This window comes from Arvicanthis niloticus, chromosome 9 (genome assembly GCF_011762505.2).
Source record: "Arvicanthis niloticus isolate mArvNil1 chromosome 9, mArvNil1.pat.X, whole genome shotgun sequence".
Classification (NCBI taxonomy): domain Eukaryota; kingdom Metazoa; phylum Chordata; class Mammalia; order Rodentia; family Muridae; genus Arvicanthis; species Arvicanthis niloticus.
Genome location: NC_047666.1, coordinates 83386532 through 83529885, shown reverse-complemented (window position 1 = coordinate 83529885; position 143354 = coordinate 83386532). Strand labels below are relative to the sequence as shown.

Sequence of the window (143354 nt, the reverse complement as noted above, 5' to 3'; positions counted from 1 at the left end):
TAGCTCCTCAGCTGCTTATTAACACTAATTTCTTTGCTTGTTGCTATTCTTCGTTTGGTTTTGAGACAGGATCTTGCTGTATAGCCCTGGTTGGCATCAAACTTTTGATTCCTCTTCTTTATCCTCCCCGTGGTGGGGCCAAAGACATGCACCTCACAGCCACGCCCCTCACAGCCACGCCCCCCACAGCATGCCCCTCACAGCCACGCCCCCCACAGCATGCCCCTCACAGCCACGCCCCCCACAGCATGCCCCTCACAGCATGCACCTCATGTTGACAGTCAACATTGGTTTGCTTAGTAACTGTCCAAGTCAGCAGGGGAACTCTTGAGATGAGATTAAAGAAAACAGTTATAGCCTCAGGTGTGATGGCCCTGCCTGTGATCTCAGCACCCAAGAAGCAGAGGCAGGAGGATTGCAGAAAGTTCAAGAGCTACCTGGTGAGATCCTTTTTTAAAAGAGAAAGAAAAAGCCAGTCGGCGCACACCTTTAATCCCAGCACTCGGAGGCAGAGGCAGGCAGATTTCTGAGTTCGAGGCCAGCCTGGTCTACAGAGTGAGTTCCAGGACAGCCAGGGCTACACAGAGAAACCCTGTCTCGAAAAACAAAGACAAAAACAAAGAAAAAAACAAAAAGAGAGAGAGAGAGAGAGAGAGAGAGAGAGAGAGAGAGAGAGAGAGAGAGAGCAGGGAGGGAGAAGAAAATGAAAGGAAATGAAAAGAAAAGAAAAAGAAGAGTGATAGAAAAATGAAAGAAACTGCGTAGACCACGCCGGGTGCGTGCGACTAAAGAAGCTGCATAGACCACCCCACATGCTGAGTATGTGCATGTGTGTCTGGCACAGAAACAAAACACAATAAACTGTTGGAAGAAGAAACAACAGGGTGTTTGTCCAGTAGGGATCTGTGTTGTTATAAATTCTAATCAGAGCAGAAGCTGTATTTGAGTTTCCTTAAATAGGCAGATTAAAGTCCCTGAAAGAGGACTGTCAGCTTAGACTCTGCAGATGACTTCATCTCCAAGCTGAAATTCACTTATCAGCTGCGGTTTGTAAAGTGTGCACAGTCACTGTGAGGTGAGGTCATGCTGTCAACAGTGGCTTGGAACAGTCCCCCGGGGGATTTCTTTTCACTAGAGGGTGGCAATGCCTTGGGTGCCTTTGCCTGAAAAACATGGAGACTAGGAAGCAGAGGGCCTGCAGATCTCCATCACGGTATCACGGTAAGCTTGCCGGTGAAACCCAGTGCCTGCAGAGACCTTATGCAGAACGGAAGGGCCCAAGCTCAGGCTCCTGTTTTGCTCACTAGTGTTTCCTCGACACGCAGATAATGTCTGGCACATGTCCAGCTCTTGGGCAACTGTTGTTGCAAGAATAGGCAATACTTAGACCATGAGCACAGACGAAAAGAACAGATAAATATGTGTTCAATTGCCAATAAGCCCAGGGCATTCTGGGTAACAGTGGTACCACTCAGACTTAGTCACAAAGACTGTCGGTTGTGTCCCGTTGCAAAATGAAATGAACGGAAGAGAAAAATTAGGAGTCAGAAAAATAGGAACTGAGGGCCAACCCAAGGAGTTTTGAAACTTCATGGTCTTGGACTAATGGGCTTAGGTTGGGCACTCGGGAGGCATTGTGCAACAGAGGATTCCTGTGGTTCCATAGATTCAAAGCCAGGCTGATGGGAAGCAGCCGAGCCTAGAAGAGCACCGCCAGCTAGAAGGAGAACAAGGAGAAGATTTGATCTTCTGACAAGAAGAACTGGGCAAGAATTAAGCAGGGCGGGTGGGTTCCAATACCGGCCAAGAGCTAAAGTGTGGACCCACGGAACTCAGACCAAAGCAGACGTTTTGGGATAACATGGGATAACTGGGGGAAGTTGTGTCCTGTGAGTCTGTGTGGATGCCCAAGACTTTCTGGGTCACTTCTGGCAGGTCTGATTCCAAGGACCACCAACTAGGTAAAGGCTGATAGTGTGTGCAGGCCTCCCCAGCCATATAAGATACCTTTCTCATAGCTGTGATAAAACCCCTGACCAAAGCAACTTAAGGAAGAGCTAGTTTACTTTGGGGTCACCATTTGAAGGCCAAGTCCCTCCCAACGGTGACACAGGCATGGTGAGAGCAGCTGTAACTGTTGACAAGGTCATGAAGCAGCTGGGCAGCTGTGTCCACAGTCACAAAGCAGAGGCATGCTGATGGTTCATTGTCCACTTTCTGCTTTCCTCCAGTCTAGAACCCCAGGCTATGAGATGGTGCTGCCCACATTCAGGGTGGCTCATTACCTGAGACACTCCCACAGACAAATCCAGAAGTGTGTTCCCAGGGGGATTCTAAGTGCCACCGAGTCACCAGTCTGGTCTGACTATCACACATGCTTACCTTCACCCCTCAGGAAAGACTTACGGCTCCTCCATTACTACAGTGACATTTGTTTCTTGCTGGTATACGATGGCAGGATGGTATAGCTCCAGCACAGAGACTTGGTACATCACGGGGACATAGTCTGGATTAAAAAAAATAACCAGAGCCTCCCTGTGGAAGAGCTTGGGAAAGCAGATATGAAGTCTGCAATTGCTGGGCAGAATCCTAGCAGGATTCTCTCCTCCTATGCCTCTCCCTTGCAATGGGCAGAGCAGGAATTATGGAGAAGGAAGAAAGATGGCAGATGTAACCTGCCACACTAAGCTTAGCTCTGAAAATACTCCTTTGAGGGTATCTTAAGAAATACCCCTTTGAGTGGTGGGCAGCAGAGGCTCCTCCTCCTTGTTCTTCATTTTGAGGTTGGGTCTCACGTGGCCCAGGCTGGCCTTAAACTCCAGTCTTCACTTGAACATCTGATCCTCCTGCCTCTGTCCCCCAGGGGCTGAGCCAGGCCACACCATTCCTACAGATCACGGTGTGTTTTCTGTGAAGGAAGGAGACTGATGGGACTGCGTAAGGCTGGGGAGAGGAAGAGCGAGCTATAGGGAAGAAAGAGAAAGCAAAGGTGAGAATGTTCTTACCATTCGGGCCAGGACTGGGCTTGGGTCAGTTGCTTCCAGTTACTGCCACACTGACCAGTGACTTTCCTCTGCTCTTCCCAGCAGCAACAGCCAAGCACTACCTCAGAGGACGTTCCAGGACAGAGACCCCACCCATCTCATACCTCTTTGTCCTGATCTGACTTCTGCAGGTTCTACCCTGCAGCCCAAACTAATCCCCTCAGCCCATTTCCCCAACCGCAACACCAGCAGCATTGTCAGGTCCCAAAGAAACTCCCTTAGCACCTGTGGCCCCTCCCAGCACTTCTTCCCTACCCCTAACCTAAACCTCTCCTGCCCAGTGGCTTTGCTTCCCTTCCCAGGGCTTCTGACTTCTATGTAATTCAGCCATTTTGGCTACCCGCCTTGTGCTCTTGGGATCCTCTTGGCCTCTCTCCCCTCTTTCTTCTCTTCCTCTCTTCCTCTTTCCCCCACTCACCTTTCACAGCCTCATTCCGTCTGAACCCTTCACACCTCTGACTACACTCTCCCTCATACCTACAGTAAAGTCTTCCAACCATACCTAGGAGCAGCTGTGTCCTCTTCTACATTCAGGCACCAAATAAGGAGTGAGTGTGTGTGTGTGTGTGTGTGTGTGTGTGTGTGTGTGTGTGTGTGTGTGTGTGTGAATTAATAACAAGAACTCTACAAATAGAATGTCTGCAGAACCAAATCTTACCCGATGGGAACTTGTAAATGGTTCTAAGAAATAACAAAGAACACAAACTGCTTGAGGAAAGGTCAGTCGCTGACATCATCACCCCAAGGGACTCCCTGTTTGGGAGAAAGCAGAAACATTCGCCAGGCAGCTGCCAGAGGTGGTGGGGACTTCTCTGAATGTCAAATTCTTCAACTCACTCTTCACAACAGATAAAAATAAAGGCGTTCAAGTGTAATCCTTAAAGGGCAGAGGGAGGAAAACAAGAAGCAGACCAGACGCCCAGAGCTAGCAGAGCGACTTCCAGAACGACGGGAAGAGTCAGATCACTGTGTCTTCTGATGTGTTTGTCTCTCAGAAGGAAACTTCACTTTTTCTTCAAACACCTTGGTCTGGCAAGCTCAGCTGTACCCTAGGGTCCAGATGGACGGCAAACACCAAGATACACAGATGGAGCATGTTCACCAAGGTGCATTCATTTCCAGGAAGTGGGATGCCAGAAAGAGGTTAGGACTCAGGGCAGCAGGAACGAGGGAGCCAAGCACTAACCTCCCTCAAAGCCAGTTTGGTGGGACATATAGATAGAGTCCCTGTGCTCAGGAGCTCAAGGCCAGCCTCAGCTATTTACAGAATTCCAGGCTAGCCTGAGGTATGTGAGAACCTATCTCAAATGAATTGCTACCTTAATTTTTGGCTTGGGATTAGAACAAAATGTCCAACATTATGTTATTTAGGTAAAGCGCCGTTCTTGTTTATAAAATCAAATATTGATCAACTCTGATTGTATATCTAGCCAGGATTTAATTCTTTATTCAAAAAATAAACGTAGCCATCTAATTAACATGTAAATTTTTTTGTAAAATTCTTTAGTAAATGTCAAAAGTGTTCTTATAATGAAGAATTGTTTTAAAATTTACTTCTTTCTTATTTGTCATTACTAAATGTTGGGTTTGCATACTAATTTTATATGCCCATTTACTTGGGATGGTGTAAAAAATTCTCAGGCAGAGACTGTTCACAAGTGAAACTGTTTAAAAAGTATTGTAGATTACACAAGAGTCTGTCCTTTCCTCCTGATGCTCCTATGCTGGGGTTCAGTCTCTCCTCCCCTCTGGGTTAATCCAGCAGCTCTGGAACAAATCAAATCCACCCCAGTGCTAATCAAACCCTTGTTCTGGCTTGCCCAGCACCCTCCATGTCTACATAAACCCTGAACATGTCCCCTTTTCTAGTGTGTATGCAGCAAGGGATCTTCACCTCATCCAAGGAGACTGTGAAATCCTCTGCTGAGAAGGACTGGGCTATACTTAAGGGAAGGAAATATTCATCTTTTATTCCACATTTGCTTTAGAATTAAAGAAAATAAATCAACCCCTGCTCTCTTGTCTTACTTTCTTTTTTCTCCACCCCACTTTTATTTTGTTGGCTCAGTCTCTCCAAGAGCAGCCTCACCCCCTCTCCCCACGCCATTTCTGAGGTACGTGCTTTTGCCAAGGAAGCCTCCCCAGGAAGTGCTCCCATCTGCCGCTCGGTCTCTCTTCTGGCTAACACTATCATTTCACACATAGCCATAGGAACGCTACTGGCCCGGATCCCTAGCTAGGTAGACTTTTGCCGTCTGTGTTCCCATGATCTTTCTGCATTTGCCTCCCCCAATAGATTATCAAATCCCAGAAGAGAAAAAAACATTTGTTTATTCAACTCTGGATGGATTTCCATGAATATTCTCACATAAAGTCTGACATAGAATAAAAGGCACTAAGAAAGCTGTGAGTGACTGGAGGAGGGAATGAATGGGTTAGCGACAGACACCAATTCTCACTAACCTTGAGTCAGATTGGCATGACACTGATATGACCACTGGAGGACCAGACAGATGTATAGGTGCTAGTTTCAGGCCCATCTTTGAGACTCCTGACAACCCTAACTCCTCCCCCTTGGAACTGAGTAGTTATGTTCTACAAATTCCACACAGCCACAAAAGGTCCTCTTGGTCAGCTTGGCCAGACTCTGTCAATATCAGTCAGTGTCCGCTACCAACTCAGTAACATATGACTAGGTTGTCCCAAAAGCAGCTCCCACATGCTCAGGAGCCATTGAGCCACTCAGAAGACACCAAACAGAACAGAGCTGAGTTGTGTCTAGCAAACCCTGGCCATATTGTAAATAAATATTCCGGTTTTAAACTGCAAGGTTTGACTTGTTTGTGACACTGGAGAAATATCGACAGTGTAGATCTATTGGCAGAATGGAGGGTTTTCTGGTCACGGCTCCTTCTTTCTCTCTTATGCTGTGTCCTTTCTTCTGGCGCCTTTGCATTTGAGTCTTCCTTGCTTACTTGTCAACAACATCCCTAGTAACTTATTAGGATGACCTTTCACTATTACAAAATACTATAGAAAGGTACATATTTATCTTCATTGCTTCACAGCTTCTAGAAGTATCATAATCATTTCTCATAGAGAGTACTAGAAGCAGAGCAGCCGCTTCTCGGGCTCCAGCTTGACCCAGTAGATTGAGAAGAAACGAAGAGCCTCACTGTGAAATCAGCCATAGCCTTCCTGAGTGGCAGGGACGTGTGACGATGTGGACAGAATTCTCTCTGCTCTCCCGTTTTCCTGGTAGGATGCCACAGAGATGCCGAGAAGTAGGCACCGTGTTTAAGGGCTGTCATAACAAATACCAGGTGGCTTATGCAGACACATTGTCTCGTGGCTCTGAAGGTCAGGAGTCCAAAATCAAGGTGTTGGCAGGGCCGCACTCTCTTTGGAGCTCCAGGAAGGACTCTTTTTTGGGTCTTTGAATCCTCCGGTGATTATCAAAAACCTTGGTTCCTTGGTCTGTGGACATATAACTTCATCTCTTCCTTGGTTATGGTATGTGTCTTCAGGGCCTCTTCGTTCAAATTCCCTTCTCCCTTTTTTCTTCTCTCCCTCCCTCCCTCCCTCCCTCCCTCCCTCCCTCTGTCCCTCCCTAGTTGTGCTGGGACCAAACCCAGAGTCTCACCATACTGACCAAATGCTATTCCACTGAGTCACATAGTTCCCCTTCCCTCCTTTGTTATGGATACCAGTCATTGGCTTCCTCATTCACCTTTTCCCAATATGGCCTATCTCGGCTTGCTTATATCCACAGAGACCCTACCTCAAACAATGCCATCATCATATGTTCAGTGTAAGCATGAGGTTTGGGGGACAATTCAACCCATAATAATGGCGCTTGGCCAGAACTCTTATTAGTGGGAAGAAATACACCCAAGTAACTTGGTGCTATCTTGGTGTTAAAGAGAAAGGCAAAGAAGGGATCTCCTGGGTCACAGGCTGTGGGCTTACACAGTTCAGGAGCTAAGTTAAATCTTTTGTGTCACTGGGCCCTCCTGCCAGAGATGGAGGGAGTAGCTGATACACAGTGAAGTAGCTGATGCACAGTGAAGTAGCTGATGCACAATGGAGTAGCAGATGCACATGAAGGTTGATGCGCACTCAGCAGCCCAGGGCAACACTGGCTGCACAGCAAGACTGGTCCTCAACTCCAACTTGAGGTGGAAAGCAGGACTATTCATTCCCCTTCCCCTGTGCTCGCAGAAGTGCTAGACCCAGCATCTAGAGTGCTGTGTGCTTCATTCACCAACCCAACAAACGTTTATCTGTCACCACCAGTGGGCAGCCACCGTGTTAGTGTTAGGAACCAAATGCCGGGCGAAAGAGGCTGCCAATTTTTCTTGAGAATTTCAATCTCATCCAAACAAGGTGAGATTTTGGGGGTGATGCTGGGGGTGTAGCTGCTGTTAGTGATAAAGGAATTAACTTTTCTAAGTTAATGCCTCGGAACTATTTACACACTCTAGAACTACAGCAATATGGTGACCTGTGACCTTTCCAAACTGAGTCCTTCAGCTGGTGAGAAATATCCTCAAAACATCATCGAACATCATACACATTGCTGCTTAGTGATCCACTCCCAGACACCCCAATTTTGCTTCAATGCCCCTCTCTCTTTGGCCTCTACTTAAGACCACATGCCATGCCTTCTCTGAAAACTGGCTGGAAAACTTTGAGCACTCAGCTCACTGAAGCGGTCACTACACCATTTTAGTCCCAAGCAACTACCCCCGTGATCTTGAACCTGTCTGTGATTGCTTCTGACAGCTTCCTTCCTTTTAAAGCCTTCTGATCGTCCTTGTAAAACTACATATACAGCACCAGCACAGTGGCTAGGAGAGACCAGACATTGGCTCCTTCATCTTTGCTGAGCATCTGACAGATACAGGGTAGAGAGACAGGTGCTTGCCAAATGCTGGCTTCATTCTCTTTCCCGAGTGTTCAGTGTATGAGTGCCTCTGGCCATTGCAGGCAGTCTAGGAGTAAAACTCTAAGTGTTCTTATAAGGATTTAAACAAAGAAAGGACCATCATGGTTCATAGAGTTAAGATTTTACAAGGTTTCTGGGGAATGTCGACATGGTCATAATTGGAACAGGGAAGAAATAGCTAGCATTGATTGTGTAACCATAATCGCATTAGGTAGAAATCTTCACAATAGTTACTAAGTTGAAGTCATAATTTTTTATTTTGGTACAGAATTTATTTTGATACAGAATCAAGGTTATTATTGGTATAAATTTCCTCTATTGATACAAAAATTTTAAAAGTACAAGGCTTGGACCCAGTCCTTCTATAATGTCATTACAAACTGATCTGAGATCTTCAAGCCTGTGAGTTAAGGGCCAAAGAGAAAATTCATGGTTCTGAGTTTATTGTTGGGGTGTTTTCAGATAATTTAATTAGAAATAGCTGAGAGTAGTTAACAGACAACAGCCCAGATTACTTTACATAGTTAGTTGGTTTTCAAAACCGTCAGAAATCCACAGAATGTGACATTTAATGTTATTTACGATTTTGTTATTGAGACGTATCTGCTCCTAGCAGCTCCCCTTTTGTGGATTCAAAGAAGAAACTGAGCATCCCTTCCTCCAGGTGAGGCGGCACCTTGTGGCTAGGTGGCCACTGGGCAGAAATTACCTATCTCTCCTGCAGACTTGTACCGTTCTTGAGAGGACACAAGTTACAGGTTAGGACAGCTTAGTTCTGACAAGACAGAATAGGCTAGTCCTTGATAATTCCTGTTTCTCAACGATCTGTCAGATGATTCTGGGCCGGAAGGCTGAAGACAGATGCTCCACCTTCCTGACTCTCTGGAGCTGTATAGGCAGGCAGCTGTCGCTACAACTTGCCACAGTTCTGGAAGCTGAGTTAGGCTTCCTATGTTTTCAGATAATGTTGTCTGTTCTCAGATTTCTGACATGGTTGAAAGGCTACTTACAGTCTCATAGCCAACCCAGGCTATTTAACATTGAGAAAATATATTTGAGAAGATAGTTCTCAGGTAATATACAAGCTATACCAGAATATAACATATGGATTTAAAAGTCTTTTAAGTTAGGATAGATGACAGAGTGTTCTATTTAATTGTCAAAGATGATGTTAGGTGTATCTTATACTTTATAAATTACAAAATGGTAATAAAAAATACATAAAGTTATTCTTATATAAATAAGTCAATATCCCACCTATAAAACAATGGGTTTGGCAGTTCTAATTTTTTAATAAAATATTTCACATATATATTTACATATATAAAGATTTTACAAGAATTGATATCTTTTGAAACTTGGGCTTTCCCTGCAGGCCTCACTCCTTGAGGGAGCTTCCTCTCCTCTTGAGGCAAGCTTCCTCTCCTCTGGTTTTTTCTTCTCTCTAGAGGAAGTCAAAGTCATTCACCATTCAGTTTCATCAACCTCCAAATGAAAGTTTGCCGGCTGAATACATCCACCAGGAGCATCTGCGGATGAGTGTGAATATAATACTGTGAGGGGCTCCCTCTGTGTGTGCATATATGCATGTGCTCATGTATATGCAGATGCATGGGGGTATGTGTGCATGTGTATGTTCATGTGTGTAGATGTCAGAGATCAGTCTCAAGTGTCATTCTTCAGTGGCCACCCATGTTGTTTTTTGAGACAGAGTGTCTTGTTTGATCAGGACCCACAAGTTTGGTTAAGCTGACTAGGTAGGCATCCAGTCCAGGATCTTACATGGAGATTATAAGTGTGTACAGCCATGGCCAGCTGGGGTTTTGAGACAAGGTCTGGCTGTGCAGCTTCATGAGTGCTGGGGACTGAATCAGCCCCTCAAGCTTGCACAGCTAGGATTTCACCAACTGAGCTGTCCCCTCAGACCCTTTGTTCACTTCCCCTCTGCAGTAATGAGCAGCACCAGTCTTTGAAGAGGTGAACATGAGACTGGAAAACCACCATTTGCTGCCAGAAAGAATATACACAATTACCCTTTCCACTGGTACCCATACCTAGGTTTGGGAGCTACGTTGAGAGATAGCAATTTTCTATGAAAACTGTCTGGCCAACCCTGAGCTCTTAGTTCAAAGAATGTACTCCATACCTAGCATCTGCATAAGCTCTTGGACATAGATTGTATCTGATAGTCCCATTTTGCCTTTTTATAATATGCTGTGAATGTCCTTGTAAATACATGCCAGGGTCTTCCAAATGCAGAAGGGACAGACCAGTTACGATGGTGTACATGAACATGGATGTGCCAAGATTCTAACTGTGTTATATCAAACAGACAAACTACCAGAGCTGTTGGTGAACTCAGAGCCTGAAACAATTAGGCAGAGCTAAACCAGACTAGCACAGACAGACTTCTGAACTGGCACACAGCATAGAAGGTGGTTCTCTGTATGTCCAAATATAGATGTTGACTCACACAGTCAGTTACCATCTGAGGGCAGAATGACATCATCCGAGCAGGCAGGATGACATCATTCTGCCAATGTTTCTTGTCTGTCTGGCTTGGGGGACTAGACAGTTTCAGTTCCTGTTTCTCAGGATTTCCATTAGTTTCTCTGAAACACTCTCCTCCTTGAGAGAGGCTACATCAGCTCCTGCCTATCTTTACATTTCCTGCATGTTGCAAATATTTTTCCATGTCTGACACGGTAACTGGTTCCCACCCTGTCCGTTCTCCTGGAATTGATCTCAAAGGACCCACTGAGAGCGGTTCCATTGCTCAGTCTGGTAGATTTCCATTTTGTTTTTCTGAAACTGTGTACAGTTGTTGGGCTGTTCACCAGCTCCCCTCTCCCTGTCTTCTTATGCTTGGCTCACAGTCCTTGGATTCTGCAAGTCTCTTCTCAGCAGCCTTTCCCTCTGTTTTCCTCTAGAAGTCGTCTTCAGATATGTGTGACTGCATCTCAACCCTCTGCTCCACCCACAAGCCCAGCTGGGCAGCATATCCCCCGTTTGCCCACATTTTGCTCCTCGTACAGTGCCTGTTCAGTGTGTGAACACTTGGTCCCCCAAGTTATGGCATTGTTTGGGCTGTGGAACCTCCATGGGATGGAGCTGGAGAAAGTGGGTCATGGTAGGCAAGTCTCAAGGCTCTGTCAGCTGGCCTCGCTCTCTCTGCTTCCTGTTCCTCCAAGTTGTGAGGCACCAGGGTCTCAGCTGCCTATGCCTGCCACCAAGCACCTCTTGTCCTCATGCCTTCTCTCGTGAGAGACTGCACTCTCAAACTAGAAGCCAAAATAAACCCTCCCTCCCTTAGCTCACCATTGTCAGGTGTTTTGCCACAGCACAGCAATGAGACAGTAACTATAGCTTTCAATGCAACCTGCTCAGGCCTCTGCCCCACCCAAGGGCCCTCCATTTTCTTGGTTGTTTTCAGGAAAACACGTAGAGCGTACTGGAATACTGTTGGGTGCTTCATTACTTGGTCTTAGCAAGTCCTTTGTACTTCTCTCCCACCAAGGTGCCTTGCTGCTTTAACACTCAGCTCTCTGCCTTCTACAAAAATCCTCTAAGTCCTGAGGGCTACAACTCAAGTACTCGGCTGCTGTGTCTGTCTTTCCCGGCACCTTCCTGCTGGCTGCCTGGGCTACTGGATAGGACCAGGGTTTCCTCACTGTTTCCATACTTTGATTTTCTTTTTGACGAGTGTAACAATTTGTTAATTTGTTACAAGTGTAACAATTCTCTTATTACTCCGAGCCTTGCACCTGGCTCTCTTGTGCCTTGTACAGAAGCCTCCCACCTTACAGGGTGACTTCTGGAGAGCTGTGACTTCATTGTCTTTGCCTGTTCCTATCCCTGCCACCTGACCCACAGCCTTGCAGGTCACTGTGCCCTCAATAAACAGTTTTCCCATTGAACTGAACTTATTTTTCAAAGATAATTGTTTTGAGACCTAAAGTGCATGTGTATGTGTGTTTGAGAAACAGAGAGGAAGGCACAGATCACTGTATCTTGGGCCATATTTAGATTTTTGTGAAAAAAAAAAAAACTGTCTTCCAACTCTTTACACCATTAAAGTGGAGGCAAGCAGTAACCCGTGCTTTCTTATCCCAGTGCCTCCCAGGGCAGGTAGCTTCTTTGCATGATCATCTAGTCAGTGTCTAACTTCTCTCTGGACAAAAGGCTCACCTGATTAAGTTGGGTCAATTCTTCTAAAAGACAAGGGTGTCATTTAGTAAATTTCTTCTCCTAAATTAAACAGAGCCTAGAAATATGTTATAATGGATGCCTGTAAGCTTTAATTTTGTTCAGCAGAATAAATGGTTACTTGAAAATATGGCTAGCTCACCTCAAACCTGATGAAGCTGGTCTGCACATGGCAGCTGAAAGAGTACAGCTTTTGGTCTGTCACCTGCCGGGGAAGGCCATCTTCACCAGTGGCCTCTGACCAGGACTGCTCAGCTAGACACCAGGACAACACAAGCTCCTGCTTTTCAACTGGGTAATGTTCTGTGTCTTGAATTCTTGATAACATCTCTATAGTGCTGGGAATTAAACCCAGGCCCTGACACACACCACAAAGCCATGCCCTTTTGGATTTTTGTTTGTTTGCTTGCTTGCTTCTTCTTCTTTTGAGACAGGATCCTACAATGTAGTCCAGGCTGCCATGGGACTCACAGTGTATCCCAGGCTAGCCTTAACATCATGACAACTCTTCTGTCTCAGATTCCAAAATGCTAGAATTGTAGCCAATCTCAGCAGATAGAGAATGGGGTTCAAGAGACATTTAAGATTAGCTTATGATGGGGTGGGGACATGGCTTACTGAATAAAACACTTAGCCTGCAGCATAAGGACCCAGATTCAGTTTCCCCAGAATGTACGTAAAGTAGAATATAATAAAGGTAGGTAAAGTGTGCCTCTGTAGTCCTAACCCTATACAGAGAGATGGGAGACAGAGACCAGAGGATCTCTGAAAGCTCGCAGACCAGCTAGCCTGGCATGTGCAGTGGCCAACAAGAGACCTTGCTTCAAACAAGATGGAAGGTAGGGACCGACACCCTCCTCTGACCAACACATGCATGCCATGGCACATGCACATTTGATCTCTCTCTCTCTCTCTCTCTCTCTCTCTCTCTCACACACACACACACACACACACACACACACAGAGAGAGAGAGAGAGAGAGAGAAAGAGAAAAAAGAGAAAGCAATTTTTTTTAAACATTTGGTTTTAGTTCCATGTATGTGTGTGTAATTGCATGTAAATGTAATGTAAATCGCACACGGGCAGGTGCAGAAACCAGAGAAGGGTGTCAGACCCCACTAGGGCTGAAGTTACTGGTGGTTGTGAGCCACCTAACTTGGGTGCTGGAAACCAAATTGGAAATACAAGCAGGCAAAACATCCATATACATAAAATAAAAATAAACAAATGTTCTTTTTTTTAAAAATGACCAAAACCTTGTCTCTGCCAAGGTGTCCTGTAGGCAGAGTGGCTGCGTTTTGTGTCTGCCAGTCTGCCCTTGTTTCTGTCTCCTTGAGTCACATGATCCCTGGAGGGAAGCTAGGCACTGTGTGTGTGTGTGTGTGTGTGTGTGTGTGTGTGTGTGTGTGTAGCTGGATAGAGCTGTTGCTGGCTTTCTGGCTCACTTGTACAAGTAGCGTGGAACTGGGCTTGTCACACCAACTTGGAGGAGTGTACACACTTGCTAACAGTTTTAAGCAGCATTGAGAACTAGGTCCCCAAACTGGACTGGTTGTAAGGAGCATGCTGACATCCCCACAGGAGTGCCTCAGGAGGCTGAGAGAGGCCTTTGTTCTTCTCAAGAAAGTCTAATCCCTCTGGTTGCAGATGGCCTCATGTGACCCCGGTGTACTTCTGAAACACCTGTCTTCCTGCAGGTGAGCCTCTCGCAGTAACAGAGGTCGAACGCCTATTTTGGGGCTGTCTGTAAGACAGACTGCTATTGAATTTATCTCTATATTCACCAACTTTGAGTTCTGAATTGTCTTGCATTCTTAGGATTCATTACAAAGCAGACTTTGGGCAAACGTCTAAGAGAGTGTACTGCTGTCGGTTTGAAATCTTTTGTCACTAAATAAATAATGAATTGTATTTATCTCACAGAAAAAAAATGATGAAAGAAAATATCACACTCTGTAGAATAATTGTGCTTCAGAAAAATACACTTTAAACTCCCAGCCGATCTGAGCAGAGGGTGTTCCCAATCGCCTCACATGGGGTTTTCTATTTTGAGTCTAACAAAAAAATGCCCGGCATTCTGTTTCTGTCTGTGGAGATGGTCTAGGCTGCTTCCCCAGTGCCTGTCAAATTATCTGCCTGAGACTTTCATGTGCCCAACCGGGAACACAAGCACTGCTTCTCAGATGACCCAGAAACAATCAAGAACAGGGGCCCAGATGCAGGACTTGCTCAGTAACTTCCACCTGGGAAACCATGGCAAGCAACCCCAGTGGACCTACAGCCTCACTTCCCCATCTGTAACATCACAGTTACTGGGAAGGTTGAACGGCTTCCTGGTTCTAAAGTGATTAGATAGAAGCTGGCATGTAATATGTACCATGTAAGAGTTGCTAGCATGACATTTCTAATCCTGATTTACACACACATCAGAGATATCGCAGAAGATATGATTAGGCATTTTTCTACCAGTGAGATCAGTTACACATGTAGCAAGCAGTCTGACATTAAAAACAAGCCAGATGCCGGGCAGTGGTGGCCCACGCCTTTAATCCCAGCACTTGGGAGGCAGAGGCAGGTGGATTTCTGAGTTCGAGGCCAGCCTGGTCTACAAAGTGAGTTCCAGGACAGCCAAAACTATACAGGGAAACCCTGTCTCGAAAAACCAAAAACCAAACAAAACAAAAACCCCAAACCAAAACAAAACAAAAAAAACAAGCCGGGTATGTAACAAACATGGTGGTTAAAATATCAAGATAATATTTAATTTTAAGGACAAAATACATTTGTTTTCAATATATGTTTAAGTGAAAAAATGGGGTCATAAAAATATGTATTATGAGCTACACTTTACTGAGACAATATGTAGTGGATAAGAAGTGAACAGAGACACCACAATGTTTGCAACACCTATTTTGGAATTGTGAAATAATAGATGGTTTCTGATGTTTTTCTTTTTTTTTTAAAGTCTATATCTTTTAAATTATCTCTAATAAATTTTACTATAAAGTAAAATTTAACATTGTTAATAAGATCATGGTTAAATGTTTACAGTTTATTTTCCTCTTCATAGAAATCTCTAAGGAAATTTTTTTTCTCAAAGGTTTGTTTTTATGTGTATGAGCATTTGTTGTGTGTCTGATGATGCACTGTGTGTGCAGTACCAATGGAGGCCAGAAGGGGGCACCAGATCCCCAGGAACTGGAGTCACAGATGGTTGTGAGCCAAGATGAAGGTGCAGGGAATCAAACCTGGGTCCTCTGCATGATCAGCAAGTGCTTCTAACTGCTGAACCACTTCTCTAGCCCCTTGTTCTCAGTTATAGGTGACTTGTGAAGAACTGGTTTAATGTTGGTTTATTTTATCTAACTGTATTGTATTATTTGCTTTTCTTGTCACCATGACTAAGTTCCAGGCAGAAGCAACTTAAGGGAGGAGAGACTTATTTCTGGTCATGGTATCAGGGGTGCAGGCATCATGCCATGGCCAGAATGGAGGAACCAACTGATCTGTGGTATCAGGAGCTGAGAATTGTTCACACTCTGGCTGACCAGGAAGAGTGCTTGGCCCAAACCAGAGATGGGCACTGCCTTCAAGCCCCCAGCCCCACCCACCATAACCTACTTCTGTTAGTCTGACCACAGTTCAAGATTCTACAACTTCTCCTAACAATGCTACCAGTTCAAACACATGAGCCCATTGGGAACATTTCGTATCCAATCTATAACAGATATTCATACTTATAAAGCCCTTTGCACATTTAAGTATTTTGTGTGTGATTGATGGGGGCGGGGCATAGAACATGAGTGGAAGTCAGGTGACGGCTTGGAGGAGTCCGTGCTCACCTTCCACCACATGGCTCCCAGAGACTGAACTCAGGTCAGCAGGCTTGGCATATCTTTCTTAGCCATCCAACCATCTGGATGCTACCCCCACTGACATTTTTTTAAACCTAGATTATTTCTTTATTCAATCATTTCAAGTTTTACTATTTTATTTATTTACCTTCCAAAAGGTAAATAAATTTGCTTGGCCCCCTTTCCGGTTCCCTCTCCCAGAGTTCTTCACCCATCTCCTCACGCCTGCCTCTGAGAGGGCACCCACACCCACTTCACCACACCAGCATCCCTCTTCCCTGGGGCATCAAGTTTCCACAGGATTAAGCACATCCTCTCCCACTGAGTCCAGACAAAAGCAGTCCTCTGCTAACATGTGCTGGGAGCAATGAACCAGCTCGTGTATGCTCCTTGATTTAGGGTTAAGTCTCTGGGAGCTCTGGGGCATCTGGTTGGTTGATATTGTTGTTCTTACTATGGGGTTACCATCCCCTTCAGCTCCTTCAGTCCTTCCCTTAACTCTTCCATAGAGGCCCTGACCTCAGTCCAATGGTTGGCTATAAGTACCAGCATCTGTCTCAGTCAGTTGCTGGAAGAGCCCCTCAGAGGACAGCCATGCCAGGCTCTTGTCTGCATGAACAACATGGCCTCAGGAGTAGTAATTTGGTGTGCACACATGGGGTGGGTCCTAAGTTGGGCTGGCCACTGGATGGCCTTTCTTTCAGTCTCTGCATTTTTGTCTCTGCATTTCTTTTAGACAGGAACAATTCTAGGTTAAAATTTTTAAAGATTGGTGGGTAGTCCCCTGCCTCAACTGGGGGCCGTGTCTTCCATCTCCCCACTGTTGAGCATTTTGGCTAATGTCATCCCCATTGAGTCCTGATAGCCTCTCACCTCCCAGGTCTCTTGCTTTGTACCCCAGGCTAGTCCCAGACTCTCTCAGACTCAACACCCTTAGCACTAGGACCACAGAGGGTTCCTCCCCACCTAGCACCTAATTCAACCTTGTTTTAAAAAGTTTGTTATACTAAATCTCAGAATGGAAGTCGTCACTGGGAGACAAAATAAGTTTTAATTATGTTTTTTTCAATTTAGCAAATAGCTAAATTTATAGGGGGCCGTTCATGAGGGAAAGCTGATGACTACTTAAGTTGAAGGAATTGTCAAGAGGTAGATTACTGTTTTGTTGTGTTTGGTTGTTATCTCTTAGAAGCTTGTTCTTTTCTAATAAGAGACAGAAGGGGAGTGGATCTGGAGAGAAGGGAGGGTAGGGGGGACTGGGAGGAGTAGAGGGAGGGGAAACTATAATCAGGATATGTTGTATGAGAAAAAAAATCTATAAAGGGTGGGGGAGCAGAAAGAAGGCTGTGTGGCCATCATCTCTCCATTTCTGTCACCGAGTGGCTTTCCTGCACTGGGTACTTCTGTCTTCCCCTCTTCTGTGCACTTTTGGTTTTCTTCAGACTCAGCTGTCGGATTCTTCCAATCTCATCTGTGCCTGATCTGAACTCTTGGGGAAATGCCAGGCACTGCCTTTTCAGCTCCGTTTCTGCCACCTCGGGGGTGGGCCTTCCTCCTCAAACTAAATGTTAGAGATCCAGAGGTCACAGAGCCGGCAGCACGGAAAGGAAGAAACAGATCTGAGAAGTCAGTGGACAGTGGTTCTTCAGGCAATCACTGCTCTGTTGATCCAAGTGTTAACCCACATTATTAAACACTAAATTTACCTGTTTAGGCCTTGCTAAAACCCATGTGGCCAGCCTGTCAGCTAGCTTGCTTCTTTTGTCCTGATGCAGAATTTCCCCACTGGATAGCAGAAGACTTTCTGTCTCTATTGCTTGGATGTGTTCTCAGATTTAGGAGGAAAAGGCTTCAAAGATGACCCAGTTTCCAGGGGGAATAAAAATTTTGTTTTAACCATAGCTGAAATTTTGTCATATTTTTTCCAAAGTTTTAAGATACTGGAAAAGGGTTGGGTTTTTTTTTTTTTTAAGAAGTATTGAAAATGAGCCGTAAAAGAGGTCAAATTTTTTATTTAGAAAATCTACCATACAAGAATCTATGAAGATCCCAGAAGCACAGAGATTAAGAACAAGTGAAGGTGTTCGTTCTCTTGTTATCTCCCGTCTCTGAGTACTTCCAGGTTCGATGTGGGTTCTCATTCTTTATACTATAAAGGCACTTGATTAATCAGTGAGACTAGGGCAAGAAAAAGTTGTTCTCACAAAGCAGTGTTTTTGCACCGTATGAGATGGTGTTCTATCAATGAAACACTCTGAGTAAAGGGCTCACAAAACCAGCAGCTTGGCCTCCAGCTAACGTTCACCTCGGTGCCTCTGACCCCTGATTAGAGCTCAGTGGACCAAGGCCAGTCATCAAGTGTGTGTGTGTGTGTGTGTGTGTGTGTGTGTGTGTGTGTAGTTAAAATGATCTGATTTCAACTTGCATCTGGATGGCCAGAGGGTGGGGGGGCTAAAGGGGGCGTGGCTAAAGGAGAGCGGGGCTAAAGGAGGGCAGGGGTATAAGGGAGGGCGGGGGATAAAGGAGGGTAGGAGATAAAGGAGGGCGGGTGTGGGGGGCTAAGGGCACTGTAAAAAAAGAGTGGAGACTGCCGGGCTGTTAGCTTCCCTGAGGGTGGGACTGCTTTAGCTGGACAGCCCTGTGGTAATGGCACAAGCCCGGGCTCTGAGGTTATTACGGGAAAGACTGGTTCCTGTGGGATAAGACTAATTAGAGGTGAATCTCTTCCCTTGGGGATCGCTTCTTCCACCTGTGACTAGATGTCCTGTAGGTGGCAGATGCCTGACATTTCTATCCTACATTGCTTTGAACATGTGACTGGAGTCACCCCAAAAGATGTGTCAGGGAAGTTTTCACAAGAGCATGCTGGATTGGAGTCAACTGGGATCCAAAGAGAGAACTACACACGAGGCGCACACATGTACCGGGAACATGCACTTAATCAAGGCTTCGTCACAGCCTCTAGATCAGTGGTTCTCAAGCTGTGGGTCTCGACCCCCAAACAAGTATTTCACGGGGTCACCTAAGAGCATCAGAAAACACAGATATTTAATTTACATCATGATTCATGAAAGTAACAAAATTACAGTTATGAAGTAGCACCGGCAATAATTTAATGGTTAGAGTCACCACAACATGAAGAAGTGCATTAGGAATGTTGATCTAGTGAAGGGAAATGAATAATGTCGGGCTGTCCATAGCTGTGGGTCAGGAGAGGACTTTACATGAAGATTGTAGGGTACTTTGTTATTGCTGTGACAAGACGCCTGAGGAGCGACTTAAGGATGTTCACTTCCACTGGGCAGTGGTGGCGCACGCCTTTAATCCCAGCACTTAGGAGGCAGAGGCAGGTGGATTTCTGAGTTCGAGGCCAACCTGGTCTACAGAGTGAGTTCCAGGACAGCCAGGCTTACCCAGAGAAACCCTGTCTCGAAAACCAAAAAAAAAAAAAAAAAAAAAAGGATGTTCACTTCCTCTCCTTTAGTCTCCTAAAGACCGCAGCCCACGAGATGGCTCCACCCACATTTAGGGCGGGTCTTCCACACTATGACCTCTATGGAAATGGTCTCACAGACAGACACTCTTTAGTATTTTATGCAACCACAACTTAAACATCTTTATCAGCACTTGGGGATGTCCAATGCTTCTGCGTGGCCCAATTCCTCCGGGGAAAACAGAGTGGTAAAGGCACCCTGATTTTCTGACAGGACACAACAAAGATAGAAAGAACTGAGGGACCCGACGGTGAACGAGCCACCAAAGTGCCTGACCATTCTGTGAGTCAGAATGCCGAGCTGAACCTAAGAACAGGCTCAGTCCATGGTGGGCAAATTCTCCCCTAGGACTGTGCTGCTGGGGCAGGGGAGGGGGTTTACTCAGTGATGGAGCACTGGCCTATGGTTTGCAATCCCTGGGTCCTATCTAAAAGAAAAAATAATAATAATAGGAGACACATAGTAAGGTCCCGCCTTTCATAATCCCAGCATATGCTTATTGGGTTCAAAGCCAACATTATATTGGTTTTCTCAGTAACTGTATGACTTTCCGGAAAACCATGTGGGTAAAACTCGATGCTGAATCGCCACGCGAGTCCTGAACTCTGTGCAGCATGCATGCCTTAGCGACTCTTCCATTGCTTTATTTAGTCAAAATGAAAAAATAAATAAGTAAAACAAAAACCAGCTGACAATGAACTTCCATCTCAGGCCTAGAAAAGTCTTCCTAAGTTCCTGAGCTTCTGCTCTTGTTAGAAGTAACAAGCACAAACCAGGGATTGAGAATAATCCATGCAATAGAGTGTTAGCCTGGGTAGGCGGAAGTCTCTCACACTGAATCGGAAGGAGCAGGTGTCAGAGAGACCACACTGGGTCAGGACAGTGGTGCTTCGCTGTCTTCTGCGGCTGCAGTGCCTGTTGCTACTCTGACTGGAATTTGTTTGGTTTTGCTTTTGCTTTTGGTTTGGGACAGACTTGCTTTCAATAACAAATGCCTTCACTGTGTGTTGAGTGAGAACCATAATTTTAAAACAATTAATATAACTGTCTATCTAGAGACTTTCTTAATTTTTTAGCTCTGGCAGAAGAAAGCTGTACCTTGGAAAGCATCTTCCAGCTGAGCGAGGTGGCAGAGCCTTTATCCCAGTTTGAGGCAGGAGGATCATAAGTTCAAGGCTTGCCTGGACTGTAGAGTGAGTTCAAGGTCAGATGATCTTGAGTTCATGTCAAAGAGTGCTAGAGACAGCCCAGAGACAGAGTGCTCTGTCCCCAGCTCCACAAAAAGCAATCGTGACCTTTGCCCATCTTGAGTCCAGATAATCAACAGAAACTTGTGAAGGGCCTGGCTAATTCTGTGGCTGGTGTGAGTCCTTCACATCCTTAGAATTCTTCTTGCCAGGTTCCAACAATTCAAACTACCAAGGATGATGAGCTGGGATTACAAGAGGGAGAACAGAAGCAAAGAACTGTCTCAGCAGGAGAACGTTTACCCAGCCAGCACGAGGCCCTGGGTTCCAGCCCCTGCATCCATGAATGTAAAACAAAGATAAAATCAGTGTTATTACTTAAAAACAATAAGCTATACCCTGTAGAAACAGATACACTTTATTTCCCACACACATACATAAGTAATTTTTGAGCACAGAAAGATTTGTCAGTGCTGGGTTGTAGTATCTATTGCTGCTTTGTGTCAGTTATAACATATTGCTTTGTTGAAGTATGTGAAGAAGATCTGTGTGTGTGTGCCCCACGCTTGGCCAGGAGGGATTTTAATGCCATTTTAGGTGGTTGTCTATGTCCTTCTTTGAGACAGGGTCTCACTGTATAGGCCAGCCTGCTCTGGATCTCTCTACAGAGCACAGCTGCTTCAGCCTCCCCAGTGCTGGAATGACAGGCAGGCTCCACAATGACTGGAGTTTAAACAATGCTTCCATACACTGCAATTGTATTATTGCAGACTGCATATTAGAAACATCTCCAGGTATAAGGAAACGGTCACATTCACAGAGGGACTACACATCTTTAAAACTTTATTTTTTTTTTACCTGAAAGCTAAGATTGTATCATCGGCAACAGATAGACTCCCTCAAAGGGACAGAATCAGTTGCCTGTTCGACGTTGCCTAATTATAACTGGCCAGCCTGTGCCAGTCACTAATGCACAGCAGTGCATGGAGGGAGCCATCACTATGACACGCAGTAGAAGTACTTTATGGATGCATGCGTCATGACTGGTCCCACGGAGTACCAAGGATATGTGATCACGAGCTCAGATTGCAGAGTTTTTACTGCTTCATTAAATGGGTTCTTAATCGAAGTAACTGTTTTTCTTTTCTCTTTTCTGAGAATATACGGCTGTAAAGGATGTATGATAGGGCTGGGAAGAAGGTCCCTCCCCCTCCGGTAAGAACACCTAATGCTCTTGCAGAGGAAGCAAGTTCATCCCCCCCCCCCCCCCCCCCCCCCCCCCCCCCCCCCCCCCCCCCCCCCCCCCCCCCCCCCCCCCCCCCCGCCACACACACCGGTGGCTCACAACTCCGGCTCCATGGGATCCGATGCCCTCTTCAGGCTTCCAAGGGCACTGCACCCACCGGTACAATGCCCCACACAGTTGCACACACATATTCATAACTTAAAGTATGTATTCCAAAAGAAAAGAATACAATGATGAATTTGGTTTGGGTATTTAACACTAAGGCTCGGGAATTTTTTCCAACCATTGCTTTTAAAAAAAATACTAACACTGGGGGTGGAGAGATGGCTCAGCAGCTAAGAGCATTTGTTACTTTTGCAGAAGACCCAGATTCAACCTGCAACACCCACACAGAGGCTCACAACCATCTTCAGTTCTAGGGATCTGACGCTCTTCTCTGACCTCTGTGGGTACTGCATGCACACGGTACATACATACATACATGCAGGCAAAACACCATACATAAAATACGAATAAACAAGTCTTTAAATACTAACACTATCTTTTTTCTGACTTTTTCGATGGCTTCAATATTTCCTTCTCAAAATTGAAAGAACGAAGGAAACCACAAAGTTTGGATCCCTTTCTCTTCCCCCTCCTCCCAGTTTAAATGTTTACATCCCTCCATGGCCAGTGCTGCCTTGGTTCACAGCACTTTCAGTCTAGATCTTAATGTATAGTACTAAAGAGAACAATGCTTAAAAAAAAAAAGATTTATGCATGCTTGCCTGGTGTCCACAGGGGCCAGAGAGGGCTCTGATTTCACCAAAACTGTAGCTATGGACTGTTGTAAACCTCCATCCGGTGCTGAGAACCACACCTGGGTCCCTTGCAAGAACAACAGGAGTGATCGTACCTGCAGAGCCATCTCTCCAGCCTCATGTCCATAACACAACCTTTTGCCTTTCCCCAAAAGAATTTTAGTGAAATAAACGTAATACCCTACTGGACGGTGGTAGCACAAGCCTTCAATCCCAGCACTTGGGAGGTGGATTTCTGAGTTCAAGGCCAGCCTGGTCTACAGAGTGAGTTCCAGGACAACCAGGGATACACAGAGAAACCCTGTCTTGAAAAAAGAACAACAAAACAACAACAACAAAAACACAATACCCTTTGTTATTATGAAATCAGGGGTTTTATGTCATGGAACAAAGTGATATTAAATTCACTGATAGGTTTAGTTTAATATTATTATTAATGACCCTCATATTCTAAAGAGTCTTGCAAAGAGTTATTCATTTACAATAAAAATCTGCCTCATGTACTAAGTCAGAGTATTAGTTTCTCAGTCCATCTATTACAAAAAATATTTTTACTGAAATTGGGGCTGAGAGATGGCTCAGTTGTAAGTTGCATAAACAAAAGATCTGAGTTCGGATCCCAGGACCAAGGGGGAAAAGGCAGCAGGCCTGGCTGCATGCGCCTGTAACCCCACACAGAAGGGCAGAGACATGTAAATCCTGGGGGCTTACTGGCCAGCCAGTCTAGTTAAAATGGTGACCTTCAGGTTTAGTGAGAGACTGTGCCTCAAAAAATAAGTGGAGGCTAAAGAGATGTCTCAGTGCTAAAGAGGCTGGGTCCTTTTCTAGAGGACCCGGATTCAGTTCACAGCACCCAGATGGTGGCTTGCTCCTGATTACACTTCTGGCTCAAGGGGATTCAATGCCCTGTTCTGAGCCCACAGGCAGTGCACTCACACGGTGAATGCACATGCTGGCAAAACACTCATACACATAAAAATTTTTAAAAGAATTTGGGACAGGGTTTACTGTATATAACCCTTGTTGTCCTGGAGCTTGCTATGTAGATGAGGCTGGTCTTGAATTCACACAGATGTCTACCTCTGCCATCAGTAAAATAAAATAAGGTAGTGAAGTCAGTGAGGAAGATATCCTGTTGTCAATCTCTGGCCTACACATGCACAAGCACCAGTAAGCACAGCAGCGCGCGCGCACACACACATACACACATACACACACACACACACACACGATTATAAATGAAATTTTAAATTTCAAAAGCAAAGTGTTTGTATGCTCATAGTTTAAATGAAAGGGTTCAAAGGTAACTTTGGAAGATTTAAAAATAGATCAGATGAATGGGTATAGAGCTGCCTTAAGTAGTCACACAGATTTTTTTTTTTGATGGCATACATCATTTTTGACAAAAACACACAAAGCAATGAAAATATTTCTAAATATCTGTTGCCAAAACGCTTCAGAGAGGCGTACCAGCAGAGAGGTGTTCAGTCGGAGAGATCGGTGTCTGGCAGAGAGGTGCAGATTCTATATTGGATGTCCCTTTACACTGAAGCAATAGACTGTGAGGTTTGGGTACATGTTGTATGTGCACTCAAATAACTTCTCATGTCAAATGCTCTAAGTGACATTGCACTCAGTCCCAGGGCTTAACCTTTCTGTGGCAGGCTTAAACTTTCTTACCATGAATATGTGTCTACACACTTTGGTTTTTTGTTAAAAGGGAAAAAAGATGAATATTTGATGATTGTATGTGAGTTTCCGCTTCTAGCATGATGCTAGTCCTAGTGGAATCGTAAGATTGGTTTTCATTAGCATTAGCGGACTTCAGGGAAAGCAGTTTTCTGATGCTGCTACCAAGTAGCTAATCTGGTCCCCTGAGTGTCAGGAAACAGCACGCCCCAGTCAGGGCCCCGAGTAGGGTTCAAACTCAAGGTCAAACTGCCCTCTTGTGGTCTTCTTGATATGGAAGGTTTTTTGTTGTTTTGGTTTTTCTCTGTGTAGCCCTGGTTGTTCTGCTCTACAGACCAAGCTGGCCTCAAACTCAGAGGTCCTCTTGCCTCTGCCTCCCAAGTGGTGCTGGGATTAAAGGTGTACCTGGCTAAGTGGAAGTTTTTAATGTGTTTGGCATGAATATTATTTACAGGTGGATAGACAGATTGATTTCTAAAACTCAGCCCAAGCCCAGGGCCTGCACATTCTATAAGCAGTTACTACTGTACCAGTCACCTATATATCCAGTCTGAATTTTAAATGTTCTCACATTTATCTCACATAATGTGAAACTCACACTTTAAAACGACACAATGAAGTTTTTAATATATTCACAGACTTGCGAAGCTATCGTCACTGTTTAACCTGAGCATTTTAACTTCCCTGACCCCCATAAGCACTGACTTTAAAGTACAACGCACATGTGTGTGTGCGCATGTGTGGTGTGTATAATATATATACAAATGTATGTACTATATACAGCACATATGTGGATGAATAATAGATGTAATACTATATAACACATATGTTGTGTATATGCATACATTATATACACACACGACATACATACATGCATATATATATATATCTCATATGTAAACAGGTGTTTTCTTCAGTGACTTGCAACATCTCCTGTTACAAGCAAAGTTCAAGTATCTGTGCAGACGATGCAGATGTTTTATCCTTCTGATTTCTTGTGTTGATCAATTGATCTAACTCTGTATAAAGGAGAGGCTGTGGCTGGGGTTGAATACAGGGCCTTGAATGTGGTCGGCAATCTCTAGCACTGAGCCACATCCGAGGCTCCTGGATCTGGGACACCTTCGGCCCTTCAAACTTCCTTGTACATTTTGGAAAGAACGTGTTAAATTCCACAAAAATCCATGCTGGAAATTTAACTGAAATTGTGTAAAATTTGGACTTGAAGAAAATTGGTGAACAATAAACACCATGACACCAACTCTTGTTTAGTTTTGAAATCTTTTAGTGATTTATAATTTTTTTCCACTTTGTCATGTTTACTCTACTCTTACACTTCCACCGGGTTTATTCCTTGATTTTTTGTTTGTTTGTTTTGTTTTGTTTTTCAAGACAGAGTTTCTCTGTATAGTTCCTGGCTTTTCTAGAACTCACTCTGTAGACCAAGCTAGCCTCAGACTCTCATAGAATAGCCTGCCTCTGCCTCTTGAGTTTGAGGATTAACAGCATACGCCACCACTGCCCAGCTTTTCCTTGAATTCTTGTGGTTAATGCTACTGAAAAGTTTTTCCTACCAGTTGTTGCCAGTTTGTTATGTTTATGTGTGTCAAACTTATTCAAATTTAACTATGGATTGTCCTTTATTTTCTCTATATCAATATTCTATATTTATTTAATGTTTTGTTTGTTTTCTAAGATTGAAATCTTACTATACAAACCTGGTTGCCCAAATTTCTTTGTATAACTCAAGTTTACCTCACATTTGAAATCCTCCTGCCTCAGCCTCCCAAGTGTACCCTATATCAGGTTCCTTCAGTTGGCTTTAAATAAGTTTTGCTTCACTTTCAAAGATACTACAATTTTAAATTGTTTTGTGCTTCAAAGTCTTGGTGACAGTCACAGCAACAAAGAGATATAGATGTGGTTATTACTGTACCTAGATCTCAGGTTTTCTGAGGAATGCATCTGACCTCACAGTATGATGTGTGCTATGGTTTACACATACTTTATTATACTTTATTTTTTAAAGTATCCACTTATTTGTATAATCTATGTATATAGGTGTTTTGACTGCAGGTACATCTGCACACCAGAAGAGGGCACTGGATCCTATGGACTACAGTTACAGATGGCTGGGGGCCACCATGTGGGTGATGGGAATTGAACTCAGGACCTCTAAAGAGCAGCCATCAAGCCATCTCACCAGCCCTGTACTTTATATATAAAAATACTATCTGTTTTTCCTTTACTAAAAGGTTTTTTAATATATAGATTTTTACAAAATACTTGTCCTGCATCAAAACGGATTATTGTATGACTCTCATTTTAATCTACTAGTGTTTTAAGTTACATCATCATGTTTAACTGAATCAACAATTTCATTAATTGCAAAATACATTATTACATTTTGAAGTGATCATTGAATAGTCATTTAAAAAATGATTATCTAAACTAGCAAATATGAAGTTACTTATTTTCTAAAGGTAAAACTGCCATGAATTCATTCCTGAGATTAAACATTGATTCAGCATCAGGCATTCAATTCCCAAATTGCCATTGAGTTTGATTTGCTGATATTTTTCAAATTTAGTAGTGAAATAGGCTGTAATTTTTATTTTTGGACTACCACTATCAAACCTTGGCAATTGGCTTTGCCTATATTTTGTGCAAAACTGGAATTCAAAGATAACAGTTTTTAAATATTAATATTATTAAGTTTTATTTATTTTGAGACAGAGTCTCAATATGTAGCCCTGGCTGGCCTGAAACTCACAATGCAGACCAGGCTAGCCCAGTCACAGAGATCTGCCTGCCTCTGCCCCCCAAGGGATGGAATTAAAAGTGTGTACCACTATGCACAGCTAGATTTGTGTGTGTGTTGAACTCAGGTCCTCTGCAAGAGTTATACATGTTCTTCATTGCTGAGCCATCTCTCCAGCCCCAATGACCAATTTTGAATGCATGGTAAAACTTATCAAAACTCTAGCTTGGTGCTTTATTTGTGGGTAAGTTTTAATTATTGTTTACATCTCTTAATGCCTAACGAGGTGTTATGCTGCATCTGCTTGGGCCCACTTACTGAGTTAGTTTTTAGGAATGTCCTTCTTGTCAGCATTTTCAGGTTTATTAGCACGCACCGTAACTTCCAATGTCTTCAATGTTCTATCATCAATGCTACACTTTGACCTTTTGTTTAATATTATTGATGTATGGCACTCTTTTCCCTTGGCCAAACTTGCCTGCTGATTTTATGACTTTAAATTCCAACTCTTCTTTTTCTGCCATATGCTTGTTTTAACATTAATGCTGTCTCAGCTGGATACGTTTATCTTCCTCCATTATGTTCTGAATTTCAGTTTCTATTATATTCTCATTGCCCTGAGTGTCTATGCTTCACAGAGTTACCAGAGTTCTCGGAGTCAGAGCAAGGCCTGGCTTGGCCACCCATCCCCAGCAGAGCAGTGTCCCGCTCCCTGAGGTCCTGCCCATCACTGACCCACCATTGTCTATTTTCTCCTGCAAGCTTCTGACATCTGATCAGGGCCATGAAATCTCTTCCTGGGAGACCATTCCTTCTCTGGCAGGAGTGAAGATATTATACAGGGAGACACTTTGTTCCTCCCTTCAGTTATCAGACTATGCGAACAACAGTCTCCAAGGAGCTGGAATTTCACCAAGGGATCATGGTGGGAAGAGGAATAGGCGAACGTCTAACATCCAAACGCAAGGTTGTATTTGTCTCCCTAGCTGCTACTTGACCCAGACCCATTTGAACTCAGCAGCTTGAGCTGATCCAACAAATAGACAAAGGGCTTGTTTCCGTCCTCTCCCCAGGTCAGTCCCACCTGGGACTGACTCCCACTGTCTGCTGTCCTCCCAAAGCAGCTGTTGATTCCCTGCTTCTGCATTGAGAGCCTAGTCCACCTGTGTCTACAGTTCTGAGAGCAGAGACAAGGGGTGCAACCTTGGACCTACATGGCACTATAGCATCACTTTCTACAGGATCCACTCTTACATGCTGCATTTCCTGTCTGAACTGTTATTAGAACAGTTTTCATCAGGAGGGGCTAGGGAGTCTTCCAGGGGTACAGGGCTGACCACTCCTTTTTCCTATTTAGATCTTTATCATAAAGGTTGCTTTGTGCTGTTCTTATTCTTATTTGGACACAAGGTCTCACTGTAGTTGGCCTTGATCAGAGCTCCTCCCAAGTGGTGGAGTTAAAGGCACATGCTACTATACCCAGTTTCTTTGTTACTGGTGTACTGATAATTGGGTGTGGTAGTGCAGGCCTATAATTCCAGCACTCCATAGGCAGAGAAAAGAAGATCAAGAATTTGAGGATACCCTGGGCTATATAGTGAGTTCAAGGACAGCTTGTATACAACACAGCATAGCAAAAAGCCTGTCTCAAACAAACAGAAAACAGAACTTTAATTCCAGCACTTGAGAAGCTAAGGTAGGAGGATTAATACGACAGGTCAGCCTGGGCTACAGAATAAGATGCTATCTCAAAAAAATCAAAAAACAAAAATTTAAGGAAGAGTTTATTTTGGCTCACTGTTCAAGGGCACAGACAGTCATAGCAGAGGCGTCATGGTGGCAAGAGCTTCTCGAGGCAGCAAGTCACATTGCATGCAGTCAGGAAGCAGAGAGCACCTCCCAAATTATTATAATCAGGCATGGTGGTCCACACCTTTACTGTGAGCAATTGGGAAACAGAAACAGATCTCTGAGTTTGAGGCTGGCCAAATCTATACATTGTTCGAGACCAGCCAGGGTTATACAGTGAGATCTTGTCTGAAAAAAAATTTTAATTTTATTCCGTGTCTGCGAAAGTACGCCTGCCTATGTGTGCATGTGCAAGCCAGAGGAGGACATCCAATCCCTCAGAGCTAGATTTACTGTTTGCACGTGCCTGGCTTGTTACATGGGTGCTTGAATCCGAACTTGGGCTCTCATGATTTATCACCAAGGACTATTAACCAGTGAGACATTTCACCCCTCCCATTTAATAGAACTCATGATTTAATCTGCTAATATTTCCTTGTTTTTATTTATATTCAAATTGAGATTGGTGTGCTGCTTTTTGTGCAATACTTAGGGCCCTGAATAAATCAGAGTGTCCTTTTCTCTGATCTCAGAAAGTTTTAAGCAATAGGGATAATTATTTGTGCCTTGATGGTTAGCTATGCCCTATCGATAAAATATGACTAGTTAGTAGACGCTGGGTAATCTTTGACTTCCTTTTATGGTTTGATCACAGAAACAGGTTTGACTGTTGCTATGTCAGGTTCTGTTCTAGTTACTAAGAGCACAGCAGTGTAGGAAGCTCAGCCACAGGATTATGAACAACAGGATTACAATCAAGGGTTGAAGGGGATGGGTAGCATGGATGAGTTACCTCCTCCAGTAAGGAATGATCTCTGAGGTCCCTTTTATACAGGTAAGAAGAAAGCTGACCCCAGGACAACCAAGTACAGGGGGTACCTGAGGGAAGAGCACCAAAGACAGAAGCCTTATAGGTAATAGACGGTGTTTTGTTGACATGTCAACTAAGGGAGAACTTAGACTTAGTTAGAACAAGTCAGACTTGCATGGCATTGGGAGACAGTTTAAAGGGCTCTGATTGTCTCTCTGAGGGAGTAGAATATTTAGGCTCCATCCCCTTTGTTTGAGGGGTGTGATATTTTTGCTTATTTCTTTTGAGATGGCTAATATCCCTAGTTAGCCTCGACTGTCTGAAACTCACTATGTAGCCCAGGCTGGCCTTTAACTCACGACAATCCTCCTGCCTCTGCCTCCCCAGTCCTGAGATTAGATTTAGTATAAGGGCCAGGTTCCACTTGATTCTTCAACAGATGATCATATCACATTCTCAAGTCCTAAGGTTTCCACTCTGTGATCTCTAAAATGTATATATTGATGGACAGACAGTCCTATATTCTTTGGAAGGATCTAGAGGATGCTCACTTCATTGTTGTACTGGAGAGATGGCTCAGGACTCATTTTACATAGTGAGTTCAGGATAGCCACAGCTATGTAGAAAGACCCTGTCTCAAAACAAAACAAAACCAAAAAATCTTGCATAAGAAATCAGTAACTTCAGCTGGCCCTGGCAGTATATACCTGTTCTCCTCGCTACTCAGGAGATGCAGAAAACAGCAAATTCAAGGCCTGCTTGGGCTCAGTGAGATCAGGGCAACTTGCTGAGACATGATCTCAATATTAACAGTAAAAAGAGTTCTGTGGATATAGGTCAGAGGTAGAGTCTTTGTCTAGGAAGCACAAGGTTGCTGGGCGGTGGTGGCACACGCCTTTAATCCCAGCACTTGGGAGGCAGAGGCAGGTGGATTTCTGAGTTCGAGGCCAGCCTGGTCTACAGAGTCAGTTCCAGGACAGCTAGGACTACACAGAGGAAACCCTGTCTCGAAAAATCAAAAAAAAAAAAAAAAGGAAGCACAAGGTTCTGGATTCAATTTTAGTCACACACTACCACCACCATCAAAACTACAAATAAAAATCTCTAACTTCATGAAGTATCCATGTTGACATGCAAGTTTTTTGTTTTTTGTTTTTTGTTTTTTTAAGGCAGAGTTTATGTGTAGCTCTGGCTGTCCTGGAACTCACTTTGTAGACCAGGCTGGCCTCGAGATCTGCTTGTCCCAAGAGCTGGGATTAGAGGTGTATGTAAGCCCTGCATAGAATTACAGACATCTATTTAATGTTACCATGGTTAGAGTTGGCTGAAGAAAGGAATTCTGACAAGGCGGTGGCTAGTGCTGCAAGATGTTGTGGGTTCCAATTGTTGAAGCACAAAGTTATTCAGTGAGCAGACAGCATCAGGAACTTGGCCCCATGCCAGCGATGCAGTAGTTTCTTCACAGGCAGCAAGGTCTAAGCAGCAGCAGTTTTCACAAGACTCTTCCCAAGTTTTCCTTTATGTTCTGTTTGATGCCACACTTGTCACAATCTTTTAAATGCTTGTACACATCTTTAGGATGACACTGTCTTTTTCCTTTTGATCCTTTACTTACCCCCAACCTTTGAGTTTTGTGAGTATGCCAATTCCCTGACCAAACCATTACTTACTGTAATACCAACAGGTCTCATTTTCATGGCTATATGCCTTTGAACCTACCTTACTAGTAATCTTGGCACAATTAAAAATAGGAGGACAAATCCTTAGAGACAGAAATCTGGATTTGTTCTGATACCACTAAATGAAAGCACTTATCTATCTATCTATCTATCTATCTATCTATCTATCTATCTATCTATCTATCTATTTAGTGTATATGAGTATACTATAGGTCTCTTCATGAACACCAGAAGAGGGCATCAGCTCCCATTACAGATGGTTGTGAGCCACCATGTGGTTGCTGGAAATTGAACTTAGGACCTCTGGAAGAGTAGCCAGTGATCTTAATTACTGAGCCATTTCTCCAGTCTCTAAATGTCTTGTAGTAAATGATAGCCCATAGAAAAAGTTCACTTCTCACATGTAGTCACCTGACTTCTTAAAAAGTGTCTAGTCAGAAGGATGAGTTAATGGAAGCAAGATCCCAGAATATTCTTAGTATACAGAGAAGGGCAGGCCCAGACTCCAGGAGATAGAGGTTTTGAAAGGGGTAGGGATTTAGCTCAGTGCACAAGGTCCTGGGTTTGGTCCTCAGCTCTGGAAAGAAAGAGAGGGAGAGAGAGAGAGAGAGAGAGAGAGAGAGAGAGAGAGAGAGAGAGAGAGAGAGAGAGAGAGAGAGAAACAGAGAGAGAGAGACAGAGAGAGAGAGACAGAGAGAGAGAGAGGAAGAAGAGAGAAGAGAGAAGAGAGAAGGGGGAGGGGAGGGGGAGGGGGAGAAGGAGGAGGAGGAGGAGGAGGAGGAGAGGAGAAGAGAGAAGAGAGAAGAGCGAGAGAAGATTTTTGAAAAACAAAGAGACCTAGGTTCAGTTTCCAGTGCCTATTATGGTGGCTTCCAACAATTTGTAACTCCAGTTCCAGATTTAATACCCTTTTTTGGCCTCTGGGGATACCAGGTACACACATGGTATGTAGACATATATGCAGGCAAACACTTTGTCAGGAATGGTAGTAAAAGATATTCACTATGAAATGGCTCCTTAAATTCAATTGAGTGGTGAGGGAGGTAGGAGATTAAAAACCAAACCCCTCATAAACAAGGGCAATATGCTATTGACAGGTTTTATAAGATTTAATAAAAAATGACTGCCATAGAAAGTGTTTTAACAAAAAAAATCAAAAGTTAAAAAATTGTCTATGCTTAGGCAGTAAGTTGTTTTAACTTTTATAGCTAGGGCTGGTGCTCCTGAACTTTGAAACACAGTATTTCTCAAGAACCATAAAGAGCTCAATTCCAAAGGAAATATGGGTCAGAATGCTCTGGATATTTTTCTCAAGGGTTCTTCAGAAACTTAAGACTATAGACAACAAACAGTGAGATCCAAGAGGTGGGTAAGTAATCACAATTGCAAATGCTCATACAAATATCAGCAATTACAAACTCAAGTAAGATGGAAAAAACATACTGTTACTGCTGTATGCACTGACACATAGTTTAAATGTGTGTACATACACACATACTGATTGATATACAGAAGTCACTGATCAAATTACAACAGTAAAGGTTTACTTGTTAGTAAGAACAGGAAGAGGGCTGGACACACAAAGTAAGAGCACTTGTTGATCCTGCAGAGGACCAGGCTTCGATTTCTAGCACCCACAGCCTGGTACAAAACACCCACAACCCCAGTTCCAAGGGATCTGATACCTTCTTCCAAGCTCTGAAGCACCAAGCACATGCATGGTGTACATATACAAATGCTGGCAAAACATATAAAATGAATAAACCTTTAAAAACTTTTTAAATATCAAAGTCCTTTCAGGTACAGAGTGAGAAAGAATCCACAATTCAAGAAATATGACTATGAAGACATGTAAATTAAGAATATGGAGAATGCAGGTTAAAATTATTTAAACATGGTTTAGGATGGAAAAACTCTCAAACATTGGAATTCCACGGACAGTAAAAACTTGTCAAGACAAAGGCAGAGACAAACTAGAATGTGGGACACTTTGGAGGAAAGCTTTCCACAGATGAGCAGGTGACTATGTTCTATTTTCTAATTGTTTCTCTAAACACTTTCAGAAACTTTAGATCAAAGTACAAATTTATATGGTGCCACCTCTGAAGAGGAAGGACACATATCTAAATTGAAATATACCATATCTCTGCCTTTAAGGTTATTTTGATCTGTGGAAGGGCTACAATAATACAATAAAAGTCAGAACTGGGGAAAGTATGGCCCAGTGGCAAAGCGCTTACCTAGCATACACAAGATGTACAAGATCTGGGTTCCATCTCCACACTGCACAAAAAAGGACAAACAAAAACCACATACACAAAACAACAAAGAGCTTTATTGAATATCTGTTCAATTATATCATGAACCTTATTAGTATCCTGGAAATTCTAGTCAGATAAAAAATGATGGCATAATGATGTCTGAAGATGATTTAGTTGTAATTTTAAAGCTTTTTACTTATCAAGAGTGAAAACAGAACACGGTGAAAACTAGCTAAAAAAAGGCAACACAGTCGTAGCATATGATGTTCTATAGCTGTTGGTAAGGATTACATCTGATGCAGCATTCTTACTGCTGTCAAACAGTAAGAATGTCAATGCTTGTCAGCAGTCAAACAGTTCTTTTCTCCATCATATCTTAGCTGTTGATGCTATGAGTCTGGGAGAGACTGACTATGGGTAACACTTCTGGTCTTCAGCTGTGACTGTGCGATGTCAGCAAGTGCACTTTGAATCTTCTCCAGAAGCATGTCTCCCCGATAAACAACATCCTCCAGACATGTAGCAGCTTCGTGATTTTCTTCTTCTAGCTTATATAAGCTAGCAGCCTTTGTAAGACATGAATGTTAATATATTCAGAGATGAAATGGACAGACAAGTATTTATTTTAAAATCAGAATGCCTTTCCAACCATTGTTTTATCTTTAGTAGCAGGTATTCTATCAACTTAATTTTTTTTCTATATGACTTATTAAAAGACTAATTTTCAATGAGAATATATAGGTGTACATATATGTTCTACTTGCACTGCTTGAAGATATTGTTTTATTCCCCATTCAGAATGCCACTCTCCACTCACTCTTTGCTAGTTAAACAAAGTTAGGTAGGAGTCTTCTGCCAAAGATCAAAATTGTTCAATGTCAATACCACCTTGAACACACCTGATCTTATCCTTTAAGTCAAAATTGACCAACCTTACAGCACAATCTTCCAGGGGCTGTGCTAGCTCAGTTAACAAATCTCCCAAGTAAGCCTGAGGTATAGCTCAGAGACATAGTGTTTGCCTGGTATGTAAGATCTTGGATTTGACTACCAAAAAAACAAAAAACAAAAAACAAAACAAACAAAAAACCCTCATAAAACCAAGTAAAGCCTCAAATACCTCCCATTTAAAATTTAATATTAAATTGAATATCATAACCTCCTTTAATTCTAAGTTTCTACTACTAGTAATTTAATCAGAGAGTTTTACCTGTAAAGCAGCTGTAGACTCTTCACTGGGTAAGGAATCTATCAAAACATCAATATCTTTTGCTGTTCGTGCAATCAATGCTGCAAAAAGCTGGGCATACTCTGAAGAAAAACATCAAGTTAAATTATCAGAATCTTACATTTTCAAAAATAGAAATTATAAGATTAATAAAGTTAGAAAAGCTCAGCTAAATTTTCTGTATAATAATTCCAATTATGAAACTATAATTTTAGCATGTCAATACTATTTATACATTTAATGTTACTTCATATTGGGAATTAGCATGTCATTTTATTTATTAGGACAACATTCTGGTACCTTAAAAAAGGAATCCATAGATGAGATGTTTTTCTTATTAAGGTCATAAAAGCAAAATTCAGCTTAACTCATATAAGCTTTCCTCTAAGGAAGTAACAGTCTTTATTGAATATAAGCAGAATAATGAGGCTTATTAATTATACTGATAAAGTCAGTCCTGGACCAATGAGATAGCTTTGCAGACAAAGGGCACTTGCCACCAAGTCTAATGACCTAAGTTTGATCCCCAGAACCCAAATAATAGAAGGAGAGAATTACTCCAGATCCTTTGATCTCTTGCATGCATGTTATGGCAGGCACACCATATAAACAGATGTGTAAAAAAAATCATTTATGGCAAAACTTACAGTAATATACTCTAACCACAGTCACATTTTTACAAAGAAGCTATAAATTGTAGAAGAAATGTCAGTCAAACTAAGCAGACCTCACCTTCTGTAGGATTGGCTGGTTGATCTTTATTAATTGCTGTTTGAATGTTACTAAAAGAGGCAGGAGGACCACACTGCTGTAATACACCAATGGCATTACAAAACTGATCTGCAAGCTTGAGAAAAAGAAAAAAAGTCAAGGTTACAAAGAATTGTCAATGTTAAGGATTTTATTAAAAATGGCAACAATCTCTTCATACCCATGATCTCTATGCGAACTCCTCAGACAAAGGAATATTCTTAGATAAAATTATTACTAACAATGACAGACTGTGCAACTAAAACTTTCACTCTTCCAGGGATTTAATTACATCTAGTTTGAATTAAACGGTTTAATCATACAAAGAAACTTAAGTTTGGTATTAGTGTAGGTAAAATTAAAGTTGGCATCAATCTAGCTTAAAGAATCAATACATGAAAGTCAGGCTACGATGTTGAATGGAATGTGCCTTTAATGCCAGCACCTGAGAGGTGAAGGCAGGCTGATCTCTGAGCTCAAGGCCAGCCAGGGCTGTACTACACAAGAAAACCAAAGACTCAGCCATAAGTGTTTTGTTCTGAGTGGCTCTGAAGACTGAGCTCTCAAGAACAGGCTGTTCACAAATAAAACAAGATCTCCATCCCAGCAGATACACAAACTGCAACAAAGAAATAGGTGTTCAATAGTTAAGAACACTGGCTGCTTTTGCAGAGGACCTGGATTCAACTCCCAGAACCCACAGGGCATCCCACAACTGTAACTCTTATCTCAAGAGGCCTGAGGTCCTCTTCTGGCCTCTATGGCACCAGGCACCCACATGGTACACATGCATACATGTAGCAAAAAGCCCTCATACACACTAAAAAAAGAAGAAAAAATCTCCTGCAAATCATAACTCAACAAATCCTAATATACAAAATGAAATGACTTTTACAAGAGTCTGTGGGTTCTGAGTTAGATCTAGTGCCAAGTGTCTTTACTTACTGAGCTGAGCCACTTTGCCAGCCCCCTAAACCATTTTATAGTCTAATTTTAGTTATGTATGCATGTATGTATGTATGTGTATAGGTGTTGCTACCCACGTCCGACCCGAGGAATAAGGCAACGGCAACCGTGTTCTTCTTCAAGCGGTTTATTCAGCTATCCCTGTACAGCACGCTTCCTCTCTCTCCTTCTCTTCTCTTTTCCCTTTCCCAGCTCCCTCAGCCCCTTATAAGCATTGCCTTGATCCTATCAGCAGCTGCCACGAAGTCACTAATTGGCCACTCTCAATGACGCGAGGTGGGGTGATCGGGTAACCACACCTCTCAGTGCATACAACTCCATATATGGAGTTATCTTTTCTCTCAAGCAATGCCTATGCCAAGTGCCACCTTGTAATGGCGAGAGCAGAGCCGCTTCCCACATATAGGTGTTTTGCTTGCATGTATGTATGTGGACCACAAGCATTCAGTGCCCACAGAGGTCATCAGATTATCTGGGACTAGAGTTTTAGATGGTTGTGAATCACTATGTGGATGCTGGGAGTTAAACCCAGATCCTCTGAAAGAACAGTAAGCTAGTAACTGCTGAGCCATTTTTCTCCAGCCCCATGTGCTAATTTTTTAAAACCAAAACCACCAAACAAACACAATAGAGGTTAGGTAAGCACAAGAACAAATTTAGTTTCCCTGTACCCACAATAGAGACCCTAAGTTCTCACTGGTCAGCTAATATAGCTGAAAAGGTGAGCTTTTGGCTCACTGAAAGACCTTGTCATAAACAAACAAACAAACAAACAAACAAATAAGAAAGATAATCTTGGACAACTCTGGTCTCTACATAAATGTACACAGGTTAAGTGCACCTGCATATACCACACAAACACATATACACAAAGAAATAGAGAGTTCAGTTGGTTGCTTGCATAGCATACATGAAGCCCTGGGTTTGATCCTTAGCACTGCTTAAACTTCAGGTGGTAGTATACACCTGTAATCTCAGGACCTGGAGGCAGGAGGATAAGAATTTCAAGGATATCCTCAAAACTGTGTTTGAAATGAAAACAATTTATTTTACCCTAAGTTATCAGAAATGTATTCAAGGCTCAAGTTGTAACCTTGTTGCTTAAATTTTATTTGTTGTTGGGGCATGAAGGATCCCAGCATGAGGAGGCGAAAACAGAGGCAGTTAGATTTCTTAGATTTCTATCAGTTTGAGGCCAGCCTGGACTATGTGGACAGTTCTAGGCCAGTGAGAGTTGCATAAGATGATTCCATCTCAAAAGAAGCAAAACTAAAAAAGCACTGCATTTCAGTAATTTGAGAATATAAGTTCACACCATTCACAAAGTAAACATATGTTCTCACTAGTCCTAACCCCTGAGACCTCATTTACTATTTCCAGTCAGTAAACACTTCTATTGTTTTGCTACCATTATATAAATGACAGAACTCTGAATTGTTATTGAAAGGCTAACTGGGTGGCTTGCTAAGTTGCAGTATTCTATTTAGCAGCACTGCCATAAGAAAGAAAAATACAAATGAAACTTATTCAGTGCAGTAGCTATGTGTTCTGTCCTGTAAATTCATTCAAGACCCATTGTTTATCTGTTCAAAAATATTTATTGAAAAACCAACTCCACGACAAGTACTGTATATAAATATTATAGAGATGAACATGACATAGCTTCTGTACTCATGGAGTTTCCAGATAACAGAACAAATGTTAGTAGTGTTCTGTGTTCCAATCTACGTTAGCTGAAAACAATTCACTGTAACTCCCTAGCCACGTATGGGGCTTGTTTGCATCATCTAAAAGTCTCTTGAGTTTATGACATCTTTCTAAGGTGCTCGAGTAGTTCTTTGTAAACACATTGCCTATAGAAACAGTAGGCATCCATATTAACTCAATTATCAGTACTCCTAAGATGAGTCAAGACCATATTATATCCTTACCATCCTAACTACAGAACCTACAGGAATATGCATATTTAAGAGATAAGCTCCTACACAGCATTACTAAGATTTGTAAAACCAATAATAATTAGAAAAACAAGGTTTGTAAAACCACAAAGCAGTATTTTCTTGGGAGAGGTTGCTGGCACCCCAGGGAATCTTTGCAAACAGAATGTACCTTGGTGAATTCATCAGCATTTAACAGATAGCCCCTCAACTTTAAAACTACTTTATTTACACAGAGTAGACTAGTTTTCCCACTAGTAAATTCACAATTTCAAAGTACTCTCAAAGTGATGATGTATTAACCCAGAAGCCAAGTTGTACCATTCTTGTTAGAAAAACACTGGCCAGGGGACTAGGTATTTAATTTTTTTTTCAGTAGGCTTACACTCTATAGGCACTTCTACATCAAACTACAACCAGAATGACACTAAGAGATGTTTAACTACCAATGGAAAACTGTTGCACTCAATTGAAATAAGCAGTAATAATTTTTTTTTAATGTTTGGGTCAGTGTCTTCTCTACATAGCTCTGGCTGTACACAGTACTAGAACTCACTTTGAGGCTGGCCTCAAACTCAGATTTGCCTATGTCTGCCCCCTGAGTGGTGGGATTACAGGGAATAAAGGTGTGGGTCACCATTCCTGGCTCAGTATTTTTCAGTTTCCCATGCATGTACATTAAGCAAGAATAACAGCCAAAAGGGATGAAGTTTGAGAAGCTAGGAGTTTGCGGGAAGTTTTATTGTAGATTTTGATTCCTGGTTGTTCTTGTTGTTCAACGGCCAACCTGGTCTCCACAGTGTGCAAGTCAGCCAGAGCTACACAGTGAAACCACCTCAAAACAAAACAAAAATCCCCCTTGTGTACATTGCTGCAAGAGCTTCACTTTTACCTGTAAGAGCCTCTTAGAGAAGATCCTAAAGTGGACTTAAACAAATAAATGCAAAGAAATGGAGAAACCAGGATCTAGACTCCTCTAGCTGTTACTCGCCATCGATTGGCGCCAGAAAGAGCGGAGGAGTCAAGGCCTACAGAAGCCATGGTAAGCCCCTCACCCTGGCCACTCATACAAACACTCAACACTTGGTTGTGGTCGTTTGTGTTTTGTTTTCTGAGCTGCGATATCCGACTGGAGCTCAGGCTGGCCCAAGCTCCCTGCAATCCTCCTGTCTCAGCCTCCGAAGTGCGATCACAGAGGGGGATCCATTTGGCAAGTTGAAATTGAAACGGAAGGGGATATACACAAAAGTGCTTAGGCTTGTTCCGCCCCACAAAGGAGGTTCCAGAAGCATCCCTACCCACCATCCTACCCACCTTGGCCTCCGACCTTGAGTCCCCTCGGGAGAGGCCACCCGTTCCTCTCCTCAGGAGAGGGGTCGAGTCCCACGGCCCTCAGGAGTCCCACCTCCTCACGGAAGAAGACCCAGATCCCACCCCACTCAGGAAAGACTGGAGGGTCCCGCCTTCCCTCAGGACAGGCCGCCTGGCTGGGTTCCCCCTCAGGACAGCATCCGGGCCGGGTCTCCCCTCAGGACAGCATCCGGGCCGGGTCTCCCCTCAGGACAGCATCCGGGCCGGGTCCCCCCTCAGGACAGCATCCGGGCCGGGTCTCCCCTCAGGACAGCATCCGGGCCGGGTCCCCCCTCAGGACAGCATCCGGGCCGGGTCCCCCCTCAGGACAGCATCCGGGCCGGGTCCCCCCTCAGGACAGTCCCCAGCCCCGGTTCTCCCTCAGGTGCGTGACCAGGTCCCCCCTCAGGACAGCATCCGGGCCGGGTCCCCCCTCAGGACAGGCCGCCGGGCCGGGTCTCCCCTCAGGACAGCATCCGGGCCGGGTCTCCCCTCAGGACAGCATCCGGGCCGGGTCTCCCCTCAGGACAGCATCCGGGCCGGGTCTCCCCTCAGGACAGCATCCGGGCCGGGTCCCCCCTCAGGACAGCATCCGGGCCGGGTCCCCCCTCAGGACAGCATCCGGGCCGGGTCCCCCCTCAGGACAGCATCCGGGCCGGGTCCCCCCTCAGGACAGTCCCCAGCCCCGGTTCTCCCTCAGGTGCGTGACCAGGTCCCCCCTCAGGACAGCATCCGGGCCGGGTCCCCCCTCAGGACAGGCCGCCGGGCCGGGTCTCCCCTCAGGACAGCATCCGGGCCGGGTCTCCCCTCAGGACAGCATCCGGGCCGGGTCCCCCCTCAGGACAGCATCCGGGCCGGGTCCCCCCTCAGGACAGCATCCGGGCAGGGTCCCCCCTCAGGACAGGCCTGTCTCCTCAGACCCCGCCCTGTGGCCTCCGTGAGACCGGCCTCCCGCACGCGCCGTCCGCGGCAACCTCAATCTGCGTGCTCCCCGGGACCAAGCCTCGCCCCTTCCTCCTCTCTTCCCATCAGAAAGGAAAGGCTGCCGAGCCGAGGAAAGCCCTCACCGAGTTCACTGCGTCCTGAAGCTGGGTGAGCCGATCCGCCATGTTCGCCGCGCACGCAAGGGTGCGCAAAAGCTCCCAGACCGCGCACGATTGGCCAATTTATGGCGGCTCTGGGCCAATCACAGGGCTCCTCCGTGAGGGGCGTGGTCAAGGGAGCACGCTGCACGGGGAGAGGGGCGGGGCTATCCTGAGGCCTGCTGACGTCATGTCGGTGGGATCCAGGGCTGGCGTGCGGGAGGGGGGCGCGTGTGGGCAGAGCCGCCACGGTCCGTGTCCGCGCTAGACTGAGCCTGCAAAGGGACGGCGCTGCCTCCCTCCTGTCTGTTAGCTTCGTTGAGGCTGTGCCTCACTGTGTAGTGCTGGCTGGCCTGCAATGTGTTTTGTTTGTGAGGGGTTTATTTCCGTTCGTTTGTTTTGCATTATCTGGGACGGACACTCTTCCTTTACTTTTACTTCCCAGGTATACCGCAAAGCGTACACGCAGCCAGCCATTCACAACATTTAAATCAAAGAAATTAACATTCTCCAGGAATTCAAAATTTCTAGAAAAGGGTGGCTTGTTAGTTTGAGGCTGGAGGTGCTTACCCAACTGGAGACTAGTTTCCTGCTTTAGTTCTGAGTAGGAGTGCCTGGGAGAACGGACGCACCTGAAATGGAAAGCATTAAACAGCGCTGTGCCGAGGAACCGAGGAACCGATGACAGGTAAAGGTGAAAAGGAGGAAGAAGAGCATTGGAACGTAGGAGGTGCGTTATCAGCACAAGCTGTGAGGAAAAGAAGAACAGAGAGGAAAGGGAAAGACTATGGTCAGCAGAGAGGTTCCAGGAAAATAAGCAAGTTAGGCAGGTTCAGTCTTCAGGAAGATCAACTTCAGAATTTAAGTTTAGAACTGGGGCTTCCCGACAGTTTTCCAAGTGAAGGGTGATAGCAGAAAGGTTATTTCTGTTAGCCTGGGGATATTCTGATGAGAAACGAGTCCTGAATCTGCAAATACCTGGTTTGTGGACCTCGGACAAACACTTTATCATAGTTCCCAGGCTGATCATTCCTGGACTTGGAGGTGGGTGGGTATGTGAGTCTGTTTTTTGTTGCTACAACTGAATAACACAGACAAGTAAATACAAAGAATGTTGACTCCCTACAGTGTTCTGGAGGCTGGGAAGTCCTGGTGAATCCTAACAGAGGAGGCTGTGGTGAGGTATCCACCAGAGAAGACTCCTCAGATGTGGTTTAAGCCAACAGATAGTCGTGATTAGCCAGACATCAACTATACTGGGTATTCAAGATCCCAATATAGCCCCGAGCCTTCCTCAGGGTGAACTTTTAAGCACAAATTTCGTATCTTGAATTGACATAACTCAGTTAACATAAATAGTTGGCTAGAAGTGTAACTACAGAAGCCAGAAAGCTAGGTTAGTACATTTACAGACTTCCCCAGAACTAGATTAGGTCTTTGTTTTCATTTTGGCAGGCTGTACTGTCTACCTGCTGAGTTTCATGCCCTGAATGGTACTTCCATCATGGAGTCAGTTGTGTTAAGGTCTGGGGCCTGTTACAAGACAGGGCAAGAGAGCACGCTTTAATCACATTATAGCCAATCAATACATGAATGGGCCCTTCAGGGGCTCTGAAGATCCAAGCTACAGAGTCTTCAGGACCCAGTCACCTTCCAAAGGTTTCCCCTCTCAAATCCTATTAACATATGACTTTGGGATTTAAAATTCCAATAGTTTGAAGGGCATTTTGAAGTCGAGGACATAATTTTGAGGATCTCAGCTTCTGGGACTTTCCCCACTAGTCTACGGGAAGTTCCACTTGTGTTTTGCAGCTGTCTACATTCCCACCAACAGTGTACTTTACCACTGTGGTCAAACTGGGAACCTCCACAGGTCTTGCACTTCCTCTTACAAATGAAATTGACAGTTAGGTTTGGTGGTATTTGCCTTTAGTCCCAGTTCTTGCATCTCTGAGTTTGAAGCTGGCCTGTTCTACGCACCACATTCCAGGGCAGCCAGAGCTACCTAGTGAGACCATGTCTAAAAAAACAAAGAGCTGGGTGGGGAGTGCACACTCTGTCCTAGCACTCAGGAGGCAGAGGCAGGTGGATCTCTGGGTCTGAGGCCAGACATACACACAGACAAAACTCCCATACATATAAAATCAATTTAAAAAATTTCTCTAATAACACAATAACAAAAAAAAGAGCAGATAGAAAAAAATGAAAACATTTTAAAATTATATTATTGTGTGTGTGCATTATGCACGTGTGTGCGTGCTATGCATGTGTGTGTGTGTGCTATGCACGTGTGTGTGCTATGCACGTGTGTGTGTGCTATGCACGTGTGTGCGTGCTATGCATGTGTGTGTGTGTGCTATGCACGTGTGTGTGTGCTATGCACGTGTGTGTGTGCTATGCATGTGTGTGTGTGCTATGCACGTGTGTGTGCTATGCATGTGTGTGTGTGTGCTATGCACGTGTGTGTGTGTGTGCTATGCACGTGTGTGTGTGTGCTATGCACGTGTGTGTGTGCTATGCACGTGTGTGCGTGCTATGCATGTGTGTGTGTGTGCTATGCACGTGTGTGTGTGCTATGCACGTGTGTGTGTGCTATGCATGTGTGTGTGTGCTATGCACGTGTGTGTGCTATGCATGTGTGTGTGTGTGCTATGCACGTGTGTGTGTGTGTGCTATGCACGTGTGTGTGTGTGCTATGCACGTGTGTGTGTGTGCTATGCACGTGTGTGTGTGCTATGCATGTGTGTGTGTGCTATGCACGTGTGTGTGCTATGCATGTGTGTGTGTGTGCTATGCACGTGTGTGTGTGCTATGCACGTGTGTGTGTGCTATGCATGTGTGTGTGTGCTATGCACGTGTGTGTGCTATGCATGTGTGTGTGTGTGCTATGCACGTGTGTGTGTGTGCTATGCACGTGTGTGTGTGTGCTATGCACGTGTGTGTGTGTGCTATGCACGTGTGTGTGTGCTATGCATGTGTGTGTGTGCTATGCACGTGTGTGTGTGTGTGTGCTATGCATGTGTGTGTGCTATGCACGTGTGTGTGTGCTATGCACGTGTGTGTGTGTGTGTGTGCTATGCACGTGTGTGTGTGTGTGTGCTATGCACGTGTGTGTGTGTGTGTGCTATGCACGTGTGTGTGTGCTATGCGTGTGTGTGTGCTATGTGTGTGCTATGCACGTGTGTGTGTGTGCTATGCATGTGTGTGTGCTATGCATGTGTGTGTGTGTGCTATGCACGTGTGTGTGCTATGCACGTGTGTGTGTGCTATGCATGTGTGTGTGCTATGCACATGTGTGTGTGTGCTATGCACGTGTGTGTGTGTGTGTGTGTGTGCTATGCATGTGTACGTTTGCCATAGCGTGTACATCACGTGAAGGTCAAAGGACGTTGCAGAATAGTTCTCTATTACATGTGGGTCTTAGGGATTGAACTTTGGTTGTCCGGCTTGTTCAGCAAAGCAGTCACGCCATCTTGGTTAAACATTCTGAAGGCGCACTTAAAACAGATGGTTACTGATAGGCTGCAGCTTATCCTGCTTGGTAAAGAGTCTGAGGTTGCCAGCCCCATAGAAGAGAGCTGCCTGCAGTACAGAGGCCACCTCAAGACAACCCATGCTGCAATGGGGCCACCTCAAGACATCCCATGCTGCAATGGGGCCACCTCAAGACATCCCATGCTGCAATGGGGCCACCTCAAGACATCCCATGCTGCAATGGGGCCACCTCAAGACATCCCATGCTGCAATGGGGCCACCTCAAGACATCCCATGCTGCAATGGGGCCACCTCAAGACATCCCATGCTGCAATGGGGCCACCTCAAGACAACCCATGCTGCAATGGCCAAGATTCTTAGCCAAAGTTTTACTCATGTCCCAAAGCCTTCTGCCAAGCCATTTACTTCAGCCAAAGCCCCCAACCATTGCCTTTTACATCTTATCTGTGGACTATTTGAAGAGTCCTGTTAAGGCAATGGGTCTGTGTTAGCTTTTTGATACTGTTTGCGACTTGAGATAATCAATCAGTCAACAAAAGATATCTTACTCGTGCCTTTGGAGGCTGTCGCCTGTTATTGATTAGCCTTGTTACATTGAGCCAGTATTGGAAGATCGTATGGTGGAACTCATTTTATGGCCAGGACACAAAAGGAGAGAGAGGAGAGGCCAGAAATCCACTATCCCTTCAACGGTCACTCCAGTCACATAAGGTGGCCTCTCCTAGAATATACCTCTTAAAGTTTTGGTCACCTTCCAGTAGTCACATTCTGAGGAACAAGTCTGTAGCATGTAGTCAGAGCCTTTCCTCCAGACAAGACTCAAATGTTTGCAGGCATTTTTGTTGGCTTGTTTGTGTTCTGAAACAGAGTTTTCTCTGTGTAGCCCTGGCTGACCTGGAACTCCCTCTGTAGACCAAGCTATCCTTGACCTCAGAGATCCTCCTCCCTCTGCCTCCAGAGTGCTGGGATTAAAGGCGTGTACCATCACTGCCTGGCTCAATGTTTGCATACATTTTAAACTGAAATAACTAACTTCCTGAAGCTGTGGGGATCTCTGAGGCTGGGCAGACAATCTAGCCAAATGATGAGCTCCTGGTCTGTGAGGGACTACATCCTAAAAAAATAAAAACAAACAAACAAAAAGGCTGGCTGGGGATGGCACACGCCTTTAATACCAACATTTGGGAGACGGGGCCAGACAGAGCTCCGTGAGTTCGAGGCCAGCCTGGTCTATGAAGTGAGTTCCAGGAGAGCCAAGCCTATACAGAGAAACCCTATCTTGAAAAAACAAAAACAAATTAAAAGCCAACATGGGTCCCTGAGGAATAGCACCCAAGATACACTACTAGCTTCCATGCACATGTGCACCTACACACTGAGGCACATGTGCACTACACACTCAGACACATGTGCACTACACACACAGACACATGTGCACCTACACACAGATACAGACACATGTGCACCTACACACTGAGACACATGTGCACCTATACACTGAGGCACATGTGCACCTACACACAGATACAGACACGTGCGCTACACACACAGACACATGTGCACCTATACACACAGATACAGATACATGTGCATTACACACACAGATACAGACACATGTGCACTACACACACAGATACAGACACGTGCACTACACACACAGATACAGACACGTGCACTACACACACAGATACAGACACGTGCACTACACACACAGATACAGACACATGTGCACTACACACAGGCACATGTACACCTATACACACAGATACAGATACATGTGCACTACACACACAGACACATGTGCACCTACACACAGATACAGATACATGTACACTACACACAAATACAGACACATGTGCACTACACACACAGATACAGATACATGTGCACTACACACACAGATACAGATACATGTGCACTACACACAGATACAGACACATGTGCACTACACACAGATACAGACACATGTGCACTACACACACAGATACAGATACATGTGCACTACACACACAGATACAGATACATGTGCACTACACACAGATACAGACACATGTGCACTACACACAGATACAGACACATGTGCACTACACACACAGATACAGATACATGTGCACTACACACACAGATACAGATACATGTGCACTACACACACAGATACAGATACATGTGCACTACACACACAGATACAGATACATGTGCACTACACACACAGATACAGACACATGTGCACTACACACAGATACAGACACATGTGCACTACACACACAGATACAGACACATGTGCACTACACACAGATACAGACACATGTGCACTACACACAGATACAGACACATGTGCACTACACACAGATACAGACACGTGCACTACACACACAGATACAGATACATGTGCACTACACACACAGATACAGATACATGTGCACTACACACACAGATACAGACACATGTGCACTACACACAGATACAGACACATGTGCACTACACACACAGATACAGACACATGTGCACTACACACAGATACAGACACATGTGCACTACACACAGATACAGACACATGTGCACTACACACAGATACAGACACATGTGCACTACACACACAGATACAGATACATGTGCACTACACACACAGATACAGATACATGTGCACTACACACACAGATACAGATACATGTGCACTACACACACAGACACATGTGCACTACACACACAGGCGCTCTCAGTTTTAAGAACCACTCTTATACAAGGACATAAGCTCAGAGTCTGGTCCCCTCAGAGTGACACCTCAGTCACCACTCTTTTTATTAACCGTTATGGCCACCAACTACTGTTTCAAAATGTCTGACGTAACCCTCCTAATTTTGTCTCAAATAACTTCCCCTTGCCTCAGCTGCCTTTAGGACTAAGCCCTTAGTTTAGCAGGGCTCATGCTGTGTTCTGCTCCTGTGACTATGCTCTGTTCTTCCCGAAGAAGTTGCAGTCTTTGCAGAACCTCTGGGTCTTGGTTAGAGAGACAACACATTTTTATAATTAAGGTTCAAAAATTATATGTATCTCTTTTTTTATTTTTATTTTTTTGGTTTTTCCAGACAGGGTTTCTCTGTGTAGCCCTGGCTGTCCTGGAACTCACTCTGTAGACCAGGCTGGCCTCGAACTCAGAAATCCGCCTGCCTCTGCCTCCCAAGTGCTGGGATTAAAGGCATGTGCCACCACTGCCTGGCTATATGTATCTCTTAAAAATCAGATTTTCTTATTCAATAGACACAGATCTTATATGTAGAATTTTAATATAGAAATGTGCTGAGAAAAATCATCAATTACTCATTAGTATTTTAAACATTGGTTACATATGGTATACATATGATATATCTGAAACCTATATTTCTGTGAATTGAACAATAAATGCATATTTTTAAAGGAAAAAAACTTCATGTGTACATTGCCTCACAATTCCCTTTTCCTTCAACTTCCAACCAGTCAGTTACTTTCTGAAACATTACCAGGGGCCACACAGAATTCTATTAGACAGCTATAACCAGTTATCTGGTCAGTGCCTAAAGTCAAGCACATGCCTTTTGTTACAAACAACAGCTTGAACATTTTTGACACTGATTTAAAATTTCATTTTCCCATTTTATTTATTTATTTACCTATTTTATGTGTGTGTGTTGAGGGTACACACATACCAAAGTTGAAGTCAAAAGGCGACCTGACTCCTTCTACACATGGATCCCAGGAATGAAGCAGACGTCACCAGGTCTGGCAACGAGTGCCTTTCCCCCTGAGACGTTTTACCCACCCAGTTTTTGAAGCTAATTTGTTGTTGTTGTTTTCAAGATAGGGTTTCTCTGTGTAGCCCTGGCTGTCTTAGAGCTCACTCTGTAGACCAGGCTGGCCTGGAACTCACAGAGATCCTCCTGCTTCTGCCTAAGTGCTGATAAGACATGTACAACCACTGGGCAGTGGTGGTGCACACCTTTAATCCCAGCACTTGGGAGGCAGAGGCAGGTGGATTTCTGAGTTCGAGGCCGTCCTGGTCTACAGAGTGAGTTCCAGGACAGCCAGGGCTACACAGAGAAACCCTGTCTCGAAAAACAAGCAAACAAACAAAAACAAAAAACAAAAAAAGAAAACAAACAAAAAACAAACAACAACAACAACAAAAAGACATGTACCACCATGGCCTAGTTGTTCTATCTATCTGATTATATACTAAAAGTGGAATTATTACCCCAAAATTATAGAAATAAGATTTTTTATTTTGGGGGGGGGGTAAAGTGTCAGTGGTTGGGAAAACGGTTTTCTTGTACAATATACTTAAAGAATCGTACAGTTTCCCCATGCTAGAACACTGCCTTCTATTTAAAAAAATATCTACAACTTAGCTTTCCCCCCATTTGTTTGTTTGTTTGTTTGAGATACAGTCTAACTATTTAATCCACACTGGCTTTAACTTCATGGGAATCCTCCTGTATCTTTCTCCCGAGTACTAGAATTAAAGGCATGAGCTCCCAAGCCTGACTTGTTAATTTAATTTTTTGTTTATTAATAAAAATTTATGTTTATCACTTGTGGTGAGCCTTCTTGTGTGCTTTGCAGATGTCCGCCTTTGGATTCAGTTTTCCAGATTGTCTGCTGTGGGTTGTTTGCTTTCTAATGCTTGTGGAATCATCTATGCAGCCAATTCTATCCGTTGTTTTCTTATGGGGCCTTCCTTTCTTTTTTGATTAGCAAATTCTTCTTGTTCTTTCTTTTATAAAAAGTATATTTTTGTTATTTTAATTATGTGTATGGGGTGGGGGACAGGTGCACATGAATGCAAGAGCCCACAGAGGGCAGAGGTGTCAGATCCCTCAGAAGCTGCCATTACAGGTAGTTGTAAGCACCTGATGTGGGTGCTGGGAATTGAACTTAGGTCCTCAGGAAGAACAGTGTGTGCTCTTAACCACTTAGTCATCCACCCAGACCATTCCTCCTTTTCTAAGATAATGTATTTGTAATATTTTTATTTTTTGTATTCGTCTGTGTGTCCATGCTTCAGGTTATGTCAAGCGTCTTTCACAGTGACTCTCTACAGCGTCTCTTACTGAGCTGGAGCTTAAGATTGGTTCAGCTGTATTGGCTGGCCAACCAGCCCCAAGGCTCCTCCTGCCTTTTCTCTGCCTACTGGAGTTATACTGTGCACTGACACATACATGAGTTCTGGGGATCAACTTCAGGCCCTCATTACTTTTGTGACAAGCATTTTACTGACTGACCCATCTCCAACTCTTCCTCTCCTGCGTTCGTACTGAAAAAAAAAAAAAATTAGGGGCTGGAGAGATGGCTTAGTTGTTAAGAGCACTGGTTGATCTTGCAGAGGATCTGGGTTCGATTCCCAGCACCCACAGGGCAGCTTGACACCATCTGTAACTCCAGTTCTAGGGGGTTCAAAGGCCTTTTTCTGGTCTCCTCAGGCACTGCATGCACTTGTTGTCAGAATACTTATTCAAACAAAACATCTACATACGTGAACCAAAAAAAATCAAATACAAAAAAAAAAAAAAAAAAAAAAAAAAAAAAAACCCAAAAAACCAAAACAATCAAACATAAAACCCCAAGGCAGCCGTAAGGGAACCCCATGATCCCAACCTTCTGTTGCATGGGCTGGTGGCTCTTTAACAGATACAAGATTTGAGAGGTTCAGATAGAGGCTGTGAGTTTTTAAGGGTATTTTTGCTTAGAAGGGAGAAAACTGTTTTTTCTCTGTGGTGCTCAGGACTAATTCAGCAAACACTTCAAAAGCAGCCCAAGCGTCAGCTGTAGTAGCTTAGGCAGTTGCTGCAGGAGGCAGCAATCTTCCAATGTTGGGGGAAAAACAAACCAACAAAAACAAGCACTAGATTCCTTTATTTATTTATTTTTTTATTTTATTTGCAAAGGGCTCTTAAGCACAAACAGGGGTCCTTAGGCCCCAATGGAAAGTTACCTTGCAGCAGGAGGTTGAGGCCAGCCTGGGCTACATAGTGAATTTTAGGCTATCCTAGGCTACCAGTGAAAGACCCAAGGCTGTGTCTCACAAAGCCAAAATAATTAATAATAATTAATATTATTAATAATAATTAAAACACTAAGGAAGCACAAGGGATGTAATTGATTCTTGAGAGAAGCAGGCATGTGTTTCCTGTGTGTGATGTGATGACCAGGATGCTTGCCACTTTTACCTGGAAGTCATGGATACCTTCATCCTGTCTTTCAGAGCACACCCACACTACAGACCCAAGGATACCTTAAGCCAGTTGTTCTCCACCTGTGGGTTCCCACCCCTTTGGGGGAGGCCAAAAATCCTTTTACAGGGTCACCGAAGTCCATTAGAAAACACAGATACTTATGATCCGTAAGAGTAATGAAATTGCAGCTATGAAATAGCAACGAACATAATTTTATGGTTGGGGTCCCCACAACATGCACTGTATTAAAGGTTGCGGACTGCTGCGTTGGGTGGGCTGCATAGGAATGCAGCCAGTAATGTCCATTGCCTTAACTTGCTTACCGATGTTATCATTACTATTTTTCGACAGTCTCATTATGTAGCCCAGTCTGTGTTCTCCAGCTCTTAGCAAGCTTCCTGCCTCAGCCTCCCAAGTGCTGGAATTACAGGCACCAGACATTCTACCTTTTCCATTTAAAATGTTAAGCAATTTATTTTAAAATAGGTTTAGCTTACAAAAAATCTCAGAGTTTCTCACACATTTTAAATCCGTTTTTATCATCGATGTCATTGGTATCTTACATTGAGACACATCTCAGTGAAAAGAGTGATGCAGGTTAGATTATTAACTCAGGTCTGTGTTATGCTTATTTTTTTTTTTAAGTTTTTCCCAGTCTCCCTTTCATAAGTGCTTTTTAAGATACTAAGAATCCTGTTTGTGGCTTGAGGCACCTCACTGATTATACTCCGTTTTATACAGGGCAGGGTGAGGCAGGAGGGCTGTAGTCAGTTCCAGACCAATGTGAGCTACATAGCAAGACCATATCTCAATAAAATAAAATGAAATTCATTGGTGGTGGCACAAGTTAATCTTCCCAGCCCTTGGGAGGAAGCAGCAAGAGTTCAGAAGTTTAAGGTCATCTCTACTGCATAGCAGCTGGAGGCCATTCTGGCTTGTTGGAGCCCTATTCTCAGGGGAAAAAAAAAAAAAGGAGAAAGTTATTTTTTACGGGTTAGAATGACAAAAAGTAGCTGGGTGGTGGTGGTGCATGCCTTTAGTCCCTGCAGAGGCACGAGGATCTCTGAGTTCAAGGACAGCCTGGTCTAGAGTGAATTCCAGAACAGCTGGGGCTACACAGAGAAACCCTATCTTGAAAAAAAACAAGAAAAAAAAAGAAAAGAAAGAGGAGGAAAAAAGAGAAAGAAGAAAAAAAGAATGAAGGAAGGAGAGAGAAAGGAAAGACACAAAGGCGAGAAAGCGGCCCAGCTCTCCCAGCAGCCCGGGTCGGCGCGAGCGCTGCTTGCCGAGGAGCCCCGGCAGGAGGCGCGCGCCCGCAGGGGCGGCCGGGGACGCGCACGGCCGTCGTGCCGGAAGCGCGCGCCTGGCGGGGCTGGAGCGGCAGGTGCACGCGCGGGGCCCGCGTGCTAGAGCGATGCGCGCGTGCGCTCCCGGGTAGCACCCGACCCAGCCTGCGCGCCCCCGGCCCGCGCGCCCCCGGCCCGCAGCGATGTGGCGGCTGCGCCTGCTGGTCCTGGCGGTGCTGGCGGCGGGCAGCGCCGAGGCCCAGACGAACTCCAGCGAGGGTGAGCTTCCCGAACTTGCCTCCGCTCCCACAGCAAGGCCGCAGGCTGCCCGGCTCTGTGCAGCCCTCCTCGGTTGCAGACGCGCGTTAGACCGCGAGTTCGGGACCGGGTCCATCCTGTCAGCGCCTCCTCTGGGCTGGGAGCCGGGAAGAGATAAGTAGCCCCCTTTGAGGCATTCTTCCCGGCAGGGAGCAGCCATGTTTGTGGTTTTAATTGGACATACTGAAACGGCCTTTTAAACTGAATTTCGGGGAGCACTCCTGTAAGCGCAGCACCCCGGAGGCTGCGACAGGAGGATTATGTGTTCGAGACCGGCCTGGAGACTGAGCGTCAAGCCCATACTAACTAAAACCAAACCCAACCCGTTGGCTACGGGGCAGCTAAGTCTATCGAGGAACTAAGGCGTTCCGTGCAGTAGTAGCTGGCTTTGAAACGCCAAAATCTAGATGCTTTTCAACTGGGTGACGATTTGCAGCTTGAGAGGAAAAACGAGCCAGTGATGGGACGTGAAATCCTAGGTCGTGTGTGAGTGAGAGGGGTATAGCGACTGTTGGGAGGGGACCGGGGCGTTAATGGGAAGCGTGAAAAGCACTAATTGTGCCAGGCTGGTGGTCACGTGCTGTTTCTGCCTGCATTAACTACATTCCTTGTTTAAAGCCCGAGACAAGTAGCAAATACAACAGTTTTCTGAATGATGGGATCGGTTTTCCTAGATGTTTGTCTGTGAAAAGCCAGGGTTAGTACCACATTTTAGGATCTTTGAGTACAACTAAGGCCAGTACTGAAAAATACAAATATTTGTGTGTTGAGTGTACGCACACACAGCCTTCTATTTTCTAGAAGAAAACTCTGGCTTATAGTAGAGAGGAAGCGTCGACCTCTGGCCCTAGCGGAGTATTCTAATCCTCAAAGCCCCCCCGGAGATAGCAATCCAACCCTCAGGAGGCTCAAGATGAGCATTTACACAAACTTAGCAACACCTGGTGTGTTGCCCTGCAAGTTGCATGACCCCTGCACTTCAGCAAAGCCACTTTCTGAGAAGACTATCTTGCCCAGGGGTCTGGGGATGTAGCTGAGTCGGTAGAGTGTTCTTGTAGCATTTAAGAAGTCCTGGTGCCTTTCCTGAGCATCATATGGACCTGCTGTGGTGGTACATGCCTAGACTCCAGCATTCAGAATGTAGAGGACTAAGAGAACAAAGTCAGATTCAACTATATAAGGATTATGAGGTCAGCCTGGGCTGCGTGAGACCCTATCTCACAAACAAACAAACAAAACCCCCCAAACCAAAACCTTTCACAGCATAAGGTTCTATATTTATTCTATGAGTCCTTGTCTTCGGAATATCCTTCTGAAGGTGGGAGAGAGGGAGGGTTGAGTTTGGCGTTGATCTTGAAGAGCTCCTGAATCTGGAGGGCCAGGAGCCAGAGCTTCTATTTCCAGTGTGCAGTTTCAGTACTTAATATCCAGAAACTTTTCACAGAAGTCAAGAAGGAGAAGAAGTAAGTCAAGGATTAGTTTTGTTTTGTTTTCCTCACACTGTCTCACCTCTGATTATGGCATGTCACTGCTGCCACGTGCTGTTCTTTCTGTCTTAAGTTAGTGTTGTTGTGTGCAGGGTGGGGGACGGGACTCGGGGCCTCAACAGCTGTGTGATTATAAAGCTGACATCCCCCATCTGGCTGGTGAAATGCAGCTGGACATTACAGACAGTCGAAGGGTGAGCCTCCCATGAACGGCCGAGCTGGGGTTATGGTACAGGTGGCAGGAGCTGTAACTTTGTACATTAGAAGGATCTGTCAGCCTCAGCAGGATGGGGTCACTGAGGCCCTGAGTGTCAGTGACTGGATGTTCAGTGAGGGCTGGGAGACAGGTGGACATTCCGGGTCCAGGGGCTCATCTGCGTGTCTAGTCACCCACTCTCTGCTTGCTTAGGTGTCTTCATTTTTGTTTTAGATTCATGCCCGGTCGCTCACCTAGAAGCCCACTCTTTAAGAGCTGAGTGGGGCCCACATTTTGTACGAGGACCCTGGGCCACTGGTGTGGATAGGTGCATCTGATAACTTCCTCCCAACATCCCTGAAGCGCCGTGTGCTCACTGTGGTGGGTCCTTTTGGCTTCCAACATTTATTTTGTGGAGCTGAGGGATGAAGCTTGGTCTCTGCACACACCAGACAAGCAAGTCACACTGAGCTAGATCCCCAATCTTTGCCATCAGAAGATAAAAACAAAAAACAAAACAAAACAAAACAAAAAACAAACAAACTTTAGGTGAACGTGATGCCGAGCACTTCAGAGGCCGAGGCAGGAGGATTGCCTCCAGTTCGAGGCCAGTGCAGGTTACACAACAAGACCTTATCTCAAAACAAACAAACAAAGAACACACAAGCAGATACAGATTGTAAGGGATAGCTGAATGACAACCAGTTCAAGTAGCCAGGCCGTTGTTGCCCGGAGTGTTTGGACTGAGGAGAATTAGTCCAATTAGGAGGGATACGATTTGTCTGTGGTGCTCCCAAAGTTGGCTGCTGTGTTAGCTAGCGCAGACAACAGAGGGAAGTCTGAGGTGCATTTTAGTAACGCAGTCCAATAGGAAGTTGGTGGTTTTGAGATAGAGGTCTGATTGGGAAGGAGGAAAAGAGTAGGAGTGGAAGGTCTTCCTGGAGTGGAGTTAGCGGCAGGGAAAAGCGACTCTGGCTGATGAAGGAAACTACTTATTGTGAAAATAGAAAAACTGTCCCTCCCATCCCGATGGTGGTTTGGGTTATTTTTAAAATGTCAGATGAAGCAGAGCCATAGATCTCCCAAGTACAGTTCGAGTAAGCACGCCATCTTGACTGAGCTGCCCACTTTGTAACCTCCTTTGATGTGCTGTCTGTTTCCCACACCCCAGTCATAAGATCTAATTAGGCCAGTCAAATGTTTCTGGTGACTCCTTCTCCGGATGGCTTGGAGGCAAGGGTAGGGTCCTATTAACTTCTCCAGGAGGTATTTTGGATATGTCTTCTCTTGCCTTCTCTTGCCAAGCCTCTTGTGATTAGGAATTAAATGCGGCTTCCAGCCAGGTTGGGTGTCTCAGGCTTGTCAAGACCTAGCTAGCTGGGAAGTTGAGGCAGAAAGACTCCTCTGTTCTTCTCTCCCATTTCTGGGTTATTTTTGGTGACCCTGGGAATTGAACCTAGAGCCCTGTGCAAGCATCTACTATAAGCCATGCCCCAGGCCCCACCTTGAGTATCTTTCATGGAGTCTCTGTGGAAGTCTCCTCAGTGCAGCTTATGATAGGCAGAGCATCTCTGGGAGGACACGTTAACCCTCTACCCACTAGTGTCTTTCTGGGACCAATCTGAGGATTCCTGAACATTTTTGCATCTTCAAAGCACTGGCAAGCTACAGAAGTTCATGACTCTTGCTGTGCAGCACCTGTAGGTTTATAAAACCATCTTGCCATTTGTTGAGTGGTTTCTGTTGCACAGCTGCTTCCCTTTTACTGAGAGAGAACAAGAGGCCCAGAGGAAATAAATACCTTGCCTTAAGTCACAGAGTTCAGGCAGTGTTGAACAGGCATTTACTGCCAAGCCACTGGTACAGTGCCAGACACTGGATCATTAGATATGACAAAGACCTGTGTAGCCAGGAGGGAAACCACGGGAGCTCGGGTTAAAACGTAACCTTCTGTACAAATTGTGCAATGGGTTCTTGTCCAGGGAATCATCCCCTCCCCCACCCCCAACACACACCAAGCAGCTCGGTTAATAATGGATATGTGAGAGTCTCTCTCTTATTCACCAAACTTGATGTTAGCAGTTCTCAGTTACTTTCTGCTTTGTTTTCTGAGACAGGGCTAGCCTTGAACTATACATAGCTGAGGATGACTTAAATATATGATCCTCTTGCCTCCACCCCTCTCCCCAGTGTTGGATTACAGCACCTAACACTTGGTTATATATCGCTGATGCACAAGCTTTGAGCATGCTGGTTGAGCTGGTCCAGCCCTCTCCCAGCTGAGCCACACTCACAGCCCCTCCTCATGATGGTTGAATGAATATTTGTTTTCAAGTTCCTGTCTGCAGCTATTGCTAGGCGTTTTCATTTAAGTGGTATGGGTGATTCTTGGCAAGAGACCACACCCACAGACAACCAGGGTATATTGTAGTTTCCGTAGGATAAGGGCACTTCATAAAAACTAGAAAATGTGATAGATGGTAAGAAACTGTATTTGAAAAAGAGAAACACTCTAAGGTAGCTGTTCATGTTACTGATGTTAGAACAACAGGACCAGTTTTTAGATTCCAGACTCCCCACACGCCTTCACTATCTGTCTTCAGCAGGTTCCTGCTGCAGGGATGTAGGGGTGGGGCCTCGGTGGAGCATCACGTCTGAAAACGCAGGCGCTCTTTCTTGTGGTTCCGAGGAGCCTGGGTGAACTTCCTGAAGTCAGAAGCACAGGCTTCAGCTTGGAATTACAGTCCTGCTACCTAGGTTGTGTCTCGGGCTCTTTGTTTCAGTTGTGACTTTTTAGATAGGAAGACAGCTTAGGTACACTTTCACCATAAGGACAAAGGTCATCTGTTATACCATGACATCAAAATAAACACATTAAGTTAGTTACCTGACCCATATGCTTTCTGGAACATTTTCCCACAAAGCAGAACTATTTTATTTTTATTTGGGGGAATTTTTGAGACAGAGTCTTTCATAGTCCAGGCTGGCTTCAAACTTAGTGTCTAGCCTAGGATGGCCTTAAGCCCTGGTCTTCTGGTCTCTGCCTCTGTGGTGGTTTGAATAGAATCTCCCTGATAGACTTAGGTGTTTGAATACTTGGTCCCTAAGAAATGGCACTATTAGGAGGTGTGGCCTTGTTGGAGTGGGTGTGGCTTTACTAGGGGAAGTATGTCACTAGAGGCTTTAAAGTCTTGGAAGCTCAAGTCAGTTCTCTTCTCGCTGCCTGTGGATCAAGATGTAGAACCCTCAGCTCCTTCTCCAGCACCATGTCTGCCTGCATGCCGCCATGATGACCATGGACTAAACCTAGGAACTTGAAAGCCAGCCCCAACTAAATGTTTTCCTTTATAAGAGTTGCTCTGGTTATATCTCTTTACAGCCAAAGAAACCCTAACTCAAAAACCTCTGAATGTTGAGACTAAAAGTGCACATGCCATGCATAGCAATTTTTCTTAGTTTGTTTTCCACACTAGAAGAGCAGTGGCCATGTTCATCAATGGGTGCAATCATGATTGATATGCCTGCACAATGGGACGCTCGGCAGCTTTACAACGGGCCAATTAGAATCCCCAACCCCAACCCTAGTAGTACTGATATGGAGCTCACACATGCTAAACAAATACTCTCTCACCAAGCTCCAGCTTCAGCCCTGAATGATCAAGATTGACGTATACAGATGCCTAAGACCTAGTGAGCGGTCTGTGCCTATGTTAAACATTCTTCTTGCACATGTGGAAGTAGGTAGTACAGTCTGACTCCTGATACTGAATCTTCAACAGAGTTGGTCTCCATACCCACGAGCTTTACATCCTGCAGATTCAACTACCTGCAGAGGGAAAATAATTTTTTAAAGTGTATCTGTATCAAATGTGCACAGACTTCATGTTACTGTTCTCTAGCAATATAATGATATAGCACTTGTGTTAGGTATGTAAATAATCCACAGATAAAGTGTGTGGATATATGTCTGTCATAACACCATTTTTAAAAATACATATAGTGTGTGTATGTGTGTGCACATGTGCACGTGCGTGTGTGTGTGTGTGTGTGTGTCTGCCTTATTTCCTTGATAAGAGCCTCTCACTGAACCTGGAACTACACTGGTGGCCAGAAAGCCCCAGGGATCTTACTACCCCTGCCCTCCATAGCATAGAAGTTACAGTGTATATGGCTGTGCCTTGCTTTTCATGTGGGTGTTGGGATTTGAACTCAGGTCCCTCATGCTTGCTTACTAAGTGCTCTTACCCACTGAGCCATCTCTTCATCTCCTATGGTATGTACCATCTTATGTGAGACATGGGCAGGGGTTGGCAGTTGGAGAGTTTGGGGCTTGTATCCTGTGGATGCTAAGGGGTGATGGCACATACACCCCAGTGTCAGCTGTGGGGATGTTTGCCCTAGGGAAGGCAATGGGCAAGTGTCGAGAACATCCCTGTATTGTTTAGTGTCTTTTTTCTTTCTAAGTGCTGAGAATTGAACATAGCTGTGTGTGTGTGTTCTTCTTGTTGTTGTTTTAACAAATTTAAAATGTAGATTCAAGGCAGAACTTGAATCTTGAGGTCATCAGAAGCTTTTGTTAAATCATAAAATTTCTGATAAGACCATTTTAAAACTTGAAAGAGAGTATGTATAAAGAAGAACCATTTGACATAAACTCTCAGGGATGCTTGTTTTTAACATTGATCGTGTTATCAGTGGCCACTTTCGTAATCATTTTAACTGCTGTAGTCCTGTTTCTTTTCTAAAAATTTATTTTATTTATTTTATGTGTATAGGTGTGTTTTCGTCTGCATGTATGCCTGGGCACCACATGTGCGCCTGTGCACCATGTGTGCCTGCCACCTGCGGTGGCCAGAAGAGGGTATATGATTCCCCGGAACTGGATACAGGCAGTTGTGAGCTGCCATGTGGGTTCTGGGAACTGAACCTGGGTCCCTGGCAGAACAGCTGGGCTCTAACTGCTGAGCCTTTGGTCTTGTGGTTCTTCACTGTCTTTCTAGTGTGTTGGGATCTTGGAGAGCGATTCTCACTTCTGGGCTGAAGAGAGAGGTTAAGGAAAGTTAGCCACCAGCATATCTCTAGAGATGGCTTCCGTGTCTTCCAGGCCTTCTGAGCTGTTCTGGTGCAGAGTCTATGTCCTGGGAAATAACAAGGGTTACTGCAAACATCTCTAGAGTACATTGGAGGAAAGCCCAACAAGACATGATGGCTGGCATCTCCGATAGAGAAGCTGTAATGAATTTGCTTAATCGGATTTTGGGCACGGACAGCTACTTCATAAGTACTTGCTGATACTTGTCAACTGGAGAAAACAAGGGAAAAACGTGTCTGCAGAGAGGAGCGGGAGGAGACAAAAAATGAAACCAGAAAATGGAGGACAGAAATGTGCTCCTTGCACAGGGAAAGAATGCTGGCCCCTGAGGGCCAGGAAAAGTATCCCCTCACCACCACCACTTCTTCCCCCCAGCCGACAGGCCAGAAGGCATATTTGTGTTGTTTTTAAGACAGGTTCATTTTTTAAAAATGAATTTTTTTTTTTTTTTTTTTTTGCCATTTTTATACTAGGTTTGGAACTATCAGTTGGAGACTGGTTGGCTCTTAGAGATATAACTGAAGACAGTGACTCTGTCAGTAGTCACAGCTCAGCAGGAAAGATAGGGCTCCCGAGGCCCTCTGCTACCCGTGAGGCTGGCCTTGTGCAGGCTTGGTACAGGTGACCATGGCTGTCGTGAATCAGGATTGCAATGGCTTCATCTTACCAGGCTTCAGCTTAAAGTTTCATTATCCTCGTCGTGACACTCATCACTCAGACAGCAACAGGGTCTTGATCTGTGTACTTCAGGCTGGCCATGTACTCGCATAGATTCTCTGCTTTAGACTCCCAAGTGCCTAGATAGCAGGTTTGCAACAATATACCTGCCTCTCAAGGGGTTTTCCGAGGGCTAAATTAGCATCGTACATTTGTTTATGAATGAAATTTCCACAAACTGGTACTAGAGGTACAATATTGTAATGAGAAACTTTTCCCATTGTAGGTTTCCTCGAGTTTTCCGTGGGAAAATTTGCGTACTTCGTGCTCAGCAGGCCCTTTCCGCAGGAGGCCGTCCTGCGACGCGTTTCAAGCAATGTGACCTTTCTTCTTTTCCAAATACACTCACAGTATCAGAACACCACAGTTTCATTTACTAAGGTAAGTGCAAGGGATTGTTTCAGTAAGAAACAGCATCTCTGTAGTGTTGAGTCTTGTATGTTATGAGTGGGCCTGGTCTCCATGCGGCAAGGTTTCAGCCATCTTTAGTTGCAAGACCTCACTGCCTGGGTTGTCCTCGGCGCCTGCGCTGCCCTCCGTTTCCTTGACTCGCAGACTATGTAGGTGAACAGAACTACCCAGGGGTCTAGAAATGACTGTGACGAGCAGAGCTCTTTCTTCTTTCCTCTCTGATAGCCACTAGCATTCTTGGTATTTTATTTTGACTCATTTGATTTTTGGCTGCTGTGGCGTGGGTTCAGAGCAAGCGCTTTCTTGTCTACACCCTGATCCCTGATGTCTTGGTATTAAGAATCAGAAGCTGAGGGCTGAGAAGGCCCAAGGCTGTAGGACCTGAGTTTGATCATAAAAAAACAAAAACAAAAAACAGAAACCAGCCAGGCCTCATGTGGGTTTGTTTCCTTAGGTCCAGGGAGGCAGAAACAAGGCTCTATGCTAATAAGTCTAGCCAATCGGTGAGCTCCAGGTTCAGTGAGAGACCCTGTTTTAAGGAGTCGTCTGCTGGGGATGGAGGGATGGCTCAGCAGTTCAGAGGGCTTGTTCTTGGAGAGGACCTGGGTTCGGTTCCCAGCACTCACAGAGCAGCTCTTAACAATCTGTAGCTCCAGTTCCAGGAGATCTGACCTCCAGGCATGCACGTGGTGTACACTCACACTAGCAGGTGAAGAGAAGCCTGCCTCTGTGCAGGGATCCCCTCCCCTCCCCTCCCCTCCCCTCCCCTCCCCTCCCCTCCCCTCCCCTCCCCTCCCCTCCCCTCCCTGTCTTTTCAGAAAAGGCCTAGCCTGGCCTGGCGCAGAAATATTGCTATCCCTGTCTTTGTGGTAGCACTGCCAACCAAACCTCTCCCCCCAAACCCCCAACCTGGGGCTTGGGAATAGACAAACAGCAGTATATCTCTCAGCTGAGTGTCTGCTGAGGCTGGCATCCTCCCTGGTAGATGGCTAGCAGTTCCTGGTGCAGATGGCTCCTGTCTTTGGGAGAATTGAAGACCAAACATCCTTGAAGAGATAAGTGCCATACTTTGGGCCATGAGAGGAGGGCATTAAGCATTCCCAGACAACTGTGGCCAGGTTGTTGAAACACACTAGTTCCTGATAGCACTTCCCAGGCCAGAAGCTCCCCCTCCTAATTGTGTGATTCTGCTCTGCTGCCTGAACAAATGGCAGTGTGTTTGAAGGACGACTTCCCTGTCACCTCCCCCATCACGCAACCCTGTAATCCCAAAGTCCGAGAATCCCGGTTATGCTTATAGGTGTATAAAAACTCCAAGCCCCTAGGCGTGAGGTCGCACCCCTAACCCTCGTAGTGGGAAGGTTTGCAAACCTTTTATTGAGTCAGACTCAATAAAAGGCTCTTTTGTTACTTTGCATCAGGTTGAGTATTCTTAGAGTTCTTCTGGGAATCCCAAGACCTGGGCATAACACAGGCAAAACACTCGTACACATAAAATGAAACAAATGATAAATCTAAAATATATAAATTAAATAAATCAGTAAGTTGGAGAAGGATAAAGGGTAGTACCCAGTGTCAGCCTCTCTTTTCCACTTGCCACATGTGTTCACATGCGTTCACCACATGTGTGCTCACACACTCTCCACATATATTCACACTTACCACATGTGCTCACACACTTACCACATGTCTACTCACAGAACACACATGTGCTCACACCCACCTGCCACATGTGTGCTCACACACTTGGCATATGTACACAGATACATGTGCATATACACGAACATATACACATGCATACCCTCAAAATCAGTAACTGTGGGATTCGGACATGAGAGAACCTTTCCAGCAAGATGGCATCCCTGTAAAAAGGCTCCCACAGTGCCTTCCTCACTCTGCTGTGTTCGTAAACCATACAACTGGTTGTATTTTGTCACAGAAGTTTAAACTGACTGAGGCAATAATATTGCTAAATTTTTATTTATTTACTTATTTCTTTTGTACAGGTGTTTTGCCGGTATGTATGTGTGTGTATCACATAGGTACCCAGTACCTGTGTAGACTAAAAGAAGGTATCAGGTCCCCTGGAACTGGAATTACAGGCTGTTGTAAGCCATCATGTGGATATTGGGAATTGAACCCAGATCCTTTGAAAGAGGAACCAGTACTCTTAACTGCTAAAGCCATCACTCCAGCCCCCAGTGACATGTTTAGAGAGTTCTCCAGTGTGAACGTGTGGGTATTAAAACATAGATATGAAAACCCCCTAAGGACTTTTTTCTTTTTTGTTTTGAGAAGAATTGGAGGGAGCCGTGCACACTGGGTAGGTATCTCTGCAGTGAATGTGATTTCTCAATTAGTTTCCATGGTGACTTTGCTTCCCAAATGCAGACTCTCCTTCCCAGCACCTCAGGAACAGGCAACGACAGAGGGCTGGTTTTCATTCTTAGACCCGAGCAGACTATGTGCACTTGGTACTTGGAGACGAAAGATACCAAGCCTGTTCAAAGTGTGGCCGTTACACTCTCCTACTCAGAAAGAGGTAATTCCTTGTCCAGGTTCATCTGTGGATATGAGCTTTGTCTGTTTGTGGAATCCTAAGGAAAATTATCCTGGTAAAATTGTTATTACAAGTGTTGTTTATTTAATCAAAGTGTTTCACTGGGAAAGGGGCAGAGAGCTAGTGGGACTGGAAGCTCCTGTTGTGACTTGGGAGACTTCATTCCTTGTTATTGTGGGCAGCAGAGGCAGTAGGCTTATCCTAAAGATGGTGCAGGGTTTGGAGAGTGGTGGGCAGTGAGTGTGTCTTGAACCAGAAAGCAGTGAGCTTTGAACACAGTTTACACGCATGGCTAAGGTGAGTTCAAAGGAAGCATAGTTAGGGGAACAGTGTTGTCCATTTTATCTTTAGAAAGCTGACCGCAGAGGAGCTGTTGATGTAGTGCGGTTGGTCAGTGCTTGCCCAACGTGCATCACACCCTGGGTTCCATCTCCAGCATGGTGTAAAATTGATCATTGTGGCACATGCCTATAATCCAGCTTGGGAAGGTGGAGGCAAGAGGGCTAACAGGTTGGAACCAGCTCCCTGGCGAGTTGAAGGTTAGCCTGAGCTACATGAAGAAGAAAGAGCAGAGTCCAGACTGAGCCTGATGGCTATGAGGGAAGTGAATAGTAGGGTCTGAAAGCAGGTCCCGAGCCAGGCCTGGGGAGGGCAACCGAGGCGCAGCGGCTACACATCACCAGAGAGGAGCCTCCTGTTCGGGCTGGTTTAGATGCCGGGCTGTTGGGTGCTGGGGTAGAATGGAGTCAGTAGTGACTCCTGTGAGGGCACAGTGAGTCTGAGACGCTCATAGGACGTCTCATTGGAAGCACGGCATAGAATGCTGGAGGTTAGAGAGACAGCCGGTGTCAAAGCCACGCCATGCGTGAGAGTGGAGGTGCCTGGGGGAACGCGACCCTTCCTAGTGTTGAGCACTTGTCAAGCACCGCACCTGGGTGACTGCTGGAAGTCCTGCCTGAGCCAGCAGGGGGAATAGTGGATTCCAGAAAAGTCCAGAGACATGGCCAGCGGTGTCTGAATGAAAGAGCAGTGGCAAGTCAGAGGTGTCTGTCGGTTAGCACCCGGTCCAGACAGCACTGGGAGAGTCAGATCACATCGATGGCTAAGCGGAGGGAAGTCAGGAGCTGGAGCTTGGGAGGAGGGCTGGGGAAGTGCACAGAGTGCAGGGATTGAAAGAGAAGGTTTGTGGGGAAAGGGTGTGAGGGAACTGTACCCTTCCTAACCTCAGTCACCGTACAGCGGAAGTGCTGGTGTTCTGTGCTGACACGGCTGTGGGGGACTGTTTTCTGGAGCATGAAAAGGACTCTCGGGTTACTAATCTCACCGTTTTTCATGCAGATCCCATTCCTGGAGGCTGCAATTTGGAGTTTGACTTAGATATCGATCCCAACATTTATTTGGACTATAATTTTTTTGAGACAACTATCAAGTTTGCACCAGCAAACATAGGCTATGCAAGGTAGGCTGCTCTTAGGACTCTGGTAGAGGGGGACCAGAAAACTGCCTCACAGCCGGCACTTCTATTGCAATGTTGAATTGTTTCTTTTTGTTGTTGTTCAAAAGGCGCATATTTAATAAAAGACTTACAGTATAGGAGAAAAGTTAAAGTTGAAAATTAGAATTTTGTACCCTGACCCATATATATGTCAGTATACAATAACTTGGTAATTCAGTCTACCCAAATTTGGACAAAGTTGTATACCTTTTTCTCACACAAAAATAACTCATTTTAGTAGTTACTACTATAACCAATACTAATTTTAATTTAAAATAACAGCATAAATTAGATGTTGATCATTAATCTTTTGCTAATTTTATTATACTACATAGATCTGTATTTCTTGTGACCCAAGAAACATCAAAAATCTAAAATTTGTTCTTAAAAATACAATATTGCACTTTAATTTTTGGCAATTTAATTAAGGGATATTAGAGTAAAAAATCATATATGTACAATTTTTGTCTTGATTTGTAATCAACAAATAACTCTGTGATAAAGTAGAGCTGACAGAAGTACCCAGGATCAAATCGGCATAACTTAAATCTCAGTGCTAATATTTGAGCTGTTCTTTATACTGAATAATCTCCTTAGTCCTTATGAATTCTTTGTTTGAAGAGACAGGTGTGATGGAAGCCTGTTGTGAGTGTAGAAGTGCATCTTAGTTCTGGTTTTAAAGATTTATTTTTATTATTTTTAAGTGTGTATCTGTCCGTGTGCATGTGTGCACATGAATACAGGTACCTATAAAGGCTAGAGGTGCCGGATGCCCCCAGAGCTGAGGGTACAGGTGGTTGTGAGCTGCCTGGTGTGGTGCTGGGAAAGAACTTGGTCCTCTGTAAGAGATGTGTCTGTACTTAACCACTGAGCCGTCTCTCCAGCCTTGCCTTAGTTTTCTCAAAGCATTCAAACATAGAAGACATTCATAGCCCTAATTCCTTACACCTTATGAGGATTTAATTTAGCAAAACTGCCTCAGTTTCTACTTGAATAGAAACAATCAATTGGAAACTCTCTGCCTACCCACCTCAGTGCCGAATGCTGAATGCTCTCTGTCATTTAATCTTAATACTTTCAGGAAGAAGCAGTTGCATTTATTTTACAGAGAGGTTTTCTGAGACCTTTGAGGTTAAATGCCCTCTTCTGGATTCCATGGGTACTCCCCCCCCACACACACAAATAGAATTAAATCTTTTTTTTTTCTTTTTTTTGGCTTTTTGGCTTTTTGAGACAGGGTTTCTCTGTGTAGCCTTGGCTGTCCTGGAACTCACTCTGTAGACCAGGCTGGCCTCGAACTCAGAAATCTGCCTGCCTCTGCCTCCCAAGTGCTGGGATTAAAGGCGTGCGCCACCACTGCCCGGCGAATCAAATCTTTTTAACCACACCACACATGTCAAATAGGAAAGGTGTCATCTCTGTGGGCCTGACTCACATCAGAATCAGTTTTTTCTTTTAACCACATTGGCCTCTCTGTGTGTTATATCAATCAGAAGTGCTGCCATTGTAAAGAATAAGCTAAACATCCCTTATCTGAAACATCTGGGGCCAGAAGTATTTGAAATTTGTGTAGACCTTAATGGTTGAACATCCCTAATCTGAGAACCCCAAATCTAACACATCCTAAACTTCAAATATCATAGTAGAGCCTGAAAAGTTTCAAGTTTCAGATTTTTAAAATTTGTTTAATTTTATGTGGTGGCATTTTGCCTGCATGTCTATCTGTGAGATGGTGTCGGATCTTGAGTTACAGACAGTTGTGAGCTGCCGCGTGGGTGCTGGGATTTTTACCCAGGTCCTCTGGAAGAGTAGTCAGTGCTCTGAACTACTGAGCTATCTTTCCAGCCCCTCAGGTTTCAGACTTTTAGATTAAGAATGGTTAACCTGTACCAAAAACTACTTGGGTGGATTATGAGTAACAAGAACTTACTTATTTATAGGTATTTATTTACTTATGTACATGTGTCCCTGGTTGGCTTGGAAGTTTCTGTGACCAGGCTAGCCTTGAAGTTGCCTTCATTCTCTTCTGGAGCCCAAGTTCTAGGATCACAGCTGTGCACCACACCCAGAAGGTTCCTCCTATCTGCTTTCAGAAGCAGCACCTTTGGGCTCCAGCAGGGGCCTCCTGCAGGCTGCAGGCTTCTTATTGTGTCCTCATGAGAAGAGAAATTTGCCTGAGAGCTCTCTGAGGCTGCTTCTGTGAGGGCACTGATCCCACTCAAGACCCGATTATCTCTTACAGCCAATTTACAATCCTGTCACACTGGAGGCAGGGATTTCCAGATATGAAATCCAGCCAATGGCTGTGAGCCACTTTCTCCACAGTGACACTCAGACCCCATAGCTGTATAGGTGGGATTGTGCCTGCAGAAGTTTGAAAACAGAGCTCTGCCTCCTTCTCATGGAGAGGGCTTGAGCCACCAGAGACGGGCGCTGATGCTCAGATTTGGTTGTCTTTAGAGCTGCAAAGCCCCCACCCTGTGATGTGAGCACAGGCCAGGAGTCCAGATGGAGGCTGCGCTATGACGTGTATCAGTACTTTCTGCCTGAGGGTGACCTCACCGAGGCCTCCCTGCTCCATCATCTTCAGAGGATGGCCCAGGTGGCCCAGGTGAAGGCCAGTGCCGTCAAGGTGAGTCTGGTTCTTGCAGCTCATGTGGCTGGTTTGGGTGCTCTGAAATGATTTAACCTTTGGGGAGAGGCAAGTCAATTTTGTTTTGATTGCCACCATATCTGTAACCTCATCATCCTGAGGCAGGAAAAGAAGTAGATGATAATATTTTGCACACTTCTGCAACTTAGATAAGAACTTCTGGTAAGTGTAAATGGAAAGGTCTAAAAACTGAGAAAGTGCTGAAGGATATACACACTGCTATTAGTATTTGTCACGTGTTTTATTGCTTCTTTCTTACATGAATGCAGTCTATTCTGATCATATTCACTCACAACTCCTTGCTCTAACTCCTCCCACACCCACCCCCCAAGCTCCTCCCTCTAACTCCTCCCACATCTACCCTCCAAGCTCCTCCCTCTGACTCCTCCCACATCCACCCCTCCAAGCTCCTCCCTCTAACTCCTCCCACACTCACTCCTCCAAACTCCTCCTTCTAACTCCTCCCACACCCTCCAAACTCCTCCCTCTAACTCCTCCCACAATCACCCTGCCAGACTTCCTCCCAGTTTCCTGCCAATGTTTGTTTGTTTGTTTGTTTGTTTGTTTGTTTGCTGAGGGCCACTTTCTTAAAGAAAACCAACTCTCAGGGCTGGAAAAACGGCTCAGGTGTTGAGAGCATTTGCAGCTCAGGCAGAGAACTTGGATTCAGTTTCCAGCACCCTCTTCAGGTAGCTCACAACTGCCCATAACTCCAGCTCCAGGGAATGTGACTCCCTCTTCTGGACTCCATGGGCACCCACACTCACAAGTGCACATTCACACACACACACACACTCTTTTAAAAAGGGAAACTGACTCTCCCTACCCTGGAAGGCATCACCTGTCAATAGCTCCGTACTGGACTGCTGACTGGCGTGTTTTTGTGCAGGTCTTGTGCAGGTGACCACAGCTTTAAAAGCCATGTAAACACAACTTGTTCTGTTTGGCTTTAGGTGGTTACCCTAACAGCTGACGACAAAACAGCCGTGTCCTTCTCTTCCCTGCCGGGACAAGGAGTCATCTATAATGTCGTTGTTTGGGATCCGTCCCTCAATACATCCGCGGCTTACGTGCCCGTGCACACATATGCCTGCAGCTTTGAGTCAGTGGATGGTAACTGTGTTTCTCCTGGTGAGTATGTGGCCTTAAACCTGGACAGATTCCTCCTTGGCTTTGCAGATCAGTCTCCACTAGTGGGGAGCTTAGGGTTGTTTTGACTAGCTTTCATTCAGTCATTAGTTGCCTTTTGTAAGACCCCACATTAGGGCTGAAGGGATGGCTCACTAGTTAAGAGCACTTGTTGCAAAGGACCGAGGTTCAGTTCCACCACTCACCTGGCAGCTCACAACCATGCATAACTCCAGTTCCTAGTATCTGATGTCCTCTGCCGGCTTCCAAGGATACCAGGTATCTTAGTTAGGGTTTTACTGCTGTGAACAGGCACTGTGACCAAAGCAACTCTTATAAGGACAACATTTAATTGGGACTAGCTTACGGGGTCAGAAGTTTGCTCCATAATCCACTTCCCTTCTCCCTCGTGCTCTGGCCCTGCTCTCTCCAGCTAAAGGTTTTTATTTATTATATGTAAGTACACTGTAGCTGTCTTCAGACATCCCATAAGAGGGCATCAGATTTCATTACAGACCATGTGGTTGCTGGGATTTGAACTCATGACCTTCGGAAGAGCAGTCAGTGCTCTTAACCACTGAGCCATCTCACCAGCCCCACACAAAGACTCTTACCTGACTCAAGCACAACCCATGCTCAAGAGTCATGCCTGCCTGACAGGCTTCCTACCATGATATGATGGTCATGAAGTCACCTCTGGAACTGTAAGGAAGCCCCCAGTTAAATGCTTGGCCATGATGACTTCTCACGGAAATAGAAGAGTAGCTAAGACAGTGTCCGTGTGTGTACTTGTGTTGCATGCGGAGGCCAGAGGTTGATGTTGTACATCTTTGTGTATCATCATCATCTTTTGAGGCAGTCTCTCACTGTCCCTGGGGCTCTCTAGTTTGGCTGGACCGGCTGACCAGCAAGCCCCAGGGGTGCTCCCACCCACACCTCTCCAGCACTGGGAGACATTCAGTGCCACGTGCAACTTTTTATGTAGATGTGGATTTCAGGCTTGGAAGACATTTTAACAACTAAGCTATCTTTCCAGACCTTGGGTTTTTTGTTTGAAGGAAATCAAGGTGAGGTAGTCCACAGCTCTGTGTGTGGGTGACAGTCAGTCCACCAGCTCTGTGTGTGGGTGACAGTCAGTCCACCAGCTCTGTGTGTGGGTGACAGTCAGTCCACCAGCTCTGTGTGTGGGTGACAGTCAGTCCACCAGCTCTGTGTGTGGGTGACAGTCACCCACAATCCGAAGCCCAAGTCCACCAGCTCTGTGTTTGGGTGACAGTCAGTCCACCAGCTCTGTGTTTTGGGTGACAGTCAGTCCACCAGCTCTGTGTTGTGGGTGACAGTCAGTCCACCAGCTCTGTGTGTGGGTGACAGTCACCCACAATCCGAAGCCCAAGTCCACCAGCTCTGTGTTTGGGTGACAGTCAGTCCACAGCTCTGTGTTTTGGGTGACAGTCAGTCCACCAGCTCTGTGTTTTGGGTGACAGTCAGTCCACCAGCTCTGTGTTGTGGGTGACAGTCAGTCCACAGCTCTGTGTTTGGGTGACAGTCAGTCCACAGCTCTGTGTTTTGGGTGACAGTCAGTCCACCAGCTCTGTGTTTGGGTGACAGTCAGTCCACCAGCTCTGTGTTTTGGGTGACAGTCAGTCCACCAGCTCTGTGTTTGGGTGACAGTCAGTCCACCAGCTCTGTGTTTTGGGTGACAGTCAGTCCACCAGCTCTATGTTTTGGGTGACAGTCCACAGCTCTGTGTTTGGGTGACAGTCAGTCCACAGCTCTGTGTTTTGGGTGACAGTCAGTCCACCAGCTCTGTGTTTTGGGTGACAGTCAGTCCACAGCTCTGTGTGTGGGTGACAGTCAGTCCACCAGCTCTGTGTGTGGGTGACAGTCCACCAGCTCTGTGTGTGGGTGACAGTCAGTCCACCAGCTCTGTGTGTGGGTGACAGTCACCCACAATCCGAAACCCAAGTCCACCAGCTCTGTGTTTGGGTGACAGTCAGTCCACCAGCTCTGTGTTTGGGTGACAGTCAGTCCACCAGCTCTGTGTTGTGGGTGACAGTCAGTCCACAGCTCTGTGTTTTGGGTGACAGTCAGTCCACCAGCTCTGTGTTGTGGGTGACAGTCAGTCCACCAGCTCTGTGTTTGGGTGACAGTCAGTCCACCAGCTCTGAGTTTGGGTGACAGTCAGTCCACCAGCTCTGTGTTTGGGTGACAGTCAGTCTACCAGCTCTGTGTTTTGGGTGACAGTCAGTCCACAGCTCTGTGTTTTGGGTGACAGTCAGTCCACCAGCTCTGTGTTTTGGGTGACAGTCAGTCCACAGCTCTGTGTGTGGGTGACAGTCAGTCCACCAGCTCTGTGTGTGGGTGACAGTCCACCAGCTCTGTGTGTGGGTGACAGTCAGTCCACCAGCTCTGTGTGTGGGTGACAGTCACCCACAATCCGAAACCCAAGTCCACCAGCTCTGTGTTTGGGTGACAGTCAGTCCACCAGCTCTGTGTTTGGGTGACAGTCAGTCCACCAGCTCTGTGTTGTGGGTGACAGTCAGTCCACAGCTCTGTGTTTTGGGTGACAGTCAGTCCACCAGCTCTGTGTTGTGGGTGACAGTCAGTCCACCAGCTCTGTGTTTGGGTGACAGTCAGTCCACCAGCTCTGAGTTTGGGTGAAAGTCAGTCCACCAGCTCTGTGTTTGGGTGACAGTCAGTCCACCAGCTCTGTGTTTTGGGTGACAGTCAGTCCACCAGCTCTGTGTTTTGGGTGACAGTCAGTCCACCAGCTCTGTGTTTGGGTGACAGTCAGTCTACCAGCTCTGTGTTTGGGTGACAGTCAGTCTACCAGCTCTGTGTTTGGGTGACAGTCAGTCCACCAGCTCTGTGTTTTGGGCGACAGTCAGTCCACCAGCTCTGAGTTTGGGTGACAGTCAGTCCACCAGCTCTGTGTTTTAGGTGACAGTCAGTCCACCAGCTCTGTGTTTGGGTGACAGTCAGTCCACCAGCTCTGTGTTTTGGGTGACAGTCAGTCCACAGCTCTGTGTTTTGGGTGACAGTCAGTCCACCAGCTCTGTGTTGTGGGTGACAGTCAGTCCACCAGCTCTGTGTTTTGGGTGACAGTCAGTCCACCAGCTCTGAGTTTGGGTGACAGTCAGTCCACAGCTCTGTGTTTTGGGTGACAGTCAGTCCACCAGCTCTGTGTTTGGGTGACAGTCAGTCCACCAGCTCTGTGTTTTGGGTGACAGTCAGTCCACCAGCTCTGTGTTTGGGTGACAGTCAGTCCACCAGCTCTGTGTTTTGGGTGACAGTCAGTCCACCAGCTCTATGTTTTGGGTGACAGTCCACAGCTCTGTGTTTGGGTGACAGTCAGTCCACAGCTCTGTGTTTTGGGTGACAGTCAGTCCACCAGCTCTGTGTTTTGGGTGACAGTCAGTCCACAGCTCTGTGTGTGGGTGACAGTCAGTCCACCAGCTCTGTGTGTGGGTGACAGTCCACCAGCTCTGTGTGTGGGTGACAGTCAGTCCACCAGCTCTGTGTGTGGGTGACAGTCACCCACAATCCGAAACCCAAGTCCACCAGCTCTGTGTTTGGGTGACAGTCAGTCCACCAGCTCTGTGTTTGGGTGACAGTCAGTCCACCAGCTCTGTGTTTTGGGTGACAGTCAGTCCACCAGCTCTGTGTTTGGGTGACAGTCAGTCCACCAGCTCTGTGTTTTGGGTGACAGTCAGTCCACCAGCTCTGTGTTTTGGGTGACAGTCAGTCCACCAGCTCTGTGTTTGGGTGACAGTCAGTCTACCAGCTCTGTGTTTGGGTGACAGTCAGTCTACCAGCTCTGTGTTTGGGTGACAGTCAGTCCACCAGCTCTGTGTTTTGGGCGACAGTCAGTCCACCAGCTCTGAGTTTGGGTGACAGTCAGTCCACCAGCTCTGTGTTTTAGGTGACAGTCAGTCCACCAGCTCTGTGTTTGGGTGACAGTCAGTCCACCAGCTCTGTGTTTTGGGTGACAGTCAGTCCACAGCTCTGTGTTTTGGGTGACAGTCAGTCCACCAGCTCTGTGTTGTGGGTGACAGTCAGTCCACCAGCTCTGTGTTTTGGGTGACAGTCAGTCCACCAGCTCTGAGTTTGGGTGACAGTCAGTCCACAGCTCTGTGTTTTGGGTGACAGTCAGTCCACCAGCTCTGTGTTTGGGTGACAGTCAGTCCACCAGCTCTGTGTTGTGGGTGACAGTCAGTCCACCAGCTCTGTGTTTTGGGTGACAGTCAGTCCACCAGCTCTGTGCTTTGGGTGACAGTCAGTCCACCAGCTCTGAGTTTGGGTGATAGTCAGTCCACCAGCTCTGTGTTTGGGTGACAGTCAGTCCACCAGCTCTGTGTTTTGGGTGACAGTCAGTCCACCAGCTCTGAGTTTGGGTGACAGTCAGTCCACCAGCTCTGAGTTTGGGTGACAGTCAGTCCACCAGCTCTGTGTTTTGGGTGACAGTCAGTCCACCAGCTCTGTGTTTGGGTGACAGTCAGTCCACCAGCTCTGTGTGTGGGTGACAGTCAGTCCACCAGCTCTGTGTTTGGGTGACAGCCAGTCCACCAGCTCTGTGTTTTGGGTGACAGTCCACCAGCTCTGTGTTTTGGGTGACAGTCAGTCCACCAGCTCTGTGTTTGGGTGACAGTCAGTCCACCAGCTCTGTGTTTGGGTGACAGTCAGTCCACCAGCTCTGTGTTTTGGGTGACAGTCAGTCCACCAGCTCTGTGTTTTGGGTGACAGTCAGTCCACAGCTCTGTGTGTGGGTGACAGTCAGTCCACCAGCTCTGTGTTTGGGTGACAGTCACCCACAATCCGAAGCAGAACAGGCATTTTCATCTTTGCCTCCATCACTGTGCGAGATCAGAAGAGTAAATCTGTGGACTGACCGCGGTTCCCAGACCCTGGTCTGCACTTTTCATTTGTTGTTTAAATGCCTGTCCTGTGCTTTCTTGTAAGTGTCTGGTGCATCTGATCCATCTTTTAAGTTTTTGGAGTGGGTAAGGTCTGTTCTAACTCAAGGATAATTTCCTTATGCTCATTTTGAGGGTCTTCAAGGACGGTGAACTTGGTGAGCAGGATTCCCTCTTGATAAGGGGTATCTTTTTTAAACAGTGACTGATTTATTTAATTTTATTTTGTGTGTATAGATGTTTTGTCTGTGTATGCCTTGTGTAGTCTGTGAGTGCAGTACCAGCAGAGACCAGAACAGGGCGCTGTATCCTATGGCGCCAGAGTTACAGATGGATATATGCTGGGAATTGGATCTTCCTCCTCTATAAAAGCAATGGTGCTGCTCCTACCCACTGAGCTGTATCTGCAGCCCCCATTGTCCAGGTTTTGTGGGTTTTTTTTTTTTTTTTTTTTTTTTTTTTTTTTTTTTTTTTTTTTTTTTTTTTTTTTTTTCGCCACAGTGCTCACTCTTTATCTCAGGCTGACTTGGAACTGACCGTATAGCACAGGTGGCCTTGTATATAAAGTACTCCTCCTGGCTCAGTCTTCCTGGGCTGGGCTTGTAGGCATGTATCACCACTGTGGGCTGAGTCAGGTTGTAGATGAGGTCTATACACGGCTCATGAGTTTCCTTTAACCAGGAAATAACCCTGACCCTGACCCCCTAACCCTGAACCATGAACCCTGAACCCTAACCCTGACCCTGACCCCCTAACCCTAATGCTAACCCTAGCCCCGTAACCTAAACCTAACCCTAACCCTAACCCTGAACCCTAACCCTGAACCCTGACCCCTGACCCCTGACCCTGAACCCTGAACCCTGAACCCTAAACCCTAAACCCTAACCCTAACCCTAACCCTAACCCACTTTTTCTCTTTGCAGTTTGTTTGTTGAAGAAACAGACTTGTTTTAGGCACATGCTCTGTTATACTATTCCCAAAGGAACCCCATAAGTGGTGTGGGGTGCTTTTGTCAGGAACATGTGTTGTCTGGTTCTCCTTGTTACAAGAAGCAGCCACTGGTGGTAGCTCCCTGTGGATTCACTCATTAGGGAACAAGGACGTTGTTAGGAGCAATGACCATGTGTGGAGTGAGTGATTCTCAAGCCAGGACACCTCCCAACCGTCCCTGCCTTGATTATTAATTAATACACACGTACTTGTCCACTGATCTTTATTTATTTTATTTTTTTAAGGAAGAGTCTCTACAAAAGTGTTCTCCACTGTGTTTGCCCTGCTCGGGCTCTTCATTTGTTTCTTTGGACACAGATTCTGGAAGACAGGTAACTTTCCCCACACAGCCCCCATTCTGTATCTTGTGACGTATCCCCTGCTGCCGGGAGCCTGTGAGCGCGTCTCCGCCATTCACAGATTTCTGTGGGCGAGTCTGTGTAGCTGTTGTGCAATTTTTAATTTCCCCAATTTCAGCAGTGGAGTGCAGCTTCCTCTTTAGAGGGGATATAAGTTGGGTTGTCAGCTCTAACGGCTTGCACACTGGAGATCGCTGGGATTAGAGGCAAAGGAGACTGGAAAACCACCTGGATTTGGAGACAGCAGTAGGTTTGATTTTGTAGGACCCAGGCTGGGACTGTGGTGAACAGTGACCCCGGATCTGTTCAGTGCTGAGCGCTCCAGCCACAGGGCAGCAAGTAGGACTTCAGTGACGCCCGCACTGTCGTTATGCAATGTTTTCATTGACAGAACACACACGTTGAATCAGAGGTTGTAAGCCTGAGCTCTGGGGCCAGCAACAGTGATCCCCAAGCAATGCTTCCTGACAGAGTTGAAATCACAACCTTCTTCCTTTCCTTTTGACATGATCGTTTTCCTTGCTCAGTTGATAAGAAAAAGTCACAGGAAAGAGTTCATCCTCAGGGCGCAATGATCACAGACTGAGAATATAATTGCCATCCTGGGAAATGTCCCCGTGTTGAGATACAGTGTTCAGTAACAGCTGAGGAGAACTTGACAGAACCCACAGAGCTGCATCCTCCTCATAACGATTAGATTTATCTTGATTAATCTAGATAATCTCAATTAACCTGGGGCAGTGGTGGCACACGTGTTTAATCCCAGCCCTCAGGAGGCCAAGGCAGGTGGATCTCTGAGTTTGAGGCCAGCTTGCTCTACAGAGTGAGTTCCAGCTGGTGCTACACAGGGAAGCCTGTCTTGAACCCCACCCTACCCCACCCCCCAAAAAAGAGAATATTAGATTTACTTGTTGGAAACAGACTTATTTGTGTGCCCGGGCTACATGGATGTCAGTGGATGGAGGGAACATATGAGAGTCACATTATACGACATCTTTTGTTTGAGGATGTAGCTACGGCCAGAGTGCTTGGCAGGTCTGTGCAAAAGGGAAGACAGAGGGTTGGGAAGATGGCTGTGTGTCAGGGTCCAAGTTCAAACACGAGGACCCCTGTAGAGCTGGATGCAGTAGTGTGTGTGTCAGCAAGGCAAGGTGGGATGTGGAGAAAGGAGAGCCTCAGAGCCTCTGGAGCCAGCAAATGGGTGGGCAAAGGAGCAGCAGGACAAGATCTGCCTCAACGGTGTCTCTAAGTGTGAAAGGTGATGGCTGGGATTGTTTCTGGCCTCACAACCCCTACCCCCACCCCACTGAAAAACTGTGGCATGTTATGGTGCCACATGCCTGCAGTTCCAGACTCTGGAAAGCTAAGGCAGAAGGATCATGAGTTCGTGAGTCTGAGGCTAGCCTGGGCTACATAAAGGAGCCCCTTTCTCAAAGAAAAGGAGGAAGAGAAGGAAGGAGAAGAAGAGGAAGAAGAAGAATATGAGGAGGAAAAAGAAGGAGGAGAAGGAAGAAGAGGAGGAAGAAGAGGAGGAGAGGCATGTAGTAAATGAACTATGAGATTATCAGATAACTGTTTAATTATGTAACAGGCTCAGTACAGGCAAACACAGCCCGTATCCAATGCTGCAGCCTAGTTCATTCATTATCCATTTCATAATAAATGACTTCACCCCTGACTTCCCAATCCCCCTGCCTTTTAGATAGCTGTTCCTTCAGTGACTAGGCGTGGAATACGAGGCCCTGGTGTTCCAGCAGACTTGTAAATTAGATGCCTCCACTGCGCAGGTCCGGATCTCTGACAGGTTTTTATTTGTTTCCCATTTTCTGATGGTTTGTTTCCTCCTAGAACTATTCTTCATTGGCTTCATCTTCCTGGGGTTCTTCTTCTACATCCTGATCACCAGACTGACACCCCTCCAGTATGACGGTGAGTACAGATGACAGCTTAGCTGGGGGTGCAGACAGGAAGCTGCCCGGTTCCCACCCACGCATCACTTTCTCTTCTGGGTACAACAGAGGTAGGCCAGGGCACATGCCTGTAAAACCAGTTCTCAGGAAGCTGAGGCAGGAGGATTACATGTTTGAGAGCAGCCTGTGCTATGTTGTAAAACCTTGTCTCAGAAAACAGAAGCAGGAGCCCAGAGTGGCTCCGCAGTTAGACATAGAGACAGACAACCTGGCTGAGTACTTGTTACTCCAGTATGGGTGAGGCTGAGGCAGAAGGACAGTCATCTTGAGTTTAGGCCAGCCTGGGCTACAGAGTAAAACAATGCCTCAAAATAGCACACAGTGCCCTCTGAAGGGAGGGAACTTCAAACATTCCCCTCTTGAGGCAGGGGCTCAAGTAACTCAGGCTGGCCTGGAACTCACTTTGTGGACAGGGTGACCTTGAACCTCTGGTCCTTCCTGATGAAGGCAGACAGAACTCAGAACCTCACATTAGGCGAACACTCTACCATTTGAGCCATGTCCTCAGCCCCACTGGTCACAACCCCCACACGTTTAACAGATTGGTTGTCGCCTTTGCTTTCTTGGTCCTGCCTTACTGACAAAGTTGTCCTGTCCCCAGCCCTAGGGTGACTACCTTAAGACATGCCAAAGCTCAGGTTGAAGCCTGCAGAATCTCTGTGTTCTCTCCCTCCTACAGCTCGCCTGGCCCTCACGGCTGTAGCTGGCAGCTTCGGTGGACTCCTCCTGGTGGCCTCGTGGTGGCGATTTGGGATCCTCACACTCTGCATGCTGTGTGTGGGACTCGTGCTGGGCTTCCTTGTCTCTTCTGGGACCTTCTTCACTCCTCTGGGTAGGAGATGCTGACTCTCAGACTGTGAGGGGTTTTACTTGGGCTTTGGAGCTGTCAAGAATCTGGCTCCTGAAGTGTGTTGCTTATCTCTGCCTTCTGAAGAGTCAAGGCACTTGCAGAGATGGCTTGACAGTAAGGGGAGGGACAGCTGAGAGCACCCTCCTTTGGGATCTTAGAATGTCAGCAGGAACAGCTCTCTGTGGGCTTCTGTTACAGCTAAGGTAGGTGCTGAGGATCATAGGGGAGAACAGAGGCTTTATTTTTATTTTATTTTTAAATTTTACTTTAAGTTTTGTTTATTTTGATACAAGGTCTAACTTTGCAGTCCCGGCTGGCTTCGACCCACAGTAATCCTTTTGTTTCAATTTCCGGAGTACTGGGATCACAGGTGTGAGCCACTGTGCCTGGTTACTTTGTAACATTGTAAACCTCGGTGTCTAACTTGAGTCATAAGGAGACTGCAGGTATATCTCCCAGATGAACCAGGTGCTGCTCTGATGGGCGCTGAGCTTGGGAACATGGTGCTGTTTCTGGTCTTCTCTTGACCTGTCTGTCCCACCCCAGGGGTTCTCAAGCAGCCTGTGGACTCACAGAGGCTGGTTCTGCAGGGTTCTATGTTGAAGTTCGTGTGTTAAGGTATTTATTTCCACCAGTTACAAAAATCTGATTGGGGCTGAGGAGATGGCTTGGCAGTTAATAGCACTTTTGCAGAGGACCCAAAACATCATACACGTAAATTAAATGAGTATATAGAAAGTAAAAACAGCTGGTTAGCTTGTTTGAAGTTAACAAGTCATTAGGCTAGTGGTAAGAGTCTATATTCCGAAGCTTCCCAACACCACAGCTCCCTTTTTAATTTTTAGCTATTTACTGACTTTTTCTTTATTTTTATTTTTTATTTTTTTGAGACAGAGTCTCATTATGTGGTTCTGTTTAACTTGGAACTTTTGTGTAGGCCAACCTGGCCTCAAATTCAGAGATTCTCCTGAGTCTGCCTCCTCAGTGCAGAAGCATACCTCTTCAGACATCAAAAATGTCTGGGAGTGCAGGTGTCTGTACCTCTTCAGACACCCAAGTGTCTAGGAGTGCATGTGTTTGTGCCTTATCAGACACCCAAGTGTCTGGGAGTGTGGGTGTTTGTGCCTTATCAGACACCCAAGTGCCTGGGAGTGCGGGTGTTTGTGCCTTATCAGACACCCAAATGCCTGGGAGTGCGGGTTTCATGACCTCATGCAGCTCTGGGTCACCCAGGTGTGTAGTAGCAGAAAACAAATGAAGTGCTTAAGTGTCCCACTCTGGTCTGTCCTGGAATTAGTTCTTCATGGGAGGAATTGTATTGGGCTAGTGGTTCAAATCTGTTCCTATTGAGTTCACTGCTTAGCTTGGAATATCATCTGTGGGGATCTCCTCATTACAGAAGATTATGAAAGCATAGAGTTAGGGGGGCGGCGGGGAGTCGCCACATGGTATAATCAGTCTTGCCACAGTAGAGATAGGAATCAGACCAGAGCCACGGGGCTGATGGATGGGAGAGCGAGGGCTGTGGCAGCCTCTTCAGGTCACCCTCTAGTCCCCTCACTCCTTCTAGAACATGCCCTTAAAAGGGATTTATGTCGGGCTAGAGAGATGGGTCAGTGGTTAAGAGCACTGACTATTCTTCTAGAGGTCCCGAGTTCAGTTCTCAGCAACCACATGGTGGCTCACAACCATCTGCAATGGGATCTGATGCCCTTTTCTGATGTGTCTGAAGACAGCAACAGTGTACTCACATCAAATAAATAAGTAAATCTTAAAAAAATTAAAACCAAGCAAATAAAAAAGGGGTTATGTTATCTGGGCATGGTTGCATACACTTATTTCCAGCAGGGCTTACTGATATAAAGACCGAGGCCAGCCTGATCTATAGAACAGCCAAGGCTATACAGAGTAGCCCTGTCTCAAACAAACACACACAGGGTGATATGGATTATACTAACCATTAAATGCAAACCAGAGTGTGGGTCTAGCTGCCAGCATATTCCCTAGCTGTCACTTTAAGCCTTGTGAGTGTCTGCATCCAGACACCAAGACAGTGAAATGTAACTTGTGAGCATCTTGTTTATTCTTGATTTCTCTGCTTTTCCAGGAAACCTAAGTGTTTTTCATGATGATGGAGTGTTCTGGGTGACGTTCTCCTGCATAGCTCTGCTCGTTCCAGTCATCTTCATGGGGTGCCTAAGAATAGTAAGTGTGCCAGTGCAGCCGGGTGACTCATCCTGCCAGCCTTCAGGGGTCCGCACTGAGTGCTGTGTGTTTTGTTCACTAGAGGGGGCTCTGTGGTTTTTTGTGCTGAGGAAGTTCTGTGATTATCAAGTGTTTGTCTTTGTAAGGGGGGGTGGGGTCTCAGGACAGGTCTGCTTTCCCCATTGATGAAAGCTAGCAAGTTGAGCTGAAAGTGAAAGTCCGTATGTGCGAGTACACACACACACACACACACACACACCCCACAGGAATGTGGATAGGAACTTAACCCATCTCAGCTCTGGAGGGCTGGAACTTTGAAACTGTTTCTAGTGGCCTGGGGTAAGCTCCCCTCCCCTTGATTTTGGACCGATCAACTTAAAGAAAGGGGAGCTGATAGGTCTGTAGCTTCAGGTAAGCATGTTCTGGACCAGCCTTTAACATATATGCTCATCCTGGACTGGTCAGCCAGAAAGGGGTCCTGTGGAGGGAGAAAAAGCCTTCGGCCTTTGTCTCCTGTCAAGAGGATGAAGAATCAGGAAGTACGTCATCTTTGTTATCTTTCTGTGGCTCCTTTCCTGAGTGCTCTGCCCTGCCTGCCAGGGATCTGAACAACCCCCCAAAACCACCTTCCTCTACTGCAGCAACTCAAAGGGCATTTAGTTTTAGCTGCCTCTGCAGAATGGCTCCTTTGATTAGATTTTACTGTGCAAGTTCTTCTTCAGGGAATATTCTTTTCTACAGTTTAGTTTGTGCATCACTCAGCGACAGGGCTGCATTCCAAGGACACCCTTAGGCAGTTGGCCATGGTTCAGGCATCAGAGTGAACCACACAGACCTGGAGGGCCACAGTCACCACAGAGGATCTTAGGGAATGGCATCTCTGGCCATATTGTTGCACAGTAGTTTGACTGTTTTGCCTGCATGTAAATTCATGTACCTGGTGCATGCCTGGTACCCACAGAGGCCAGAAGAAGGTATCCCATTGCTTTGAACTATGGTTACAGATGAATGTGAACTTCCATGTGAGTGCTGGGTCCCCTGCAAGAGCAGCAAGTAGTCTCAACCACTGAGCCAACCCTGTTTTGATAGTCCAAGCAGTATGGTAAGAATGTACTATGGGGGTAGGGAGGACAGGAAAGAATATGATAAAAATACAGTCTATGAAACTCTCAAAGAATAAAAAGAAGCCCCACTGTGGGCAAGGAAGGTTGTTTTCATTAGCCCTTCTTAGTGCTAAGACAGCATGAGGCCTCCGTGAGAGCTGGCGGCTGCTCTTGTTCCATGGGTGACACCCGTCTCCTCTGTTCTTCCACAGCTGAACATCCTGGCTTGTGGAGTTGTGGGCTCGTACTCCATGGTGTTGGCTGTTAACAGTTACATGTTCACGAGCCTCTCGTACATCACCCTGAACATCCTCAGGAGAGCTCTCAACGCAGATTTCCGAGGAGTTTTCATCAGAGTGCCTTTCCAGACCAACGGTAAGACACTGGACTGATGGCTAACCCACCCTAACAGGTGCACATAAGCATCACCTGGGGCTGAAAGAGGAGACAAAGTACAGTACTTTACCAGTAACCAAAGGACTCAAATGTCTAAAGTACTGGGTACTCGCCCTTCCAAACATCTAAGTGGATTTTGTTAGCTAGGCTTGCTTCCTGGTCCATTCTCAGGTAGGGACCCTGTTTGACATCCATGGGTCGGGGTGAATGAGGATAATTAACTGTATCCCTTTGTTTCCTCACTTCAATGAGGATGTGGTTTATTTTCAATCAGTGATCATGTTGTTACCTTAATTAGAAGATCTGTCCATTATTGATTTTCCATCTAAATTTGTCTTTGAGACAGGGTCTCACTCTGTAGCCTAGGCTAGCATCAAATTAACAGTGATCCTCCTGTCTCTGCCCTCCCTGAGATGCTGAGTGTGGACCCCAACATTCGGCTTGTGTTAACTCTTTAAATGAAACACAGAACACACTATACATTTATAGAGTTTTCAAACTTTGTTGATTTCAGACAAGTTCAAAGACATAGGTCAGAGAAGCATGTCTTAGAATTGGGACTTAGGAACAGTGCAGTTGTGACTATTAAGACTTTTTAGGGCAAATCTTTGCTTCTACTTAAGAGACAACAATCAAGATCTTCCCCTTTGGATGCACTAGCCTGTGAAGGGACGAGCTGGTACACACTAAACAGTTCAGAACCAGGCGTCGTACACAGCTGCATTCCTAGCACTCAGGAAACTGATGCAGGAGGATTGCCACAAATTTGAGGCCGGCAAGGCTCATAGTGAGTTCCAGGTCTGGATTGACTACAGAATTAAGACCACCATCTTGAAAAATAAAAGAAAAAGGAACAAAATGGGATTAGGGAGGAAAGAGAGAAAAGGAACAAGGAAAGAGAAAGAAAAAGAGAAGTTGGTTGCCAGAGAGGGTGGCTCAGTGGGTAAGGTGCTTGCTCTCATCGTGAGGACCCGGATTCAGATCCCTGTGTAAAAAGCCGAGCGTGTCAGCGTGCATATGTAACTCCAGTGAGTGGGCTTGCTGGCCAGCTGCTCTAACTGGTCAGGTTCCTGCCTGTCCAAACAGTAAGATGAAGAGCAATCAAAGACACCTGCCACCCACTCTGACCTCCACACACACCACACATATATAATTAAAAATTGGTGGCTTGGTGGCTCATGTCTGTAATCTTGGTATTCAAGAGGGGAAGGCAGGAGGATTGCCATAAGTTTAGGGCTAGTCTGGGCTAGTTTGAGACATATGCTGAAAAGCAAAACCAACCCACAACACAAAATCCTGAGTGCAAAGGGTACCTCTCTCCTTTAGACTACATCATCCTGGCCCTGTGGGGGATGCTGGCTGTTAGTGGAATAACACTTCAGATTCGAAGAGAAAGGGGACAGACGCCGTTCCCTCCCCATCCCTACAAGCTATGGAGGCAAGAGAGAGAACGCAGAGTGACCAACATCCTGGATCCCAGCCATCACCTCCCTCCCCTGAGAGAGAGGCTTTATGGCCGGGTCGCTTGGATCAGAGAGCTCTTCCAGAAGGAACAACCGGCTGGAGAGCGGACACCCCTGCTTCTGTAGAAGGCTGAGGGTCAGTGTTTGCCCTGAAGCTCTCATCTGCACTGCTCAGTTGTCCCAGGCCCAGTTCGGGGTCAGCCGGGTGGGTGATAGGATGACGTTTCTGTTGGTGTACAACAGTGGAGTTAGAGGCTTCTAAGTGAGAAAAAAAAAATCACTAAAAAGTTAGTTGTGGATGTTTTCCCTCATTTTCCACAATCTTGAGAAGTTATCTTTTGGTTTATAAATAGATGATTGATGTCTTTTATAAAATACATCAAAAAATAAAAATGTCTCCTTAAAGCCCTAGTGTTCTTTTCTTGTAGCTCTTAGACAGTTACAACTCAGTCTGAGCCCAGTGAGTATTTATTTGCTTTGTTTATAGAAGTTTAGGGATTTGATTTTGGGCCCTAGAATGTCAAGACTAAGGGAAAAGTAACTCCCCCCACCCCCTTTTCTTAAAAGCCATCTGATTACTTAGCTACATCTCATATTAAAATCAGGAACCCTTTTCATTTTTTTTTCAATATTCAAACGATTCATTTTAAAAACTGTGGCAAACTATCCTAAAATCTATCAATGTAGATTTCCTGTTGTTTTGCCAGTTAGTGTATAAAGTGGTAAATTAAATAAGTAAATTATTCTGTAATCGAAAATAGTTCAGTTTACTAAAGATATGTTATTTATAGCCCAAATGGTGGCCCATTTTTGCTTTGGGGCCATTTAAAGCACTGTTGGCTGGTGACCTTTCTTTCTTAGGTTGCGTTAAGATGGTGACTGGACTGTATTTTGTCAATGAGACCTTCTTCCTAGCACCCTGTGAAGCTGTGTTAATGATGGCTCTGTGTAATCAAAGCCCTTGTGCTCCAAAGCTCAGAGGGATCACTCCTCAGCCAAGCTGCTGCTTAAGGCCACCCACCCTGGGCTCTTTAAGGAGGGCCACACTCTTGACTCCTCTGAACACCAGGCTGTGGGTTGTGAGCTGGCTTCCCTGACATGTGTGACTCACAGTGTGCTGGTGTGCAGTGGTGTGCTCACTGAGGTTACCACTGCTAACTGATGGTGCTTCTTAGTCTCTTCACAGCAGGACCATAGCCTGGACATTGCAGGGAGTGGGCGGAGTCTTCACTTTTGGCTTTGAAAAATGGTTTTGAAGTTAAAACATAATGAAAAATTATAAAATAAACCCCCTTTGGCTCATTTCAGAAGAGTCTTATTCTGTTATTACTATCTAGCTTCAGCAATAATTTTAAAAAAATAAATCACTGTAGGGCTTCTAGCTTGTCACATGCTTGCATTTAGGTTGTGCAGATTTGCTGGAGAACTATGTTCTGTACTGTTGGAACGCACTGCCAGTCAAGAGCTGTAAAAGGCAGAATATGCTGTTTTGGAGGGAAAATACAAAATATTTGTAAATTTTCATAATTTTAATAATACTATTTGTATAATTTTTATAATAAATACCTTTGAAAAAAATGCTTACGTCCTCCTTATTAGGATGTCTCCAGTTTATACAGTCATGTCTGTAATTATATAAAGTTATTTAATCTGGAAAATACAGTTCTTTTTTAAAAAACTCCACTTAGGGATAACAGGAAGTGAAGAAAATCCAGGGTGATATGTTATGGTTTACGTATATTTAAATGTATTTTTTATTTTAATTTTTATTTATTTTTACATCTCAGTATTAGTCCCCCTTCCTCCCATTCCACCCCCCACAGCTCCTTCCCCCATCCCCCCTATTCTTCTCCTCAGAGAAGGGGGAGGTCCCCTGGCTATCACCCTATTCTGGAACATCAAGTCACAACAGGACTAAGCGCATCTCATTGAGGCCAGACAAGGCAGCCCAGTTGGGGGAATAGGATCCACAGGCAGGCAACAGAGTAAGTCCCTTCAGGGTAAGTCCCTTCTCCAGTTGTTAGAGGACCCACATGGAGACCAAGCTGTGCAGAGGCCCTAGGTCCAGCCCATGTTTGCTTGCTCTTTGGGTGGTGTTTCAGTCTCTGGGAGCCCCTAAGGGTCCAGGTTAGTTGATTCTGTTGGTCTTCCTGTAGAGTCCCTATCTCCTTTGGGTCCCTCAATCCTTCCTCAACTCTTCCACAAGACTCCCGTGCTCCCTGATTCAGCTGTCTCCTCGAAGGTCTGCCGGAGTCTGACATATCCAGAGGCAGATGCTCGCAGCAAACCATTGATCTGATCAAGGGTTCCCAATGAAGAAGTTAGAGGACTGAAGGAGCTGAAAGGGTTGGTGGCCCCAAGAGGAGAGCAACAGTGCCAGCCAACCAGAGCTCCCCAGGGTCTAAACCACCAGCATGGGAGCACAAGGGAGGCACCCATGCCTTCAGCTGTATACTTAGGGAAGGACGGCCTTGTCAGGCATGGGTGGGAAAGGAGATCCTTGGTCCTATGAAGGCTGAACACCGAGTGGGGAGGAATTTGAGGGTGGGGAAAGGGGAGTGGGGGGTAGTTGGAGGCAGGAGGGGGGGGGATGGAATGGGGTGAGGGGATAAAATCTGAAATGTAAACATAATATCCAATAAAAAAAAATATGAAAAAAAAAAAGGACTCCTGTGCTCTATGTATCTAATGTTTGGCTGTGAGTCTCTGCATCTGTTTCCATTGGCTGCTGGGTAGAGCCTCTCAAGAGGACAGTTATGTTAGGCTTCTGTCTGTAAGCATAACAGAATACCAGTAATAGTGTCAGGGACTGGTTCTTGCCCATGGAATAGATTTCAAGTTGGGCCAGTCATTGGTTGGTCATTCCCTCAGTCTCTGCTCCATCTCTGTCTTTGCACAAGGCAAATTTTGGGTTAAAGGTTTTGTGTGTGGGTTGTTGGAGTTCTGCCTGACTACAGTAGGTGGGCAGTTCAGGCTCCATATCTCCCACTGCTAGGAGTCTCTGAGTCACCCCCATGGACTCTTTAGCACATTCTGGAGATGCCCCGCCCACCACCAATTTCTGTTCTCTGGTTTGCTCTCCCTACACCTGATTCCCAGCCTCCCATTCCCCTCCCCATCCGATTACCCATCCAGATCCCTTCCTCCATCCACCTCCAATATATAATCTCCCCCAATACAGAACTGAACAGAATTCTCAACAGAGGAATCTTGAATGCCCTCGTAGCACTTAAGGGAACGTTCAACATCCTTAGTCATCAGGGAAATGCTAATCAAAATGACTCTGAAATTTACACCCATCAGAATGGCTACGATTAAAATCTCAAGTGACAGCTGGTGAGGATTTGGAGTGAGGGGAACACTCCTCCATTGCTGGTGGAGTGCAAACTTTTACAACCACTCTGGAAATCAATTTTGCAGTTTCTCAGAAAATTGGAAATAGTTCTACCCGAAGACCCAGCTATACTGTTCTTGGGCATATACCCCAAAAGAAGCTCCACCACACAAGGAGACTTGCTCAACTAAAAACCTAGATGTCCTTCAACTGTGGTTCATTTACACAATGGAATACTACTCAGCTATAAAAACAAGAGCATCACGAATTCTGCAGACAAATGGAACTTGAGAATATCATCCTAAGTGAGGTAACCCAGACCCAAAGGACATGGATGGTATGTACTCACTTATAAGTGGACATTAGCCATAAAGCACAGGGTACCCATGATATACTCCTCAGACCCAAAGAAGCCAAGTAAAAAGGAAGTTCTAAGGGAGGATGCTTGAATCTTCTCAGAAGGGGAAATAAAGTATTTATTTTTGAGATAGGATCTCATGTGGTCCAAGCCAGCCTTGACCTTGCTGCGTTGCTGAGGATGACCCAAGTGGTTTGAGCCCAGCTTGGTGTGAGCAGATAGGTTCCTAGGCATTAGGCTCCAGATGCTTGTGGCCAGATTAATGTGTGTGTGTGTGTTTGTGTTTGTGTGTGTGTGTCTGTTGTTGTGCTGCATTTACTTACTCCTTTTTGGCCTTTTGTCTTTATTTTTGTCTTGACAGTAGGTGTTTATAATACAGTCCCCTTCTAGAGCAAGCTAGTATTTGAGAAACTCTTAGGATAACACTGAGCCACAGGTTCCTGCTGGGATTTGAGAATGTAAAGGGACAGAACACCTCTATTTTAAAGGAGTCAAGAACAGAGAGTGCTAAGTCTGTGGTCACATCCTCTGTGGGGAGCCCAGATGCCAAACAGCTCCCTTTCCTGTGGTTATACTTAAAAGTTCCTATGTATTCTTCCCTTCCATGCTCTTTGGGAAGAATGGCCTGTATTCCAGGATCAATAATTCTATCACGAGTACAGATTTTAACTGTTAATACTTGCTTAAGGCTTTAGTTGTTTGAAAGAATGGGCTAGTTGATCTGTTTTGCTGAAACACCCAAATTTCCCCAGGATCCTGAGAATTTAGGCCCTAATTCTAGGCTTTGTCTCAGTGCTTTTTACATAAGTTTGAGGAATATAAAAGCAGGCCCTCTTACTTGTAGGGCAAGCAAGGTCCCAACTGAGCCACCTCCCAAGCCCTGTAGGTATGTAATTTAACACCTTTATTATTAGTTTTTTTTGTTGCTTTAAACCACACCAAAGTGTCCCACGATGACTTCTTACTGTAGGTTTTGTTATTGTTGTTTGAGACATGGCTTAGCCCAGGGTGTCCTAGAATTCATTTTGTCAACCAGGCTACCCTAGAACTCCCAGAGATCCACCTGCCTCTGCCACCCAAGTGCTGGGATCAAAAGTGTGCACCACTAAGGTTGATTGTTATTATCCACTCTACTGTGGCTTAGACTCAGGCTAGCAGGTGTGTTCCTGCATAAACAGCCAGCAGGCTTTACTAACAAATCCAATGCAAGTTATAAAAGAAACTGAAGTCTAAGGTGCTAGCATCTTTGTGCCCTGCAGTTGCCCTTGCAAGGATGGGGAACACTTTAGATGTTTGGGGATGAAGAGTTTGGCTTTGGGCAGTTTCAGCCTGAAAAGCCTCTATGGTAGTTAACTAAGACGGATTAGTGTGGAGGTTATGAGAGAGTAAACAGGAGCTCTAAGTCTGAGTCCCAAGGCATTAAAATATTATGCAGGTTATAGACCGGGTGAGACCTTGGAAAAACTGAGGCTGCGTCACAGCACTACACAGGAATAAGGCCATGTATGTGCACAAACACACACCCATCAATGCACTGGTGCAAATAGTACCCCCCCCCCATAGGCCCAAGGGCTGAGGATGCAGCTTAGTGAAGAGCACTTGTATACAAAGTTACAGGTTCAAACCCTAGCACCACCTATCCCCTCAGCAAAGACACAAAATGTATTTAAGAAATGTGAGCTTTGTTTTCAAATTAACCCTGAGACCAGACCAGTTTTAAACACTCATCTTTATTGACAAAATAGGCTCTTCTTCAGCACACTCTCATATGTAAGCTTAAAGCTGTTTTTTGGGGGTTGGGGGATGGAAAACTTGCTAAAAACAAAGCAAATGTCTTTCAACATTCACAACCTTAAAATTATATCCAAGAACACAAAGGATAAATAAGTTTTTATAAAAATAATTACTTCTCAGATAACGTTTCACAATAGAACTTGCTCAATACATTGATTCTGACTTCTATCAACTATGCAGCCTTTCTTCTTTTTAAAATTCTGTCCTGGGACAAAACTACACAAAAGAATGTACCATTAAATTAAGGGATACGCTCCAAAAACCAATAGAAAAATCTTAAAAATAAACTCACTTATATATAAAATATTAAGGCCTCTGCATGAGAACGGGTTAACATCTGGGGTACTGGCCCTCTCCTAACAGACCTATGACCCCACTCACCTCGAACTTCAGAATCCAAGGTTCTCAAGTGAAAAGTCCTTTAAATTTTGCCAATATATGAAATTATACTGCAAAGTAATATGTACTTAACAAATGATATACTGAAAAGTCTAACTTTCTATCTGTGCTAATTTCAGTATGGAATTCACATACAACCACAGTGTATTTTTAGCCATATTTCACAATTTTTTTTGTTCTTTTATTCTGGTCACCACAGAACAGTTTTTAGGTTGCAACTGGTATTAAAACACAATTCTGTATCCTGTGGCCTTAAAAGCTTTTATTTTTTTAAATGCAAAGCACAATGCCTATGGGTCCACACTCCACTGCCAGTTTCTGAATCACAGGTTGTAGGGAAAACCTCACAGGTTATGAGAACTAAATGGGGCTTAGACTCAGACCCAGAACTTTGATTTTGGAACCTGCATCTACTTTGTAAGTGTTTGTAGAGTAATTTCTTAAATAATAAAGGAATTCCAAATTTACTTGGAAATGATCATACCTATCTCTAAATATGTCAACGCTGTCTAGTGGTGAACTGTCTTGTATCCTTAAACATCACATAAAGAGGAGGAAGAGCCAGGTTCATTGTTAACAGAGAACCAAACATAATCTCTCAAAGTAGTTTAACCTACTAAATGTGTCTTTCTTAGAAAGTATATTCTTTTGTCTTTCCTTCCTCAGATGCATACACTTAAGCAAGTCACGAATAACTGCTAGCTAAGAGTTATGGGAACTAGGTGTAAGTATATTCCTTCTGTTTGTGGTGCAAGTGACATATTCCTATAGCCTTTGAATGTGAATGCCTTTGATGAGGACTGAACAAATGGGCAGGTGGAGAGGTACGCACCAACGCAGAAGCTTTATGAACACAAGCTATGTTAACTCTGACACTCAACAGGGAGGAGAAGACTTAGAACAAAGTCTTCCATTCAGAAAACCACACCAATCTTACTTTTAAAATTGTGATAATTTTTAGGCTTTCCAACATTTATTAGGAGTATCAGGGTGACTTATGAATCATCCAGAAGCCAGCAGCACTTCTGAAACTGCAGTGTGCAGCAGCACCTTCAAGACTCACTGTTCACTCTGTGGCTCAGCCTCTCTTTCTAACTGGGATTGGGATCTAGTTTATGACCACTGGTTATACACACTGCCACTGTCTCTTCGCCAGTGTCCCTGTACATACTGGAGGAAAAAGGTTGACTGAAGTTGAGTTTTGCGTTCATTCATCCACTCACTTCTGGGCCCGTTCTAGTGACCATGCAGAAAGCCACTCAGCTCTTCCTCAGACTCAGGTCACTGTTTGTCACCAAGGCAGACAGAGATGTACTCTCTGATGCATCATCCTTCCGAAGGTTCAAAAAGGATTCTCGAGTTATCTGAAGGATCTCTCTCAAGCCTTTGTTTTCTTGCTGTAAGGAGACAAGCAAAACCCAAGATGGTTTATACCCTATGCAAATAGGAAACATGCAGAAACAGAAACGGCTGGTTTGGCTGATTCCCTTAAGGCAGCTCCAAGAGGGATACATATTTTAAAAGCTAACTGTATGAAGTGTAGCACAGAAAACGGACTCTCTAACACATAAACGGATAGTTATACTATGTGCTACAGGAAGTTACCACCTCAGTCTAAACAGGTTTTAAAGCTGGGTGTGGTGACACCTGCCTTCAATCCCAGCAGTGGGGAGGCAAAGGCAGGGGAATCTCTATGAGTTTGAGGGCATTCTAGTTTACATAAGGAAATGTAGGCCAGCCAGGGCTACACAGTAAGACTTGACAAAAGGAGAAAGTCAGAACTGTGCTTAGCCAGACCATTGAGACCTGAAAAGTGAACCTGTAACAGCTGTAGAGAAGAGGTTATAAAATGACAAAATTTCATACAATACTAGATAATCATTTACATTTCTTTCTGAACACAGTTCTGACTTTCTCCTTTTGTCTGTGGCTGCTTTTGCATTACCACAATGAAGCTGAGCAGATATAAACTGACTAGATTGCAAAATTCACAATGCTTTCTGGTCCTTTGCTGAGAAAGCTGACCCACCCTTATCATACAAATGGGACAGTACTATATGCTCCAAGACAGACAGGTTTTATGGCCATCCATAAGAAATTTCCTGATCATGATTCCTAGCAAACAGTTTTAAATTTTATTTTTTGTGTATATCTGTTCTACGTGTGTGTGTGTGTGTGTGTGTGTGTGTGTGTGTACATGTGGAGACAAAAAGCTGAAGCCAGGAGTCTTCCTCTGTTACAATCTACTTTCTTTTTTGAGATAGGGTTTCTTATTGAACCCGAAACTTATTGTTCCAGCTAGCACTGTGCCTGACCTTTATAAAGGAGTTAGGGATGCAGAGTCAGGCCCTGCTTCATCATCACAATTAAGCTGTTTACCCACTGGAGAGCTGAGGATAACCTTAAATTCCTGATCTCCTTTCTCTCCCTCCCAAGTGCTGGAATTAAAGGAGCACCACATCTGGCATGACTGCACAATGTACTTTATATCATTATTATCATTGAAGAAATTCATATATGTAAATAAATTCATAATATGAATTTCTTCAATTTTATAATTAAAAAAAACCTCAGATATATATGAAAGAAATATAGAATTAAAACTCAACTTTTTCTTTTAAAGGCAGGGTTTCTCTGTGCAGCTCTGGCTGTCCAGGAACTTGCTCTGTAGATCAGGCTGGCCTTAAACTCAGAGATCCACTTGCTTCTCCCAAATGCTGGAATTAAAGGTGTGCAGCACTATGCCTAGTTTAACAATCAACTCTCTCAACTGCTGGGATACTTATGCATCCCTGAGGACCCCAGACTCTGACATTATGACCCAGTGGTCTATTCCACTCACTGTTACCAGCATTCAGATTCAGAAATCATTACCACCAATTTAAACAGTGTGGGTGTTAAGACTGGGAATGTTCTCTGGTTGAGTGTTTTAAGGATACTTTCAACCCGTATTTGGTTTGAAGTTTAAAACTTACTTCAAGTTGAAATATTCGCTCCTGTTCCTTGCAACCCTGCTGTTCGTCAATTTCAATAGCTTTTCTCATTACTGCTGCCATCTCGGTGATCTGGTCAACATGTGCTTGCAACTCCTGGAAGAAAGGGTGGACGTGGAGATGGGAGGAAGACTTTACTAAGTCTGAATTCTCTCTTTGGGTAGAATTGCACTGCCACCTAACACAAATGTGATGTCCTTATGCGGCCTCTTAACATGAGTCACAACAAACCGGTGGACATCAGGTGTTAAGATTAGAATTAAGGATACGTATCACAATATAACTCAACCCTATAGCAAAATACTTATTCACATTTATCACAATGACCAGGAAGATTTTTCTTTTTCACATCTACATGTACTACTGTAAAAGGGACTTTTGGCACACATGTTATCTCTTCTTCCCTGAAGTCTGCATGATTCGGTCTCCTCTGTAGTATTAATGTGTATAAGCTGATTCAACCAAGAGCCTTTCTAGACCATGATCCTCCTTGAGAGTAAGAAGCACATTGCTCACATCTGTTATTTATCTAGTGTTTGTTGTGTAAGAATTATTACGTAAAATGAACAAAGTGCTATGGAGTATTAAAACATGAAGTGGCATTTTTTTCCCGCTTGATAAAAATAGAATTAATTTCACCATAATATAGATATCCATATTTATCAGTTTTACAAATTCTTTCAATTTCATTCTTTGTTTTTTGCATATCGTCAAGCACTAAGCCAGACAACAAAAGTGTAATTCCTCTCAAGATATCTCTGACCTTATGAGCTTTGTTTAGTGAAGGAAACAAAAGGGTTTAAAAATCAAACAAATGCCCGAGACTAATTAACTTGCTAATATAAATAAAAAAATTAAATAATGAAAGTCAATAAAAAAAAAAAAATCCCCAAATGAACATCAAGTCTTTTAGATAGCTGAATGGTTGTAGGAAGGATCTGATCAAGACCTTAAAGAATTCACATAACTATTAAACTGGAAGAGCACTCTCTCACTGAGCTACGTCCCAGCCCCATTTAATACTCTTAAAGAAAAGATGCAGGCACCTTACACGATTTTGGTTCAGGGGAATGAATCCAGGGCTACACCTTTAACGGAGGCTACACCTTTGTCTTAATGGAGAAATCTTGTAACATGGCACTCAGAAGACACAATAAAGAATTAAACTTCTTGGTCTAGTATTGTACAGTTAAAAATTAGTAATTCTGTCTCTCACTTGTACAAGTGACACTTTTATGTGGTTAATGGCGATATGTAGCTAAGTACCTTCCACAGGATGCACAGATACCATCTATAGTCTACTGGATAGCCTTGGATTAGCCTGTGGTAGCAAAGCTGTTACCAAAGCAAAGAGTTGCCACTGTCTGCCATACCGCAACATCACTAAGATCCCTCTGTTATAGAGGACACAATCCAGAAAACTGAACAGCTGAATGATGGTAAAAAATTTTTGAATACCAATGGCTTTCTCAGTTTATAATGTGGTCAGAACTGTGGCACTAGCATAGGTTTAAAAGGAACATAAGAAGCCAATAATTTATTGCCTTTAAAATTGAAAAGAGAGGTGTTGATTTTTCAGTACAGTCTGTTTTAACAAGATCATCAGGAAGAAACAAAACATACTTAGCATGAATTAGAGGCCCCGTGAACGACTTACTCACTAGCTGTGAGGGTCACACTGCTTTTAAGGGACACAAAATAAGAGCTGTGGCTCTGAAGCCCAAGTGCCAACACAGTAAGTACCCTTGTGCTGTCTTGACACACTGCTTACTTCTATATCTGTTTATTCCTACTCTGCAGCAACAACACTTAAGACACAGGCAGAGAGCAACACTATGTACAGCTATAATGTCTGCACAAAAGCCTATCTGTGAACTCAAACAAAAGGACTGCAAATAATTAAATATCTAAATTAAAAGTTTTAAGTTTGATGGACCAGCCTGCTTATACTAACAGGCTAAAGTTACTACAAGGAAAACATAGTTTTCTTTTTTTAGACAGAGTCTCAGTGAATAACTATGGCTAGCCTGGAACTCGCTATGCAGATCAGTCTGGCCTCAGACTCACAGAGATCTCTCTGCCTCTGCCTCCTGAGTAAGCAAACATTTAGAAATACAATTCTATAACAAAAACTTCAGCAACATCTAGCAAGAGCAAATAAAAGATGGTGGGTAAACATCTCAAAAGTTTCTGTCACACTGTGACTTTATAGTGTTATATGTAAATTTTATGTATGTGTATATATAATTACTTATATCCTGTGCATGAAATACAGAAAATCAGAGACAAACTGAAGCATTTTGGACTCAGCAGCACGGCCATGGAAAGCACACCCTTCTTTCACTGATTCCATTTATTTGCTGATCTAATCTGAAGGGCAAGTCAAAGTAAAACAACTTTTTAAATGGACCCCACTTCCATCCACCCCCAAAGTTGACTGTTTGATTTAGTGTACATTCTGATTTGCTTCCAAGTGCCTCCTCTCCAGTCCGTGCTGAGGTGCTTCAAGGATGTGCCGAGATGCATCCAGGAAGAATCCTTCGCAGCTGTTACGATGTACCATGTCAATCTGTAGTACAGAGTCATTATAGTGTTAATACGGATTTCATCCGTCATAATAAACTGTGTGAGTGTTAGTTCATGCGTGTTAGCCAACTGTTGGAATGTTTGCTTTTTTAAGATTTCCAAAAAGGCATCTGTTAAAAAACAATGTAAAAAGAAGTATTTGGATGAAACTGAGTTATATTTTCTAGTGATTTTTAAATATGGACTCAAAAAGCTCTAGGTGAGTGCAAAATTGTATTACTACAGTTTCAAGTGGGACTCATGCTCCCAAGTGCAGCTACACTCATCTGTGTTCCCGAGAGTGTTGCAGAATTGTTTCTGTTTAGGCATGTTAGACCACTGGTGCCTAAACAATTCTAGAATCCTGCACTTTTGTGCCTTTATCTCATTTCTCTGCTTATGTACCCCCAACTCCTGTAGTTAATTCAAGACTAGATTAAATAATTTGCCTTCTTTCAGACTTTGCTCCTCCTGCTATAATAACTACTAATTTTTATCACACTGCTTTATATCATAGGTTTGTTTCTGTACCTCCCATTACACTATAAGCTTAACAGTAATATAATGAATTCCTTCATTTATCTTGCTCTTGCCCGTAACAACTAAACACAGGGCACTAATCAATGTTTGATTTACTAAGCCGGAGTGTCTCCTTTTTGGGAAAAATCAAAACCACAAACATTAATATGTATTAGTTAGAATTAATAGCACATAACTGAACAGTCATTTATGGAAGGCAGGGCTCAGCACTGAGATGAACTCAATCTACATAATAAAAACGGAAGGTTTAGTAGCTACTTAGGAAGTGTTTAACTTTTTAAATGAACAGGACAGCATAGATGAATGGTACACCAGTGGGTTTTGTTTTTGATGTGGGAATTGAACCCAGAGCCTCAGGCATGCCCAACACATGCTCTACCATGGAGCTATGCCCCTATCTCCTAATGTATTTTAGAAAACATATGCCATCACAGTTGCTACTATATGGGACTAACATTCTGTTGGATCTTATTCTACACCTCCACCCCCTGCCCACCATGGTATTTACTCTTCTTTCAAAATTTCATTTTTAAAATTGTAAACCATGAGGGCCTTTGAGAATTAAGATTGCATTTCAATTCTTTATACTTAAAAAAACAAACCTTCTTAGTTACACATTTACTTATTTATTTGGGGGCAGAATTAAAGCAGGATCTCATGTAGTCCAGGCTATCCTTGAGTCCTGACCTTTTTGCCTCTACCTCACAAGTACTGGAACTAAAGGGGTGAGTGTCGCCAGGCTCGGCTTAGGCGTACACTGAAATGCTCTGTAACAAAATTACCATTAACAATATAGACTTTACATTCAGAAGACCAGTTAAATACCCAAGAACTTCCATTTTGTTAGGGCATGAATAGTATAACTAGATAATATCAAATCCAATTTTAATTCTTTATTCTCCTACTAATACAAGAGGGTAGCTGTTATATTTCCTAATATGTAAATCTGTCACCCAAAGAATACTATTATTACTTAATTCTGATGGAATAATTTAAAAATTCTACACACACCATCATGGAAGAAATATTTTAAAGATTCCAAAATATGTGTCAATAATTGAGAAATATATATACCACATAACTACTACTATTTCTTAAATAATATTAGTTGTAAGTAGGTTACTTTATCAATATCCAACATAGATAAGATATCCAATCTAGTTTAGTATCTTTATTTCACACTGGTAGTTAAAATTCAGTTTAATGTAAACAGCAACAGTTATTCTGCTTGTCCTGACAACTGCCCCCCAAGTGACCCCGAGTAAACTGACTGCAAGAACACCCATTCTAACCACCTCAGCTCAAGTGACCCCGAGTAAACTGACTGCAAGAACACCCTTTCTAACCACCTTAGCTGGGTTTCTAGGACACTGTCAACCACACACAGGACTGGTCAATCCCTTCCCTGGCCCCACAGTTTTTCATGAAGATGAGCTGGCCTTGGCCAGACTAGCCTCTTCAAGAAAGCAATCTACACTCAGCTGCTGGCTGTCTTTAAACGCATTTAAGTGTCTGTGTAACACGTAGCATTGCACAAATTTACTAGAAAAAAATACTACTTAAAAGCAGAGAATCTTTAATTTTTAAAATAGTTTATTTCTGAACGTATGCATGCACGCACCCACCATTTTAAAGTTACTAAGGACACCAATCGGGAGGCAGAGGCAGGTGGATCTCTGAAGGCTAGCCTGGTTTACAAAGTGAGTTCCTGGACACCAGAGGCTACATAGTGTTAAGACCCTGTTACTAAGGAGCAAAGGAGTTACAAGAATGAGCCAAGTAAACGGGATGTGACAAGAAATGGGGGGTGGTGATGACAGAAAACGTCAATTAAAAATGTGAGGCATTTTATGTACATTGAAACCATATTACTAGATTTTCATTGTTTAAAATATGAACATAGGTTAAGGAATGGCCCTGCTCTCATTCCAAGTCAATTTCACAGAAGGGATTACCTTTGAGTGTTGCTCTTTTAACTTCATTATTATACCTGGGTCGTCTTTTTTGCTGGCCATTAGCAATCTGAACATTTGCTCTCGATACTTGCTCATTATCAGTTCCAAGGCAGATTGGTGTTCTTCCAAGGATGTTCGAAGTTCTATCAAGAACAATGTGCGTTATTCAAATGAGTTAAGATTATGTAAACTATGCTCTTCCATTACTATTTATCAAAACACAATTTCTTAAAAAGAAAACATGCAACAAAGGACTCCCTCATTTTTTATTGAAAAAAAAAAAAAGTTGTATGTTCCTGTGTGTGCGTGTGTGCTCACAGGCCTACCTACCATGATACATGCACAGAAGACAACCTGCAACTGACTTTCACCTTCGACCACATGGGGTCCAGGGATAGAGAACTCAGGCAGTCAGGCTTGGTGTCAAGTGCCCCTGATCTGCTGAGCCTTCTCTCAGCTTTTCAAAGTGTTCATTTAAAACTCATTTCTTAAAAGCGTTTCAGACTGGGGAAAGTTCCACAGACATACAGTGCTGTGAGGAACTTGAGCTCTTATGTTGAGCCCTGAAGCAATGAAGGAATGATAATGCTAAACAAGGAGCGTGGCCGTGAAGAATGTCCTGAGAGCTGGTTTACAGTGGCAGAATGTATGTGTCTGGAGGAGAGACCAGGAACTGAGCGAAGGTCCTTGTTCAAGAAAATAAAATACTTATTCTGAGAAGCTCAGTCTAGTGTGTGTTCAAGGATGGAGGGACAGGATGGCAGGGATCATGAGTACCCAGGCGGGGACTGTAGAGGATGGAGTGGAGTTCCTTCACAGGCGGATAAAACAGTGCAAACAGGATGTTAAGGAGAGGCATCTAAGATGATGCCAAGCTGGGCAGACATTCACAGAGAGGACTGGATAAAGCAGCAATGAGTATATCTGGGAATACACACCAAAAAATGAGATTAAAATGTTAAGAAAGTAACTTCCGTTGATTATTTCCATTTAAAGAAAAGATTTTAATTTATTTCATGTATATACATGAGAGCCTGCATGTATGTCTGCATACCAGACACACCAGAAGAGCATCAGGTCCTCTAGAGATGACAGCTATAGAGGCTGTGAGCTCAGCCTAATGTGGGTGCTGGGAAATGAACCTGGGTCTTCTGCAAGTGCTCCTAACAACTGAGCCATCTCTCCAGCCCCTCTCCCATTTATGAATATATAAATTAGTACCAAACCAATATCACAATGAAAGACTAAAGTTCTTTTCAGTGACAATATATCTTGCCTTTGTTCTCTTGTTGTAATTCTCTGATTTGTCTGTTTTCTTGCTGGATTCCCATAACTAGTGTGGATCGTGGTCGATGTCTTGCTACTTCATTAAGTTCTTGGATTTCTTCCTGATACTAATGAAAAGATTAAAGAACAACATATGGAAAGACATTACTTGCAAATGTTTATCTGATATACGTATATAATAAGCAGACCCTCCAAGTATTAAACAAGCATATATGACCCAACATTCCATTCCTAGGAATGAGAAAATATTCACAGTGCCCTTACTCATAATAAGACAAAAAGAGAAGCGGTCAAGCATCTACCCAAGGAAGAAAGGAGAAACAGGATACACTGTATCCCCTTGCAGTGGAGTATTATTGGGCAATGAATAGACATATACTACAGCCCAGATACATTTTTAAACATGGTAAGAGACCAATCACAAAAGGCAGATATCTCACATCCTACTCACACACAGTGTCTAGAGCAGGCAAATCCACTGGGATAGAAGCTCAGTGGGTTCCAGGGTTGAGGGTAGGAAGCCTGAAAGACTGATGGATATATACAAAATGGTGGGAGCAGATTTTTCTTGGGGAATGGACAGAGCCTGTCTATTATGTAGCTTTGGCTGTGCTGGAAGCTACTATGAAGACCAACCAGGTAGGCCTCAAACTCAGAGATCCACTTGCTTCCGCCTCTCGAGTGCCGGGATTAAAGGCATGTGCCACCACCATACCTGGTTGGATTTTGAATTTTTTTTAAAAGTGGGAATCCAACTTTAGAATTACATTCATTTTTCTTGAGGCATTCTTATTGAATAGTTACCAATAAATTCACCGTAACTGGTGGTTTGAAAGAAAATGGCCCCCCGTAGGCTCATAGAGAGTGGCACTATCAGGAGGTGTGACTTTGGAGTAGGTGCATGATTAAAGTGTGGCCCTCAGGTCTCAGAAGGTCAAGCCTGTTGTCTTCCTGCTGCCTGTGGGTCAAGGTGTAGAATCATCAGCTGCTCCAGCACCATGTCTGCCTGCATGCCGCCATGATGATAACAGACCAAACCTCTCAACTCTAAGGCAGCCCAAATTAAATATTTCCCTTTAAAAGGGTTGCAGTGGTCATGGTGTCTCTTCACAGCACTAAAACCCTAACTAACACAGTAACACTCCTGATTCCTAACTTCAGGAGTCAAACTCCTTTGGGGGCCAGAGAGATGGCTCAATGGTTAAAAGCACTGGCTGCTCTTCCAGAGGTCCTGAGTTCAATTCCCAACCACCACATGGTGGCTCACAACCATCTGTAATGGGATCTGATACCCTCTTCTGGTGTGTGTCTGAAGACAGCTACAGTGGACTCACATAAAATACATAAATAAATAAACCAACCAACCAACCAACCAATCAATCTTTAAAAACATATCACCACCAGGTCTATGCTTACTAGAGTGCAGGAGTCAGGCTGAACAGCCAGGGGGCAGATGGCTTTAGGGAGAAACATATGCAAAGTAGAGTAAGGGAACTTGCTACACTATTTCTGGTGACTTTTAAAGAACCTTAGTTCAGGCTGCTTCCTGTCCCCCCCCCCCTCTTTTTTTTTTTAAAGAGACAGAGAAAAACACAGTTTTCCTCTTTGTACTGCTGGTTGTCCTGGAACTTGCTCTGTAGCCCAAACTGGCCTTGAACTCAGAGACCTGCCTTCCCAAGTGCTGAGACTAAAGGCATGAGTTACCACCGCCCAGCTAGGGCTGCTGTTTTTAAAGCTGGAAATTTTTATGGAGGGATGGCTTACACAGTAGCTGAATCTGATTGTCTACTGGAAGATTCCTCCACATTCTATTACGAAGAAGCAGAACCTACTTAATTTCTTTCTGTAAATGACAAATTTAAAACATACTAGATAAAAAATTAACTTGAAATAACTGCATAGGGTGAAAATTAGATATTTTCTTGAATAATTTCCAAAAACTATTTGGTTGCTAAATAATATCCAAGCACTTTTATAAAGAAAAGTATAAATATCTTGACATTACTCAACAGCAAAATGTCCAATGCATGCCAACATTAGTGAAATGTGTTATCTGGTCCTTAACAAATTTAATTTATAGGTTTTAAAATAAACCTACATCTTAGTCAGGGTTTCTATTGCTGCCACAAAATCAGCATCAAGAAGCAAGTTGGAAAAAAAAGGGTTTATCTGGCTTATACTTCCATATCCATGTTCATCATCAAAGGAAGTCAGGACAAGAACTCACACAGGGCAGGAACCTGGAGGCAGGAGCTGATGCAGAGGCCATGGAGGGGTGCTGCTTACTGGCTTGTTTCCTATGGCTTGCTCAGCCTGCTTTCTTATAAAACCCAGGGATGGCACCACACACAATAGGCTGCCTCCTACCTCCATCACTAATTGACAAAATGTCTTACAGCTGGATCTCATGGAGGCATTTTGTCAACTGAGGCTCCTTCTTCTCTGATGACTCTAACTTGTGTTGACACACAAAACTAGCCAGTACACCTACTATATACATGTCACTGAAACATGATAATATATCCTAGTCCAAAGTTAAAAAAAACATACAAGTGAGGCTACTTGAATATTTTAATTCGAAATTATCTGATTAAGTAGTAGTTTATTGTGGTTTGAATGAAAACGGCTCCCACTGGCTTATAGAGTTGAACATTAGGTCACCATTGAGTAGCACTATTTGAAAGAATTAGGAGGCGTGGCTTTGCTGGAGGAAGTGTATCACTCAAAGAGGTGGCCTTCGGGGTTTCAAAAAAGCCCATTCTAAGCTCAGAGTTTCTCCCTGCTGCCCTGTGGATTCCGATGTAGAACTCTTAGCACCCACTCCAGCATGTCCGCCTGCATGCCGCCAAGCTACCTGCCATTATAATAATGGACTAAACTTCTGAAAACTGTAAGCAAGCCCAGATTAATGAATTGTTTTCCTTTATAAGTGTTGGCATGCTCAAGATGTCTTTTCACAGCAACAGAACACTGACTGAGACATTTATGTATTTATGTGTTATTTAACCAAGTATCAGTGAAACTTTGGTAAGTAAAGTCAGCAAGGGAAAGTCAGACCTGCTTCATTGCTTCCACTCGCTTGCTGAGGGCAGTGGTCTGCTCGATGAGAGACTCTGCTGCATCATCATGATCTCTCAACCTTTCAACAAGGGCTTTAGCGTCAGCAAGTGCCTTCTCAATGGTGCAGCTCATTTCTAAAGGAGAACCAATAAATAAGTTAAAATCAGGACTTAAAAGCCAACATATCACCTTCTCTCAGTTTCACATCATCATAGACTACCTTCTTAAGCTTCACTTTCTGAGACGTCATTATTTAGAGAAGAAAAGCAGCTAAGAATATCCTGCACTACCTGGTAGGATACCATAAGCTTAAATGCAAATCATACTGTAAGAACTCTCTCTAGCCTGCCTACGCATGCACACACATTCTCTCTCTCTCTCTCTCTCTCTCTCTCTCTCTCTCTCTCTCTCTCTCTGTGTGTGTGTGTGTGTGTGTGTGTGTGTGTATGCGCTCGATTTGCTATCTATGTCAAAGTTTCAACCTCTTGGAGAAACTTCTGCTTCTTATGTAAAGTGACATTAAAATTCCAATTCCTGAATCTTTCCTAGGGGTGGGAAGTTTCCACAGAGAATATCATTAGCCACTACAGGCAACTTTCACTATGTTTTAAGAGACACTAAGGGATTTTGAGATGGCTGAACCTAAGATTCACCTCTTTTCTCAAGCAAGCACATGGACCAGAAAGAGCAGGTGTTCACTGCACTTTGAAGGAGTCACCAACGGCAACCCTAAACAGCAGCAAGGGCAAGAGGAGCCTTGAAGAGCCCAGGCCTAGGCTGCAGGGTAGCAGCAAGGACACAACAGCAGGACAATTGTTGCAAGGGTGCCATGGCTCAAGTAGGGCAAACCTCCCTTTTGCAAGGTGGGGTGAACAAGAGATCCATCAATCTATGGAGTGTGGAAACAGGCTGCAATAACAGCAACAATGCTGCTGGGAAGCATAACTTGAAACTCACATGGCCTCACAGGAGGCTGATGGACAGGCTGTGCTAATCTCCAAAGCAAAACAGAAATCTGAAAAATCAAGAGATCCCTTCTATAACAGATTCCAAAAAAGACAAATAGGTTAAATGTTAAAGAAAGAGTTCAGCAAAGCTAGGCAGATCTCTGTGAGTTCAAGGCCAGCCTAATCTACATGGTGAATTACAGGACAGTGTACATAGTGAGGCCCTATCTCAAATAAACAAACAAGCAAATAAGGAAACTGTAGGACTGTGAAAGGCAGCCTGGTTTCTGGTCAAGCACAGGCTGGAAACCCCCAGTGACCCCAGGTCACCCTGAGGGATAGCAGGTGTTTCCCCATGTTCCCAGACTCCAGGCTCCTGACACAAGGCTGCAGCCCTCCATAGATTTGTGTCCTTCAGTCAAGTAAGGGCAAGACCCCTAGACCCTCCACAGGTAGGATTTGACCACAGGCCATGTAGCCTTAAGACAGATCTCCATATTAATGAGGTACCTAAAGGCCAGAAGGGCTTAGCCAATTAAGCGGTCCTTCCCAGACATTCCTCCCTGCAAAAGGTATTTAACCTCAGGCTCCCCCTGAAAAAATGGGGTACAGTTTCCTCATCTACTTTCCACCATGACAATAAAAGCCTTAAAACCATGGATTGTCTCTTCATCAGGATCTGCTGTGGGGAACAATGGAACAGGCTTTCACCTAAAGAACCACATCTAATCTCTTGCAGAATACCTCTCCTGAGTTCCCAGCAGTGGAGGCCACCAACCCAAGCAAGCCAGCCAACCACCAATGACAAACCAAGAACTCTCATCCCCGCCTGAGCACTCTCTTCCTTCCCCTTTGGCTGAGGGCCAGTCCAGCCTGTGGGCTTCCACTTCGTTCTCAGATCTTCCAAGGCTTCCAGCAGTGCCTGTGTGCCCAAAAGCCTGAGAACCAGATGGTCCCTGGCCACCCTGCAGGTCCAGGGACCCCTGAGCTAGCTCCAGCAGGTCCCTGGGACCTCAGACTGTGCTCCGTCACCCCCCAGAGCAGTGTCCCCAAGCTTCTCTGAGCACCAGACTCTGCCCTGGGTGAGTACAGTCAAAACTCGCCTGAGAGGCCCTAGCCCCATGGCAGGACAGACACGGGACCCCAAAACCCAACAGGAAACAAACAATTTAAGAGAATAATTTTTAAGACACTCAATTTGAGGCTGGAGTAATGGTTCAGGGGTAATCATGCTTGTTGTTCCTGCAGAGGATTGTAATTTAAGTCCCAGCACCCATATCAGGTGGCTCAGAACTGTCTGTAACTCCAGGTCCAGGCATTCAATACTCTACCTGTCCTCAGCACACTCCAACGCATGTGTGCATACCCACATAGACAGACAGACAGACAGACACACACACACACATACACATGTATGTAAAATTTAAGATTAGACAACTCAGTGGATCTAAAAAAATACAATATTGAATGAAATTAGAATTACAGAGCAAGACATGAGCAAAAGCCCAAAAAACGACTAAAGAGAAATCCCAGAAATGAAGAATTCAATAATATGATTCAAGATAAATTTATAGCATAACATAAAACACTTGAATTAGAATCTAAGATCTGAAATCAATTATCCAAGCCCTAACCTTGAGAAACTAGAAAAAGGGAGCTGGAGAGATGGCTCAGAGGTTAAGAGCACTGGCTGTTCTTCCAGAAGTTCTGAGTTCAATTCCCAGCACCCACATGGTGGCTCACAGCCATCTGTAATGAGACCTGGTGCCCTCTTCTGGTCTTCAGGCATTCATGCAAGAGATTGTTGTATACGTAATAAATAAATAAATCTTAAAAAACAAAACAAAAGAGAGAGACACACAGAGAGAAACTAGAGCAGAATAAACCCAAAGTTAATAGAAGATAAAGAATTAAACTCAGTAAAACTAAAAGCCGGTTCTTTAAAAAGACCCATAAAGCAAAGAGGGTGATGTATGTGTATGTATGGAGAGAGGGCATGTAGAGATAGGTACCAAGAGAGATTTAAATAACCAAGCCAAGAACAAATGAAGACCCAGGGGTGGTAATCCATAATTGCAATCCCACTACCCAAGAGTTTGCAGCAGGGGGATCAAGAGAAGGAGTCTAGTGTGGGTTACATGGTCTGTCTCAACTCCCACTCACTTAAAGAACAAGGAATCACTGCAGAGCCATAATTCACTTCAAATACAAGTGAACAGAATAACATCTCATATACGTGAATTAAGTAATTGAGATTAAACAGATTAACTCAAAACCCACAAATGACAAAGTTATAAAAGAACAACTAGTAATAGTCCTATAAATATTATAGTCACTGGAGTTACATAACCACAAGCCCACAGCTATTTTTCTGGCAAGTTTAACTAGGAAAGAAACTGGAATTAAAAATATCTTACAAAAAAAAGCTCCACACCCAGAGAGCTTCAGTGAAAAGCTCCACACCCAGAGAGCTTCAGTGACAGGTTCTAAAGCACATCAAGGGCTGGAAACGTGGGTCGGCAGTTAAGAGCACTGCTGTTCCTGCAAAAGACCCAGGTTTGTTTCTGAGCACCCATGGGTAGCTCACAACCATCCTAACTCTTAATTTCAGGGGATCTGACACCCTCTTATGAAGGTTCACACACATAAAACATGTGGAGAAAGTACTGTATTCTGTAGTGAGAATTTTGGTTTCTTTACAAACCCAATTACTTTATGTGGTGATTTGTTTTGTTTTGTTTTTTAAATCCCAGGTGAGGATAAGAAGTGGCTTCACAGAAGGTGATTATGATTTGCCTTATGCACTAGCAGGGGTGTGATTTTTGCCAGCAGCAGGTAATTTAATTCTGGGAACTTTGAAAAGGGTAAATGGGAAAACCCCAAGAAGGTCTGTGGCAGCCGTTGTTCCTCTTGCTGCTGCTACTGTGTTTGTTGGATATTCTGAGGAAGATTGGACTTGCCCCTAGGAACTGGATGCTTTTAATCAGCAGGAAGTAGTCTAAAGAGGTCTATGCCCCCTTTAATCTTCCTTCTCTCCTACCTAGTGTTGGGGGTTGGAAGGGATTAAAGTGGAATAAGGTAAGAAGGAAGATAGAGATATAAGAACCCAATAAAATAGCTAAAAGATATGTCAACGGTGCTTAAGGATTTAAAGACTCATAAAGACAACAGGTTTTCAGTTATCAGTCTAATGCAGCTAGAAGCTGACAAGCTGATTTTACAATTATTACAGAAAGCAAGGAAAACAGAATCATAGGCCACAGAAGACTGACCAATTTATTTCTGAAAATGTGCAAAAGGAGCATGGTGCTCACACTCCTGCAATTCAAGCACTTAGAAGGCTAAGGCAGGAGGACCACTCCAAGGTTGGGGTTAGCATGAACTACCACATAGTGAGTTCAAGGGCATCTTGGGCTATACAAAGTCAAAAAAAAAAAAAAAAAAAAAAGGTGAAAAGGCAAATCAAAGGGTATCAGGACTAGACCAAGGGCTCAGTAGTTAACAGTGCTGTGCTCAACTCTGAGGAACAGTGTTCAGACCCCAAGACCCATGTCAAGGAACCCACAGAAGTCACCAACTCCAGCTGCAAAACAAAGCCCTCTTCTGGTTTTCAAGGCCACATGTACACACAGCCATACACATGCATACACACACTTTTTTTTTTTTTTTGAGAAAGGCTAGCATCTTTTCAGTAAGTGGCACTGGAAGAACTAGACATGTATATGTCGGAAACTAATCTTCATACAATTCTAATTTGGTTACTCTATGGTTTAAAGCTTTTCTTAAAATGGAACACAAACGAGTATATAAAATGAAAAATGGCAATGCTTTAAGGGAAAAAAAGCAAAGAAAATCTCTATAGTCTGGAGATGGTAAAGAAAATCTCTATAGTCTGGAGATAGTAAAGATATTTTTAGGCATGATACAAAAAGCATAAAACACAAACTGTAAAAAACCACTGATAAGCAAGGTTTCATCAAGATAATAAACAGACTGTCAGACAGTTAAGACAGTGGGAGAAGACACACTCGCTGTGAGGAGCCATTCCCGATCCACATCTGATGAAGTTCTTGTTTAGAAAAACTATCGGAGGAGCAAGAGTAAGTCTAATTTAAAAAATGGCCAGAAGGCTTTAATACTTATCCTAAAAGATACACAAACGGCACATGAAAAGATGTTTACTATCATTAAAGAAACTTAACTGCAACACTCATGATATCCAGCATAACCATACTCAAACTGCTAGGTAATACTTAATCTATTTACTTTTCTGTTCTGGGTGGGTTGCCATGGCTGGCACATGTGTGGAGGACAACTTGGAATAGGCTTTCTCTATACACCATGTTAACTTTGGGATCAAACTCAGGTTGTCAGAGTTGGTGGAGAGTGCAGGCCTAATAATTGTAGTTAATTTAAAATGGTAGCTCTCTGGACCTGAAGAATAACACCTTATTTTGCCATTTAGACAAAGAACAAGTGTTAACTCCTTTTTTTTCCATTGAAAAAATAGACTCAAAAATTCCAAATAAAGTTGCTGAATGACAGCCCGGCTAGTGCAAGGACTGGAACTCTTCAGCCAACCTGGATCCAAGGACCCCCATTTGCTTCTTCCTATGTAAAAACTGTCTCAACCTCTTGAGACAGAAAGAACAAATTCTCTGATTCTACAATATGAAACTTCTAAAAGATTTAATCTTGTTTAAATTTTGAGGCATATGGAAATGTATATAAACAATTTTAAACAAATTTTAAATAATTTTCATATAACTATAAAAATCTAGCAATTGTTTTAAGTATACATAAAAATTAACTAGTCTTAACTAGCAATGAATTATGGTGAGTTCTTAAAAAATGTTCTCTAGGCTGCACAAAAACTAACAAAATGCACTATATTTTATATTTTACAAGTATAAAAACTCATCTACACAGAAGGAATTATAAACAGAAAACTCAACACCTAATTAACATTTGAGAAAAACAGTGACACAGCTTCTGAAAATCTGTATACTCATTTCCTGTTTGTAAACCTCAGGAAAGCTTAAAATATTTTATAATATGAATCTGTCTTGCCATCCTTTTTGAAAGACACTTCTCTCCCCTTATGATTAGTAAATACAAAGTGGGGAGAGACACTGTTTTCCACATTCTGTTACACATTAAAAAATTCACTCCAATTTAAAAATGGAATATTTTTGAGTTATTTGCCTATTTTTTTCAGTGCTTGTCTTAACTAGTCATAATACATTTAAATTATTTTAAACAGGTAGGCTTAACTTAGAGGAAAGATTTTAAGAAACAAGTTTTCTTTCTTCTTTTACTTCCTGCTTTAGCCACATTTTCACCCACTCTACCACTAAGACATCTGCAGTCAGATTCTTACAGATGGTCCAGAACATTCTGCTGCTCATTAAGGAGAAATCACCACCTACCCACAGCAGCAACTCCCATGCCAGCTGGTTACTTTTTAGCTTTCAGTTAAGAAAAAAATCTAAAGAAATTCAAGTAACACTTGTTTCTTTTATAGACAAATCTACTAAGTATCCAATTTATGGAGCTATAAAAACATGGTGTGATATGACAGATGTGTTTTTAAATGTCAAAATTTTAAATTGTTACTGCTCAGGTGGGTACTTCTAGTGTCAGTAAACACACAGATAATACTTTAACATAATATGCAGATAATAATTTTAATCCCAGCATTAGGGAGGCAGAGCCAGGTGATTGATTATCTGTGAACTTAAGGTCAGCCTGATCTACCTAGTAAGTTCTAGAACAGCCAGGACTATGCAGAGACTTCAACAACAACCCATAAATAAACAAAAAGAATGTATATAAAAAACACATAAAAATGGGTATTTTGTTCAGACATATACACTATGTGAAAGTACAGTAAATTTCTACTCTTCTTAAAAATTAATATACTTGGAGCTTTATGAAGAAAATCAATTCTTAAAGTTGAAAGGAATACAATTTGAATCAAGACCAATTTATACACTCCCTAAAATTGTGGCTATGCTGTGTGTGTGTGTTCAAATTATCCAAAAAGAACTAACCTAACCCAAAGCAATTATTTCTAACATATGGCCACGAGTCAGTGGAATTTTTTTATGCTGAGCACTATCAAAAACATTCGCATCACATAAATCCTAGTTGTCAAACATGATACTAACATAAAATCATTTGAATCATTTGTGTGCATGCATGTACATTTGATATTATATAACCATCTCCATCACTAAAATCAAAAGTACAATTACACGAGTATTAGGAGTACACGGCTGGTCATGTTCAAAGCAGGTAAGGGCTTTTACCCTAAAATAAAAAAGTTCTTTTGGGTTCTAATCTCATTTTTAAGAGAATATTTATAGCAAATTCTTTAGAATGGTTTCTTTCCCCCCAACTCCCTCTCCCTCACTCCTTCTCTATATATACATATATAGATTACATAAACACATATATATGTATATATACACATATAAATATTTTTATATCCTCATATGTAATATATATTACACACAAATATTATACACAGGTATATATACATAATATACATATATACACATATAGATATTTTTATGTATTTATATATACATTATATACACGTATTTATATATATATATATATATATATATATATATATATATATATATATATGCCTGCTATGTGCCAACACTGAGCTAGCATTTGTTTTAAACATGAATAAGACATGATTTCAGATTCAAGTTCAAGCTGGCAGGAGAGACAGGTAATTGAACAAATAATACACCCTAATAAATACTGCAGAACTATGTCAAGAAATCTGGGAGTTCACTGTATTATCAATGTTACCCGAGGGAGTTTAAAAAGAATCATCTATGAATTGGGTTTTGATAGATGATGAGACAGAAGGAAAAGCAAGCATCCCAACAGACTGTATGGGCTCACAAGGCACAGTGGTGGAAATGTGAGGTACGTTGGGGAAACACCCAACAGCCTGGCATAGGTGGATGGTAAAGAATTAGGGGCGGCAGCAAGATAAAACTGAAAAGGTAAAATATGATTTGAGACAGGAGGTTAAAAGCCCTGACGAATCGATATGCTTAAATTAGAACTTGAAAAAGTTTCAGGAGAGAGAATGCATTTCACAATAAGTATGAAAGGCTGAGGCGGGGACACCGGTTTGTGGTGGAGGAAGGGCAACTGTGAGAGTCACGGTGAAAGAAGCAAACACCTGGTGCAGTGTGAGTGGAATACAGACCCTTAGACAATTCTGAGGTCCGTGTTCTGGAAAGGAGGACGGTACTGCGATCAGGGTCGGGAAGAAAAGAGAAAGGGTCCTTCCTCACTCTTGAGGAGCAGACACCGATGATGGCAGCAATATAAAAGCATGTATGTCTTTCAAAGCAAACCTTAGAATGGAATAAAGAATGACTGCCCGCAGACCACACATACAAACGAGCATCCTGTCCACGCACACCACTGTGGAAGCAGAGAAGTGCACTGTCTTGAAAATGGTGGAATGCACACACTTGGAGCTTCTGAAACGTCTGTCTGGAGAAAACCAGTTTTCCAACTTGGGACGGAATTTGGAAGGGCGCTGCGGGACTCGAAGGATCCCAGCAGCTCCCTCAGGACCGCGGCTAAGTCCCAGTCGCAAACGCGGTCAAGTGTACTGTGCTGAGGTAAACTCAACAGTGACAAGTCCCTGCAGCCACCGCCCACGGAGCTCCCGAGTGGCAGGAAGGGAAACCCGGAAGGGGTGTCCCACGGCTCGCAGGCCCGGGGTTTTCACGGAACTTTCCGTACCTCAGTTCCCGGCAGGAGCTCAGGGAGAGCACGGAGAGAGGGAGTCCGGCTCAGAGGCTCGCCCACGCGTGTTATTCCACTCAGTTTCCGTCCCCCTCAGCCGTCAGAGCCGGCGACGACCACTCGCGAGATGGAGGCGCCCAGGGAGTGGTCTCCGCGCCCTCGCTCTTCCAGCTCAGCGAGCGGACGCACAGCCCTGCTCACACAGAGGCTGGACGGACCGGCAGCACGATCGCCTCGGACCCATCACGGACGGACCAGAACCTCCGCTAACGGCAGCCGCGGAGAGAAGTCTCGCGAGGCTTCCCTCCGCGGGTTACCGAAGGCCCCGCCCCCGGAAAGCGGCTGGCCGTTGATTGGTGGACGAGGAGGGGGCGGGGCCTCCCTTTGCCTGCTCTCACGGTTTTGCGCTGCCGCTCGCTCGCACACTCTCGCGTGTTTTCCGAGGGGCTACTGGCCTGTGTTGAGGGCGGAGAGGGGAGATTGAGTGGGTGGGCTCTGCCTGTGCAGAGCCGAGGGCGATTCTTCCCGGCCGCGGTAGTTCTTTGGGGGTTCTCTCAGGTCGTCCTGACCATTCTTCCTAACGGTTGATTGGGGACAATCGCTAAAGGCTTTTTTTTTTTTTTCACTTGCTCCGCCCTCTTCCGGTTCGGCCTCCGGTGGCCTCTAAGGGGAAGGGAAGATGGCGGGGCTGTGCGAGAACGCCGTGCGCAGGCGCGAGCCCGAGTGCGCTCTTGTGCGTGCACGCGCATGCGCGCGCTCCTGCGTTTAAGAAGCCGGAGTGTTGGGAGATGAGCCGGGTAGTCAAGTCTTCTGCGAGTGGTACTAGATCGACTGTGCGCCGACTCCCCACCTACCCTTTTCTGCCTTATCCGTCAGCCTCCGTTCGTTCACTGCAGGACCACGCACGAAAGTAAGCGAACCTCGATGCCGAGGGCTTCCCTGTCCACTCACCTTGTTCGCCCCCAACCCCCAACCTTGCAGCCAGGTGTGTGCAGAAGGTTGCAGATCGGGACTTTGGCGGGGAGGGGCGGTGCGCTCCAGAGCAGCAGGAGGTAATAGCGCAAGATGCTTCCTTACCGTGAACGCTTGCTGTTTCCCATGTGCTTTTAGAATGTAGATTTAAAAAGAAATTTTTTTTGGTCTGTAAAATTTTAGGAGCGAAGCAGGGCAGTGCACCACATGTTCTGTGTTTATAAGAAAAAGTTTAATAAAAGTGTTTCCTCCTCACCAGCATGGGATAGCATCTGTTTGTTCTGGTCTACATGGTGAATTACTGTAGTGTATTGCAAGTTGAGGGAGAGGATGAGTGTTTGGGCCGTAGGAAGACCCAATATGCTGTTACCTTAGATGCGTGTGTGTTTTGGGTTGTACTTTTGCTGTCAGTCTTTGCCTGTGGATTTCCCTCAGCCCCTAACAAGGGTCAGCATAAATACATTTGAAGAACAGATCTGTGGTTTGTAGGCATAGGAATCAAATACAATGTGTACGGATGTTTTCTTCTATTTTAAGTGCTTTATAAAAGAAAAAAGAAGTATGAACTAACTGCATTTGGTAAATTGACTGCCAGGTATGATGTAGCTTATCCCTTGAACTATCGCCATTACCTTGCCCTTTTTTGCACAAAATTCTCTGAACTTAGGATTCCTATCAAATCTTGAGGAAAACACACCTAAGTGAGAAATCACTTAAGATAAACGTTATGTGTTAACATTTTGACTAGTATGTTCATCTTTTTACAGGTTAAAACAAAATGAAGATTTTTTCTGAATCTCATAAAACAGTGTTTGTTGTGGATCACTGCCCATACATGGCAGAATCATGTAGACAGCATGTGGAATTTGATATGCTGGTGAAGAATAGGACCCAAGGCATCATCCCTTTGGCTCCCATCTCCAAATCCTTGTGGACTTGCTCAGTAGAATCTTCCATGGAATATTGTAGAATAATGTATGACATATTTCCTTTCAAAAAACTGGTGAGTGTTATGAACAAAATTATGATGGGATGATGTACTTAACTGTATATAGTAACCACGTGAATTTACTGTAGATTTATAACTGTACAGTTAAAATGTATGCAGAACTGCCCTCTATGATTAGTGTAGTATTGGTATTTAGTAACAGCCAGTAGTAATGATGGTGCCAAGCACTTACAAGTTCCAGGCATGTTCCAAAGTGCTCTGTACTTACTGGCCTCTCTAACACTGAAGTAAGTTCTGTACATGGTAGGCCATGTATAAAGTATGTTACAAGCATGGAACAGGCAACTGAAGTTTGAGAACAGCTGGTGGGAACGTTGAGAGGTTATTATTTTGTAGCCCTGTCTGTCCTGGATCTCACTTTGTAGATCAGGCTTGGACTCAAAGAAATCCACCTTCTTTCTCTCAATTGCTGGGATTAAAGATGTGAGCCACCTTCCCAGCTCCAAAAAGCTAAGTTTTTGTTGTTGTTCCTGCTGGTGGTGTTTTGTTTTTGTTTTCATCAGTAAGAAGAGACATTGACATTTGATAGAAATTCCAAATATTAATGTTACCTTTAGGTTTCAGTATCTTTGATGTTTCAGGATTACTTGCAAGTAGGTGGCATGTGTTTCATTTTAGTTGCAGAAGCCCAAGGTGGAACCTAGCCGATGGGAGTATTTGCTTGGCCGAGGCTCTTACCATCTTACCTGACAGGCTTTGTTTTGTTGTGGTGCTAGAACTGAACCCAACACTGCGTGCTGGGCAGACACTGTACACTGAGCTCTATTTTCATTCCTTGTAGTAATTTCTTCACTTTGTATTTTACTGAGGGGAAGAAAGAGTGTAGTTCATGTCTGTTATTTGGCTGTCAGTGCTCAGAAACCCTGCTTCTTCAGGGTTACCTCTAAACCCTCTACTTGTTTTGGTTTTTGGCTTTTTTGGGAGTGTATTTAAGTTTAAAGACCTTTGCGTCTGCTGTTTGTTGTACTTGAAGTTGTCTAGCCCTTGCTTGTTCTGTGGCTGGTTCACTAGGCAGTTTGTAGCCCCCTGAAGTTGCTAAGTCTGTAGAGAGCCTATGTGTCAATACCTGGTCTTAAATAGTAACCGAGTTACTTTTCATAGCATTTATCATTCTCTGAAATTACCCTGTTCATTTATTTGCTTGTGTTCTTCATGCATTGCTTTACCACTTGTTTCACCCCAGACATTGTCCACTTTGTGACAGAACTGTTTTATCTATCACTGCATTCCCATATATTCAGTGCTGGACTAGCAGCTGCATGTCCTAGGCATTTATGCTTACAGAATAGGTAAGTCAGATGATTGCCAGGGCTAGGAATTGTGTGAGATTTAGTGTGATGGTGACTGAGTGAAAGCAGAGTGGAATACTAATTTTTTCTTTGACATCTATTAGGTGAATTTCATTGTGAGTGACTCCGGAGCACATGTTTTAAACTCTTGGACTCAAGAAGACCAAAACTTACAGGAGGTATGCAGTTTTTGAAAAGTATCTAAATGTGGTAAAACTGTCTAAGAGTAATTACTTTTTAAAAAAATTTCTGTATCTTTGCAGAGTTTTAAAACCCTAAGTTATATTACAAGAAAAACAGCTCTTTCTGTTTCAGCAACTCCAAGCAAATGTGAGCTCTAGTGTCTTTTCTAACTTAGATGTTAAATATAATTTCTACATAGCATTTTATTTACTGAATTCTTAATTTAAACTTTATCATGATTGTTACTGATGATTTACTAAGACTTCCACACTCATGAATTTCCCTTGTTTTTTCTGATCAGAATTTTTGTTAGAATTTTTATTAGAATTCTATATTTGCATTATAATATCCATAAAAATATTGTTCTCTACTGTGCCAAATATTGTTTATGATTATTTATTTGTAGAATTTATCATTTCCTTTTTCTCTATATATACCTATTGTATACCTGTATACATATATACCTGTGTATGTCTCTCAAAGCTTCTCGGTGTTTGTCTTACCACGTGTATCAGATAATTCAGTGTTTCCTCTGCACTGACTATGACACCAGGTGTCATCTGCTTCTCATATCGCATCGATTCCTCTGTGTGATCATGTGTCTGGTAGAGTATGGCCTCTACATACAGTTCATGCAACGTGATTCTTCTTATCAATATTTTGGATATAGAAAGAATAATTTTATCAAAATTGTAAGAATCTCAACGCCACTATTCTGTTGATGCTTTTGAAGAAGTCCAGTGTCGTGTCATTTAAATGCTGAAGGCTTTAAGAATCTTGTCTTTCCTCGTGTATATTCTGAACACTTTCAATGATCTGCCTGTGTGGGCCTTTTCTCATTTGTTGGATTACAGTATTTTTAGTTAAGAGGAAATTCTGAGTTGTGTCTTTGACACTGTTCTCGTGTTCTGTCTTTCTAGAATATTTATTAATAGGATGTTGGACTTCCCAGGTAAAGTCACTTTTCTCATTGAGCACCTCTCTATTATTTGACTGTTTTGAATCTTTAAATTCTTATTTGAAACTTTATTTGACTGTATTTTAATTTTCAAGAGCTTGTCCTTATATTTTAATTATGTCCTTTTGTCAGGTTTTCTTGTTTTATGGTTGTATATGCCTTTTAGAACTGTAGGGTTATTAGGGCTTATTCAAAGATCAGTTTTGATCTCTCTGTTCCCAGAGTTCTTTCCTTATTGAGACTTTACTTAAATGCCTACTGACCTTTGGCTGTGCAGTCTTGTTTATCAGCGAGGCACTGAACAGCCAGTTAGGAGACCCTCAGTTGTCGGTAGGTATTCCTGACTGGGCTGCACTGTGCCATGTGCCAGTTCTTAATAAAGAACTGCACACTGTCACAGCCAACAGATGATCTCTTTGGGACCTTGCAGGGTTTCCAGAGAAGGTCCTCCGCTTTTTACCTATGTGCTATGTGTTAGCTTTCTGGGATGCAAGAAAGGCAGGTTCTGCTATTCATAGAAGGACTTTGAGAATATATTTAATCTTGAGGCTTTTAATCTACTACTTTGCTATGTAAGAGAAGTTTTAGCTGTATGTGGCTATTTAAAATTTAAAATTACAGTTCCTTTTATACCCTTTGCTATGTTTAGGTGCTTAGTAAGGCACATGTAGATAGCAGTTTCTGTATGGACCAGGACAGACAGGAAGTTCATCATTTCATAAAGCTCTGTTGGGCAGTGCTACTCCAGGACCTGGCCTTTGCACTCTGCTGTGCTCTGTGGTGTGCACGCATGGTGTGTTGTTAATGTGATTCTGTGTCTGTCTGGTTGCCTGGGAAAGTGGATTAGGGTCTGAGTCGGAGTGTGCTGTATAAACTTCAAGCTATTTGTAGGTTTTTCAGTACCTTCTTCAGCCTTGCTTTGTGTGATGCATGTTGCCTCCTACTTGGAAATGTACCCTTTCTGTGGGGTGCATCGTCTTGTCTTTCTTCCCATGCAGGTACTTAGACTTCTGCTTGTTCAGTACTGTTATGCTTAGTGCCAATTTTCCGTTTTTATAATTCTCAGTGATATTTCCATATTGTTCTTTCTTATTTTGTCTGCATTTAATATGGGGATTTTGCGCTTTTTTATTGTGGCAGTGGTGGGAGTGTTCTTGGGGACTAGATTTATGGCCTCCTGCATGCTAAATAGACAAGCACTGTAACACGAGCTGCATCTCCTTTATGGACTTTTCAGACCTTACCTCCATGTAGCTAGTATTAGATGCCTGCCCTATTCAGACTGGTAGGTTTATGCTTTTTAAAAAATTTCCTATCCTGTGGTCTTAGTTGGATGAGCATAAAGAAACTTAGGCTATATTCATTACGTTTATTATTTTTATTATTTGTTAGTTAAGAACATTGAGTTTCTGGTAGCTTTTGGTTTTTGCCATTGTTTATTTTGAGCAGAAGATGTCAGTCTCCTCAGTTCTTCACTGATGCCTATGAACAACATGAAAGGGAATAATGAAATATTTGAATTACACTATTGGATGAATTTATTTAAATTTTTTTCTGTTAATGACTCCTCAATGGAAGTAATTTTTTTTTTTGGAGATGTGAAAATCTTTATTGGATATTTTATTTACATTTCAGATGCAATCCCCTTTCCCCATTTCTCCTCCCTAGAGAACCCCTATTCCATCCCCCTTCTCCTTTTTGCTTTTATACTATTTTTTAAAATGTTAATCAAAGGCTTTGTAAGTTTGGTAATGTTCAATAACAAGATGCCCATACAATCAGAAGTGTAACCCAATACCCTACCTAGATATATCAGCTACCTTTGACTGCTACAGACAAGCGACCATCCGCCTCCATGTTTCCTTCCCCTTCTTGTCACCTAGCTCCTCCTCTCCTTCTCTTCCTCCCCTCTTTATTCCTCCTCTTCCTCTCCTTATTCCTCCTCTTCCTCTCCTTACTCCTCCCACCTTAGCTTCTCCTACATATCACCCTTGCTGTTAAAATAAAACTTTTTTCTAAATACAATTAGAGCATAACTATACCAATTTGGGTCAGTAAGGTACAAGATAGACCTAATACCCAGCCCATCATTTTGTTGACTAAACAGAACCTCTGTCATCCCTCCTAAAAGACTTAGTTCTGAACTTGGCTTTTTTTCTTGGCTTTAGAATGAATGTCAGCTGAAAACCATCCTCTCAAATATTTTCTCTCAAAGTAAATAGCTGGGATTGGCTATGAGACTATAAGTCTTCAACCCTGTCAGAAATCCAGAATGACTGAGTTAACTGAAATTATGGGAAGCACAAAGCATAGCTTCTAAAACTTAGCCAAATTATACAGACCGCTGAACACCTGGACAGTCCCTATACTACAAAACATTGGAGCATCTGTTCTTCAGCCTTCTGGCCCAGGATCATCTGACAGACCTAGTGATGCAGAATTATTAAGGGCTGATTACTCTGTCTTGGCAGATGTAATCAGTCGACTATTCTGCAAGTGTGTCCTTTTCTGGACAGTAATTTGTCTGTAGATGAAAAGAGGCAATTCTTGCCTAGTGGCTGTCTCACCACAACTGGAGTAACTCTAAAGATGCTCAATTTCTTCTTAGAATCCACGACAGGAAGCTGTCAGGAGCAGACAGGTCTCTAATCAAAATGAACATTAATACAGAAATGTTTGTAATGTCAATTCTGTGGACTTCTGACGTTTTGAGAATCAACTATCCATGTAAGGCAATCTGGACTGTTGTCTGTTAACTCCTCTCAGCTATTTCTAAATAAAATATAGAAAACACCCTAACAATAAACTCAGAGCCATGAATTTTCTATACGCCCTTAACTCACAGTCTAACCATCTCAAATCAGTTAGAAAAGTTAAATAAGGACTGGGTCTAAGCCTTGTATTCCTAAATGTGTTATATAGGCACAGTGCCTCTGAGAGTAACAATATTAATCTCACTTTTATATTAATAAGAAGCTGATACCAATGAAAACCTTAAATTTGAAATCAAAGTAAATTTTGTACCACTTAAGAAATTATAACTTCATCTTAATAACAATTATACATATTTCTACCAATAGGTTATGGCTATGCAATAAATCCTAGCTAATCCTCCCTGTTCCAACAAAATCACTACTTTTCCCTAGAAAGACAGCCCAATATTAAACACCTTAGTCCTCAAGCCCAGGGAATAGGGGTGCTGACTCTTCATTAACTTCTTCAAGCTGATTATGAGCGTTGATATTAGAAGAGGGGCAGGGGGAAGAGTAAATTGATAAGCCTCTGACATCTGTGTCTTCACTGCATCCAGCAGGAATTCCAGGACATCAGAGGTTCGAGCAGGTCTGCTCAGTATGCTTGATGAGTAGATACACCGAAGCTGTGTATTCTGCAATATACAATTCTCAAAACAAATTTTAGTATCAAGATAATTTTTTGTTTGAATTCTGGAATCTAATCTTCTGGCAGCCTGCCTCTGTCATGTCTAATCCTTATAATTGTGCCAGTTTTTATGAGGGTGTGCTCCTACCATCCTCCCATTCCAGCCTCCCTGCTCTCGAAATTTCCAACACTAGGGAATCCAAATTTTTAGGCACCAAGGCTGTCCACTTCCACTGATGCCTGGCAAGACCACCCTCAACTACCTATACAGGTGGAGCCATGAGTCTCTTCCTTTGTGTTCTCGGGCTGGAGATTTTACAATGGTTACTGCAGTTTGTTTCTTAGGACCATTTGCTTGAAAAATTGTTTTCCAGCCTTTTACTCTAAAGTTTCTTTGTCACTGAGGTGGGTTTCCTGTATGCTGCAAAATGCTGGGTCCTGTTTACATATCCAGTCTATTAGCCTATGTCTTTTAATTGGGGAATTGAGTCCATTGATGTTAAGAGATATTAAGGAACAGTGATTGTTGTCTCCTGTTATTTTTGTTATTAGAGGTAGAATTATCTTTGTGTGGCTATCTTGTTTTGAGTTTGTTGGAAGAGGGTTTCTTTCTTGCTGTTTCTAGGGTATAATTTCCCTCCTTGTATTGGAGCTTTCCCGCTATTATCCTTTGTAATGCTGTGTGTGTGGAAAGATATTGTGTAAATTTGGTTTTGTCATAGAATATTTTGGTTTTTCCATCTATGGTAATTGAGAGTTTTGCTGGGTATAGTAGCCTGGGCTGGCATTTGTGATCTCTTAGGGTCTGTATGACATCTGTCCAGCATCTTCTAGCTTTTATAGTATCTGGTGAGAAGTCTGGTGTAATTCTGATAGGTCTGCCTTTATATGTTACTTGGTCTTTTTCCCTTACTGCATTTAATATTCTTTGTTTGTTTTGTGCATTTGGTGTTTTGATTATTATGTGATGGAAGGTATTTCTTTTCTGGTCTAGTCTATTTGGCGTGGAAGTTATTCTTCCAAGGTTAGTTTTAATAGAACACTTTAAAGCGTGATCATCACAGTGCTTGGTCCTACAGTGTGTGTGGTTGTAAGTCACTGAGGAAATGGGGATTTATTGGTCCTACAGTGTGTGTGGTTAGTTGTCACTGAGGAAATGGGGATTTATTGGTCCTACAGTGTGTGTGGTTAGTTGTCACTGAGGAAATAGGGATTTATTGGTCCTACTGTGTGTGTGGTTAGTGTCACTGAGGAAATGGGGTTTTATTGGTCCTACAGTGTGTGTGGTAAGTTGTCACTGAGGAAATAGGGATTTATTAGTCCTACAGTGTGTGTGGTTAGTGTCACTGAGGAAATGGGGTTTTATTGGTCCTACAGTGTGTGTGGTTAGTGTCACTGAGGAAATAGGGATTTATTGGTCCTACAGTGTGTGTGGTTAGTGTCACTGAGGAAATGGGGATTTATTGGTCCTACAGTGTGTGTGGTTAGTATCACTGAGGAAATGGGGATTTATTGGTCCTACAGTGTGTGTGGTTGTGAGTCACTGAGGAAATGGGGATTTATTGGTCCTACAGAGTGTGTGGTTAGTTGTCACTGAGGAAATGGGGTTTTATTGGTCCTACAGTGTGTGTGGTTAGAATTCACTGAGGAAATGCGGATTTAGTGGCTTGGCTTTATACTTTTACCTCTCCAGAATATTCTTAATATTTTGTTAAATATTTGAAAACAATTTAAGGATTCTCTACATCTTCACTATCTGCCAGGAAGTACCATGAAAAAACCTTGGAGTCTTTCTCCTTGTGTGGAAATAAAGATCAGCACATGCTCGTAGAGCTCTTACTCTCTGTACCACTGAGGTATATCCGTAGTGTATGACTTTAAAAGAAGTTGCTGGCACAGCTTCTGATGTGCATGATGTCACAGTCCTTTGTTTCCAGCATTCAGGAAGAATAGGCAGCAGGATCAGGAGTTTAAGATCGGTCTTGACTACATAGTGTCAAGGTATGTCAAGGTAATCTTGACTACAAGTGCCATCATTTGAGGGTAGTCTGCACTACAGACCCCGTTGTAAAAAGCAGACCCAACATACCAAATGAAGCAAGTACCATGAATGTCTAGTGTCAGGAGGAACCTTTCAGTACTCTGAAGTTACTTCAGGAAGAAATTCCATTGTGAGGGCAACTCTAGTATGTCACTGATGTTGAATGCTTTTTTTTTTTTTTTAATGAAATGTATCTAGTACGTTGTGCTTTGGTTATTCTTGACACATCAATTTGTCAGACATCCTCATAAATAACGAATGAAGTCAGCTGGTTGCAAATATTTAGACTGGAGGGATTTTAGACATCCTTTGCTATGTAATTCCTTCTTCATGCAAGCAGAGGGCCCAAGACTCACAGCTACCAGAGATGGTCTTTCCATTGTGGCACCCATTTCTAGCCTGTATACATTTTTTTTTAATTGTCACACTTGAGGGGTTTAGGTCTTATTTTTGACTTGTCACTAATGTGGAACAAGTTCTATTATTTTTATTTTCAGTTAGGTGAGGAAAAGGGCCAGAACACATTGGCCAGGGTCACATAGCTAATAAAGACTGAACAGAATGTTAATCCATATCTGACTCCAAAGCTTTTTTTCTTCTGCTTTCCCAAAGAAATATATTATCCCCTCTCTTAAACCAATGCTTGTTAAGCCTTTCCTATATTGCTGGGTTATATAGTAGTTTATAAATAATAGTCTTTCTTTTTTAGTTACTTTTAAAAATAGACAGTGTCCATCTAATTTTTAAAAATGTCCATCTCTACCCATACATGTATACCTCTATATATGTGTTTGATAATCATGTTCATTACTTCTTCTATTGCCTGTCAGAAGCAATTTAAGGGAGGAAAGGGTTACTTTGGTTCACAGTTTCAGATGAGTGCAGTCCCATCATGGCAGAGAAAGCGTAATGGCTGCAGCCCTGTCTGGAGCTATCTATGTGGGAATGTGATATTGGCAGATCAGGAGGCAAACCAGGCCAGCCGTCTGTCCCAATGACCTGCCTTACATTTGCTTTGTGGACTCCTAAATGCAAAGCTTTCATAGTCTTGAAAATAGTGCCACCAGCTGGGGACCACGTGTGCAAACATGGAAGCCTGCGGAGGCTGATTTGAGCTAAACCATAACAAGTGCAAATTTCTAAAACGGTGCCTACTTTTTATTTCTTCTTTGGGTTATTGGTGCTAAAACCTGTTTGTAGCAGTTGAAGAGAGCTGAACCAGTGCCATTCTAAACAGCTTCACATTAGCAATGCCCTGATGCCAAATCACAGAGTAAATAGTCACTGCTTTAAAAAACAAAACAACAGCAAACCCCTTTCTTTATTTTCATTGGTTACAAAAATGTATGTGTTGATGGAGTAAGAAGTGATGTTTTAATATGTGTACATCGTATAACGTTCAAATCAGGTAAACTGTTTCTGCAAAAACTTCACATTCCTTTAGACTGAAAACTTTTACAGTTCTTCCTTAGACTAGAGCTGTAGCTCAGTTGGTAGAACACTTGTGTATGTGGTAGCATGAAGCCCTGCATTCAGATCCGTAGTAATAAATGCCTGTGATGTCAGCGCTGGAGTTCAGAAAGGTGGTTCAGAAATCAGGTTATCCTCAGCTGTATAGAGTTTGAGCGTAGCTGGAGCTGTCGAAGTACCTTCTACAAACAAACTATCCTGGCATAGAGACACCCAGTTCTCCAGTTCTTTCTGCTTTGTGGGTCCTGGGAATCAAACTCAAGTCCTCAGGCTTGGCAGCAAGCACGAATCCCCACTGAGCTGGCTAGCCCCCCTCCTTTCCTATTGTTAGGATAAATCTAGTCACTAGACCTTCCTGGTTCCCTTGGATCCTGTGAAGGTTTCTGCTGTGACAGAGAGATAATGTATGGCAAATGCAATCCATGTGATGCTCAGTACAGGTATGTATTGTGTAATTGTTCAGATCTGGTAAACAGTGCTTAACAATCCTTTAGCTCCACCCCAACCCCCCCCCCCAAACCAATTTAAATCCCGAGCTGTTTGAATTGATGCTTCTGTTGGAGATGACTTCAGGAGGGTCCTCCTACATCTTGCATCTGTTGTTCATTTGAGTGAAAATGTGCCATTCGGTTTTGTTTTTTAATTTTTTTTATATATTTTTTATTTTCTTTTTGAGATGAGGTTTCACTATATAGTCTTCTTTGGCCTAGAAATGATTGTGTAGACCATCCAAGATCCACCCGTTTAGTTGCCTTTCAAGTTCTGGAATTAAAGACATGGGCCACCAAAACTGTAGAGTTAATATATTTTCTTTTTTTTTTTTTTTAATTATTTAGTATAAAATTAGATTATTGGTAAGGTACACTATATTGTTTTTTTCTCATATTAATGTTTTATAAATCCTTTGAATGTCTTGAGGTGTTAATTCTGTAATAATATTAGAATTCTTATTTAGAATACCAGATAAATTTATGAACTTTTATAATAGAATGTCACATGAAAAATTTAAATGTTTTTATTCATTCCACAGAATATGTAGAATCAGAAAGTAGTAAGCCAAAACAATGAGATTGTGGTGTTTTACAGTTAATAGGATATTTGGACTCTCGGTCAAGCAGCCCTCCTCCCTCACCCTTGTCAGTAGCTAGGACCATAGGCACATGACACAGAGACTCCTTTTAAAAAAACTATACTGAGAATAACTCATATATCATGAAATTTATCCATTGAAGGTATAGAGTTATTGAACTATATCATTATTAAAATTTTAATACATCCACAGCTATGTACAGTGATTACCGCTGTCAGTTTTAGAGCATTCCCCCACCTCAAAAACATCCCCATGCCTACTGGTTATTACTACTTTTATTTCCCTACTTGCAGACAATAACTAATCTTTCTGTATAGACTTCTCTGTTCTAGTCTTTTTATGTGAATGGAATCCTGTAATATGTGGGTTTGTAACTGGCTTTTTTGACTTAGCATTTATGTCGTTTTCAAGGTTCATCCATAATGTTGTTTATGCTTGCTCCCCCCCCCCCCACGCCCCCCACTCCCCGGCCCCAAGAAAGTTTCCTCTGTAGTATAGCCCTGACTATTCTGTAACCCACTCTATAAGACCAGGCTGGCCTCAAACTCATAGGTCCACCTGCCTCTGCCTCCTGAGTACTGGGATCAAAGGTGTGTGCCACCACTGCCTGGGCATTTTTTTAAAAGAAATTGTTTATGTGTTCATGATGTGTGTATGCGCATCCATGTGGAGGATCGAAAGGCAGCTTTGTGGAGTCATTTCTCTCCTTCCAAGTTGTCAGGCTTGCATCATTAGGTAACAAGAGGCTTGCAAAGTCATCTCTCCTGCTCTCTGTTTGTATTTTATTACAGACTGTTGAATGAGTCTGTACTTCATTTTGTCAGGCATTGGACATTTGGAGCTTTTATGGGTAATACTGCTGTGAATACTTACACATGCTTTTCATGTGAAAATTATGACCCTTGTTTTGTTTTGTTTTGTTTTGTTTTGTTTTTATGCACACTGAAGAGTGGAATTGGTTGGTGATTTGGTAACTTGTATTTAACACTTTGAAGAACTGCCAAGCTCTTTGACAGTGATAGCCGTACCGTGTGCCTCCTTCCAGCAGTGAATGAGGGTTTATGTTTTTCTGGGTGCTGTCCATGCTTTCTTTCTATTATCTGACTTTGGATTTTAGACTCTAATGCATATAACATTACTTCATTTAAAATTGTATTTCTCTAATGAGTAATAGGATTGAACATTTATTTCTTCATGTGCTAACTAGACACAAAGAAGTCAGCTGAGACTGACAGGAGCCACATTGAGACTGTACATCCATTTGGGTGATGTTGCATCTTAGTAGTGTTTCATTTCGTGAGAGCAGGAAGATGTTCTCTGTATGTAGATCTCTTTAATTTCTTTAATCAATGTTTTATAGTTTTTAAGGTATAACCTTTTTATTATTTTGCTAAATGTATTCCTAAGTATTTTCCTCTTTTAATAGTTATTCTAAGTTGGTTTTCTCCTCTTTAATTTTCTTTTGGGATCTTTCGTTCTAAGTGTGTAAAAATATAATTAATTTTGTGTATTGATCTTATATCCTGTGACCTTAATAAATTAATAAATTAATTGGTAGTATTTGAGATTGAACCTATGGCTAGGCAAAGGCTCTGCCACAGAGCTACAGCTCTAGCCTTGTGCTTATTAATTCTAGTAGCGTTGTAATGGATTCCTTGCGGTTTTCTGTAGTTGTACTTTCTGTCTTCCAGTCTGGATCACTGTGTGTCCTTTCCTTCCCTAATTGTTCTGACTAGATCTTCTATACCGTGTTGAGTAAAATGGTGCAAGGGACATCTTGGTTTGCGTAGGCAGTTAGGGTGAACACTTTTAACCTTTAACCATTAATTACAATGCCCCCAAAGGGTTTTTCAGGGGTACCCTTTATTTGCACGAGGAGATGGTTTCCAGTTTATTTTTATTTTATTATTTTTTTTTGTATGTTGTCAAAACCTTTTCCTGGGTTTATATGAAATGATGATGGGTTTGGGTTTTTTATTGGTAATAAATATGTCTTACATTTACTTTTTTGATGCTAAAGTAACTTGATTTTCTTTTTTATTGTATTTTGTATTATTTGAAACATTTTAAAAATTTAAATATATATTGATTATATTCTTGTCCTTCCCTATCCAATATAACAACCTTCCCTCCCCAGAACCAAGAAAATAAAGTAATGTACCACCCAAAACAAACAGCCGCAAAAACCTCACCAAACTAACCAAATAAACTGTGGAGTCCATTAAGGCATATCCTAGAGTGGTTGATACACCCAGTGTCACTCCACTGGAAAAGACTGATTATCCCTTTTCTAACAGGTAAAAATGACAGGTCAGTTGTTAACATTTACCCTAGTGACTAGATTTTCATTCATCCATTCATTTTTTTTTTTAAATGTAACAAAATAAAATAAGATAAAACAAAACTATCACATCAAACTTGGACAAGACAAATCAAGAAGGATAAGAGTTGAAGAGAAGGCACAATAATCAGACCTACTCGTTCACACACTCAGGAATCCCATAAAAAAACACTAATTTGGAAGCCAGAATATAAGCACCAAGGACCAGACCTGTACAAGCCCCGTGCATGTTGCCCTAGTCTCTGTGGGTTCATATGAGCTTTGCTCGTGTTGACTTAGCTTTGTTTTCTTGGTGCTATACATCCCCTCTGGCCTTCTACCTCTTCTTCCAAGGGGTTCCCTGAGCTTTGAGGGGAAAGACATCCCATTTATGGAGACATCCCATTTAGTGCTGAGTGTTTGCCTTAGGGTTTCATTGCTGTGAAGAGACACCATAGCCATGGCAACTCTTAATAAAGGAAAACATTCAACTGGGGCTGACTTAAAATTCAGAGGTTTATTCCCTTACCCTCATGGTGAGAGTAATGGTGACATGCAGGCAGACCTGGTGCTGGAGAGGTAGGTGAGAGTTCTACATCTGGGACTGCAGGCAGCAGGAAGAGACAGTGAGCCACTAGGCCTGGCTTGAGCTTCTGAAACCCCAAAACCCATCCCTAGTGATACACTTCCTCCAACAAGGCCACACCTCCTAGTAGTGCCACTTCCAATGGGCCATTGGGGGCCATTTTTTTCAAACCACCACAGTGTTCCAAGGTCTCTGTGCATAATGTTTGGCTGTGGGTCTCTGTATTTGTTTCCAGCTTCTTACAGAGTAAGCGTCTTTAGTAATGGATGAACAAGGCACTGATCTATGAGAATAACAGAATATCATTGTAAGTCGTTTATCACTACATTATTTAGACCATTTGGTTTTACTCTAGGTCCCTGGGCTTTCTAGTCCCAAGGTTGTGGTCATACAAGCAGTGTCGGGTAGGAGTTTCATCTCAGGCCATAAGTCAAATCAGTTATTGATTGGTTATTCCTGCAAGCTTTGAGCCACCATTACCTTATTCTATCTTGCAGGTTGTACACCATTGTAGATAAAAGGCCTTAGTGTTTTGAGAGCATGCAGAGTACCTTCCTGTACCAAAGATACTGGAATGTAGGAGTGAAGGCTCTCAAAGCACCAGCTTGACATATCCATGTTCAGTGAGTCAGATGGGTGTTGTCTGCAGCAATGGAACCTTGCTGTCAGTTGTGGAGAGCATCCTATAGTTTTGGCAAAAGCCTGAGTTGTTTGGAGATTCCTGTAGGGCCCTTTTGGCCAATAACTCAATCCTGATACTAGAAGCTTCATTTGGTTACAAGAGTGGCCATTTGGGACCGTCTTCTCCATTATCTGGAGAATTCACTTAGATTACTTTCATATGTATGCATGCATGTATGTATGTATTTTATAAAATTTCTACTGTATTAGGTTTCCATATTACCCTTCAAATATGCCTTAATTTTAGCTGTCTCTCCCCATATTCCCTCCCACAAGCCTTTCTCTCCTCTCCCTCTATTTGATACTAAGTTCACTTTTATTCTTGATAGTAACCCTCCATGGTTATGGTGTGTGTTGTTAGATTTGGCTTGCTAGTATTTTTTTCAGGGAGTTTGTATGCATATATGTGATTTATTTATTTTTGCTTTATGTGCATTGGTGTTTTGTCTGCATATATATATATCTGGTAAGGGTGTTAGATTCCTTGGAACTGGAGTTACAGACAGTTGTGAGCTGCCATGTAGGTGCTGGAAATTGAACCTGTGTTCCTTGGGGAGAGCAGCCAGTGCTTTTAATCGCTGAACCAGCTGTTCAGTTCCTTGTCTATATTTTAAGAAGTATTGGTTTGTAGTTTTCTCAGGATTTTTTTGTCTAACTTGTCATGTTTTTTTGTCAGTCAACATAGTTGTTTCTCCTTTTACTTAGCTAATGGCAGCACTAGCTACTGTGGGGCCTCCTAACCCTCGGGCAGATCCAGAGTGCTGCAGCATTCTGCATGGTCTTGTTGCAGCAGTGGAAACCCTTTGCAAAATTACTGAATACCAACATGAGGCTCGCACTTTACTCATGGAGAATGCAGAACGAGTTGGGAATAGAGGACGGATAATCTGCATTACAAATGCAAAAAGGTGGGCTGCTAATCACAGTGATCCTTTCCTTGAGAGAATTTTAATTACTATGTTTTTATTTTACAAAGTGTGGATGGCCTTTAAATATGTACAGATATGCATATGGCTTCTCTGATGTATTTTATTTCTAGGATTTGCCTTTAATATTGAGTCTAGGCTTATTCAGTGCTAAATAAAAATCCATCTTGATGAGCTGCATATGCTTATGCATATCTGCAGTCCTAGCACTTGGAGGTGGGGCAGGAAAATTGCCCTGAATTTGAGGCCAGCCTAACCTATGTAGTGAGTTTCAGGTTAGCCAGGGCAATAGAGCAAAACTGTCTCAATAAAATCATCTTGGTGAAAGCTGTTTAAATTATCATCTAAGTTGATAAGACTTTTTTTTCACTGATTTTTTTTTTTAGCTAATAATTTGAATGAGGTATGTTCAGGACAGTCTTTGCTGAAGTAATTTTTTTAAGTATTTATTTTTTAAATTATATGCACACATGTGTTTGTGAGTGGGTTTGTGCACATGAATACAGGTACTGCAGAGTCTAGAAGATAACCTCAGATCCCTGCAGCTAGAGTTACAGGAACCTGTGACTGTGAGCTGCTGGACTTGGGTGCTGGAACCAAACTGAGTCCTCTGCAAGAGCAGTGCTTGCTCTTAATTCTGAGCACTCCCTCCAGCCCCTGCTGAAACAATTTTATGTGCCAGTATCAACATGCTATAGCTAAATAGTGGCTTTGACTATTTTCTTACTATTTGTTCCTGTAAATTTTCTCTCTTTTTTTTTAAAAAAAAAACATAGTGACAGTCATGTACGGATGCTCGAAGACTGTGTCCAGGAAACAATTCATGAGCATAACAAGCTTGCTGCAAACTCAGATCAGTGAGTATAATTCATAGATGAAATAACTGTTGCAACAGTTTTTTGGTATGTTTGGTAGCGTTTCCTTGATTTTTCTTATTTAATAAATTAGCATAATACTATAAGTTTGATTAGAACTTTTTTCATTTTTCTTACATTTTAGAGTATTATTTTCTTTTTATAGGAAAGAGGTCCAGAATGCTAAAATAATACCTAAATTTATAATGCATATTTGTTTCGGTAGGTCATTATCATACCCTTCTAGGAAGTTATAAAATACGAAAATTGTATATGTCATTACTCATTATTTATTAGTTCAAAATGTAACAACTCATTGCATGGTGTGAATCTAATTTTAAATAATAGCAGTTGAAAAGAACATTTTTTTTCTTTATACTCATAGCAGTATTTAGGGATGATCAAAAGTGTTATGTTTGTTTGTTTTTCTATACCAAACACTTTTACCATTCTGTGGGCAACATCTGGGTAACCTGTAGTTCATTTATGATACCAGCTCTCCGGAGTTAGTGCAGCCCCAACAGATTAAGAGCTCAGTTTTTCAGAATTGAGTATCTTCCTTACCTTTCAGACACCAGTGTCAGTCTGACGTGCTAACCAGCAGTTGTTCCCATAGCACCATCATGTCTAACGGTTTGCTGTGAACTAGTATGCTAATATGTTTTAAAGGATACAGGTCAGGCAGGTGACATAGCACAAAGCAGAGGAAGTCCCGGGTGTAGGAGTTTTTACCCCCTCAGGGGTGAATGTTGTGTCTTCACGGTGTGTGGATGTGTAGATATGTCAAGATCCTGAGCCCTTTTTCTCTGGGGCATTCATGGAGATATCTACACAGGCATGGCAGGTTATTCCCTGGCCGCCTCTTTCCTTCCTAAGGGATGGCAGAGTGGTGCTCAAAGGTCCCAAGCTTCTAATCAAAGCATTGTCTTTTTTGTAATATCTTCTCCATCCAGGAGCTGTGAAGAATCCCAAGTCATGTCATTCACACAGAGGAACTAGTACCCAGGAGAGTCTCAGAGATTTAGGAACCAGCTGTCAAGAACCTAGATCCAAGGTCAACAGTAGAGAACTGAAGATACTGTTAGGACCCATAGTACTTAGGACTAAATTCCTATCAAAGGGTTTTAGGAGCTCTGTCCCATCTGCCAGGTCAATAAACCAAATGTCGCATCACAGCCAGTAAGGGGTGTTTACTGCAGTTGTACTGGACTGCAGTTTAGATTGAGCAGTTACTAATTTTCTTATGTGGAATTAAGGACATTCTTAGTGGAATTCAAGTGTTTGGGAATGTCTTGTACAGTTCACTTGAGAATGACTCAGTAAGAAACAGTTGCACCTCCATTGAGTCAGAAAGAACACACATGTAACTAATAGTGAATTTGTGTGATATACAATGTAGACTATATGGGTTTTCATTGAATATACTACTGTCAGCTTTTCTTCAGAATACACGGTTAGAGAAGGGCTGGTGAGATGGCTCCATATCTGACAACATGAATTCAGAAACATTATCCTCTGTTCTCCACATGTGCACTGTACACTCCCACTCATAAAAAAGTAAAAATATAATTTTGAAAAATTGGGAACATTTTTTTAGTCTTGTATTCTTAGAAGTAATCATTTATAGTTTGCGGTTAGTATTGCCTGATTTTTGTCCTTAAAAAATTAAGAAATTCAATATACAGATACAGATACTCATTTTCTTTGTGATATAGAAAATTGTGAGATTTTTCTATGTTGTTGTTTTTAAACTTTGAACATATTTTTATTATGCAAAGATTGTCTCATAATTGGATACATTCTACCTTGCACGGTCTCATACTCTCCACAATAACTTCTGAGCATCTCCTGTGCCAGTGGCAGCAGGAATGGGATTTCCTTAGTGACGTGTGAGAGCAGGGCCTGGTGCAGGGCTCCCATCGTTGGTGCTTTTGTTACCTAAATACACAGAGAAAGGTTTTGTGTTTCATTTAAACGAAAGCAAGTATTTATTATACACTGTGTAACTGTTTAGCTTAGAGTGATAACAGTGATATCTGATTATAGTTTTTATTATGTACATAATACTATTTATTATAATAAGGTTGAAATAGTTTGCTTGCCTCAATTCTTTACAACGTCTATTCTAACATTTTAAGTGAAAGTTTTCTTTAAGTCTCATGCAGATTCAAAAATGTGAGTTGGTCTTGATTCACACCTACCCAGTTGGTGAAGATAGCCTTGTGTCTGATCGTCCTAAAAAAGAGGTGAGTGTGGAAGTGCTGCGGGAAGAGACGGTTGTGAGTTCAAATAAGCAACGCTGAGATTGACAGCATTAACATGATCACATTGCTGGTTTGGTTTTGTTTTTTTTTGCTAAGAAACTATTTGAAAGACTGAGAACAAACCTTTATGTCAAACATCTAACTAGTCAGAATAGACTGTTGTAATTATAGATGTTACATGTTTCTTGTCTTTCCTTCATTACTGACATTTATTTTAATAAATGTGTTGCAAATCCATGTAATTTTTATTCTTACTATTCTTTATTGTGAATTTCAGTTACTTTAGTAACTTCAATTTTTTCTCATTTTGAGAAAAGGAGTATAATTCTAATAATCTTGGAGGACAAAGAAACCAACTTAAAAAGTAGAAAAATTTTAAATGAGAAGATAATTTTGTTGGTTGGTAGGTATATTCACATCACATCTTTATTGATAGTCTATATTCAAAAATACAGATCTATCCACTTATGTAGTTACAGTAAATATATATAGTAGTATGCTAATTTTTTATTTTTTAATTTAACCATATCCACTATTACTTTAGAATATGAATTTTTGTATTTAAGTGATATTTTCAGGTTGTTGACTATCATTTTTAGGTGATTTCTTGATTACTTTACACCTCTCTTATGATACAATATGTTGGCTTTACTTTTTGGTAACTGAAACAATTAAATATACTATTATTGCCGTGGAATTAATAAAATTTTGTTAGTTTGCTGATATTTTGCTCCCTTACCTCATACTGGAGTCAGATGTTTGTGGTGATTTCCATGTTTATTTTTAATTTTTATTTGCAGTTTTGTCCTTTATAAAGTGAGTTATTTTTCTTATAGTATCTCTATGTGACTTCAAGCCTATTTTCATATCTATAAGCAGGAGTTAAAAAATACAAATGTGTATTTTAGTGGATGGTTCCAGTCTAGGTTTTAAGAGGACAGTAACTGTCTGTACTGTGACTACTTAATGTCTCACATAGTTCCTGCCCTACAGTACAAGAAACAGATTACATGTTACAGATGGAACTTCATTGATGAGATAATTATTCTTGCTAAAGCCACTGGATACTTACTAATAGTCTATAGTAAAATACTGACCCCAGGACTACCATGAAATAAAGCTTTGTGGATTATCTTTCTTGGTGCTTTCCTACAGTTGTCCCCAGTTTTGACCAGTGAAGTCCACAGTGTCCGAGCTGGGCGGCACCTTGCTACCAAGTTGAATGTTCTAGTACAGCAGCATTTTGACTTGGCTTCAACGACCATCACAAACATTCCTATGAAGGTAGGCAGTTCTGAGAGCTTTTCTGTGCTTTTTAATTGTTTGCTTGACATGCCTTATTCACTTTAATTGAACCTTTACTTTTTCTTCCCATATCATATTTTGTTTTGCTAGCCCACATTCAGTGTCTTTGAACAGGTCAGTAAATACTGAGAATCGAAAAGAAAGGATCACAGATCAAAATGTTGTATTGTTACTATTTCTCATAAGAACATATATGAGATTCTTAAGACTTATGTTCTTATTTTTTTAAATCAAAATCTATATTTTAAATTATTTTTCTGTGATTCTTTTCCTGAGAGCTGTATAATTAGATTTTACTGTGTATATTTGAGTGGATCTTTTATTTTCTGTACTTTTCATTCTCACCCACCCAAGTGTAAAGATGCTGATAATAGGTCTGACTAGCGAAAAACAGCCCACGGCTTCCAGTTGATGTAGCTCCTCAGATAGAGAGCCATGGGTATGAGTCTGTGGTTACACCAGTGGGCTTCTCTTAGGAGTCTGTCACTCTAATGCTGTCATTAAGTTGTCAGGACTAAGCAAAATCCCTGGTCCACAGTAAGCTTCAAATGAGTCATTACTCAGGTGAGTCCACACTGTAATGACTTTTGCCTAAAAATTCATAGACTTTCTTGGAGTCCAGTTTCAACTTTTTCTTTTTTGTTTATTATTGAGACAGGGTTTCACTTTATAGTCCATGCTGACTTGAAATGTGTGGTCTTCCTGCCTCAGCTTCCCTAATGCTAGGCTCACGGCTGTGAATCAGAGTACCCAGCCTTGTTTTCAGTTCTTTTGCCATTATCTCATGGATACTAAATTGCATGAGAAATTTTAGATTTTCATTTTTCATCCTCCCAACATTGTTGGCTGGTTCTTTGCTAGTTCTAGGAGACCCTGCAGCAGGCATTTGATAAGAGGCAGTGACTAAATAAAACTTCATAACATAAACTTCAGGTTATGTCTGAGTTGAAACAGAAATGCCAAGAAGGCAGCAGGTGGATTGCTTGTTGGACTTGATACTGTGTGCCTCTGTAGTCTGTGTTCTTTGTTAATAGATAATATCAAAAACAAGTTACTAAGCTTGTTTATTAGTATTTGCTATTTTAAATAAGTGGTGTTCATTAATTCACTGCAGGTATTTAAAGATGCTATTGCCTATTTTTAACAGTTATTTTAAGTTCAACTTACATAAATTATTCCAATGATAGTATATTTGGGTATTAAAACTATTGGCAAGAAAATAAAAGAGTCATTTGTATTAATTCTGACATGAGAAAGTTACTACCTGTGCCTATGTTCAGTTAATAGTTCTACATTACAGTCTGTTACACTGTTGGAAAGGATTGCATCTTTAAATAAATGAGAGCAAACCATCTTATTTAGCTAATGTGGTAGAATGTATCTGACCTCACTTTGAGCAAAAAGCAAAGTGAGTAATTTACTTCATTATTTTGAAAGTAGACCCAAGTTATTTAAAATGTCTTCAACTTTGCTTAAAGGAAGAGCAACATGCCAACACATCTGCCAACTATGACGTGGAGCTTCTTCATCACAAAGACGCACATGTAGATTTCCTGAGAAGTGGTAAGAGGCATTACCCAGGATTCTCACCAAGCATGCAGACTGAGCTCACCTTTGTCCAAACTCCTGTGCAATGTCACCATCATAGTTTCTGTCAGCTTGACACAAATTACATTCACCTGGGAAGAGGGCATCTCAATTGGAAAATCGATTTCATCACATTGGCTTGTGGCCATGTTTGTGAACGTTTTCTTAATAGCTAGTTGATGTGCCCACTGTGGGTACTGCCATCCTTGGACAGGTGAGTCTGGGGTATATTCTGAGAAAGGTAGCTGAGCAAGCCAGGATAAGCAAGCTGGTAACAGCATTCCTCCATGGCCTCTTCAGTTCTTTCATCAGGTTTCTGACTGGAGCTCCTGCTTTGGCTTTCCATGATGAAGGACTCTGACTTATATACTGAAGTAAACCCTGTCCTCCCCAACTTGCTTTTGGTCATGGTTTTTATCACACCAACAAAGAGCAACTGGGACAGTGTCTGTGGAACTGGTACTCTGTAGAGTTTGCTTGCTCCTTCAGGTTGTGATTTCCATCACTGCACCTGCATACTTTAGGGTAGGAGGGAAGAGCTTTAGCAAGGGTTTTGTCACGACAGAAGCTCTGCGTTTCTATATTTCACTTTCTGTGTTTAAAAACTGCAGATGTATAGCAGGATGAATGTAATATTCCATCCACTCCTAAAGCTGAATGACACTCTCAGGTTTGAAGACTGTATATTCCTGAGGCTTTTCTTTGTAGATCGGTGCTGACAGAGTTATAGCACTGACACTGAGCGTGTTGTGTGCAGTCACTCTGAAGCATAATTGTGAGCCAGCTGGGGCTATGTGTCTATGGAATCTTGGGATTCACTGACTGAATTACTAGCAGGAGTAAAACAACTATGGTAAATGTATCTACTGATGTTAACAAGGGAGTGTAGAAAACTTTTGAAAATGCAATTTGTGGAGATACTAAGAACCAGTGAAATGATGTCAGTTTTTAAGATTTTTGTTTTGTATTAACTTAGAAGATTGTATAAAATTCTCTTGGCTATGAAAATATTTCTTGTCTGTGGAGACGGCTCAGTGAGTGTGGCTCAGTGGGTAAGTGCTCTGTGAAGCAGAGCAGCCCGAGATCGGAGCTCTGGCCTCTGAGAGCCTGTGGAGCCACAGTTTACAGCAGGGGCTAGCCACGCCCATGCCTTTACATTACACATATGTATACATAAATAAATAAATAAACCTTTTGCCACTGTAAAGTGCTCCTGTGGCAATGGAAGCAGAGCCCTGTGGTATATATACAGAGGCTACGTGTGGTTATGACTCTGAACTTTTGTCCAGCTGTACTGAGGAGGGACCAGAGCAGGATCTCAGTCAGCAGTGGGCTTGTTCTTTAGCCCGAGCATCTCCCCTAAGCTCTATGTCTGTGTACTCTGCTGCCTCATGTCAGTGTTCCATCTAAAACTCAGCACTCCCAGAACGATTGGTAAGCTTTGTGACCGGGACTTAGCACTTTCAGAGGATAGTCCAGTTGTTTTTTGCATTTCTCGTAGATGGAAACTTCAAGATCATCTTGAGATGACTCTCTGACACTTTCTATATCAAATTTATCATCTCATTTTCTTAATTTCATTTTGTGTTTTTCTGATACAGCCATTTCTGCATCTCTGCTACCATTAGCTACTTCCAAAATGAAGCCCATTTATTACTGTGTCACCCAGCATCCCAAGGAAACTTCCTAAATGTATCCACTCTTGGTGGGTTAGCTAACTAAACTGAGAATGTAACACCCCCCCCCCCCAAACACACACACACCACCCCATGTTTACATGACCTACATTGCCAGATCCTCCCTCTGTGGTCTCACTGCTCCCAGCTGCAAAGATCTTGACTTCTGCTGTCCTCTCTGCCCAAATGCTTTCTCCTCCTTTCCTTTAATTTCTATACCATTCTCTGAGAACTTAAGCCAATCTTTATATCTAAAGGAGGCTTTTCCAGTGCCTTAGAATAGGTCAGATCTCTGTGTGGAGGCTCTCATAGCACTTATATATAGTATCTTCTTCAACAATGTATCTCTATCAACTTTGTGATTTCAAATTTGCCTACTGTTGGATTCACAAGTCTGCTCTGCCACACTGCAGGTCTCATGAAGGCAAAGGCACTGCTCTGCTTCCTTACATATTTACTTCTAGAACCTTTATGCTGCTTCTGAAACACACTAGGGTTTACGTGTACATTTTAGACTCTTAAACCTTCTGCGTATTGGCTGTGTTACTTTATCATTTATTGGCATTGGCAGGCAGAGACCATTATATCTGAGGTCTATAAAATTTTTATTACTGGCTATGAAGACAGTGACTATAAAACTAGTGAATGCAAAATAAAATGAAAAATTTGGAGGCAAATTACTTATCAATGCTATATCCATTTTCTCTCTCTCTCTCTCTCTCTCTCTCTCTCTCTCTCTTTTGTGTGTGTGTGTGTGTGTGTGTGTGTGTGTGTGTGTGTCTGTGTGTGTGTGTGTCTGTGTGTGTGTGGTTTTTCGAGACAGGGTTTCTCTGTGTAGCCCTGCCTGTCCTGGAACTCACTCTGTAGACCAGGCTGGCCTCAAACTCAGAAATCCGCCTGCCTCCGCCTCCCAAGTGCTGGGATTAAAGGCGTGCGCCACCACCGCCCGGCTCTATCCATCTTCTAATTGGCCTTTTCTACTGCAACACTGTAAGAAGTGTGTTCTCATAGACCTCTTCTCTCTTTGGAAGCTTGAATAACCACCACTTTGAAGCTGGTGACCTCCTTAGTAAAGCTAATGTTTCTGTGACCTCTCTAAAGGTGACAGCCACTCGGGAGGCAGCAGCAGAGAAGGGCCATTTAAAGAGACAGTAACCCTGAAGTGGTGCACACCCAGGACCAACAGCATCGGTAAGGAGATGGCTGGGGGAGCTAGAGCACGAGAAGGTCTTTCAGTGTGATGTAGAGTCCCATGCCTCTTTGTGAATTTTTGTTTTTCGTTGCCTTAAGGGACTCAGCAGATTTTCTTTCTTTTAGGTGTAGAATATTTTATTATATTCTTTCAAATCAGTGTTTTCCTCTCTTTCAGAATTACACTATTGCACTGGAGCTTACCGAATCTCACCTGTCGATGTAAATAGTAGGCCTTCCTCCTGCCTCACTAATTTCCTCCTCAATGGTAACCATCATTTAATGGCTTACCTTCAGTTATTGTTCAGTGGAGTCATTCATGTCCCTATAGTCTATTTGCCAAGATTGTTTTAAATTTGCATTATTAGAAATAGCCTTTAACTGGGGGCAGAAATTTACTTTCTGACCTCCAGGCTTTATATATAGCTAAGTGAGTTTTATCCAGCATAGTTTTGAAATTTTTTATTAGAAATTTGATCTTTAGGGTCTGACTTTACACTTTTTTGGAAGCTTAGGGTAATCTTAAGTTTTGGAACTATTGATTAAAAGTCTGTCTTTTTTCTGAGGTTATTTTCATTATAATGTTCAGTTTGATTATAAGAATATGTAAAATCTAAATTCCACAGTATTCTGCATGTGAAATAGAAACAGTTATGCCGAAAAGGTGGCATTGTGGACGGGGATTGAGACTGTGCCTTTCCTTAAATACTGTGTAACATTAGTAACCTGAGAATTCCTCAGTAGTTTAATTTTAATTTGTATGTCTAGGAGGAAATCTTTATGTGAACTTGAGATTCAGTAAAACAAACATACCCTTACAATTGTTTGGGAAAATAGCCTTATACCTGTGTAAGCCTGCAAGAGTCTAGAGAAGTATTAGGAGAGAAGTGTAGAGGCACTCGCTTAGCAGTGCTGGTTAAAATACAGCTGTTTGAGTTTTGTTACTGATAGCTTGATCTTGCTTCTGACAGGTCGATCTGTGTTGCTGGAGCAGCCACGAAAGTCAGGTTCCAAAGTCATCAGTCACATGCTTAGCAGCCATGGAGGAGAGATCTTTTTGCATGTCCTTAGCAGTTCTCGATCCATTCTAGAAGATCCGCCTTCAATTAGTGAGGGCTGCGGAGGAAGAGTTACAGACTACCGGATTACAGTGAGACTTTAGAAAAAATATTTATTATATGAGTATTTTGCCGCTGTGTGCCATGTGCATGTGCACTCCTTTGGAGGACAGCAGAGGGTGTTGGATCCTCCAGAACTGGAGTTACTGACAGTTGTTAGCCACTGTGTGGGTGCTGAAAATCTAACCTGGGTCCTCTGCAAGAGCAACCATTGCTCTTAACCACTGAGCCAACTCTCTAGCCCTGCCATAAAATTTAACTATTGTTTAGATTTTGTTTTCAGTCAGTTACCAAGAATTCTTGTTATAATGTTAAGGTTATGGGGAAAAGCAGTCTCACGAAAGCTGCTGATTGTTTCAGTAACCATCATCACTGGATACTCTGCCATGTGACAGATTCAGTGACTGGGAAGTGTCTGGGTTCTGAAACAGTGGAGTTAGAGAGAGGATATGATTAATTAGTGCTTTCTTTTACATAAACTGATATTTTGAGATAGTTGTGGAACTTAAATGCAGATTTATGTGTATAACTACTCTTTATAAACTACCAAGTGTTATATAATTTAACTATTTTATTAGGCTTTTTTTTTTCTTGGTAGTTATTTTAATAAGGGCTTGAAAGCCAATCAGTATTCATTATGGAAAACTGAGACCCTAAAGACATCTAAAAACCAACCAACTTACCCATAATTCCCTTATTCAAAGATTAACACACTCATCATTTTGATGTTCTGTCAAAACAGCTTTTCATAAGCAAACTGCTCTTGCAATGTGATTAACTCACACACATCTGAAAGAAAGCAGTTACATCATTGGAGTGACGTGGGGGCATGGTTCATTTCCACTGTGTAAATGTTGTTAGCTTTCAACTTCAAAAGGGGGTGGGGCAAGCAGTGAGGTGGGTCACTGTTAGAGAAAGGGCTTTGCTGACAGTCACAGAACAGAGGACATGAGGGAAACGGACTATGATGGTACATTAGACTAGTTTCTAATTCTGTCTTATCTGGTTATCATTAGGATTTTGGTGAATTTATGAGGGAAAACAGGTTAACTCCTTTTCTAGACCCCAGATATAAAATGGATGCAAGTCTAGAGATTCCGTTGGAACGTGCAAAGGACCAGTTAGAAAAGCACACCCGTTACTGGCCCATGATTATTTCACAGACCACCATTTTCAACATGCAAGCGGTGAGTCTCATTTCTTTCTAGATTAGTGTATATTTGCAGAAATATTTTTAGAAAATAAATGTTTTAATTTGTAATTGGTGCCATTTCTCAAGCAACATAGGAAGCATGAGTTTGTTGTGGCTGAAGAACTAGTGACTGAGGACAGAAGCTGTAGTTATGGGGTCCCCCTCTATGTGGCCATCTTTGAAGTCAGCATTAAACCAAGTTTGTTCTTTTCTTTGTTTCTTTTTTTTTTTTTCTTTAAAAAAAAACCTGACAGGTAGTTCCATTAGCTGGTGTCATTGTGAAAGAGTCTTTGACAGAAGAGGATGTATTAAACTGTCAGAAGACTATATACAACTTAGTTGATATGGAAAGGAAGAACGATCCTCTTCCCGTGTCTACAGTTGGTACCAGAGGAAAGGGACCTAAAAGGTAGTGCTGTTTTCTTTACACCTGCACATCTCAAGCTTATTTAACAGACATTACTTAGTAAGATAATTCCTCTATGTGTAAACTATCTGAGGGGGTGTATGTACCATATGAGGGAGACATATTATGGTAGGCATTGCTACAGTGTAACTTCAAGTTCCACCATGAACTACAGAGTAAAAGGAAAGAAATACATCTCCATTTCTGTTTCCTTTACCATAGCACGTGCCTAATGTTAGATATAAAACCAGGAGCATTTCTGAGAGTGCTTTTGATGTTTACTCCAGAGATGAACAGTACCGGATCATGTGGAATGAACTAGAGACTCTTGTCAGAGCCCACATCAGCAACTCTGAGAAGCATCAGAGAGTCTTGGAGTGTCTGATGGCGTGTAGGAGCAAACCCCCAGAAGAAGAAGAACGGAAGAAGCGAGGGAGGAAGAGGGAGGACAGGGAGGACAAGTCGGAACAAGCGGGGAAGGAGCACGGCACAGAAAAGCCCCGGCCGGACACAGACAGGTGACTTGGCCCCTAGCACACACTTGGGCTGCCATACGTTTACTCCATCCAGTATGTGCTTCTCCATGCTAGCTGCACTCTTAGTCACCCCACCTTTCTGTGCCCTAAAAAGATACGAACTTTTATTGTTATGGCAAAAATGTGTCAATTTTTCCTAACTAGTTTCTGGTTATCATTATGATAATACCAGTATGTACTTTGAATATTAGTGAGTCATTGGCTAGTCGCTTGTCAGAAGATCCCATCCTGAAAGAACACCCTGCCTTATATTAGACAGACCACACTTCAGTGATCACAGCACAGTGTGAAAGACGCTATCTTACATGAATTAGGTTCAGGTTGCCCTTTGGAACAGACCAGCATCCATCCTAATTTTGACATCATTCCTAATCGGCACACTGTTTCCCCTTGAGGCCACACTTGACTCTCTGAGCTGGATCCCTGGGACCAACATGGTGAAGGAGAGAACTGATTCCTGATGGCGTCCTCTGAACTTTACACACACGCCATTGTACATGAATTGCCTGTACCCTTACTTAAAAGTTAACAGATATCTTAATGTATCAGTTTCTATGTCCTTGCCACAAATCAGGCAAGACAGCTAGATTTATTGTAATGGCAAGTAGCCTTTGCCTTCACAGTGACTAGTTCATGGAGGATCTCTGCTCACACACACAGCTTCCATGTGTGCTGCCTTCACCATCATTGGCCTGTAGGAATATGTTGACAGCAGTTCTTGAAGTCCTCATCATTTCTAGACAGGTAGAACACTTTGCTTCTCAGCAGTTTAGGCAGTGCACTTTACTTCAGCCCCAACTGGCATTCAGTATATGGCCTTGTGCATATATGAGAAGTATTCCTCTCACTAAGGAAGCCCAGTAAAAGCTTAGTAGGGCCTTTCATCCTAGCACTCAGGTAGAAGCAATTAGGTTGATCTGAATTCTAGGTCCCTCTAGTCTACCTAGAGAGTTTCAGGCCAGCCAGAGCTACACACTGAGACTCTGTCTCAAGGAAAAGCTTTAGGCTCACAGGTAAGGACACCTGAGAACATACCTTGTCACAGACTGCACCATACTCGACAATAAGGACTAATCTTATTTGTAATTTGTGATAAATTTTTTTCTTCATTTTTAAAATGTGGAATGTCTTCTGAAGTGTCTTGTGCATAATCACATGTTTCTAACCTTTTAACTATTAAGTTTCCTGGTTTGGTTTTAACTTTCAATTGGACTAATTACTGAACTGTTACTACTATAAAGGGAAATAAAATTGTGTTGAACTCATTAGATTATTTTACAGGATGTTTAGATTCTTTTGTGAGATCAAGTATGTTTTATAAAAACTGATACACATGGTATTGTAGTTATTGGTCCATTTATAGACTTGAAAATTAAACTCTGCTTCATTACTTGTCCCTCTACAAGATTGAAAGGGATTTTAGAACGAGGGAAAGAAGAGTTGGCTGAAGCAGAAGTCATAAAGGACTCACCTGATTCTCCGGAACCTCCAAACAAAAAGCCCCTTGTTGACATGGATGAGACACCACACATGGAAAAGTCTAAAGGTGAGGAGAGCCTTGGGAGTGGCCTGGGCAGTTTAGCTAAGCCCTTGTTTCTGTGCAGTGTGACACCTGGATTCCTGGAGATGCTGTTGACAGCCTTGGAAGTGAAGATATTTCTAACATTTAAGAAAAAAAAATAGTAGCAGTATTCTATTAATAAAAGTTTTGAAAGCAAAATACTTTATATAAAATCTATACTTTAAGAATTTGTAAATTAGAAGCTTAAATCTGCTTATGTTCCTGGAGTTGCCAAGTATGGGCTTACAGAGGACAGACTGCTCCCTAAGCCCCTTTATCATTATTCATTTCAATTCATGAACAAAGTAATTGGTTTTATTGTGACATATTTCTTTAGTACATCATGGTTTGTTGCTCATAGTTCCCTCACATGAGACTCTTCCGCCCTGCTCTCCTCAGCAGTTCCTTCATACCCCTCCCACTTTAGACGTGTGTGTGTGTGTGTGTGTGTGTGTGTGTGTGTGTGTGTGTGGGCGCGCGCACACACATGAAATACCCCTCCCACTCTCATGTGCATACACATGAAAATCTCTCTTCCACTTTCATATGTGCATGAGCATACGCATAACATTTAGATTCTATGTGAGAGAAAGAGAAATACTTGTTCTCCCCGCCACTCAACTCTTGGTACCCAGGGAAGAATGTGATAGCACTCATTGAGCAGTGCTGTGTGAGCAAGTGTTAGTGAAGATACTGTTAGAAACCATATTTTCACTATGAAACCTTAAATCTTATTTATAGGCTGAGAAACCTAGATTTCTTCTTGAAGTAATTCTAGGTCTAAATGATGGGACTTGGACTCGAGTTTCTGATGTCCTTCCTGGCCTTAGTGTCTGTGAAGGTATCCTAGGTTCAGTCCTCTTAGGGCATATGGAAAATCACCAGACTATCTGAAGACTGTGTCTCCTAGCCATCGAGAGCAGGGCAGCCCAGTGTTATAGGTAGGTCGTCCTCTGAGCAGGCAGGCTAGTCACTCCTTAGTACACTGGTACATGCTCATTCTTCAAGCCACTAATCTCCTTGTGTTTGGGGAAGCAGGGGTCACTTTGAAGTGGTCTGGGTGCCTGCCTGTGTCAGGCCTTTGCCAGAGTTAGAAATGATAAGGTTTAAATTGGTGTCTATTGAGATTTTTTTTTTTACTCTTTGCAATTTCATATGTGTATTTGAATCATACCCACCCCCAATTCCTGCTTCCCTCTTCCCTTAGGTGCCCTTCCCACCTTCATGTCTTTCATTCTGTTTTACAAGCTAAGTCTCTATGTGTTTCTGATCAACAGCATTCCTTAAACCCATTTCATCTGCTTTGAAAAAGACTTCCCACCTTGTGTCCCTTCAAAGCCAGTTGTGTGCCTGGTGTCTACCTATACTGTCCTTTGGGCTGGTTTTTCTAGGTGTGCCCTGTGGATTTGGTGAGAGTCTATTTGACTTTGTTGGCATGGTACAGTGCCTGAAGATTATAAAATGAACAACAGAAGTGATGGTTAAGTTCGTTACATTTCTAAAACTTGAAGTAGTAATTTTTCTGCTTTTTTCTCTTCTTTCTGCTCTAACACCAGGGCCAGTGTCCTTATTATCCTTGTGGAGTAACAGAATAAACACTGCCAATTCCAGAAAGCACCAGGAGTTTGCTGGGCGTTTGAACTCTGTCAATAACAGAGCAGAGCTATATCAACACCTTAAGGAGGAAAATGGGTTTGTGTAATTTCCTGTGGAAACTGCTTTGTTGATTGTGTAGTCCTGTAATGAAACTGCTTGCTTTTGGTCAGCAGTTTTGATCTGCTATTATGAGCTAATACTTCATTGCCTCTATGAAGAAAGATATTAACCTGTTAGACCCTTGGTGTTCACAAAAGGCCCAGTTTAATCACTTGTTTTAAGAAGAAATTCTCCTATAGTATACCATTAAAGGAATCCCTTTGACAGAAATTCTTGACTAAATGGAATAGACTTCCCTTTTCTTTGTTTGGAGAAGGGAGAGCGGGATAAGGAGGGGACCTTAGGGAAGTGCCCAGATGTTTACAGGAGAGCGGGATAAGGAGGGAACCTTAGGGAAGTGCCCAGATGTTTACAGGAGAGTGGGATAAGGAGGGAACCTTAGGGAAGTGCCCTGCTGTTTACAGGCTCACCTTTCTCTCATGTGCACTGTGAGGAGGTTGGACTGACTGGAAGACCCTGAACTTGAATCCCTTTTTTAAAGTGCCCACATTCTCCTGTTGTGAATACATTAGATTTTAGTTCCAATGGGTAAAAGTAGATAAAACTATGAATTGCTACTAAATATTTTATTGCCATCTCACTTTCCTTCTTCTAAAATTTTCAGGATGGAGACAACAGAAAATGGGAAAGCCAGCCGCCAGTGAAGAGTGACTTGAGAAACTAAATTTAGTATATTGTGAAAAATATTTTGGGCAGAATTTGATATAAGTACTTTTACAGCAAGATTGTATAGCTATGTTGCCTGGACTGGTTTTTACATTTTTAATGAATTTCAACAAATTATCTTTTTTGTACTAATTCTAAGATTGGCAGAGTCAAAATATATACATTGGAGATTTGCCCTCCCAGACCACACAGTTTATTTTGTGGAAAAAGGTGTTCCCTCTGGAAATGTTTTTTAAAAAATTCTTAGGCTTCTTTTTGCCAAATAAAACTATTAAAATGTTTGAAATGCAAAGTATTGGAGTGTTACTTTAGGATACTACTAACAGCCATCTTCAAGAATTTATAAAGCTTGGTCAGAGTCTAGGTGAGATTTTTGTAGTATTTAATACAGCTCTGACTTGCCTGCATGATGTATAATGATTATCGATATTATTTTTGATGCTTTGCCTTTGTGTGCTCGTGTGTTTGTCTGCTACCCATTCAAGCCAGAATTTTCAAGTCATCAGTGTGACTTTACATTTACTAGTTTGATATAATACTACATTTTTATTGTCCATTAACTCTTTATATTGAAAGGGAAGTAAGCACAAAGGAAATGACTTCACAAAGGAAGAGACGGGCATTAGGAGGTTGTTTGTTTTCATCCCTGGTAGAACTTTGGTTTCCTTTGTCTTCAGAAACATCATGGTTTATGTTACATGTTGTATTAACTTTCTTTTCATGCTTTTTTGCCTGGACTCTCATAGCATGTTATAAGAAACTTGATATCTCAGTGTTAAACTACTTCTAGGTTTGTCCTACATCTCCTGAGTGCTTAAAGTGGAATTTTGAGTCCAGGAGACATTGTGATTTTAAGGTTCTAAGTTAGCATGAAAAACAGGCACACTTGCAGGCACACCAAGTCTCCCCACTAAGTCCTAA

General features: G+C 43.1%; 4 protein-coding genes and 1 long non-coding RNA gene across 8 annotated transcripts; 3 read left to right on the top strand and 2 right to left on the bottom strand.

The window, feature by feature from the left end:
- The first annotated feature begins 814 nt into the window (after window positions 1-814).
- Window positions 815-5015, top strand: LOC143443596 (uncharacterized). The gene is made up of 3 exons (XR_013112730.1): window positions 815-1221; window positions 2864-2989; window positions 3087-5015. It is a non-coding gene; the product is annotated as an uncharacterized LOC143443596 (long non-coding RNA).
- Window positions 5016-33880: 28865 nt separating this feature from the next.
- On the bottom strand, window positions 33881-41212 carry Med21 (mediator complex subunit 21). Its single transcript, XM_034511239.2, has 4 exons — window positions 41127-41212; window positions 35789-35903; window positions 35039-35139; window positions 33881-34394 (listed from the first exon to the last, which is right to left on the bottom strand). Exons 1-4 carry the CDS (start codon window positions 41166-41168, stop codon window positions 34218-34220), a joined length of 435 nt encoding a protein of 144 aa, XP_034367130.1. The 5' UTR covers window positions 41169-41212; the 3' UTR covers window positions 33881-34217.
- Window positions 41213-52228: 11016 nt separating this feature from the next.
- On the top strand, window positions 52229-82840 carry Tm7sf3 (transmembrane 7 superfamily member 3). 2 transcript variants are annotated; one of them, XM_034512136.2, is made up of 12 exons: window positions 52229-52407; window positions 60165-60319; window positions 62741-62891; window positions 64248-64368; window positions 66865-67036; window positions 68011-68188; window positions 74335-74421; window positions 76297-76377; window positions 77098-77250; window positions 79376-79473; window positions 80789-80951; window positions 82299-82840. In XM_034512136.2, the coding sequence occupies exons 1-12, from the start codon at window positions 52332-52334 to the stop codon at window positions 82559-82561; spliced, it is 1698 nt and encodes a 565-aa protein (XP_034368027.1). In that variant the 5' UTR covers window positions 52229-52331; the 3' UTR covers window positions 82562-82840. The 2 variants fall into 2 exon arrangements, with proteins under 2 accessions (XP_034368027.1, XP_076796965.1); XM_076940850.1 differs by lacking the exons at window positions 52229-52407; window positions 60165-60319; window positions 62741-62891 and adding an exon at window positions 63913-64090 and having other exon boundaries at window positions 82299-82593.
- A 4998-nt stretch (window positions 82841-87838) lies between these two features.
- On the bottom strand, window positions 87839-109889 carry Fgfr1op2 (FGFR1 oncogene partner 2). Of its 2 annotated transcripts, XM_034511221.2 has the most exons (7): window positions 109453-109889; window positions 100718-100854; window positions 97650-97767; window positions 96374-96516; window positions 93769-93882; window positions 91296-91409; window positions 87839-89717 (listed from the first exon to the last, which is right to left on the bottom strand). In XM_034511221.2, the coding sequence occupies exons 2-7, from the start codon at window positions 100850-100852 to the stop codon at window positions 89580-89582; spliced, it is 762 nt and encodes a 253-aa protein (XP_034367112.1). In that variant the 5' UTR covers window positions 100853-100854; window positions 109453-109889; the 3' UTR covers window positions 87839-89579. The 2 variants fall into 2 exon arrangements, with proteins under 2 accessions (XP_034367112.1, XP_034367113.1); XM_034511222.2 differs by lacking the exon at window positions 93769-93882 and having other exon boundaries at window positions 109453-109765.
- A 135-nt stretch (window positions 109890-110024) lies between these two features.
- On the top strand, window positions 110025-142719 carry Ints13 (integrator complex subunit 13). 2 transcript variants are annotated; one of them, XM_034511218.2, is made up of 18 exons: window positions 110224-110365; window positions 111195-111430; window positions 112830-112904; window positions 126141-126343; window positions 127138-127218; window positions 129371-129461; window positions 130635-130763; window positions 130875-130898; window positions 132263-132347; window positions 135149-135238; window positions 135417-135506; window positions 136210-136388; window positions 137373-137543; window positions 137803-137957; window positions 138242-138472; window positions 139897-140036; window positions 141608-141743; window positions 142372-142659. In XM_034511218.2, the coding sequence occupies exons 2-18, from the start codon at window positions 111206-111208 to the stop codon at window positions 142409-142411; spliced, it is 2145 nt and encodes a 714-aa protein (XP_034367109.1). In that variant the 5' UTR covers window positions 110224-110365; window positions 111195-111205; the 3' UTR covers window positions 142412-142659. The 2 variants fall into 2 exon arrangements, with proteins under 2 accessions (XP_034367111.1, XP_034367109.1); XM_034511220.2 differs by lacking the exon at window positions 130875-130898 and having other exon boundaries at window positions 110025-110365; window positions 142372-142719.
- The last annotated feature ends 635 nt before the right edge of the window (window positions 142720-143354 follow it).

Coding starts and splice junctions, on each gene's coding strand:
- Med21 (XM_034511239.2), bottom strand. CDS start 41,168: ATGGCGGATCGGCTCACCCAGCTTCAGGACGCAGTGAACTCG. Junction 35,904..41,126: donor TTCAGGACGCAGTGAACTCG/GTGAGGGCTTTC, acceptor CTTTTTCTCAAG/CTTGCAGATCAGTTTTGTAA. Junction 34,395..35,038: donor AGTCTACAGCTGCTTTACAG/GTAAAACTCTCT, acceptor TGTCTTACAAAG/GCTGCTAGCTTATATAAGCT.
- Ints13 (XM_034511218.2), top strand. CDS start 111,206: ATGAAGATTTTTTCTGAATCTCATAAAACAGTGTTTGTTGTGGATCAC. Junction 111,431..112,829: donor TATTTCCTTTCAAAAAACTG/GTGAGTGTTATG, acceptor GACATCTATTAG/GTGAATTTCATTGTGAGTGA. Junction 130,764..130,874: donor TCACAAACATTCCTATGAAG/GTAGGCAGTTCT, acceptor TTGTTTTGCTAG/CCCACATTCAGTGTCTTTGA.
- Fgfr1op2 (XM_034511221.2), bottom strand. CDS start 100,852: ATGAGCTGCACCATTGAGAAGGCACTTGCTGACGCTAAAGCCCTTGTT. Junction 93,883..96,373: donor TAAAAGAGCAACACTCAAAG/GTAATCCCTTCT, acceptor TCTGTACTACAG/ATTGACATGGTACATCGTAA. Junction 91,410..93,768: donor ACTTGGAAGCAAATCAGAAT/GTACACTAAATC, acceptor CCTTTCTTCCAG/GAGTTGCAAGCACATGTTGA.
- Tm7sf3 (XM_034512136.2), top strand. CDS start 52,332: ATGTGGCGGCTGCGCCTGCTGGTCCTGGCGGTGCTGGCGGCGGGCAGC. Junction 60,320..62,740: donor CCACAGTTTCATTTACTAAG/GTAAGTGCAAGG, acceptor TCCCAAATGCAG/ACTCTCCTTCCCAGCACCTC. Junction 67,037..68,010: donor TGAAGGCCAGTGCCGTCAAG/GTGAGTCTGGTT, acceptor GTTTGGCTTTAG/GTGGTTACCCTAACAGCTGA.